The sequence below is a fragment of the Mytilus edulis genome, chromosome 4 (assembly GCF_963676685.1).
Source record: "Mytilus edulis chromosome 4, xbMytEdul2.2, whole genome shotgun sequence".
Taxonomy (NCBI): domain Eukaryota; kingdom Metazoa; phylum Mollusca; class Bivalvia; order Mytilida; family Mytilidae; genus Mytilus; species Mytilus edulis.
This window is the reverse complement of record NC_092347.1, coordinates 91,646,790-91,790,968: the sequence shown is the minus strand read 5'-3', so window position 1 is coordinate 91,790,968 and position 144,179 is coordinate 91,646,790. Positions and strand designations below refer to the sequence as shown.

Here is a 144,179-nt window from a genome sequence, read left to right as displayed (position 1 = left end):
TACATTTGCCTATATTAGTTATTTATTGAACATTTACACAGACATTCGTTTATAAGTAACTTTTCGTTTTGAGTATTCCTCGGAGTAAGTTATTTCATTCATTTATAAGTAACTTTTCGTTTTGAGTATTCCTCGGAGTAAGTTATTTTTAGTTATTTTTGTTTTTCCTTACTAAACATAGATTTGTCTAACCAAAAATGTTCAGTATAATAATGACCTAAAGAGGTCTCGATTAAAAGCTTTATTATTTGCCAAAACGATATTGTTTTTTTTTCAAATCCCAAAGATCTTAGAACTATGTTATTTTGTCATAAGTATGCATTATTATGTACGGGTATTGTTTGTTTGTTAACGTAGATGTTTAGTCGTTGATTTACATTGTAGTTGTTACTGTGATTATGTTATATTTATTTTAAATTTTTGCCACTTGTTATATTATGAATTAAGAATAAAATCGCTGATAGTTTTTATATGGTTTCCTTCTTATTTTGTCGGTTCGATTTAATCTTTAAGATAAAAAAAATTACACAGAAATCAATTTCATACTGGCCCGCCTACAATAAACTATAAATGCAGAGAAGGCGAGGCACGTGTTAGTTTTACGGAGGATTCATCAATTTCAATAAAAACATACATTTGAATCACTGATACTATGTTGAATTTGTTTCTATAGAGTCATCAACTGATAAAGTGATCGGGCAAAGTTGACCTTATATGTATTAGACTATTATTTATATCCCTTCATTGTCATATACCACTTTAATTGTTTCGGTTCGTTTACATGTTAATCCATTAAATGTTCGGCTTTGAGCATTCCTGATTGAGGTTACTACTTGTTTTTTAAATTTCAGTTTTTGATCCATTTTGTTAAATAAAGAATAGCCTATGCCAAGCTATAATAACGCCACCTTATTTCCATAGATACGTGTTTTTTTTCAAACCCGAGTTGGAAGGAATGATGTGGTGACGTTACGTGCAGACATTCTCTTACCGACAAAGTAACTATATATGTTATATAGCTTTAAATGAATATAAAGAAAATCTCTACTATAAACTTTATTTTATAACTATTTTAATCGTAATTGATTCAATAACAGTATATATTATGCCAAGGATGTATATTTATACAAGAACAGGAAAAATAACTAATAAACTAGTAAACAGAACTTGAGTTTTGAGTAAAACTCATTGCATATACAGACTGGTTATGATTTGGTTCGTTGTCTTGTTTTATTCTTCTTTGTCGCTTTCGATGCAATAGACATCTTAAAACAGATCGTTTAATCCGATAGTTACGAATTCCATATACAAATGGATTAAGACAACCATTGCAAACTGCTATGGCTAAAGTTGCTATGAACATTTGAGATGACATTTTCATTTTATCGTCCATACCGTCCAATTGAATTAAAACAAATACAATAAATATCGGCGACCACATTAACAGGAATAAAACTACCACTAGAACCAGTGTTTGAATCACTCGAAGATCTCGGGCTTCTCTATGTCGCTTGTTCTTTGTTAACGTATTTCCATTAATGCTGGCTATAGCTCGTCTGGATTTACAGAATCTTTTCAATATGAGAAAATAGTTCACTGCGAGAATAGCCAACGGAATTAAAAATCCTAATGCACATAGAAAAACGGTGAAAACGACAGATATCCGGATCTTAGATACGGGCCAAATTAGTGTACAGATTTTTACAGTTTGTGTTCCGAAAGGAAATTGTCGAACGACAAAGTACATTGCAATAGGCGATGATACCGAAAATCCACCGATCCAAATAATTATTATGAAAATGATTGCCATTCTAGGTGTAATTTTCTTTGATGATGGTCTGTTTATGCATATATAGCGGTCAATACTTATCATTGTCATGGTCCATATAATGACGGAACCGGAGACAAATAAATTGAAAACCATCATGTGACAAATAAATCCACCAAGTACCCAGGTTTCAGTAATGCGTTGTATTGCTATTAATGGACTTGTAAGAGTAAAGAAGATGTCCGCTAAAGCCAAGTTGCACATAAAATAGTTTGTCACTGTTCGCGTGCTTTTAATATTTATTATTTGGTAAAATATGAGAATATTAACAAACATTGATATTAGAAATAACACGATATATATAACAGATTCCAAATAAGATAGTCCTTTCCATGGTCGATTGAATTCAGAGAAAAATGTAAAGTATGACCTATTTCCCCAGCCAACCTCTTCATCAAAGAAATAAGACTTGTTCTCTGTTGTATCTACCATATTTCAGTCTTGATCTGAAAAAGAGGATGTGAATTAATCATCAAAGTTACAACTTTACATGGCAAACGTGGGTTGCTGGCCACGTACAGATGACTAAGAATGTTTATGAAATAATTATACCAATATTTCAACTCTTAAGTGTTTATCGAGGATAATTACCATTCCATAAAGTTCTACAAATAATGTTGTCATCAACCAAAGTATCAATCAAGATCTACTTACAGTTCGATTTAGGTAGTAAAAAACAAGCACTTCTTAAAATGAACAAACAAGTACAAATGTCCGGTAATATGAAAAAAATGATTCTTACACTTGTGTTTCGTGTACTATTGCACTCAAAATATTTATGATAAAAACAAAACCGACACATTTTCATCTTTGATATCACAAAAACATATGATATGTGATTGTCCACATCTTCGACCTTTGTTTTTTATAGATAGCTGTTGCATTGGTAATTGTGTCACATTTTATTTTGTTTAAATACGGTTTGTGAGTGACTTAATTTATTGCTCGTTCTGAAAAATAAAGGCAACAGTAGTATACCGCTGTTCCAAATTCATAAATCGATTGAGAAGAAAAACAAATCCGGGGTACAAACTAAAACTGCGGAAAACACATCAAATATGAGAGGAGAACTACGACACAACAGAAACTAAACACTAAAATGTAACACACAGAAACGAACTATAATATAACAATGGCCATTTTCCTGTCTTCGTACAGCCTTAACTGCATTTCAAATATTTCAGTACTTTATTAATCATAAGATTTTAAACCCTTCATGCATTCCATTGGAATTGGATAAAGAAATTACTGCTGCTGTTTTATTTTCATTTGCATGAAATGCGTAGACCGTAGTAATGTTTCGAATGGTACGTACTAATAGTCATCAAGGGTACCAGGATTATGATTTAATTCGCTAGACGCGCGTTACGTCTGCACAAAACTCATTAATGACGCTCTAGACTAAATAATATTGACAGTTTATATACAATCTTTCTGGCAATAAATGCATAGCATAAAAATGATATCCTGTAAAAAAAAAAAGTCGAATGAAATACCAAATGGACACCTTCCACCAAAAAAAAAACAAAAGCGAAAAGACAAACAGCAATAACTTAATATAACACAAAAAACTAATGAGATTACATACACGAATCAATCCCTTCGAAAACTGCAGGGAGAGTACCTACGAATGGGTGAGCGGTTTCTGTTCTACGAGTATCATAAGTTGTATAGTTCATTGCATGATGAGACATATGGCGTCAGTCGGAGAAAGACAGACGAGATTGTTGTTCCGACAAATGGAACACTGAACTGAGTGTCACATATAACACAAATATATTAAATCAGGGCAACAGTAGTATACCACTAAAACGGTCGATTGAATTGTCTAAACAATTGTCAGAACATCGACTCGAATCAAGTGATAGGAATAGCAAGCTCTGGAATATAACATCAATTTCAATCCTGGTAACATTTATTTAATATGCATGTCCTGCTGGAATGTTACTACACAGAAATGGAAAGTTCACAGAGAAAATCAAAATCTTCCTCAACCCTGTCTCATACAGTAAAAGAAACATTTTAGTGATAAAAAGAGTACATTTGGTTATTCTAAGAAAACATACTGATTAGCGAAAAGCAGACTCCAAAACATACTAATATATATTGTATAAAAACAACGAAAAACTCAAGCATCATGTCAGTTACACAGTTAACCCAGTTTTTTTAATCAGAGTTTTTTTTATGGATAATTGGTTTTTCCTAAAACACAAATTTGTATTTAAAAGGTGTTATTTATTTATATATATAAAAAAACCAAATACATGTACAACTAACAGAGTCAAATGTTTGCGGAATACAAGTTGTACTGATTATCTCGCTTTATCATACTCCAATATTTTGCGAGATAGCTGTATAACTGCCTTAATGGCAGTTTACATGTACCAATCTGCTATTCTTTGAATCATTTTCAGTGACAATACAGATTTGAAATAGAAAACGACGAATGTTTACAATAAACCAGGCTTGTAGAGCACTATTTCAACTCATTTCTGAACTGGTAATTTTTTTTTTCGGAATAGAGTAATGGACTGATGTATATCTGCTCGTCTTTTTGTACGGCAATTGTGGTATCTGTCTTTCTCATAATTGTGATTTTTAATTATCCCTTGAAATTGTGTACCCTCTATCAAATTATTTTTGTAATTTCTTTGAATTCTCCAGACTGCAAAAAAAGTAAAACAAAAAACTTACCGAACCACAAGAAAAATTCGAATCGGAATCAAGTAGCAAAATCAAAGGCATTGTTACTGAAAAATGCTCATCCTTGTAATTGATTTCGAAATACATTCATTCTCCCAAAATTAATAAAGGATAAAAACAAAATATTAAAAAGAATCTTACCTAAATCTATGACAGACCAAATGCGAATTCACGTGTTAAACCCCAATTAAATAAAGAACTTAACACCTTTGATGTCTGTTTCTATATTAAGAAACACTTCACTAAAGTACAACATCCTTCATTTGATCTATAATGAGAGAACATATGATCTTAAAGTCATAACCACCAATATATTATAATTGCAGTTCAAAGATTTATAATTTTTTGTCCATAGCACATTGAAATCTTTATGATGGATTTCCTGTATCTATCCATTTTTAGGTCCTAGTATAACATTTTCTTATCGCTTTGTGTCTTTTATCCGAAAAACAACCGTTCCTTTATCCTTTCACCTGAAATCTACATTTGCCTTGAAAAAAAAGATAAAATCACAAAAATACTGAAGTCCGAGGAAAATTCAAAAAGGAAAGTTCCTAATCAAATGGCACAAATCAAAAGCTCACACATTTCAAACGAATGTTCTGGTCATTCTACCCTTGGATTATTTGCAACCATTATATTTCATTAACATAGATACTTTATGATATGTTCTTTTCTGTTCCACAAACCCCATTCCAATCATATAACATTAATTAGACGTTTGATTCTAGCAGAATCATTAGAACCTAATAAGATATCAAGTTATTTGTTAGAGATTCATTTCCTTTGTATTTTTAATTATTAAAGTTGCAAAACGTTTATTTCATTTCTGTAGCTCAAACTTTACGATTTATTTAATAAAAAGATATATATATGTGAATAACGTTAAGAATTGGAAACTGCAAGAATATCAAAAGAATCCCTCTCCCTAAAATAATTACAAAACAAAAAACAAAAAAACAAAATCCCAAGAAAACAAACTTTTTTTAATCAAATGATCACCTTTAGACCATCATATGCATGCATGGTCTCCAATCAATGAAAAGTACGAAAGCATATTGCAATCTTTTAATAGATTTACTTTTGATAAGATAATGTTTGATACATATGTTGGAAAAACGGATAAAAATTAATATAAAAAATGGGAAATATCAATCAAGATAGATATGTCATATCGACTTGTTTCGTTTCTTGTTAAAGTCCCATGTTCTGTGTATTCAAAATCTATTTTTCATACATCTTTTGCAAAGATTGCATTTTAACGCTCAGTAGAATGTTCATTATTCTTTTCTTTGCCTTCTATTGTTGATTGAATATTCGCAAAATTTTACAACTGCACAACTTTGTCATTTAGAACATTGTTATGACATTCACTAGGAACCGCAACATAATAAAAGTTAAGTACGAAAGCATGCGGCAAGACTTGGTTATTGTGTCTTTTTTTTTTAACAATTTTTTATCAGTAGCTTCTAGGATTGCATTAGATTCTTGGAGGAAATATTCAAGCATACCGAAGAATTGAAAAAAATATGAAAGTATCGGAAAAAACATATGGCGTTCAATAATAGGGAAAGGTCATATTAAATAGAAATACCAACTTTCGACTCCCATATCCAATGGTTTATTTATCGTGAGAAAGGTATGTTATATTGTTTTGCATGTTTGGAGAATAATCTAAAAAGCTATAAAGAAATAAAGTAAGAAAAAAAAAACCCAGATCTGTCATTTGAAAAGTAAAAGGAGGAGGTATGATAAGAGCCTATGTTTGAACCCTGAAATTGCAAAAACGACAAACTTGTTCAACTCTTTAAACGTATGACACATGAGGAGGTATAATAAGAGCTATGGTTTTGCATAGACATTAAAAAAATAGTTAACTTATAAAATTAATCGGACCTTTCAAAATTGTGTTAGTTTTATTGATAAATGACCAGGTTTATATAATCTGGACACTCCAGCGCAGATAAGGACTTGCGATGTTGTTATGCATATGTTGAAATTGTTATATTTGACCAAAGCTGGCCATTAAAAACATATTTTTTAGCATCTTTATAGCTCTCTCAGGCAAAATTGACTTATATGGATAAGACTATGTTTATGTTCTTTTTGTTCTTGCAGCTCTTCAACTGTTTTAGTTCTCGTACTTATTGGCTTTCATAAAATCGGCTTTGGGCGTTCCTGATTAAGGTAAATCCACAACGATTGAACTTTATCAAAATATTCCAGCTTCAATTACTGGTTTAAAATCTAACGTGGTTAAAAAGTAAGATTAGCGACTAAATTATTATTTTTCCAGACATTCGATACTTTTTGAATGTTGTATTGTTTAGGACGTTAGTTTGTGGTTCCTTTAAGAATGTAATATTGTCTTTTCTTATTAAGACACATTACAAATATTCACTAGGATCTCGATATACCGGAACTGTTAGATGCAGTCGCTCTCCGAGTTTCGGACGCCAATTTCCTATCCTTATGAATGTTCTCCATAGAAATTGTATTCTACCAGTCCGTAGAATTTTCTAACAGCAATTGATTAACACCCAAGACAAAATCCAAAATCCCTTTGATTTCAAAAACTGGAAACTAAAAACATTGAGTTCCACTAATCAAGATAGGAAGTTTGACATAACAAAGATGATATTCCAACGATCAAAATTGTCAATTATATTACACGTTGTAGATCTTTTAGGGGAGGAACACAGTAGCAGTTACTTAAAATCGAGAAAAACATTTTCACACACTTGAATTCTTGTACGTCGATAAATTTAATGTTTTTCAAAAATGCGGACTTTTTTTATTTGTACAAAATATATGTGACATCATGTAATTGTTTCGAAATATTTATATCAAGATCATTTTTTTTATATGAACAACATTAAATCACACTTTTATCATCAATAAGTTTTAAGAAAATTAATTGTTGAAATATGTAAAATGTAACATCTGATAAAAAATCATTTCAATTGGTTTCCTTAATGAGCTTCAGTGGTGATAGATAGTTTTCATTTCTTACGGAATGAAGGAAATTAATTTTAAAAAATGGTAAACGTAAATTTATTCATTTCAAGGATATGAAGCTTTATTTTCTGGATTTGTCTTTATTAGGAACGATCAAAGTCGAATATTTGAAAGCTGATGATGGATGAGAAGTTACAGAGTTGAAGCGCTATATGACAAAACAAGGACTAGAAATAGTAGATAATCCATCTGAAGTAAATTTTGTCTGAGAGAGTTGACAGCTTAGTTTCTCTATAGTTCATTAATGTATAAACGAACAATTTAAGACAGGCTTATCATAAATCATTTCAGCACCGAAGTATTAACTATTGAGTTGATAATATCTAAGAGACGGATAATTCACCTGCAGTGGTAGCGACTCAGAGGTGTGAAAAAGTAAAAACAACACTTTACAAATGTCATGTGTTCGCAGCTTTTTTCTAATAATTTGTCTTTAAATGTTTTACTTTATAAAGGATCATTCCTACTTTTGTATTTTCGGAAATATACCTTGCTAATGTTAAATATGCTAGTATTTTTTCACGGATTTATTGATAATAGATGCACAACAGTAAGGTAAATTTAAACTTTCCTTAATTTAGCTATGAGTACATAGATGATACAGATAACAGATTGAATTAAAATGATCAAAATTACCAGAAAGTATCAATTTCCTGTCAGTAGCTCATTGTTAAAGGCAAAGGCAAAAGTAAAAAAAATCATCAAAGATGTTTGAGTTAATGTTTTTGCCAATTGATAAGGGACTGTCCGATTTGAATTTTCATTGGAGTTCAGTATTTTTCTTAAACTTTACTTTATGCCTGGCTAATAAGTTCGTACGCCAGACTAAATAAAACTCATTAGTGATGTAAAAATGATAAACAGTTGAAAGGCCATATAAGAAACGAAATTCAAGAGCCATCAAATCGGAAATTCTCAAAAACGTTGTCCCAAGTAAGCATTAGGCAATACATAGCATTTTTTCTATCAACAGTAAATGTACAGAAAAAGAACATATTTCATCTCAACATAAAAGTGCTGACGATTGGGCTGGTGATACACTATGGAACGAAACGTGAACCAACAATTGTAGCGACTCAGGGGTTATAAAAACTAATTTAAGACACCTGGCTAAAAAAGTAAAACATACACGGTAAAAAAAAGAAGAGAGTATCGCGTTAACAGTACAAGACATACATTTTGCATACCAATTATGTGTATAACTACTTAAAATATTATTGAAATTAAAATGCCAATATTATGTATATACTGTTTATAGAATTATGTATACATTGTAATTTAAAACAAAATACTACTTAATGAAAATAAAAAAAACTTTATAAAGTATGAAAATTGGTTTTATCAATTTAAAACTTTAAATATTACATACTTTAGTAGTCAATATATTCAATTCATATTTGAAAAAAAAAATTGCATCACTTCATTTTTTTTTTATATAAACTATTAAAATACAACTTACTGAAACATTAGTGATCATGGTCCATTTCAACTCTTCGTTAAAGTCATTGCTGAAGTAATAATACGTCACCAGTCTCCGTTTCCTTGACCAATAAACTTTCAGCAAACCAACGTTTGATACTTCAAATTACATCAATTAGTCGCTATACTAAATAAAGTACTCCACACACAGGATGCAGATAACAGCTAACTGATAAAACTATATAAGATAAATAATGTTACTGTGTGATTTAGTAAAACGTATTGATTTAATGTAATTATTAAACTAATCTGACGAGGAAATGCAAATAGACTTTAGATATTAAATAATAAATGACTTTAACCAATGAAATATTTTTTTTTTCAGATACGAATACTTGAACTGGTTGTAAAATTTTAACATATGTTTTCTTCTAAAATTTATCAAGGCATACTTTATATATCGAAACAGCATTTTAGATTGATGTGCTGCATATTGGCGTTGAAAGGTCGTGTCTGTTTAATTCACAATAACATGACAGAGATACTATATGGACAACTAAAACTTATTTCTTTAGAACAAGGATCATACCATTACAAAAGACGAAAAACGACGAATAAAATAATAACAATCTACAGAATGCTATGTAGAAAACTAAAGACTGAGCAAGAAGAATCCTCCCCCCCCCAAAAAAAAATGGAATGGTCACAGTAGCTATAGAACGGTAAGCAGACACTAGTTCACATCTGATTAAGAGAAAACAGGTGTACATGATAAAGTGTTAAGTGGATATATGGAGATGTGGTATGAGTGCCAATGAGACAACTCTCCATCCAAATAACAATTTATAAAAGTAAACCATTATAGGTCAATGTACGGCCTTCAAAACGGAGCCTTGGCTCACACCGAACAAAAAGCTATAAAGGGCCCCAAAATTACTAGTGTAAAACCATTAAAACGGGAAAACCAACGGTCTAATCTATATAAAAAACGAGAAACACTTATAAATTACATAAACAAACGACAACTACTGTACATCAGATTCCTGACTGAGGACAGGTGCAAACATTTGCAGCGGGATTAAACGTTTTAATGGTACTAAACCTTCTCCCTTTTCTGAAACAATGGCATAACATCACAACATAGAAAACACACGATAAAATATCTATTGAAAGGCTTAACTCAATCAAAAAACGTAAATTAACACACTATGAACGAATAAATTAGATCTGCGATAGCTGAATGCAAATGCACAGTTAATAAAATATTCGGGACAAACATTCAAGGCCAATAAGTAAACAAAAAAGTCCAAACAAAGCCATGGCAAGACACCATCGCGAAATATTTAAGGTTCATCATAACCTTTTGGCTAAAATGGCCGTATTTACACCCCAAATTTTACTCTGAGTACAGACTAACCTATACACCTGCAACAGTTTTAAGGGATGGCAGGAACTAGATATATAAATTTTAAATGCATTTTATGTTTCAGAAAATTATAAACTTTTCTAGATTTTGCTATCCATTTTTTTTCGTTCCTGCAGAAGGTGCAAAAATTAACTAAGTAGTGAAAACGATTGAGAAGCTCCCCTCATATAATCAATGTTGTGAGTAGTATTGATTTAAATGGACAATAGATGGACAATAGACACCTGTAAACAATAGGTGATTTAACAGGTTTAAACTGTGTAACTGAGTGGACCGTATCAAATGAAACTCAGGTGTTTGTTTATTTTGCTATCTTCTGCCGACTGGAAAAAAATGAACATCAAAATCCAGGCAAGTTTTTAATTTTCTGAAACGTAGACTTCATATAACTTTTATATATCTAGTTCCTGCCATGCCTTAAAACTTTCCTGGATGTACCAGTTTGTCTGTACTCATAGTAATTTTGGAGGTGTAAACACGGCCATATTTTTCAATTCCTTATGATGAACCTTAACCCTTCGAAAATAATCACTTTTGAAAAAAACCGGTTTTAATAATATATAAAGGTAAATGAAAAAAAAACTTTGTCGTTTTAGGTATACTACATATGTGTATAAAATTCTTCCAATAATTAGGAATACCAAGAAGGTTCTGTCATATAAATACATAATTTAACACTAGATACAAATTGGGGTGAATATCAACAACAAAACTATACAATTAGAGCTAGCTAAAACTACCCTGTACAGATTTAAGGGGAATAATCTTGAAGTTCATACAAATGTAGTACGAAGAAATGAAAATTAGTAGATATTCCAAATAATCAAAGCTGGTATATAGACAAAATCCATATTAATATAAAATAATAAAAAAACATTATAAACAGTATCAACAGATAGAATTAACAAGAAAATACGATTTGAGAGTACTCGCAGTTACTGACAACTAGTTAAAAGCCAAAAACAATTAATAATAAAAAATCATGCATCAGAGACTAAAATCAACTAAAACATATCCAAGGAATTTATTATTTAACGTCATGAACAGTCAGAGAAGACATGACTTGTGCAATGCCAAAAATAAATGTATCGACATGCATGGCAGGAACTATATGAATAAAATTTAGATGCATTTAATGTTTTAAAAAAAGCGAAGATCCTGAATTTTGAAATTCCATGTCTATACTTAGGAGGAATTTGATCCTGAACATATTGAAAGGACATCCGTCTTTTTGAAATTGTTGATGACTGTATGCTGCTGCCTTTTTAGATATGTCTATGTTCATTTTGTCGTTAAGTTTTTGTCGTTAATGTGTTTGCTTTATGATAAATACTAAACAGGATTTTGATTGCCAAAGGATCGGAAATTGGCGAAAAAATGGCTGTATAGATCATTAAGGGTTTCAAAATGCGGGTGTTCGAGCACTCTGAAATTTTCATTTATTAATTTTAAGTGAAAAAAAAATGACTAATAATAAATGGTGCTTAACTCCTTGAAATATGTTCGTTATCAGCTGAAAGGACGTGGTTGGTCAGCTCCTCTTTACCCGCTATTTACAATGTTTGTTTACTATTAGATGGTTCAACGACGTACTACTTTCGATGACAGAAACCAGTGCAACGATGCACAGTATATATTTTGCTTAGTGTAAATACCCGCCTCAGCATACAACAACACATTATGGATGACGACTGACATCCAAGGGACTGTATCCTTAGTAGAAATGTTAAATAATGTACTGTCATTTCACGGTCTCCCGACTGTGGTCCTGATAATGCTTCCTGTCATCGTTAATACTAGGTTGGAGACTCATCAACCAGCACTTCAACATCATGGTTTTTGAAACTAGCTGCATGGCTGACATACCTGGCCTTGAAAACAGCCGTTGTGAGGGAAGTAGACAACAATCAAAATAACAGTAAAAAAACCCGAAATGGCCGCCTTTTTCGAACTTGAAAACATGATATCTAAATGCTCACCAAACGCCTTTGGACACTTTGAAGACCGTTCAATGTCTTACCAACCAGTAAAGGGCGTCAAAAATCACCTAGGTAGTTAGTTTTATGAGACACTTTTCCCGTCCTAAAATTTTGAGCGTCCTACTAGTTTTATACTTCCTCTGGTCAACTTGATATTGATTGATTTGGCGAATAACTTTTGGCCAAATGGCTCTTGACCTGTGTCTATTCTTATATATCCTTATACAGCTTGTCATTAGAAGTTGTAATTTTAATTTTTATAGCATTGGATTTATACTGCTGCAGGAAGGTTATCATCCCCACTGTTATCCTCAACTCAGTGTCAGTATGTGGAACTGACATAATTCATAACATACATCATTGTCTTTATATATCAAGAAAAAAATGTAATATCGTCAAGCAAAGTTAACCTTAAATTAATTTGGCTGTTACTTTTTCCCCTCTTTTGTCATATAGGTCTTCACTTGTTTCTTTTAAAATTGTTACACGATGACTGCTGTACCCATATTTTGACTTATTTTATTTATTATGTCTGTTAGTTCACGCATCATTGTAAATATAACGGAATTTGATGAGACTGTCATCAAAGTGAGAGGTTTAGCGCTATAAAACCAGGTTTAATCCACCATTTTCTATATTTTGAAAATGCCTGTACCAAGTCAGGAATATGACAGTTCTTGTCCATTCGTTTTTGATGTGTTTTGTTATTTTGCCATGTGGTTATGGACTTTTCCGATTAGATTTTCCTCTAAGTTCAGTATTTTTGTGATTTTACTTTTCAATACTTATATATACTTGTTTTTTTTCAGCGATCCTGCTGAGGGTTGAGTTAGTAAAGGGCTTCGGAGTCATGATATTTATAAAGATTTTTAAGCAGTGGGTTGATACCGACCTCCTTGGTTATCCCTAGCTCAGTAGTACATGATTTTTGCGACTGTCATACAAGTGCGATGTTTACCTAGCTTTAAAACCAGGTTAAATCATCATTTCGATATAAGGAAATGCCTGTACCAAGTCAGGAAGATGACAGTTGTTATCCAGGGGGTTGATGTGTTTTAAGTTTTGATTTTGCCATATGCTTAAGGACTTCTCGTTTAACTTTGCCTCGGAGTTCATTTTTTTTGTTGTTTTACTTTTTTCGGTACTGATATGAATTTTAAATAGTCCGAATCTATGTATATTGGCATTTGTTTTTGATGTAGATCAGTGTTCTTGTTGTTACTTTGTTTTCCTTTTATAGCTAATGCTAACCTCAGTTTAGTTTGGAACCCTGATTTATCTACTCTAAATCGATTTATGACTATAGAGCAGTGGTATACTTCTGTTGCCTTTATCTAGAACGTATAATATGTGTCTAAAATTCCTCTTTGGTAAATGTAGAAATTACTATGAAACTGTATGTTTATCATCCTCAATTTGAACTTAGCCTAATTTAGCTATTCTTTTTAGGCCCTTTTATTTATTTATAAACTAATGTCTTTCAAATGTCAGGCTTTGACCGTTTCTGGTAAAAAAAAATAATTCGGAAAAGCGCTTCGAACACAGAAATCAATCAAGTATCATTTTGATCGACTGTCATGTGATTGTGATTATATTGTTAAACAGTTCATGCCTTTGTATTTATAAGTCATATAACTGAAGCACGGTACTTGTCGAATTATATGTGTTCATTGGTCCAATCTGGTGTATTTTTCATTTCTTTCTTCATAATCTCTCTCAGCTGTTACTTTTTTCACCTGCAAATGACGACTGAACGGAATCATTTAGGAATGGTTGAGTGTTATTGTTTGCAGTTATATTTCTACTGTGGCCATTCCTACGTTGGAACTATAGATATAGGAAGATGTGGTGTAAGTGCCAATGAGACAACTCTCCATCAAAATAACAATTTATTACAGTAATGTCTGATCAGAGTTACAACGATACTGGTTTAAAACTACAAAATCATATTACCGACCGAAATATTTTTGACGTTTAGAAAGTGGTATTTAAGATATGATCATTTTTTTCAAATTGCAGTAAACGTAGCATTTACAGCCACCACTGCCAGTCGATTGGCATTACATCTTCGAGGGAACGATACATTAGATTGGCAAGAATAAAAGAGAGGCAGCAGATACCAAAACGGACATGCAAACTCATAAGTCGAAATAAACCGACAACACCATTGCTAAAATGAATCTTAAAACATAACAAAGCAAACTAAAGATTGAGCAACACGAACCTCACTTTAAACTTGGATAATTTCAAGTGTTGGGTAATTTCCAGTGCTCTGGATGTGTAAGCAGATCATGCTCCACATTTGGCACCGTCGTGTTGTTCATTGATCTATAACATGCAATTCGATATATAGGTCACGTCTAGACAATAGTTAACGATTAATCATACGACCATATGTATATAAACACACCATGCATTTAATGGAAATAAATTACAGATATTTAATCAGTGATATCTTAAAAAGAGTAGCCTAATGATATAGGTTATGTAATGATACATTATATTATATAATAAATTACGCGGTCAAGCAGGAAGTTCCCACAGAGATAACGATCTTAATTTTATAAAAGTAATATATTTAATATATATAGAATAAATTAGGTGAACCCTCCGAGTTGAACCTGTACACGTTTTAACAAAGGGAAGAACGCATAGGAGGCGAAAGATACTAGAAAGTAGAGACAAAATAAAGTATAGGGACGTGTGCGCCAATATTCTTCAACAATGTCGGTCAGTCAGTGACATTGTCAACAAAACCACAGATAGAAAAACAATTAGCAAAACCACAACATCCACTTAGAACATGTAGGACAAGAATTGAATACATGTATGTGATGCACGTATATGTTTTTTCTTGATCAGCGAATGTATCAAAATGAAAACGCAAAATTCTGAGCGGGCAATCAGAAATCATAAACGAAGACAGACAAGAAACACAGAGATCACAAAAAAAAAGACAAACAAACAAAACGATGTGCAATTAGATGTGGGTTCTCTCTGAAAAGTTTTTAAGAAATTAACTCTTGTTGCAGTACTACATGTACATGTCAAAGACATTAATTCGAAGTGCACTTTCTGTATAGTTAAAGCTTCATTGCATGAAAGCTCATTGCTAATTAATAAACTATAGTTATTAATCATCAGTTTTAATACAAGGATTGATAACTGGGTGATTGAACCGTCCAATTATTTCCTCCCAAATATTATGTTTGTATTCATAGTGGTTTTGTGGCTGAAAAAAAATGGAGAAAACGTATAAAAGTAATAATTTGAAATCTCTTCATAAAAGTGTGATCATTTGTAAAGATTCTGTAACTATAACTAGCTAAAAATGTTTTTAATTTGAATACTGTTTTGAAACAGTTATTTCCGCTCTAAAAATGTTTTTTTGTGATAAGTAGGGAGTTTTGAGTATGGTATGAATTTAAACCATTGAATTTGCACTTTTTTATATATCTAGTGTTAATTCTGGAAGTTACAATTGGAACTTTGATTCTTGTACAAACATATATATGTCTAAAATTATTATCTGTTCGTTTGTTTCTAAATCATGTTTTGTAGGCAACTATGGAATACTAATTAGGTCTTTCCACTTTTCGTGGAAAGACCTTTTGTTTTTCTTCTGATTATTTTTTTTCTTTTTTTTTTCTTCTGCCGTCTGAGATTCTTTTTTGTCTTACAACATATCGAATGGATTTTTTGGCCAATGATGTTGTACAGTAATGGGGGTTTCAAAACTCACCCTGTGTGACCGAACACTTAATCTTATAGGAGTCTCTCCCTGCGTCCCTTTTTCTGGTTATCGTTAAAGATTTTAGAAAACTGTTTTCACCAAATTGTTCGTCTATTCTTGAGAATGATTTGGCTTATTTTGACTTGAGTGATCGGAAGACATCTTATGGCAATTATTTCCCTTTGAAAATTTAAGATAGGCGATTTGTTGGATAAATTCATACGTTATAAGTCGTAGAGGCCTACAGTCTTTTCATATGAAGTCCTTGGTCCATTTGAAGGAAATTGAGGTCAAGGTTATGTTCTAAATTTTGAATTTTGCTTGTTATCGTTATTCCACAGAAACTGTGACAGTAAATGATATGATGTGTTTGCCAAATAACTGTTTACAATAAGGCGCAACTTCAACCTATTTCAGTCAAAGTGTTTTGGTTAACTCTTATATGAGTTTTCAACCCTTATGTATTTCAAATCAGTATTTCTCCACAACCATACAAGTGATTGACCTCCGGTCTTCCGTTTTGAGTTCACTGACCTGTGACCTTGAAATTGAGATCAAGGTCGAAGGTCAAGGTTATGTTATAAATTTTGAATTTTGCTTGTTATCGTTATTCAAAAGAAACTGTTACAGTTACTGATATGATTTGTTTGCCAAATTACTGTTTACAAAAAGGTGCAACTTCAACCTATTTCAGTCGAAGTACTTTGATTAACCCTTATAGGAGTTTTCTCCCCTTATGTATTTGAAATCAGTATTTCTCCACAACCATACAAATGATTGACCTGGGGTCTTTTAATTTGAGATAACTGAGCTATGACCTTGAAATTTAGATCAAGTTCAAAGGTCAATTTGACATTCCAGATTTTGACCTTTGCTAAAAATTATTGTTCATAATAAAACATTTAAGTCTTCTGCATATACCTATTAATTTTATGTTTTTATATCACTTTGAAGAACCAAATTACATCAACAAGGAGTGACATTTTCTAACATCGTTTTCTAAATCTCATTCTTATTATCGAGGTGGAAAGACCTTCAATTGTTCTCTGAAGAATTGGTTTTTAATTGTACTTTATGAACATACTTACTCTGTTTCACATATGAAGTAATTGTGATCCTCACATTTTTTGTCCTCCCATTTATATCCTCGGCTGCCAGTCATTGCCATGCAATGTTCATTATTGTCATTGTTATTAGGTTGACCGGAATCCCAGTTCATGTACTGTACTTTTTCAAGAGTTATCGCCCATTGCCATTCTCCCTCCACCAGTATATCATGTCCACCCAACCAAAATGCATTATTTCCGGCATTATCAGAAATGTAATTTTTTGAGTTAACTAGAACATCAAGTGTATAAAAGTGTTAAGAGAAAGTTTGTCGGTAATTCAATTGGATATTTTAAAGTTGTTCAAGCTGTGTAAAAAAAGTTCGTGTGCCCCCATGTTACTTTTTGTAATAATTGGACACGAAAGGATTTTACATAGAACTCTTTATGTTTTCCGTCAACATTGCGTGGATACAATATGTATACATATACACTTATTGCTTAAAAAATCTCTCTTACTTGGTAAAGTCTTCAGCATTTGTGCTAAATATAACTGTTCTTGTATATCTTCAATCACTGCCAGAGTTGCACCAAAAGAATCACAATATGCCTACAATAAAAGTGCATAAAGAAAATATATTATACTGTATATGTTTATTTTAATGTTATCTATTGGAAATATATTCCGGGCGATGCCGGCATATCAGGAACGCTCACTACATGTGGACGTTCATGGTAATAATACGTTCTAAATCTTAATCGATTCCTACTGTTTCAGATCGTTTCAGCCTTTAGTTTTTCTCTCTACCTGAAATTGTAATATTTAAAATGTGTATTCTGTTTTCATGTATATTAGTACCTGCATGTTAACTTGGTTTTCATATATTTGAGTGTTACTGATAAAGGGAAATCCAGAACATTGCTTTGAACGTATGAAATTATTTCACGTGTTGTTTTCATTTTTTCAGCATTTAATGTCTATAGCATCAGCACATATTAAATTAGTTTTCATTGCCAGATACATGGCAAGTTTATAATCTTACCGCTGATTCTGGCCATGTTGCTTTGACACGTGCAGCATGATAGCACGAGTTACTATGGCCAAGGAAATCCTTTGGACATGGCGGAGGAACATCTAATGATGAAACATCATAAAATGTATCATTTGTATAAGCTAATTAGTACATTAAAATAGAATTCGGACATGCAACTTTAATATTTATAATTAAATCTTAAAATAAAATGGGTCATGTGAACATCAGCTTGTTATATATGATCATCTAATGCACTGTATCGCAGAATGTTTATTTAATTTCTGTAATGTTTGCTACTACAGTTCATGATGACGTGGACGCTTGGGTTTTGTAAAATCTCTACTTTGAGATTAATCGTCACAATCTTAATTTCGTGTTAAGATAATGTAGAAGATATAGTGCGTTATACTTTTATCCATAATTCAAAGGTATTTATAGTCATTTTAGTATATTACAATCAACGTTCAGACATTGCTTCATATTATGAAGCTATTGTGCATAGATTTTCAAAATTTATTTAAAAAATGACTGTAAGTTTTGAAAATGCGCATTTTTTTTAAATTTTTTGTTCATAGTCTTTTTGTCTCAAGAATAAGTGTCCCAAATGACCACGGATGTTCGATTTGTCGTAGCTGTATCATAGGTAATTCTACAAATCTCTTTTGGAAAATCTACCATGCACACTGCGAGGCAAGGAACACCAAAATGATCATTACACAGAAGGGATTTAATTGACAAAAAGTGTAAAAACAATAGATGTAATCTAGAATTTTGTTTGACTTGGCACGGTATTGGCCAATAATAAATGAATTTTATTGAAGAATGTTTGAAAAATTCAAATGACTACACAACGAAATATGTAATTTACAAAATTACATGTTATTATCAAATACTGTTAATAAAACATTAATAAATAAAGCAACTATTATTACATGTAGTTGTAGGTGAATCAGTGGCATTGGTCACGACTCCCAGTGGCTGAACTGTTGATGGTGGAAACGGCGTTTCTTTGTTTGGTAAATATTGTACCGTACTAGGCGGAAATGGTGTCTCCATGTTAGGCAATGTCTGACTTGTACTTGGTGGGATAGGCGTTTCAATGTTTGGCAAAGTCGCTAAAATAAACAACAAGTAAAGTTAGTAATACTGCTTCTATAGAGAACATTCAAATATTACTGCATGCATTTATCAGGGCGATTGTTGATTATCGAGAAACATGCGAGATTGTTCCATGCAAGATTAGAAAATGTTGCCTTCAAACATTTCTAATTCTCTCTGTTTACTTTTTTCAATTTGACCGTCATCCGCAAACTTATTATGGGTGTGAATAAACTCATCATAGATACCAGGATTAAACATTTAAATTTACACCAACGCGCTTTTCGTCTACAAAAGACTCATCAGGGACGCTCGAATCAAAAAATGTTTAAAAGGCCAAATAAAGTACGAAGTTGAAGAGCATTGAGGACCAGAATTCCTAAAAGCTTTGCCAAATACAGCTCAGGTAATCTATTCCTGAGGTAGAGAAGCCTTAGTATTTCTAAAATTCTAAATTTTAGTGATATAAACGGCGTTAAAAAAAAAACAATTGCGAAAAATCCTAGTTTACACACGATTTTTTTTTATCAATTAATGCAATCTGAAAATATCTGGATACCCTCACACTTTTTTATTTTCTTTACATTTTATTTATCTTTCTTTAATTAATTTATATGCAAACAGATTATAATATATATAGATTTAGATAATCTACTACATTTTATTCAGAAAAAAATATAGTTGCACTATTGCAGTTTCAAAGAATAAAATGTTTCATTTTATGATAAAACACCCATTTTGTAGTCCTAGTAAATAATACCAGTATTTATATATTGACACTTACATCTTGATATGACCACCATGATATTCCCTGGAATATAGATATGATTTGTTGTCATTTTGTAATTGATTTGGTGCATTGCCTAATGTAACTGATATTTTTAGTAATGATGCCATATTTTTCATTAACAATAACTGATATTCTCAAATTAATAAATGCATCCTTGACAGTAAACGTAATGACGTAATTTACTCACATATCATGCTCGGACAAAATATCCTATAAAACCACATGACAAAATAGAAAGCAAAGAAACAGAACTTTGCAATTACTTATCTCACAAGGTTACAACCACATAGCCTTCAACATGGAGGAATAGCTCATAACTCAATGCTAATGCAAGACATCCCCTGGTACAGTTGCCAGAAATCATATATGCGATGACAAATGTGTGTATTCTTGTCTTTAATTTTTGGTGATATGCTTAGTCTATATGCCATTTTATGCTTCTTTGTTACATATCGTTTTGTTTGTTTTTTTAGTGATTACGATTATAACACAATGTTTCATATAACACAATGTTGACTGCTGTATAGTTGACATATTTACCTATTATGTCTGTTTGTTTTTTTATACGTATCGTTGTCAATATAATGGAGTTTGATGCGACTGCCATACAAGAGAGGTTAAGCTAGCTATAAAACCAGGTTGACTCCACCATATTCTACATAACAAAATGCCTGTACCAAGTCAGGAAAATGACAGTTGTTTCCCATTCGTTTGATGTGTTTTAGCTTTTGATTTTGCCATTAGATTAGAGACTTTCCGTTTCGAATTTCCTCGGAGTTCAGTATTTTTGTGATTTTACTTTTTATACATCTGTATAGAGTTAAATGAACAAGGTATCAACTATATCGTAATAAAAATCTAACAAAACCGGTCGTAAACACAATACCGTAATGCTACAAGTCGAACGCATTATCTTGATGGATTTGAAAAAAAAAAAAATTTGTTTTCTGCTTTTTGTTTTATCTTTTTGTTTTCTCTCAGCGCTAATTAATAGCGCTATTATTGAAATTCAATGTATCTTACACGATAACTTTAACTATTTCTGTTCGACTTATTTTATACGATATTATATACCAATTTTTCAACACAAAATTATTTATAATAAAACTGGTACCCAACAATATATAAATCAATATATTCTCACAAAAATTCAATCCTTTTTTATCGTGTTTATCACTGAATTTAAAAAGAAATAACCCAAAAATTAAATAAATTCTTACCAATATGTAAGAAGAAATAAAAGAAAGCCATCATGCTGTTAACCATAATTGTGTATGAACTATCAAAGTAGGTTAAATTATTGTAACGATAAGGGATGTGTTTATGTTCTGAAACCTTAACCGATATACAGTTATTTGACCTTCATGAATAAAAGCAAAAAGCCACAAGGTCATTATTTGCATCGGATATTTGTTATACAAGATTTATTGTATAGGAAAATCAAAGCTGCACAACAATAAATAATCTATAGAAACAATGTATTGAGCAAGACTCCTATCGTATAGAAAGCTATAAAAGCCAAGGCATAACACATATGATGACACTCAAATCAGAAACCAAACGGCATGAATATTTCTATAAACAATAAACAACACCAAATATGGCAGACACCAACCAACGAAAGCAACTGAATTACATGATCCTGGCTTTGAATGGACACATACAATAAAAAAAAGTAGGTTCACGAAGGTATAAAGGGGTAGACCTTGGTTCAGGGAGGTAACATTTTAAATGAGTGAAGCATTTGTAATAGTCAAGTTTCAACAATGTATTTTAAGCATTTACTTGAAAGAGATTGGAAATAATATATGTAACGGTATAAATAGAACAGAGCCACGTAAAATAGATACCACCAAAAACATACTAAACAGTAAAAGTATTATTAATAATGACAGATAAAAGAACACTATAACACGCTATTAAGATGAAAAACAACCGTCAGTACCCAGAATATATACTTCAAGACTATCGCGTATAATTTGTGAAGTTGATACAGAATAATTGAGATGCTTTCCGATGAACTTTCTTTTAGAAAAAAGGACGAGACGTTCTTTGACATTCCCCTTGTTCATCAACTTTCTGTTCAGACACTGATGACGTTTTACAAAGTCTGAGTAATTGCTGCAAGCTCTTGAATATCGAATAAGTTGGGAAATGTATATCCCATATGCAGGTGAAGTTTGTATATTGCTACTTAGGAGGGGAAATTGATAATTTTAAAATAAAAATCGTCTAGTTTGGCAATTGCTTACAAGCTTTTTGATGGATCCAAATTACGTTCTTTTTTATTTATATAATTATCAAGTTGAAACCGGGAAATTAAAGTAAAACCATAATACAAGAATCATAGTGTTGTTGCACAGAAATCATATCATGTTTACTTTAAAACAAACGGAATGGCTTTATTAACAATATGCATGAACCCAGTATGTTAAACCTTTAATTTGTGTCAAAGCTTCCGCATGCAGTTATGCCATTATAAAGATCGTCCACCCTTTTCTCTTTATAGATGTTTGTCTGGATTTTTTTTACTGTGCCATGAGTTACGAAACTACTACCAAGCAAGGATAAGAAGCTCTTTACCTTCTACAACATGTTTGTTTAGACATTGGAACACACATTTTCGGTTTACTTACTTATACTTTTAAAATTGTTGTGTATGGTTGAATGTTTGTATTTGGAGATTAACCAAGTACAAATATCGAAATATGATATGGTGAATCATATATAGTAAACTAGAATTATTTCCGACATATGATCTTATATTTGGCCTTTACAGATTAAAAAAAGATAGGTCATGTTTTTCTCTGACATTTTATGACGTCTTTTCACTAAATCCTTTTGATGTTGGATGTGTACTGATTGATAATTTAGTATTAGATGCATGATTTTTATATTAATTGTTATTTATTGGCTTTGAACCATCTGTCAGTAACTGCGAGTACTCTCAGATCAGTACTTATTATTTGTTGTTGGTACATGTATATACAAATACCCGGCCATGGCCACTCCGTGTTTTTGTTAGATGTATGTCTATTTTTATCCATCTGATGAGTTAAGCTTTTTTCAACTGATTTTTACAGTTCTTTATTATGTTGTACTGTTACACCACTGTCTCAGGTTAGGGATAGGGTTTGGATCCCGCTTACATGTTTAAGCCCACTTCATTCTGTATGTATGTGGTTGTCAAATCAGGAGACTAATTCAGCGGTTGTCGTTTGTTGATGTGTTGTTCTTTATTTTGTGTACATAAACTAGGCCGCTAGTTTTTTCGTTTGAATTGTTTTAAATTCGTCATTTCGGGGCCTTTTATAGCTGACTCCACCCGAGAGCAAGTAACATAATCATTTCCATTGTTATATGTAATGAGCACATACATTGATAGGAACTGTGTCTTTTAACAGGAATATGGCAGTTGTTATAAAATAGATCGTTTATATATATGTTTTCAGTTTTTATTTTGTTGCACTTCAGTGTTCCTATTTCCATTTTTTCCCTCTTATAGTTGAAGTGGTTCCCACGGTTTTAGTTTGTAACCCGGATTAGTTTTCTCTCAGTCGATTTAAGACCTTTGAACACCGTTAAACTACTGTTGAATTTATGTATAACATTAATGGCTATTCGGTCTGATGAACAGCTACGAAATCACTGAATCTTATATTATTATTTTCCTGCCAGAAAGTTTGTGCTGACAGTATTCTTTAACGTCGTGACAGTTATGACGCTGCCGTGTATGCTAACCGACCTGTTTAATGTGTTAAGTCTATTGAAGAGTCTTAATAATTGAATTAGTATCCAAAAAGTAATATCACAAAAATACTGAACTCCGAGGAAAATTCAAAAAGGAAGTCCGTAATCAAATGGCAAAATCAAAAGCCAAAACACATCAAACGAATGGATAACAACTGTCATATTTCTGACTTGGAACCGGCATTTTATCTAGTTAAATTGTGTGGACCTAGAGTATGTGGACGCTATTTATTGGGTTTTAACATGTTCATCATCCCAATATACTTTTCATATAAACAATAATAACAAATGTGTAATCCATGTATCTTCATTTCTTTCCAAGTATACTACCACCGTTTTTAATGATTCTGAAACAACAAAACAAAACAGGATTTCAATACGAACTAAATCAATTGTAAAAGTTTCTTTGGTAAAGTCAGAGGAGGTTCCCCTCAATCCGAATTTTTCATCACGTGAAAAGTCTACTATTATTTTTTTTTTCATCAGCGTCTGCGTTTTTACTATATTTCATGAATACAAGTATTATGGTCTGCAACATAATGCAGAAATGTAATGATTATGTTTAAAGATATATTCCCAATTTAAACGAAAATATTCTATAAATATTAAAGATGCATTTCAAAAGTAAATTAACTAAAACATGTAAAAGTACACTATACAATATTATTGCTAAAACTATATCATATACTTACAGTAACAGGTACCGGTGTATAATATAACTATGTATGTTTATATTGTTATTTGATCAACAAAATTATAATCATTTTTTGGCAGGTGCGCATAAAAAAATCAGAAATAGGGGATCCCCAGCTTGATAACGTTAGAACTGGGTTTGTAAAAGTAAAAAGTGAATGTATTAACCATATATGTAACAATGGGAAAGGAGGGATGATCCACCTACATTCGCCTCTGGACTATGCAATGTCCAAAACTAATATACTAACCCAGTTTCACATATGAAGTAATGATGATCCTCACAGCCATCATCGTTCCACTTGAATGATCTTTGTCCGGACAATTCCAGACAATGTTCGGATGTATGTGAGTTGTCCGGCTGTCCGTCACCCCAATTGGTGTAAATGATTCTGTTCATTGATATAACCCATTGCCATTCCCCTTCTGTTAATATATCATGACCTCCTAGCCAGAACGCTGCTTGGTTTTTATCATCTTAAAAGAAATGAGTTAATATGTAATGTACAAGAAATCCTTATAAACGTAATGAATTGTGTTTGATAATCTGTTTGCACCTGGTTAAAGATACTCGTAAATGAAAGAGAGTGTATGGGTTATAAGATTAGTTGAGGACAAGAACATTTTTTTCTTCTTATGCCTTTAATCAGTTAACAAGCCAAATAAGATATTACGACCGATTTCAATGCTAAAATATGATTTATCACGTCCATTTTTCCAACTTAAAAAAAAGAAAAAAAGTTGAAAGTGGAGGTTACACACGCATATATATAACGTTGACCTTCTGAATATGATAATTATCCCTTATTTTGTCTCTCTATTTCGTAGTTTGTCTTTAATCTACAAATTTACAAGCCTTATTGTTCTAAAGAAAAGTGAAATGGTAAATCTTGCGATGCCAATTAATTTAAATTTAGTAAAATGAAATAAATCCTGAAGGACGTACGGTGACCTATAGTTGCTAATTTCTATGCCATTTGTTTTCTTGCGAAGAGTTGTCTCATTGGCAATCATTACACATCTTCTTTTTATATATATACATATTAATCCTTTTTGGACGACATAACTATTGATATGACTTACGAGGAAGGCCATTCAGCATTTGTTCTATGTAAGCTTGCTCTTGTGCGTCTTCGATAGTTGCAAGCTCAGCACCAAATGATTCACAGTAGGCCTTAAATAGTGTTAAATGTGAAAAATTGTATTACATGTACATTAAAAAATGTCCAACAATGAGCAAATCCAATACCGAATAGTTAGGTATAAAAGACCTCGAAATCACAAACGTAAAACCATTCGAACAAAAACAATGAACGAAAAAAAAAATATGTAACACAGCAACAAACGACAACCACTAAGTTACAGGCTCCTGACATGTGTCAGGCACATACATACAGAAAGTAGCGGGGTAAACATGTTAGCGGATCCCAACCCTCACCTAACCTGGGACAATGGTGTAACTGTACAACATAAGAACAAACATATGAAAATCAGTTGAAAAAGACTTAACTCATCAGATGGGTAAAAAAACAAAATACATCTAACTAAAACAGAGTGGACGTGGCCGAGTACTTGTACATCCCAACAACAAAAAGGCACCAAGTGCAGATCTGAGCTCAGATATATGTTAACGCAACAGGAACGAAGCAACACATTATCTGGATTTTCATAGATTAATGTCTGCTACGTGAATAGGACTTTTTTGGTGTATTTTAATTTGTCAAACCTGCTATAAAATTCACACGTGTTAAGCTTAAACCTGTCTTGTCAGGTCTTGTCCTGCTGAAATAATGTCTATGGCATTCTGGGTCTCAATTCAACGCTTAACTTTTAGATAAGGCCAGTTTATCTACTCCCTAATGTGACCTTTTATACAAGGTTGTTTATATTATACTCTTTTATAAAAAGCAAAAGGGGTAGAAAGGGCTTGACAAAAAAACTTACCGCAGCCTCGGGCCATGTTGCCAAGATATGAGCAGCATGATAACATGATGTACTATGGCCTAAGAAATCTCGTGGACAAGGAGGAGGAACACCTGTCATTAAACAAAGCTATGGTTACAAAATATTAATGTTCATATAGTTCCATATACGTATCAGAGAATACATATCTTTGTTGATGTTTTTTCAGGAATAGTATTGTTTTAAATAATTGTCATATCATCGTCTTCTCCTGTTTTTTGTTTTTTGTTTTTAACTTTTCTTATATTTCAGAAGAAATAAAATGGATTTCAGTGACATTTCAAAGTGTCTGAATTTTGTATTTTGGACAAACTAAGAAGTAATGGTAGACATCCTCAATATCGGACCCACAATGGCAAGAAGGATCATCTATAATATAAGCTCTAAATAGGTTATTGTTTAAGAATGAAGCGGAACATCGCAATTGCGTTAAGATAATATTTAATTTCCTTGGGATGTACAAATAAAACGTTTCAATTTTACATAATAGACTATCGTTTTTTAATTCTTTCTTAAATTTAGAAATAGAGTCGACACTGCGAATTTTTGGATCAAGTTTATTCCATTCACGTATAGTTGAGGGAAAAAACGATTCAGTAGTAAGGGAAAGTCTACAAAATGGAACAATAATATCATGACCATTTCGAAACGGGTAGTTGGTTGTACTTTGTACACAAGGAGGTACAAGATTACATAGATAGTCTGGTGCATGCTTTTGGATCATGTTATAAAACATTTGTAATTTTCTTCTCCTTCTTCTTTCAAAAAGAGCTAGATTCCCAACCAACCTCAGAATATAAAGTTTCAGTTTTTGTAAATATTGGTAGACCTGTTACTATTCTTGCGGCCTCTAATTGCAAATTTTCTAATTTATGTGAGTAGCCTATTCCACAATTATCCCACACTTCCGTGGCATATTCAAAAATGGGTGGAATAAAAACTAAGTATAGTTTTTCTAAATTATTTCGAGATAATCGGTACTTAAGTTTACGTAAAACATTTAAGTGTTTCTTTACACTTAGAATTATACTTTCAATATGATTGTTCCATTTTGTGTCACTACTGAAAATAACTCCCAGGTGCTAATGAAATGTACTTAAAGATATATTTACCATTTAAGGAAAAGCTAAGGTCTGGAGTCTCAATATTTGAAAAAAAAATCATAATTTCGGTTTTATCTGGGTTAAATGACATAAGCCATTTAGAAGACCAAACATCCAGCTCTTTCAAGTCGCGATCGATAACAGATTCAATCTGTTCTCCGTCGTTACCAGAATAATTGAATGATGTGTCGTCAGCAAATAGCCGACACAGTGAAGTAAGCTTATCAGCAATATCATTAATGTATAAGACAAAGAGAAGAGGGCCCAGAAGCGATCCCTGGGGAACACCAGCTGAGACATTGCAGAAGGAAGAAGACGAGTTATTTAATACTACTCTCTGTTGTCTGTCGTGTAGATAATCCTGAAACCAATTCAATACGTTTCCGTCAACACCATAAGCTTTCATTTTACATATAAGACCCCTATGCCAAACTTTGTCGAAAGCTTTAGAGAAGTCACAGAATACAAAACAGTTTATATCTTTTTTTCAAAGGAGTTTTATATGCAATTATATATTTCTAAGAGTTGATGAACAGTTGAATTTTTAGGGAGAAATCCTGATTGATACTCATAAATTAATTTATTAGCTTTTAAATGATTGTATAAGTGCTTGAACACAACTCTTTCCATAACTTTTCCTACACAACTAATTAAGGATATCGGTCTATAATTTGATGGCAAAGATGAATCTCCCTTTTTGAAAATGGGTATCAGATTAGCTATCTTCCAGCTAGTTGGGTATATCCCCTCTCTTGAGGATTTATTAAATATAATATGGAGCGGAACTGCTACCTTTTCTGGACACAGCTTTAGCATCTTATGACTGATCACATCAGGACCAGATGCTTTGTTTGGATCTAATATCTGAATAATATCTATTATTTCTTTTATATTTACTTGGATATCTAAGTTATTTGCATACCGACAAAAATTATATCTAAACTATAACATCATATTTTTTCAAAGATTTTTTGCTCTTTTTAAATAAATAAGGAACATTCTAATTCTTACATACAGTTCCTCTTAACAGAAAATCGAAAATGTCTTATCCATCTCTCCATTATGCTCAAACTTCTGATTTGTTTATTGTGACAAATAAACTTGTATTTCCCAGGGAAAGCAATTGAGGAATTTATATTTCATCTGTTATCAGAAATAATACAGAGCAAATAAAATTTTCCACGTGCTTACTGTTGAACTCATGCTCCCTATTTATATCCGATTGTAAATGCACATCGACAAACTTAATAAGTCTTGCCGACGATCGTCCCAACCCCATAATGCTCAAACAGCCTTAGTTTAGAATTATTCTTGTCATTGCTTTTTTGTTCCCTATAAAACTTTTGCAAAATCGGGTATTTATTTCTCTATGTTATAACTTAGGTCGGAGATTTTTATTTCAATTCGTTGGGTATGGATTTGATAACTTATGGTGCTTTTTTTTTTTTTTTTTTTTTTTTTTTTTATAGTAAACCTACTCGAAATTGCATAGCTTAGAAGTTACCTTTTAGATTCATATTCAGATTTAACAGGTGCTACGAAAAGGCATAAGCAGAAACTTTTCCGTATTTGGCTCCCGTCATGTTGCTTATTAAAACAAAATATGTAACAAGTCTAAATCGGTAGGAAACAATTAAGGAAAAGAGCCTGGGATTGTTGTTGCTATAATTGTAACACATATATATATAATAAACATTCTGTCGAATAATAAAAACACATATTTACTCACTTGTTGTTGGAATGGTTGTGTTGGCTATCTTTATCTGAACAGTTGCATTAATTATCACTCCATTAATCGAATTAATAGCTGAAACAAAATTAAAATACACTGCGTATTGCAGAATTGTATAATTGTCACCATAGGCAAAGGGGGTATGAATAATTCTCGCTTTTTTCTTCAATATTATTATAACTAAAGGGAATTAACTTTGTCAAAGGAATTAAAAAAAAAAACATATATAATTTTTGTTAAATCAGAGATTGTGTAAATCATGCCTACTCCTTTTATCGACCCTATAGATAAAAAAAAAAAAAAAGTGTTCTTATTCTGGTTTTCTAGTCTTTTTAATCATTTTAGTTTTTATATATTGGATAATTTTGTTGTGTTTTTATTTTGTAGAACTTTAATTGATCTTTCGCTCATAAACATTCGGACTCCAGTTGATCAGTATTCGCTCTTGCAAAAATATACCGAGTGTAAAGTGGAGAAGCAGAAAGACTAGTAAATACTTTTTCCCCGACGGAAAATAGTGAATAATAAAGTTTGGATATGCTACGTTTTATTATGCAAAGTATATATCTTGCATGTGTTGGGTTTCATTCTTTTTATAAAAAAAAGTATGAATGCAAACAAAATCACATCGTTGTTTGTTTTATTTTCTACAGAGAGAAAGTTACCTACTTTCTTCTTTCTTACTTACAAAAGTCTACTTTTAAATACTCATTGTTACTCACGTGAGGTGTCAGCAGTAATAATCAAATATCCTGTAAATAAACATCAATATAGTTTCATTGGACAAAACATAAGTCATTGATCATGTGTTTACAAATATATAATAAGGACACGGTTTATGATTGACAACGAGACAACGACTGAAAAAAGCCAAAAGACAATACATGTCACAGGTTGGCCTTCAACAACGAACAAATTACAAAGTAAACTGTACAGTGAGACTATGAACGACCTTGAAATAACCAATTTAACTGAAATATGGAACAATTGAGAAGAGAACACTAGCGGCTTTATGAAGTCGTACTAAATATAAGCGAGACAAAAAATATAACACACAACAAAGAATAGGCATCCGAGTTCTTGTAGTTACAAACAGATGGTCCAAAGACGAATTTCAACTAATACATATTACACGTTTTCCCAACTTAATCACCTATTCTAAAAATGTATATAGGATCTTCCGTTTCATCAAAGTCTTAATTGTTTGTAGTCTTTGGCCACTTTATAACATGGCATAATATATGGCACTTTTTCAGACTTGAATTGACATATATATCGTGATGTACTTGTAAACGAACTGGCCAACATAGTATGGTATCTTAATAACACAAATACAGTACACAAAGGCTATAATGGAAGCAAAATCATATTTCATAAAAACATGTAGTCGCCAAGGCGATAAATCAAAATACTTGTTGTAAATGTATATAAATTAACAGTTCAAATATTTGCTTTGCTTCGAGACTTGTTAGTAATTTGCATGATTAAAAAAAAAACGACCAAACTTAAACAGACATACCGATACATATCAGGAAACTTAAGTTATCCATTGTGTTGCCCCGTTAGCTGATAAGGTAAAATGTTGTAACACGGTCGTCTAAGGTCAAATTGAATGATAAGGAAGTTTCGAAACTTTAAAATGAACTTCAGCTTTGCAAAGGCAGCAGTATTATAAAATGTTTATTAAATGAATATAAAGACATGTGTTATGGTTCTTATAAGCAGGTGTTATTTCCTTGTATTCCAGTTAAGTAGTTATTTATTTATAGAGACAAATTGTTTCATTTTTTAATTATCTCAAATAGGACGTTCCTAGAAAATACACTATGTAGTACCTCCCATACGGTCCTGTTTGAAATAATAGTGATCTTAGGGGTTGTGTCGGTTTATTTACTATGCTTTAGTCTGAATTATTATAGTGCTTAATCTGAATTAGTTTAAAACCTTCAAATGATTCCTCTCTTATGTATATCATTGACAATATCGAGTGTCACTGATGAGTCTTTTGTAGACGTTTCGTCTAGCGTAAAATCACAATTTAATCCTGGTATCTATGATGAGTTTATTTCTATCAATGGAATAGATTACCTCAGCTGTATTTGGCAAATTTTTAGGAATTTGTGGTCCTCAATGCTGTTCAACTTCGTACTTTTTAACATTTTTTTATTCGAGTGTCACCGAAGAGTTTTTTGTAGACGAAACGCGCGTCTGGCATAAATACAAAATTTAGTCCTGTTATCTATGATGAGTTTGTTTATATCAAATGTCTTTTATAACATACTATGCATTTTTGTTTCGTCTGTCCTGTCTCGCTATGCATTATCTCATGTTTGTTAATACATTGTCCTCTTGGACACCTATATGTGTCTGATGTTTTGAATAAAATATTGTAAATCTTGTAATCAACAAAAATTTCCGTCCAATTTTTCTCAGGTACTACTGAGCAGATTGACGTCATAGATTTTAGCGATGAGTTGCAATTCGTGAGAACTCTTTGTATCTGCCAGACACCTTCTTCCTGTTTGCCATACTTTAATGTTGTTTTCGGTATGTTGAATGACTTTAATATTGTGATTTCTGATACTTCAAATGCTTTAAAAAAACTTATTGCTTGCATTTAAAAACAAAAAGTTAAGACATTCAAGATTGTAACGATTTGGGTCTAAGTGTAGGCAGGTATAGCAATAGGGTCAACTAGTATGAAACTAATAGTGAATAGTGTTCTCTTTAAACAAACATATATCGCCGTAGTTATTAAGGTCTTGTCTATGATGCACATGTTTTTGAATGTTCACATGCTGCTGTATCCCGATTTTTTACATTTTTACCTATTATGTGTTTGTTTTGTTCCCACATCGTTGACAATATAATGGAATTTTATGCAACCGTCACACAAGGGAGAGATTAAGCTAGCTATAAAGCAGGTTTTATCCATCGTTTTCTGCCTTTGAAAAATGCCTGTATCATCTCAGGAATATGACAGTTGTTATCCATTCGTTTGGTGTGTTTGAGTTTATGATTTTGCCATTTGATTCGGGACTTTTCGTTTGGAATTTTCTTCTGAGATCGGTATTTTTGGTATTTTACTTAAATGCTGGAGCAATCAATAACAAACTGATTCAATCTTTCTACGAACTCTACCATTAGTTTCCGACACAACTTTAAATTTATAACAATAAACAACTCAAACCTACCAGAAAATCGCAGGGAAAAACTAACAATCAAATAACGTTGTAATTGACAGATTTTAGAAAATAAACGTTCAACCACAACTGTGTTTACAATGAAATGAGATGAATTTCTGATGTAGAAAAAGGTGGATTAAACCTAATTGTATAGCTAGGTAGACCTCTCACTTATATGACAGTCGCATAAAATTCCATAATATTGACAACGATGTGTGAACAACACCAACAGACATATAGGTAAAAATGTCAAATATTAGCAGTCAACATTGTGTTATAATCTTAATCATTAAAAAAAATAAAAATATGAAGCAAATAAGCACAAAATGGCATATGATAGACCAAACATATTAGCAAAAATTAATGACAAGAATACACACATTTGCCATAGTACATTTTATACCACAATAACGAGATGTATAAGTACAGAGCCACGTCATTTTTGTAACAAAGAAACATAAAAAGGCATATACACAAAGCACAAAGCAAAAATGAAAGACAAGCAACAAATAATTTTGAAAATAGACCATTACGGGATGTATAAGCAAAGAGCCACGCCACATGCATCGAAGTAACACCAAAAGGCATACAGACAAAGCACATCAGCAAAAACGAAAGACAAGAATACGGGAATATCTCAAACAATAATGACAGGACGTACAAGGACCACAAGCATCTTAAACGCAACAAAAACTTAACAAAGTAGCACAAAAAGGCATATATCAAATCTAACAACCTCACCCATCGCTTTCCTATTTTTGAATTTTATCTATGTATGCCAAATCCACCCATAAATGACTGAAAGACTTTAAGAACTAAGACCAAATAGCTAGACCAATATTGATTATAACGTAGAATCGCGCGTTGGATGGCAGAATGTAAACGTCTCACATGTAGAGATATAATTTTATATCACTTAATTTTCCGTTTAGGATAGTTTGAATAAAAATGACTAAATGAAGTAGTACACATGTTTTTATTTCAGTCATATATAACCGGAACAATTTATAACAATAATAAATAATAACAACTATACAGTAACAACTATGCAATAACAATAAGACTAGAACTATTGAGCTTGTTTGACTAGAAAAGACGTTGTGGGCATCGTCTTCGTTCTCCGGAAGCCCATGATTTGGACTTTGATCTAAAATGGCGTACCTCTACAGTATAGTCTTCGTGTAACATTGGTATATAATTCCTTGGAAGACATAATTCCTGCAATAGAAAAACAGAATATACATGACCATGTGACCTGTATGGTAATAATGCAAACTTAGTATTGACATATAAAAATAAGCAGATGCAGTGTGATTGCCAATGAAACAGCTCTCAATAATGACACAGAAATTGTCCGGCAAAAAAGATCGTGCCGTACGGACTTCAACCATGAGTAAAACCACTACCGCATAGTCAGACATAAAAGGTTACGAATTGACAAATGTAGACAAATTAAAACGTAAAAACCAGCAGCTTATGTATACTAGTAGTTTATTATCTTGTTACTTAACCTTGAAACTCGAGTTCTTTTTTATTGTGGGGAAATCAAATGAACAATGTGTAACTTCCAAATAAAGAAAATATTAATACTGATGCAACATATAAAGCCCTTAATGCAATACATTATTTATGAAACTTCTAATTTCTAAACTGACATAAAAATAAAACATAAAAATAAATGGCTGACAGTATTTACCTTGCCGTTGTGGTAAAATTCTTTATAACCACCATCAAGAATATAGACTTCTGGGTAATATAACTGAGGATATCTTTCACCATTTAGTTGTCTATCGGTATTTCTGAGAAATCTACATCTGTAAAAAAAATGTAATATTCCTTTTATGCTTTAAGTGCAACAATGTTAAAAGTTCCAATACTGTTCTTATTTCTTTGTGTTTGGACTACGATCGGCTCTTCATACACTGAAAACTAAATTTTAAGTTTCTCATTATTAAAGGAAGGAAATTATTTTCGAAAATATTGCATTATGAATCTAACAAAATGGTGTTGTTTTTTAATATGTATAAAGGGGAAAATTATTAGCTGTAGACTACAAAAATAATAACAATTTTCCGGTAACCATAATGTAAGCTATACTAAAAAGATATTCTAATTACAGAAAAGTTGCTTCCCGTATGTATTTTTTTTCTTTTGATGTTTATTCCTTAATGCATTGCGTGACATTTCGTTGTAAAAACAGACATTTCATCTTCACACACAGTATCAGTTTGTTATCGGTACGGGTATTAAACTTTGCAGTAAGCTCATAGTGCATAAGTACTTACAACTTTGGTCCTCTTTCAGATGAGAATTCGCAGTGAAAAATGAGGATCTGTGGCCTGTCTGATAACTGGGCGTTGACAAACTCTGAGATCATTTCTCTGGTTGGCAAATTAATTGCTCCCTGAATAAGAATAAAGATGTATGTGAATTAACTTATTCAGAATCAATATGTACTTTAAGGGGACTACATGAGCTCTCCACAAAGTCGGATTTACTCTTCAATCAAGTGTTACGTTGCTAGCACTTTGTTTATTCGTACTATCTACCCCATAATTTTATTTGTATTGGATTCGGTTTTATATGATTCTTTTCTTTTAAATTGATAAAATATATGAGTACGTGGTTTTACGTTTATATGCACAAGGTTTCTTTTCGAGTGTTATTGAATTCAAATTTTAAAATATTACATACATAAGCCCGAGGCGGTTAAAGATTGAATTTAAGATAGTGTCAACTTCAAAGAGATAAAGTTGCTAACAAGTTTTGCTATGTTATTTTTTCCTTTTTCCTTGTCTATATCATAAATAATAATATTTATTTTAAAAGTTGACTTTTTAATTTTGAATTATGTAAAGTTGTCTTACCTGTATGTGCCCACCTTCGTATTCAAAGGGGTACCGACAATCAATAACGCAATAACTGTTTATAATGCCGTCATATTTTCCTACCAATATATTTTTCATCTGGAAAAAAATAAACAAATTGTTACATAATGCAAATTTTGAATATACCTTTTAGGCATATATTTTTGTGTGCTTGTTTGTGATTTACTTGACCTGAGAAATACATTTAAGCATCGTTTTCTCGTCAGTAGCCTCTAAAAGCTTTATGATGTAAGTATATATTTGAAACATTCAAAAACATTAAAAATAGCCTGCGTGAGTTATGGAAATAGCTTGCAAATGTTCCAAGTTAGCTGTAAACCAGGTGCTTTCTGGATTGTTATTCATACTACCCCCGGGTCAAAAGTTTGGGCAGTCAAAGATATATAAATATAAAGATTGATGTTACCAAGAGGTAGACAATAAGTAGAACCAAAACCTTTCTTAGTTAAACTTGTCCTAGGAAATTGTGTGTGTTTTTTTCGATATGTTTGTGTCTATTTAAACTTCAAGCGATACAACTATGGAAAATGAATGCTTACTGTTTCTGAGGAGATGCTCTTGAGATCAGAATGTTTTCCTTGAACAGTTGGTAGTGTATAGTGTCCTGTACCATCGGCGATTAAGTCGTCTCTGTCTAAAGCTCTATTAACTGTGGTGTAGACATCCTCTGATGATACAAACTGTGGTTCATCCTGTTAATTTAAATTAAAAAATAGAAAACATTGGTCAAGAAACATTTAACTGTTGTAAAAGTGTTTCATTTGTACAAAAAAAATGTATAACGAAATTTTGTATTGATACTTTTTTAGAATCTATCATTTTGTTAATGGTATGTTTGTGTTGCTTACATATACCTGACATCTGAATTTTCAAAATGCTGTAAATTAAAAAAGGATGCAATTAATAGTTAATCATTTCAGAAAACTGCCACTGTCGGTAAGAATATTATTGTCCTTGAAATAACACATTTAGTTGAGAAGTTGAACTTCAAGTCAAAAGATATTTTGAGCATTCATCATATGGAAACTTACCCCAAAAGACAACGACTTTGTGAATGGTTTTCGTCCATCAAATTTAGGGCGTTTAAAGGTGTTGTCTTTAGCATCATATTCCCTTTCTCTTTTTATTGATGATGTATTAGATTGACAGCATGTGTCACTTTCGTGGAATAACTGAAAATAAAAAGAGGAATTTATATAAATGAATGATAAGATACATCTACCTTGTCAATGTCGTTAATAACGCAAATACATTTAGTTAATAAAACTAATAGAAAACAAGGGGTATGGAATATCCATTCTTGACACAAAAACAGTCCATATACAGCAAAAACCACAACAAGCAAAGGATCAGCGCTTTTAATGCTGTTCTCGTGCAGCATCTCAAATTTACAGTGAGGCCTTCAACATTTCAAAACTGACTGCTTTACCTTATGTTAATTTCCTTTACTTATAGTCTCTCAAAAACACAAATATCTGTCCGCAGTTTATAAAATGATATATCTATAAACTTACATTTCTAACATCAGAGTTACTTGTGTTGTCCTCGATGTCGAACAGGTCTTGTGAAGTCAGAGGTTGTAACTCGCAATTCTGTAAAATAAAGATGTTGACATGAAATGTACATACAAATGTAATAAACTTTATATCTTGAAGGGAAAAAATCAAATATATAAATATAAAACCAAATTTAAACTGTTTTCCAAGCATTAAAACTGTTACTGATAATTCACTGATATCTCACTAAGGTTTGTTTGTTGTATTATTGAATCTGAATCTGAATTTGAATCTGCTTGATTACAACAAAGTGGGTTTTTTCATAAAAAAAAATAAGATAAAGCACGATATAAACTACATTTTTACAAGGTATGATAAAAAGAGTATCATGTTTTGTTGATTTTTATAGACAAATGTCAACAGAAAGATCTAGATTGCGTTACTCGACCTTCTCTGTGAACGGCACAATTGAACCTTTTAATTATTTACATGTATATACTTTGAAAAGTAATCTCTTACCAGCTCTGAGGGGCTCTCATATTCTTCAAAGTCCATGCCAAGGCCAGAATCATCATCATCAAAGGAAACACTGGTCAAAACCATTTCATTTAAATCCATTCTTTCAATTTTCTATACGACAAAAAAGGAAAAACTTAAGTATATTATAAGAAAAAGGTAGATCGGAACGCGCGCGCTTGTTGCTGGTCCTATTATGAAGTTGTTATCCCCTATACTGTGTCATTTTAATTTGTGAAATTTTATTTGACAGCTTTTTAAAGTGAATTACAAGTTTGGTTCCTTCTTATAAAACCGGTCCAGCAGGTCAACGACATGTGGATTGTCACCAATTGACATGGTCCGCGCGACACATGTTTTCACCACATCGTATTTCTATTGTAATCGGGGATTTCAACGATCTTATCAGTCCAACACGCTGACAATTTATTGTTTTATATTAGAATATGTTCTGTTCCAATATAGTTGTAAATTTATCAAATATTAAAAGAAGTAACATTTATATTAATTTAATGGCCGTGTCATAAATTTATATTCTTTTAATTAACTCAGAATGAGATAAAATCATTAAAATGATTTGTCTTAGAAACTGCAAAAGTTAAACGGGTAATTTTTCTTAATTGACCGTTTTTCGGAAAACATTAAAAAAAAATCTACAAATTAAGAAAGGTCTCAGGAGACGGATTTATATAAGTAAAGTTTTTCCAAACTTGTTTCCGAATCTCATATTTGAACTTTATGTAACATTGTAATATTTCATCTTGTAATTTTTCATTTATAAATACTGTTTAAACTGAAATGAAATGCGTTGAAATTATTTAAATAAAATGGAATATGATGTTTTTCTAAATTCGATCTTACCTCTTCTCTATACCATGAAACTATATACAAATGAAAACAAGAAAAATTGCATTTATACAATTCCATCGAATTATCTTGTAATTTTCACGCCTAAACCTGTGAATTATTCCTATTAACCAAATTTTATCTTAAAGTTATTTTGTCGCCAAAAGCGTCATAGAACGATTTCATAATTCGTTAATTGAATTTAACACGAATTGGCATTTTATCTGTAAGTGCAATATGGTCATACAAATTATTTATATATGCAATTAAAATTATTAAAAGTGTCTCACCTACTATAAGTAAAAATTATCAGATTTTACACCAATTTTCTCCGAGTAGTCATTTTTGACAGCATAAATGATATTTATTTTAATTGGGAGTAATCATATAGTAATATCGATGGAAAGCGTTAATACATTTTAACAACTGATTTTCAATTAAAAGATAAATATAGCGATTAAATTTATATGAAATGATTTTTCATCATTGCTGTCAGCAGATATTGTTTTGTACTGTACCTTAAAAGTAAACGCATAATACCCAATATCCATTACGCAATAAAGTGACAAAAACTTTTTTTAACTAAGCATTCAATTTTTGATAAAAGGAATTTATAAGAAACATAAAAAAGAAAACTTACAATGTGACTTTTCCTCTGCAGTCAAAATATAATGATAATTTTTCCAAGCAAGTTGTTCATATATCATAGTTTCATAATTGGCACTAATTCGCTTGGATGTTGAGCGTACCATCAAATAATAATTCACATGGATATGACAACAAATTTTTCACGGTTTTATATATTATTTATAGGAATATGATATTTAGTCAATGCCACTTTCTAATGTTAATAACTGTGAGCAATTCATTAGTTAACAATAATTATGGTTATAGGTTTATCACAATTAAGTAATTATTGATGTCATATGAGAGCGAGAGTGTTTAAGCTTGCTATTATCAGTTGTCTTTTCGACTGAACATTTTTTCACCTCCTTTGCTTTTACCAGTTGCCTTTGGAGCTGAACATTTCTTCACCTACGGACATCAGAGTCATTAAGCACACTTTTATTCATGCCCCTCACAAATAAATAGATTATTCAATATATAAGATAAGAAATATAAAATACAAAGTTATTGATAACTTTGAGGAAATTTCTTACTTTCAATCAGATTTTCATTTGAATCAACATAAAAGACAGAACTAAAGGAAACTAACGTTTTGAAAATATGTTATAAGTTAATGTTAAAAGTTTTCAAGATATTTTTTTCATCTTCATCTACCGTATTTTTATTTAATGAATAGCATGTAACAAGAGTTATTAGTCCCACAAAAGTCGAAAAAAACCTTGCTGTATTTAGGACTATATGTTACTAATCTCTGAATAGTCGAAGAGCTTAAAGCAAATGTATAGATGTAAATAGAATGAAATTCATAACAGTGTAGCTATGGCCATTCATTGACTGGGGGAAATTAGGTGAACGTTCGTCTGTAATGCCCACTGCTCACGACGTACTTATCATAGATATTTAAACTGTGAGGTCACCAAAGGTTCTAAACGCCTAAATAAAATAATTAAAAATACTAATCAGGAATAACCTTTGTAATTTGAAAATAAATAAAAATGGCCTTCAACACGGAGTCTTGGCTCACACCGAACAGCAAGCTATAAAGGTTGAATACTTAAAATTCTTTACTTGATTTTTTGTTATGGATTGACATCAATTTTCCTAATATGATATCGCACGTTCTTTCAGATTATTATTTTTACTTAATTGGCTTTAAAAGTTACAATGCATGATGTCGTCTGTTTATGTAGTTCATATGTGTTTTTTGTTTCTCGTTGGTTTTCCCGTTTGAATGGTTTTACACTAGTAGTTTTGGGGCCCTCTATAACTTGCTGTTCGGTGTGAGCCAAGGCTCCGTGTTGCAGGTCGTACCTTGACCTATAATGATTTACTTTTATGAATTATTACTTGGGAGGAGAGTTGTCTCATTGGCACTTATACCACATCTTCCTATATCTATCTATATCAATACATTTTTTTTCCAACAAAAGAATACATCACAAGAATATAAGTTTTGTAAGAAACGTGAGAAATTGTGTTGGACTTGAAGATAAGGCAAAGTGACAAATATCTGAAAGAATGAATCGTTTTATGGTATTAAACAAAGAAATCAAATGATTTTTTAATTATCCAGAACTCTTCACAAACAAAACCCACATGCATACGCATTGAATAAATAGTAGGCCATTCTTAAATGATCACACCGTAGAAGTAGTTGTGCTCTTAATCAATGAGATATTTTGTGAATTAACCCTATCAACTTAATAGTTTTTTTTTACAATGGATAAACCTATTTTTTTATTATTATTAAATAATATCATCTCTGAACATTATTATTCTTATAAATGACACGGTTGTATGTGATGATTATAATAAATATTGAAAACAAATTCCTTTCAAGCTTTGTAAAAAGAAAGTTTCATTTTATGTATCGGAATGTGTAACAAGTGAATATTTCAATCCCCACTGGAAGGCCTCTGACAAACTGGGTGAGCATGAAATCATAGCCGTTGACAAACAAGTTACAACCTACAAACGTTTTACTGTCGACCACACTGTTATGCAATTTATTCTAAAGTCGACCAACTCTATTGGTTGCTTCGACTTGCGATAAATTTGTACACTGAGATAATTTGAAATAGAAAATCATTTATAAAACTGGTATTGTAGCTTTAAAATATGGATTGCAGAACTCCTGTGCTGCTTTATCCCAGTGTATCGTCAATCAAGTATATGGCGTTCATTGTTCAGTGTGTAAACTTATAAGAATGAATGAATGAATATTTTTTTGTTAAAGACATGATAACATGTGTAAGCAGCTACTGTATTTTGTGTTCTGTTGTTTGCCAATGTCTATTTTTGTTTAGTGTTTGTCCGTTTATATTCGACTTATGAGTTTGAATGTCCCTTTGGTATCTTTCGCCTATCTTCTATATAAATGCATTGCTTTTCTCAATCTAAAATAAAAGGCACCGTTAAGTAACTGTGTACGAAACAACAGATGTCCTTTACTATCGCTGGTTTGGAAGACTCTTCTCTGAAAACATATATAGAAACTTAACCTAGACTGAGCTCCCTCTGTTCAATTTCTCATCAGACCCCTCTTTAAGTTCGAGTATAAGGAGATCATGCCGAGTAGAAAGAAACCCAAACAAACGTAGTCAAACATTATCGTTTCTATCCAATACAGCTATTGTTCATTAATTAAAAGAGTCGGGTAGGAATATGAATAGGATGATCTTTTTAACCATTTTTTTTATTGTGTATTCAGTATTTAGTTACTAAATACATTCTAAGGTCCAGACCATCAACTATGTTAACAGTATATGCACGAAATAAGGCTTGTTCTATTGTTTTATGCTACAACTTGTTTTTTTTCAAAATTTGAAGGATATATTAAACCTTTATCCAGACTCAAGTTGGTTAATGAAATTAAGATCGACACTAATTGTATAATTAATGTCACCATAGCCGAATTATTTCTACATGCAGTTTCAGACAAAAACTAGTAAAGTAACGCGTTCTTTCATGTTTCCATAAAAATTTGAAATACACTTTACTACGGTTTTGTTTCATCTGAAAATTAAGATTTAAAGATTAAAATTTTAATTTACACGAAGGCATTAACCCTGAGATCATCAAAATAATCATAACAGAATTAGCATTAGTAATCTTGAGCAATAACTGAGCTAAAAAAAATAATACTTATTATTAAACATAAAAGGATTTATCAATATTTTGCACTATTATGATCATTTTGAGTTATATTTAACAAAAAAGGTGTAATTTAAAGTGATAATAGGATGGATATTTATTTGTGTAACATATTAAACAAATAGTTATGTAAAGGATTTAGGAAAGAGTATATAGAAATATCATAATCTCAGAAATAACTCATTTATACATCGTATTATCAGGACTTAAACATGAGTCAATTTAAGAAGAAAGACGGTAACTTTGCTAAACTTTATTAAATTTAAGTATTAAACCTCCCTTCCCCGCCATTTTTCGTTCAGAATCACCCCATCCCCCTATTTCTCTTGCAATTCTTGTTTGTTTTCTTACGTATGTTATTTTGTAATATCAAAGGCTGCATCCAGTTCCATTATTTGTTTTTGTAATTATATTTTGTTTACACTACAATGCTATATACCCTTCAAAATATTCTGCCGTCTAAAGGAAAATATATTAAATTGTTTTGTGTATTGAAATGTTCTGCATGCGTATTGTTTCGACTGAAATTGGAGATTTGCATATGTTCATGGTCAGCTTTTGTCCTTTACATTTTATTTGACCAATACAGGAAAATGTCCGGTGAAACAAGGTGATGTTTCGTAATCAAAATTTTAACAGTCTGAAATGTTGCATATTCTTAATGAAGTGTTATAAAGCATAATCGAAACTTGTACTTTTTCGGTTGAAAATTTATACTTAATTTTGATATTTAATACAAACTGGTGAAAAAAATCAGGTAAACAGAATTAAATTAACGCATTTTACTCACATGAATTAAATATTTGAAAACCTCATTCAATCTAAAATAAAAGTGAGATCTTGAAATTAAAACGAAATAATTAATTAAACTGAAAGTAAGTTATTGTAATTTTAATATGACATGTATGGTTTCTATAACATGCAGGGTAAAGGATAGTCATTCATTCGAATTACGATTTATGGTAAGTTACTTATTTCTGATTTCAAGACAATTTGATCTTTTCTTTTTGTTACAGACATTATTGGAAACAAAACTGTCCTCAGTATCGGCCAAGGTTACGGATTTGTTTGTGGATGACTAAGACTTTCAAAAAAGACTACTGCTTTCTTTTTTAAATAACCAATTACTTGGTTTCAAATTAAAAAAATAACGTTTTGTTAATTAAGATAATTATGTATGTGAGAAATTAGATATTTTTTTTTCTTTTACGACTAGTGTCTTCTGAACTGCATTATGTTTAAAAAAAAACCTTACGTAATAACATTCAATTTCAATACCCCCAAAAAAGACTAATTAGCGTAAAATTACTCTTTAGTTAAAACAACCATTGATTGCACAATAGAAGAGAGATTAAGGTGCAAGCTGTCGGTTATAAACAAATAAAAACTTTATCAAATTTTTAAAACAAACAAAATCTCGTTCTATTCTTATAATCAGCTGCGCTTGTATATGCGCTTGGTATAACAATTGTGCACACGAAGGTGTCGGCTGGGATTATAGGGACGCGGGCTTGTGCCAACACGCCAAAAAATACAAACAAGTCAATCAAGTATTTAGTTTTCATAGAAGTTGACCGATTACAACAATTATCAGTTTAAGTCATTCCAAAACATATCTGTCGACGGAACAAGACGTGGAACAAGTTTCTAATTTTACATGGTACAGTAATATATTTATTTATTTAACATTTCTATTTCAAAGCGAAGATTTTTTTACATTTTTAGTTATTTATTCTATTGAATTCATTGTGAATGAAGTCATGAAAATTATTTGGATTTTTTTGGGGTGTAAAACTCAGTTATCACAGTTTTTTTCCTACTGTAGGATATGGACACATTCAACTTTGCAGATGTCAGCTTCACTTATGATGATGAGAAAGATACAAGTCTTGAAGAGGTAAAATTTTAAACCTACATTAAAATCTTATATAATTTATTGTGATTAGGAAAAAAATCTCCAAAAGTTCTGAAGTTAATTTATGTTTGTTTGATAATATTCGATTTCCTATCTACGTTTTTGTTAGAAATCAAACATTTTATTTTTTATAAGAAAAGATCGTTAAGCTGCCCGAAGGTTTTAATTGATATAATTATATGCTTAAGATCAAATATAAAATAAGATTCACTTTAGATTATCTACAGTCAGTGATACAAAAAAGTACAAATATAAAATTTGGTTAAAATTGTCATTCTACTATTTCACAAAGTTTGTATTGCAGTTGAAACTTAAAAGTCGATATGGAAATATTTGTTACTTACGATCTTAATTGTTTTTCAATAAAAATATTTATTTATGTTTGCCTATTTTTTTGGTTAATGCTCATTGGTAGCTCGCTAAGTTTAGATTTATATTTGTTTGTTAATTATCTTGTGTATTAATATTGTCTTTAATGATGTTATTATTATAATATTTACGGATTTAAACTGAGTGTGATAAAAATCTTTCGAAATTATCATCAATTCTTTAGTTGTCTCCCTTTTCTTTCTTATATCTTTTATTTGAAAAAAGTATTTTTGATCTGGTAAATCCGAACGAACCTGTACTCGGTGCAGATTAAATAATATTTAAGGGAAACGGAGGATGTTATAGTAAAGTGTCATAAATTGTTGATTTCTTACTTTTGCATCAAATATCAAATTTCTCCTTTCTGAATTCCAGGCGATTATAAATTATCTCCCTTTCTACGAATATCATTATTCACTTAGGATGGTGACATTAGAAATGTAGATGTATCGTTAACTGTTACTTACTGATTACTGAGGATAAAGTTGTACACTGTATTACTTTTTAGTTATTCAATTCAAATTCAAATATTTATTGTCATATAAACTCTGAACAATAAGTTTGTGACAAATAATATAAACATACACAAAATACATTTAACAAACAAAACCATGAAAACAAAAAAAGCAAAAAAGCAAAACAATCTATCTATATGATATATAAATATATTTTATAAATAAATCAAGAGTCCCCTGTCCTCAGTTCTAATGCCTGTTTAAAATAGGACCCTAAGCTTTCTACTTCTTTTGAGGTTGATGGACAAAGAAGATATTTATTTTTTTCATTTTCTTGCCAGGACATAAAATCTGGCATATTACTCTATTAAAAATACTTGAGCAAGACATTTCTTACCACAGGGGCTTTGGGTTTTGGACCCTCTCTTTTATTTCATTTCTTCATTGTGCTTATTTTGTTGAGTAAATGTTTTTTAACATCTCAACTTATTTTATCTTATTTATTGTGTATTGGCTCGTATCCTTACGATATTATACTAACAGTGGTTCAGTCATTTTTGCTGTCTCTCTATTCTTATTTAACAAATATATATAATTACAATGAGAATAGAGAAACAACGTAATAATTAAATGTCGTTGTTTTATCATTTGTATAAGAGCAAGAACTCTTTAGGTACAAGAAAATAAATTAAATTAAAGAATATTTTCTATAAAAAGTTAAATGCAAAAAAAGGGGGGTCTAAGTCCCAAACATTTATGCTTCTTACGAGAAACATTTTAGACCATAAGAAAAGAAGGATGTTACTCTTTAATATTTTGTACAACCAAAAACAAAAACAAAAACCTTTTTAGAAAAATATTGGTATTTGATGATAATAATATTATAAAGACTATTCTTTTTTCAAGATTTTACATTTTGTCGTTGTTGCACGGTGTCTCAGTTGAAAAATGTATGTTCATGAATGTTAGTTTGAGACTGAAATTTAAAAATAGTTAATAAATATTTTCAGCTTCGTGGTTCATTGCCAGTATTCTCACCACTAAGATTTACAGAGACCGATAAACGCATACGCACTCCACATGACACCCACTGTACCAAGAGACCAAGACACGCTGGTGGAATCCATAAATCTTTATCTTTTGGGGTTTGTATTAATAGTTTAGCAATCTTTCGCATTCATTTTTATGCCCCATTTATGGGCATTATGTTTTCTGGTCTGTGCGTCCTTCCGTCCGTCTGTACGTTCGTCCGTTTGTTCGTCCGTTCGTCCGTCCGTCCGTTCATTTGTCCCGTTTCAGGTTAAAGTTTTTGGTCGAGGAAGTTATTGATGAAGTTGAAGTCCGATCAACTTGGAACTTAGTAAACATGTTTCCTATGATATAATCTTTCAAATTTTAATGCCAAATTAAATATTTTATCCCATTTTCACGGTCCACTGAATATAGAAAACGATAGTGCAGATGGGGCATCCGTGTACTTGGGACACATTCTTGTTTTAATTTATTTTTTAAAGCACATTTGAAGTAAAAGATGCATATGGTTTTAAATTTGTATTTTAATAAATACTTTCCACAGAACAGAAATGGGGGAAAAAATAGTTTTCAAATGACGTTTGTGTAGCATTTTTAATAAAATGCGAAAAGTTAACTTAATCCTCATTCAATGTTAAATATCACGAACACTACGGTGGCCTATAGTTGCTCAGTACCACTTCATTTTTACTCTGGTGCTGTTTATCTCATTGGCAATCATAATACATTTCAATTTCCAACTAGTAACTTAAAACTATGTCTATACTACCAATGGAAAAGACCGATTTGATTGAGCCGCATATCCTCTGAAACCATACAAAGCAGGAAATAATTGTGATATGACGTATAAATGTAGAGTTTTGAACTTCCTAAATTTGTCTTTGAAAACTATCGTTTTTCGACAGAAAACGCCAATTGTTATCGATCTGTGTTTTATTCGCTTTGGGGAATACTCCATCGGCGTGCTGCCCGCGAAATTTAAAAACTCTTTGTTTCAACACTTGCCCAATTGTATCGGGATTTCGCAGGTATCTTCTATTATATTTAAAAGAATTGTTATATAACTACCTCATAAGTTTGCGACATTTTTATATTTTTGAAAATGTTTGTTTTGAAATAAACCAATAACGTCTCAATTATGTTTTCAGGACCATCCAGTTTATCAACCTTCACCCTCAAATGGTGTCAAGAATGCAGTTAGTCTGCTGATGGACGTCGACAATGTCATTGGTGACGGCACTGCTATATTCTCTTTACCTACAGTCAAGGGCAAGCACTCTGACCTGAAGAGTATTGACAGTAATACAGTATGTATCTTTTCTATCCAATCAAAAAACATTATTATGTCAAAAGTTTTAGACAAAAAAGCGCCCATAGAATTTTTTACTTATTGTTAAGATGTGGAATTTTTGGCTCAATTTTGAATACTGACAAAACATTAACAAATCAAGCAAAACCACAAATATTGAATCACACGATAACACAACAACCCGGATGTGCCTTTGGATGTTTCGGAAGGTTAAGCAGTTCCTGCTCCTCTTTTGACACCCGTCTTGTTGCGCATTACAAATAAACTAATGATGCATTGGATGATCAGCCGTGGTTGTAATCTTGCTGATTTTAATGTAGTCCACATTTTTATGTTGCAACAAATAAACATTGAACAAGACCATCAAATCGGTGTTTAAAAAAGTTTTTGCTCTCTGTGTCACCTTTGTCCCATGAATATTTTGAACATGTTGATCATCTAAGATTCCGATGGATTTGATATTGATTGTTGTTTATTTTAAATTCAGAGGATACTATCTTAATTAAAAATCGGGATATGAGCACATAAACAATAAATTTAGTTTCTTTTCTGTAGAATATACCGTCAGAAAACATGTAAAATTGGCAACATTTGGTTAATGTCATTTATTATTATGCCGATTGAATAATATTTGTGGAATCAAACAAAGTTGCTCAATTTTGATAAGATATACTAGTAATCAGTTGTATATTTTGTATTAAATTTTTTTTCATGGTTCTCAAAAATCAACTTAATATGATGTTATTACAAAAAATCTGCTTGTTTAAATCCAGATAATATATCATGTATATTTTTTCCAGCTTGTTGGTCTACAGAATGGATTGTATCAGGATACAGTCAGTGGTTACCAGATTATAGATTGCCGCTATCCATACGAGTACAATGGTGGCCATATAAAGGTTTGTCTTACTCATATTATCCAGTGGCCCATCTTAAGAGACGAGGCAAATCTTTGACAGTTCTTTTAATCTTTCAATATTAAGAATTTGTATTTCAAAGTTTGTTATTTACCGATTGGAATTGTAAGCAAATCTTTATAACAAATTCTGTGTTATATTCGAATTCTGACTGGAACCCTGATAGTCTTTTGAAGAATTTTGGTAATTTTTTATTTGAATAACTTTGTCTCACTTTTGTTCTGTGAAAACAGCTGTATTTCTTTCTTTATCATTATTATTTTTTTGTTTGAAAGTATTTTTTATCATACATGCACTGGAAGATTAGACTGTGGGGATAGTTTTACTATAATTTATTTGGTCCACAAACCAGTTTTGAAAAAATGCCTTCAGCTGTTTGAATTAAAAACAAATTTGCTAAGAATAAGTTCGATGAATGACATATTTATCGTACTTGAAAATAACCAATTTGGAATTATTCGCTTCATTCAATTTTTATTTACTTTATTGACGATTAAGTATTTTGTATTTCTTGTAGATTTTTTGTTGGCTGTTAAATGTGTGAAAGTAAGAATCTCAAGTAAGCAAGTTTTTGAAGTCTTACGTTTAAAATTATTTTATCTAAAACATATTGATTAGATAACTGATCAATTATAAATTTGGAAGATTTAAATTTTGTTTACAGAAGAACTTAAGGGAAGATATTTAGGAAGGAGCAGGTAGATTGTTATTTTATCTGGTTGTCTATCTTTAGACAGAGGATTGGTCTTGGTGATCTTTTTTTTTATTTTAAACAATTTTTGTAACTTCACTTTGTATTGATCTTGTTTTGAATTGAGGATTTGGTTTTGATGACAAATATTTGAAAGTTTCTTTTTAGACCTTAAACAAATACACTGTTACTCCAGCACACGTTTATGTTAATTTCTTTAGTCAGGTACTTTATCAATTAGTTGTTGTCTTATGCCATACTTTAAGTGTTTTGTTATACAGATTTGGAAGAATGTGGTGTTGATGACAGATGTTTGACAGTCTCTTTTATTCATAACATTTTAGAGTTTCGGCGATTTAAAGCTCGATATATAGTATAAAATTTGTCTTTTGTTAAAAAACTATTATTCTAGATTCTTTTTCTTTAGTTTGGTTGTTTTCTCGTTGATGTATACAAACCATCATATTGCTGTCTCCATGCAGCGATATTCATACAGATTATTTTAGAAGCATGTGTCCAGCCTGCAGAACTCAGTACCATATTTTCTTTTTTTTAGGGAGCCCATAATATCTACAAAGAGGATGACATCTTACAACTCTTACAAGCATATCAACCAAACACACAACGAGACATACTCATTTTCCACTGTGAGTTTTCTTCAGAAAGAGCACCAAAACTGTAAGTACTCAAATGTTGAAATAAATGTTCTCGTCCATCGTTAGAAAACTGAAATTGTGTCATTCAACATGTGAATGAAAATCTATAAGAAATCTTTTTAATCATAAATTTTAAATGCAATAGACAAAACAACCATACAACTAAAGGTGCTTTCAAAAGTAAACGGTGTTGGAAATCAATTTGTCGACGCCATATTTGCATATAAGGCTGTTAGTGTCAAATGATGTATAACCCCTCGATTGATTGCCTAAAGTATAATTTACTGTTTAAAATAAAAAAGCACAGACTATCAATGTCAGTATGCATGTCACGAGTCGAGTTTCTAAATGGTACTTAAAATCTAGTTTGCTTTGTAACTGATACATAGGGCTCCAGCTAGTGTGTATGATACAACCGTTAGATTTTGTTATGTTTTTTAATATCATTTCGATATGATTCATGGTGGGATGGTATGTTTCAAAAAATCAGAACGAGTTTTTCTGTGATGAATGAAGTTTTTTCACAACGCTTTTATTGAATTTAAGTCAAGTTCAATTCTCCTATTATTACAACCAGGAAGAAAACCTTAACGAGAGGGATAAAATAAAATAGATTTATTTAATATATACTTTTGTTGCTTAATGTCCACTGGCTATAATTTATTTAAGCTGGATGTAAGCAGGGACTTTCTATACTAACAGAGATACGAAACTTAAGTTTATTGTTGGGTGGTAGCTTTAAACAGGCGGCTTAGTAATGGCCCAAGACCACAATTAATGACCCTACTAGTTCCCTTTAATTAAAGTGTATTTTTTCTTTAATTTTTTTCTTTGCCTTTTACATTCATTTCTTAGTTTTTAGGGGGTGGAAATGAAAGAACAGAGGTGAAATAAATTTTTGTTAAATGTATTTTAACTGATTTTAATATGGAAAGAGTGATTAGGCCAAGTGCAAAAAGGTAATATTTACAGTTTTCGGAACATCTCTTGACTTGTCCATAGGGGTATGGATGTGTATTGGCTAAATTTGTAAGTTGTGTGAAAGCAATCTTTCTGAATTTTGGATATATTTTTGGACTAGTACTATACATTACACACACAAAAAATTTGACAAAAGATTCGGTGCAATTTTTTTAATAAGACAAAAAGTTATAAAGAACTAATAAAGGAATTAATTGTGGTCTGTGGCAGTTAAAATCAATAGAGATGAGTCCCGTTAGTATAGAGAGTCCCTAATTTGAGGTATAAAATAGATAAACCTGTCGTTTGGTTTATTTTGTGTTTTCACCAATTTGTATTTTTTGTATTGCAAACTTTATAATTTAATTTGAAGATGCCGCTATCTCCGGAACAAAGACCGAGAGCTGAACAGTGACAAGTATCCATTTCTGACCTTCCCAGAGTCATATATTCTAGATGGTGGTTACAAGAGTTTCTACTACAGCAATAAGGTATTTAAAAAACCATATGAGAACAACACATTATAAATGTCATGCGTCCGAAGCGATTTTCTGGGTTTAACGTCATCAGGAATACTAAAAGCAGAATATTTGTAAGCCAAGGATGTTATATGTACCAAAAGGACCGAAAAAAAAATAATTTTGCGAAATCTATCTTAAGTCAACTTTGTCTGAAGGATTTAAAATTTTAGTTGCTAATAATTTCAAAACTTTAAGGACTCATTATATTTTGGTCTTGGATTTCAAGAATTGATACCCCAAAATAACTCAAAGAAATCAAATTTAAGTATTTAACACGCGATTCATTTATTAACAGACGAATATCATTTGTTACACAGTCTATCTTTGCTCAAGGATTTCTTGATCAAAAGTGTAAAATTAATGGGAATTTGATATGTTGTACTTAGTTTTATACTTGAAATATTTTGTAAGGGCTATACTTGGTATTTTTGTCGTCTGCAGAAGTAGCCTAACGTTCTTATGTTGTAAGCAAGTTAGTATGATGTACAGTATAATATCGGAATAAATCTTAGGATCAGAATCTAAATTTGTTAAAGTACTAATTTTGTAAGGTTACATGTACAAAAAAATTGATTTTAAATGGATATACATTCACAAAAAATTACATGGGATTGCCATTTGTGGTTTTTTTCTGCCGATACGTTTTTGTTTGCTAAAAACATTCCATACTGCCACGGCCAAAGTGCTTAAATAACTTACTACTAATCACCGAAATATTTGATTTGCCGTTAATTCATTCTCAACGTTTAAACATTGGTCACTATTTATATATATAAATAACTTTTTCCCGTTTTAGTCATACTGTGAACCAATCAACTACGTCCCTATGCTTCATCAGGACCATGCAGCAGACGTACGACACTTCCGGTCTAAGTCCAAGTCTTGGACAGCTGGCGAGAAGAGGAAAAGTCCACAGCGGTTATTGTTCTAAAAAGCGTCCACAAAGCCGTCAATACCTCAACATTCAAAGGAACCTGTCTTTGGAATTATTGTTATATAGAAACAGTGAAAATGTTTCGAGTTTTAAGATGTGTAAAAAGTTTACAAATATTTATTTTATTTGAGTAGTGTTAGTGCTGGTCACAACAAATTGATTGTTGATTATTTAAAGTTAGTGCTTTATATTTGTTCTGAATGTATATTCAGTTTTTAAACTTTAGACAAAAACAAAAGAGTTTTATTTGTTATATATTTCTACGTGTATGTATGTATGTTTCTGACATTTTCTTTCTTTCTGTAAACAATTCAAAATTACTTCAAGGTTTTTATGTGTATTTACTTATTGTTTTTGTATTATTTATTATAAATAAAAAAATAAAATTGTATTTACTTGTATGCATATAAAAACGCAATTTAGACTGAGCACACTTGAAAGACACACATGTGCATATTTATTATTTGCGTCTTTAAAGGTAAACTCCTTTCTTATTTCTACTAAAGAAAGAAAGCAGAAAAAAATCACCATAAAGCAAAACAATAAAGATATTGCAATGAAATCCATAGTTTTCCAAAATGAATAATAATTGTTAAGTTCTTTTCGTAAAATGTTTTGAAAAGTTGATAACAGTTTAATACTGGAATGAAAAAGCGTTGTTTAAACCCATTAAATCTCGGACAAGTAGTAGTTGCAACATGACCAGATGATCTCTCTGGATCAATAGTCATTGGCTTTCGTCGGAAATATTTTATGTATATACTTTTGTAGCTTTCCAGACTCTTGACGATAAGCTTATTGGTTAAATTTTATTTCGAAAATGGTCGGTCCCTCTCAGCAAAATGACCAGTATGGCCTTTTGTCTTGAATCATTTATCATTTTACTAGCCCAGAAGATATTACTTCGTTTCTCTTTTCGAAATTTTGCTGTTAAAAATTTTGAAATTATGCTATATATTGGAATATATCTCCATAATTCACAGCTGCGACTTCTTGTCCTAGTTTATCTTTACTTGTTGTGAATTATGAGTTTCTAAGCTCTGCATTTTTTGTATGAGGTTTTGGATTTGAAAATGAATCTGTTGCAGTAAAATTCGTACTGTTTATGTTATCATTGTTATACACTTAAGATGTGTGGTATGATTGAAAACGAGTCAACTATCCAACCATACAGAGACCATATCACGTTGATGTAAGCAAACAAAATGTTGAATAACATTGTCTTCAATCATTCGAAAAACAAATATTTTTTTACATAAATAATGCCGTTAGTTTTCTCGTTTGAATTGTTTTACATTGTCATATCGGGGCCTTTTATAGCTGACTATTCGGTACTGGCTTTGCTCATTGTTGAAGGCCGTACGGTGACCTATGGTTGTTAATTTCTGTGTCATTTTGGTCTTTGTTCCATTGGCAATCACACCACAACTTGTTTTTATATACTAGTATATATGAGAGGCGAATATTGATTTTGATTAATTTTTATTCAAATTTATGTTAACCCAAGTGGTTGACTGGGTATTGAAAAATGGTAATCTCTAAAGCTCAAAACCCACTGTGGGACGTTCAACTCACTTTAAAAAAAAAGCTTGAAGTCTGTGATTGTTCCGAAGGTTGCCTATTAGAAACCTTTAAGAAATCCCATAACACTCTTTTCTCCCATCTCTCTAATTTTACAAATTTAAAGGGTACATGTACAAGGTAAAATACTGTTTATATCATTCTGTCAAGCATGAATACAATATGCACTTTTAAATAGCTTGTTTTCTCACCATTCGATACCATCATTGATAGAAGTTACTGTTCCGCATCTACAGTTTTATTAGTTACAGTTTTGTATTAATATTTTTTTAACAAAAAATAGGATAAAATTAAAACGTTTAAAAATGATTCACCACAAGAAACCATTTCACAAATCTAGCTATTCATTTACAAATGATATTCATTACACGATTCCTTTCAAGACTGGTTAAAACTGGCCCAAAATGTTCTGGAGAAGAAAACCCATTTGATTTTTTTCATTATACCGACTTTGGCTCTTTTTTGACAGGCTACATAATATGGGGTTAGAAATCCTGGTACTCGGTCAAGTATGAGCAACCAAAAGAAGTCAAATCATCAAACACATAATCTGTGCAATTTGGGGGAAAGCTTACTGTTTTTTTTTTTTTATCATTTTGTCGTATAATTAAAACAGTAATTGTACCAATTGAAAGTAAGATTTTACTTCTTTATATTGCTCTTGGTTGACCGCGTACCAAGATGTCCTACCAAAGAGAAAATACATAATACATGTAACCTGTCGAAAAATATATCTCCGGAGTCAAAAGTCGGTTAAATGAAAATATGGTTAAAACCAAGTGATGACACGAGAAATTAATAGATGAGGGTTTAGGTGAACGAAACAATAGCCACAAGACACACAAAAGAGATTGAACGTGTAAATTATGAAACATGAAAATGAAAGTGTAGAGCAAGTATGGATTTCCACCACTTAACGAATATTTTATATCCAATTACTGGGTAGTGATTTTGAACATGCACACATTTTCAGAAGTTCATTTCTTGATTAGCGTAAATAGTTTGCTATCAGTTAGTTCGACCATTATCATGTTTATACTGTTTTATTGGACACCACTTCGTCATGAATCCTGCTATCGGTTAGTTCGACCATTATCATTTTGATACTGCTTTATTGGACACCACTTCGTCATGAATCCTGCTATCGGTTAGTTCGACCATTATCATTTTGATACTGCTTTAAATATTGGACACCACTTCGTCATGAATCCTGCTATCGGTTAGTTCGACCATTATCATTTTGATACTGTTTTATTGGACACCACTTCGTCATGAATCCTGTTATCGGTTAGTTCGACCATTATCATTTTGATACTGCTTTATTGGACACCACTTCGTCATGAATCCTGCTATCAGTTAGTTCGACCATTATCATTTTGATACTGCTTTATTGGACACCACTTCGTCATGAATCTTGCTATCAGTTAGTTCGACCATTATCATGTTTATACTGTTTTATTGGACACCACTTCGTCATGAATCCTGCTATCGGTTAGTTCGACCATTATCATTTTGATACTGTTTTATTGGACACCACTTCGTCATGAATCCTGCTATCGGTTAGTTCGACCATTATCATTTTGATACTGTTTTATTGGACACCACTTCGTCATGAATCCTGCTATCGGTTAGTTCGACCATTATCATTTTGATACTGCTTTATTGAACACCACTTCGTCATTTGTCATATTTAACCTTGTACTTAAATTGAGTGTATGATTTTGAGTGATATTTTGATATTTTTATTTTTCTCATTAATTGGTCGAGTGATCATAATATGCAAGTCTTCAAAACATAGTCAAGAAAGGAATTTGTGTGTGCTTGTTTTTCTTTTCAAAATGTCGTATACTGGTATTGGTATTTATGTACTTTATTGTCGAACCTATAGATCAGTAATTTATTCACCATTTATTCATAATGTTAAGAACATTGAAAGAAGAATATTTTATTTCCTAAGCATTGCACTTTAAACATACTTAAAAATATGAATACAATGTTACATTTAAAATGAAGTTTTATAAGAATGAGTAATTTATCAGGTACACAAAATATTACATGATATATCTGTACCTTTGGTGACATATAAATAAATATACAATTCTTTGGCACTGTACCTTTACTTATAAAACTATTTTGCATAGTATTTTATAAATATAACCGTTAAGTGTAATTAACTTAATTACATATATTTAATATTGACGCTTAAAAAATAAAATTCAATGCTAAGTACACGAGGAACTTTGACAGTATTAAGAGGTAGTAGGGCAGTAATTATTTGAAGAAGCCCATATTGAGGTTCTACTGTCCTTCAAATAAGACGAAGGTGTTTCAAAACTATTTTGAATCTATCTCATTGTTACATCTCCTCCGGTTATCAAAATCTATTTTCGGAGAAAAAGCATGATAAATAATACCGCTTACTACAATGACCGTACTTTATTTGAGAAGGCGGTACACCATTCATTTACTGCTGATATTTTTCTGAACGACTCCATGCATACTCATTCCAGAATAAAGTCTCATTATGATAAATATATATACTGTTAAGAAAATAATTTAAATTAAATAACTATGGCATCTAATCATCAACATCTAAGTCATATTTTCTCCTGGCTTTTTCGAAAATGTCATCCATGTCGTCATCATCACTATCGTCATCAAGGTCAAGGTCCTTCATAGAAGGCGTCTGCGATTCTTCTTTTTTGGCCACAGTCGAAAGTTTTCTTGTCTCTTCTGAAAAGAAATAATAATTTTAAAACTTATTTATTAATTAAACAAGTTATAGTCTTTAAGCAATTAGAACACGAAAAAAACACTAGACTTAGGGAGCTACCATTTGATTTTTATGGGGGGCTAGGATGAAAACTTTTGTCCTGCATTTTTTTTTTAGCTGTAATCTCTGTCCTGCCTTTTTATTTTTCACTCTGTTCGGTCCTGCCTTTTTTTTTTTTTAGTTTATCCGGACTTTTTTTTTACCTAAATTGTCGTCCTGACTTTTTTTTTTGCAAGCGTCTCATCCTGCCTTTTTTTTTACTCAAAACTCCTGTCCTGCCTATTTTTTTTCAAATTTCATCCTAGCCCCTCCCCCCCTAGAAATCAAATGGTAGCTCCCTTATATCTGCTTGACTATGCCACATCAACACCAATCATAAATAACTTACACATAACACACTATAGTATACCAAGGAAGTAAAGACTTGAAGAGTATCAAAGCCGTGTCTTAAGGGAAACAATGTTACTTCTCAAATATCTGAAAGTGTCTTTATTGTTATCTTATAGTTCGTTTCAATGTATGGTGTATTGTCGTTTGGTTTTTGTTTTTTGTTGCATTTCAGTGTTTCTGTTGTTTTAAAATTGAGAATGGAAATGGGGGAATGTGCCAAAGAGACAACAACTCGACCATAGAGCAGACAATAGCAGAAGGTCACCAACAGGTCTTCAATGCAACGAGAGATTCTCGCACCCGGAGGCGTCCTTCAGCTGGCCCTTAAACAAATATATACTAGTTCAGTAAAATGAACACTGTTGTTTTCCTCTTATATTTGGTGTGTTTCCCTGGGTTTCAGTTTGTAACTCAGACTTGTTTTCTCTCAATCGATTTATGACTTTTGAACAGCGGTATACTACTGTTGTCTTTATTTATGATGATCCTTTTTTTAATAACCCTTTTTCTAACGATTTGCCATAAAATCAACTAATCTGTAGCACGAAGAAAGAAGTTTTCTCTATTGTGCAAAAACCTGAAAATCCCTTTTAAGAGAAAGTTAGTATCTAGTATTGTGATATAGTGTTTAACATGCCCTGATAGGTTTAAAACGTACTTTTATTAACTTCAAGTTGTTTTTCTGCTGCCTTTATAACCTCTTTAACCATTCTCTTTCTCTCTTTCGTATTTCCTGAAAGTAATCAAAATATGGATGTCACTTAAAATAAAACATTGTTTATTATATATACAGGGAAAACATGCGTCTGAGCTGAATGATCTTTGATGTTCGCTGTACGTCCAGTGGTAAGTATTTCGTGCTTATTCCGGTTGATTAAAATGTAATGCTATGAATTATCTGCATGATGAAGCATGTAAAGAGGTAAGGACATGCTCTCTTGGCATTTGTTTCTTTCAAAGAATATAATTAAACAGTTGTTGAAATTTAAAGGAATTTACTTATTAAAAAGAGTGTTGAACATATGTAAATATCTACATTAATCAAAATAGTGTCTTGAGCACTGCGATTGCAAATTTTAAAAACATTAAAAAATTGCATCAAAAGACTTTAATTGAAAAAAAATAATAAAGTTGTACTTCAAATATAACTTTAATTCTAGGTACGCATTTCCTTTTCATGTTTCTAGGGGGGAACACTTGAAATTTCCTAAATCTATCAACATTTTAGTTTTGAGCAAACTTTATGAGTATTCATGATTTGATCTTATATTTACAAATATACGACATTATTTGAACAACAAGCTATGATACAGAGAATTATGTAGCAGAAGTTGACCTTTTATCGAAGTTTATAAAAGGTTTGGAATTTTAGAATGTATAAATAAAATAAGTTTCGGGTAATGCGTTCATGAGACACCAACCCGAAGACAAAAAACACCGACTTGGAATGTCTACTGATTTAAAAATATTACAAACATACAAATAAACTTATAGCTGCTAATTTCCATGCCATTTTGGTCTCACTGAGTCAATCAAACCACATCTTAACTTGAATAAGAAAAAATCGAAGCCTGAATAAATATCCATCTAATTTATGATTTTTTTAGTTTTGTCAGCTTATTTTAACAATCAATAGAAGAACGATATAGAGTGGAAGGTATTAAAATATTGTCCATTGAAATCTTTTGGAAACGGGGTATATTTTTATTTTATTTTTATTAAATACCTTCAGTTCAATTTAATTTTAAACATGTACATATATATATATTGTATATGTGAACATTATTTATTCATTAAAACAGCAATATTATACCATGCGGGCTTTGTATATAATTTATTTTACATTTTATATAAGAGAGCATTCATTTGAATATAATTGATTGACTTTTGGATTAAGTTGTAAGAAAAAGGTAAACTAGATGATCTAAATAACTTAAAACCAGTTATAATAGTTCAACTGTAAATAACATCGTTCATTTGTTAATGCATAGATATATAAAGCACGAAAGATGTGCTCAGTTGTGCCGAAAAAAGGCATAGCAACTCGTAAGAAAGTGATTGTAGCTATAACAGCTATAACACATAAAAACATACTAAAGCGTTAATTTGGAAGAGAATGAGGCCAGAGTTTCCATATCGTTACTGAGGCAAAAATAGACAATTATTATTATTTGACTCTCCCATGAAGTAAACAAGATTATCTAAACTTGGGTTTTCTTAAACGAAAAATACAGCACAACACATTAAACAAAAATTCGAACATTTTACTTCATAAAATAATGTTGGACAATCAGAACTTTTCATGTGGGACAATCAGAACTCTAAAATATTAAAAAGTGGGACAATCGGAAATAAATCAATAATCTCCCCTCCTGGATAATAATCTTTATTGATATGTGTATCTGAGCACCCTAATGTCACGCAGACATCCCAACTGTCTAGAAAAAATATATAAGATAGTTAGTTAGTTTTAGATTAGTTTTTATATTAAATGCACACCAGTTGTAACACATCTATAGAAACATCAGCATTATACCAAGATTATTCTGTGATAAATATATATATACCACGATATTATGTATTAATGAAGTTAGTTCTACCAGAATACCACAGTCCTAAAATAGACCAAGTGTAGTTGAATTACAAGTAACTAATATAGGATAGAACTTTTATAACGTCTTATAACTGTAAATCATAATGCAATGTCAGAAGCGGCAGTTCAACAGCCGGTTCATCAATTCCGACCAATGTCGTTAAACATTCCCGTTACAAGTATATGAACAAAATTGTTCTGACGATTGAAGGCCCTTTTTGGGTTGTGTCTCCTGACGCCTCATGTCCAAAGCAAGTCAGACAAGAGGCTCTCAAGAGCCTGAATCGCTCACTCTAATTTTTTTGGTTAAATCTCTCATCAATGATTATTTTGGCTTTTTCAATTTATTTAAATGTTCTTTGAATCGTCCTATTTTCTTCAAAAGCAAAAAAAAAATCATTTTCTCCTATGTTCTATTTTAGCCATAGGAGCTATGTTTCTGACATACAAGGAAATGAAATATAAAATTTATACTAGATACTCTGAAACTCATTTAGCCTAAGTTTGGCTGAAATTGATACAGCAGTTTCAAAGGAGAAGATTTTTTAAAGTAAGTCAACATGATGAACAAATTGTGAAAAAAGTCTTTAAAGGGCAATAACTCCTTAAGGGGTCAATTGACAATTTTGGTCAAATTGACTTATTTGTAGATCTTACTTTGCTTAACATTTTTGCTATTAACAGTTTATCTGTATCTATAATAATATTCAAGATAATAACCAAAAACTGCAAAATTTCTTTAAAATCATCAATTCAGGGGCATTATACCTGAAAAACCAGTTACCCAATTCGGCTGAAAATTTCAGGACAGGTAGACCTTGACCTAATAAATACTTTAACTTCTTGTCTTATTTGCTCTAAATGCTTTCGTTTTTGAGATATAAGCCAAAAACTGCATTTGACCCCTATGTTCTATTTTAAGTAACAGCGGCCATGTTTTTTGACGGATCAAAAATCGAAGCACACACTTTGTGCAGGATAATCTAAGGAACAAACATGCTAAGTTTCATCCAAATCCATTCAGCAGTTTCAGAGGAGAAGATTTTTTAAAGTTATCAAATGTGATGAACAAATTGTGAAAAATTGTCATTAAAGGACAATAACCCCTTAAGGGGTCAATTGACAATTTTGGTCATATTAACTTATTTGTAGATCTTACTTTGCTGATCATTTTTGCTGTTTACAGTTTATCTTTATCTATAATAATATTCAAGATAATGACCAAAAACTGCAAAATTTCCTTAAAATTACCAATTAAGTGGCAGCAACCCAACAATGGTTTGTTTGATTCATCTGAAAATTTCAGGGCTGATAGATCTTGACCTAATGAACATTTTTACCCCATGTCAGATTTGCTCTAAATGCTTTCGTTTTTGAGATATAAGCCAAAAACTGCATTTGACCCCTATGTTCTATTTTAAGTAACGGCGGCCATGTTTTTTGACGGATCAAAAATCGAAGCACACACTTTGTGCAGGATAATCTAAGGAACAATCAAAGTTTCATTCAAATCCATTCAGTAGTTTCAGAGGAGAAGATGTTTGAAAAATTGTTAACGACGACGACGACGACGGACGCCAAGTGATGAGAAAAGCTCACATGGCCTTTTAGGCCAGGTGAGCTAAAAAAGACAATCAGACGTTGATGTGTGGTTCTACAGCCCCAACCAGTCACGAAATGCTTCAAAGCTCAATGCAATATCGGACTATAGATTCATTTACAATTGTCCCTAAACCGAATTATCGAAATACAAAAAAAAAAAAAAATATGTTAGATTTTCTCATGTATACTGCTAAATGGGAGATTTAGACCATTTAAAAAAAGTCAACTATGATGGAATTTTAATTAAAGTTATTCTGAAAGACAATAATTGACCAAAATTGTCACTTAACGCATAGTGAGAAACAACCTAACCAAACGAAAATTTGAATCGCTTCAACACCCTTTAAGTGACGGTCTTGTCACAAACTGTCTTTAGGTGGCGCTGATTTGTTTCCAATCAAGAAATTATCTGTCTATCTGAATAATGATTTAGTACATATTATAACTCCTTTTTAATTCAAGAGACAAAAAGTGCCTACATAAGTTTTTCATAAACACATATGAATAAAATTAATGCTTACTTGTAAAAGTATAAAAGATAAGAAGTTCGAATAACAAACAACTGCATGTCTAAGTTTATTCCCAGACACACATATATTTGTTTAGAGAGCTACAAACAGAAATATTAAGAACAAAAGTGAGTTCATAAGCTAAATGAGAGATACATAATAGATGTATTTATATATGTCCATACCAGAACCCTGTATACGTGTAGGTTGCCTCTCAATATCTATCAAAACAAATTATTATACATGATCTATACATAATGAAGTACAATAATATATGTTTACTTATTTCGTTAACTTGGATAATCAAACGAAAGTTTTATTACAAAACTTGTAATGCCACTTCACAGCAAATGAAAAAAATGCATACAATTCATTTTGATCAATGACCCTGACTAATGTTGTTTTTGTACTTTCAATTTCTACATAAAGGTTTTGTTTGAAGAATCACTTAAGTTCATTTATTACATGTAATTTTATTTATTAGTTTTCCTGTTTTAGTAAAATAAATGTGTGTCATCCCCTCCAAACTGAATGGTTACAGAACTCGGAAATTTTATAGCCCATTTAACGACCATGAGAGAGGTAAACTTGAACATATCACTTTAGACGAATAAAAACACGTTTGGCTAACAATTTACAAATTGAATTTTATAAAAATGACATAATATGAAAACCAACAATTCCCGAGTTTCATGTTTCCTTTGTGCAGAGAATATTTATGAAATTGACAAATTTTAAATAAGTATCCCTAATAAACATTTATCGTTGTTGCCTTGTTCAACACAGCTTACTTATTACGTACATCTTTAAAATAAAAAAATGTGTGAAACTATCGTAAAAAGTTTTACTACATTATTATAAACTTAATATGATATACATATATATGCTTTATTTTTGCAATCCTAAGGAAACATTAGATGTGTAATACAATCTTATTAATCTCTATCATACTCTATCGTGGATGTTTGAAAGCTCATCACACATTAAACATTAAAGTGCGCTAAGAGCAGAAAGGGCTCAAGTAAAATAAGAATAAAAACGTCTCCGGTAAACCTTTGATGGGGAAGACTCAACCATAATTTTAAACAAGCACACAGTTAAAGTGCATAATACACATGTTTAAATATTACGTTCCACTTAACAATTAACACGTATTATTATTTTATTTTCGACTTTACCTTTTTTGTCCGTCTCTTCTAGTACAACTGTATCGATGCCTTCCATTTTTGGTGTTTTCGGTCGTCTGCCAAGACCTTGACCTTTGTTGACATCGAAAATTTTATTGAATTTCTTTTTGTAAATATCCTGAATCATATCTTCTGTAATGAGGGATTTCGGTACTACTTTTTTCCTTTTAATAAATGTTCGTTGTTCTTGGTCTTCTTCGTTGTCTTCTGGTAATCCATATTCATCGCGATTCATCTTCTCGTGTTCAAGGACGCGAGAAGTGACGTACTGCGTATGAAAACGGTGGTATGCTTCGTCCTCGAATCGTTGTCGTAATTCATTTAGCTGTAATACTTGTCTTTCTTTCGTTTCTCGTTTTCTTCGGTCTTTTTCCAACAATTCTTCCCACTGTTGTTTCGCTTTATATACCTCATACTCGGCAAGTCTCTGGACGAACCTCTGTTCTCGGTGCTTTTTAGATTCACTGCCGTACGCATTGGACATATTTCTATATATACCGGCTTGTCTCCTATTCAGTACATACTCTTTCTCATACCTAGGAGGAATTTTGGACCGTTTTTGAACAACTTTATTGTTTTCCTTCGGTTTAGTCTGACCTTGTTCCATTTCCTGTAGCTTAGCTGCCATTTCGGCTTCACGAATAGACTCTTCACCAACATAGGCTTGCGAAATTTCCTCAGGTCCATTCGTTGATGGTTTATAAGTTAATTCGGCGGGCTCCGTATCCCAAGCACTTCTTTTTACCGTTTTACTTCGGAGAAACACAAATGATTGCGGCCATTCTTTCTCTATAATCACATCTGTGTTTTTCTTCAAAATTTCCTTTGGTTTATGTTTAGGAGACGATGTTAATACCGTCTTTCGCTTTTTTGATCGTCCGTATAAATAAGAATAAAAACTTTGAACTTGAGCACTAGGTTTATACTGTTTTAATGGGGGTGAGCTTGATTTGTCAGTGGCTTCGGGTGAAGTATTCCGTGATGGGGCATTCCACCGGAAAGTAAACTCTTTACTCCTCCCTCTGGACTCAGAACTAGTTCGCGAGTTTGTTGACATTTCTGTTTTTGGTGACATGGGTTGTCCATTCATTCTTTGGTTACTCCTTGGATTTTGAATTCTATATTCTGTTGTGTCAGTTCTTGGCGATGAAACTTTATTCCTGTCACTGGTCGCATGAACTCTATTTGAATTATTACTCCCAACAGACATTCTTTCTGCATCACTACTACAAAACAGGAGAAATTTTACCATTGTGTAGCAATGGATTGACAAATGACATACAATAAATTGAGAAGATTTAAATCCTTGTATTATCAGCTATTTAAATGCACATTTTATTTGCATTTATTAACTCTTAACTATAATGTTCAAAGGACTAAACGAAAAACCTGTTATTTCTTAATGAACATGGCAATATGGTAAAATGTGCGGTAGTCATAACATATGGACAAGATTTTCAGCATTAACAAAGGGATTTGTAAAGTAAATGGTGTCATTATATTACGTAATTTCATTCTGCTGTGCATTCAATTATCTAGAAAACTAAATCAATTTAAATGCATGTATACGCAAATCACAAAAAAGTGTGATCAAATAGTAACATCAGTTATCTTGCTAGGATAAATGACGAAAGTGCGCACCTCTGATTTATTTTAACTGTGAAACAATAAGATATCCACATTAAGCAAATTAGTTTCATCTCAAAACGCATCAGATACCAGATATACCAGGCTTACATGTATATTGGGTACGCTAGACAAAACCTTATCAAAGATACCAGGCTTATAGTTTTGTACGCTAGACAAGACTCGCCAGTGCCTCTCGGATAAAAACGGTTGCAATGCCAAATAGAATACTACAAAGTTGAAGAGCATTAATAAACGATAATTCCAAAAAATTGTGCCAAATACCGCTTATACGATATATACCTGTGTGTAGAAAATATAAGCAGTTAGAATATTACAATATATTAGAATTATTCAATTTACAGAAAATTAATAAAGCAATGACATTCCATGTGACTACTTACTTTTTCCCTCTCGTTTGGTTTCTGTTACTTTGAGAAGTCACAACTGAAATAAAAATTTAAAAACACCCTTATGTTTAAACTCTATGTTATTGATTAATGGATATTTGATATGTTTCTTTATCTGCAAAGTTGTAAATCTCGGTTGTGCAACATAAAACTAATTATTAATTTCTATTGATGCAAATGTTTTTATTACATATCACCGGCTGCATGCAATAACTAAACGTTTATATATGAATATAATTGGCAAAAAAGTTACGGTACACGACCATTCCCACATTGTTGGCAAATAATACTATGACATTTATGTTCAGATTTAGTTTGAAAATTAGATGCCGATGGAAAATTTATATTTTTTCTCTCAATGTTTAACATAATATCTTCTTTCAACATAATTTTCAAATATGTGCATTCAATGATGTAAGCGAATATAATCCACCATACAGCTTTCAACAATAAGCATTCCCCACACCGAATGCCAGTATACAACATGCCAAATGTGAAATAATTCAAACGAGATAACTAACGACCTGATTTATAACAAAACAAAAACACCAAACAAATTTTTTGACAGAAATGAACCGACCACCACTAAAATAATGGCTCATGACTTGGGCCAGCTTAATTTACTTGCTTAGATTGTACTTAAATTCTCGAAGAGAGAACAATAACTTGAGAGAACACAAAGTATATCTTAAAGTTCCATTTCTGAATTATTAGCCAATGGAAGGGAAGCAATCACAGCTTAAGGAAGTTCGCTTGTAATTTTTGGGGATTTTTGTCAGAATTTTTTAATCTTCTTGTTTTATCCATTTGAATGCCTTGAAAAAAAATTGCCCATTGACCCCCATTTTTCTGTTTATAAATCTTTTACATGTATAATCATAAGCCATCTGTAGTTTTAGATGATAAAGCAAGAAAAGTCAAGAGAGAATATTTTCCCGCCAAAATTTCAATGGCTAATATCTCGAAAACAAGCACATTGGCCTATATATTTTTTTTGCTTTTGATTCCTTTATGAATTCCCTATTAATATAAACTAGTGTTTTAAAAAGTTAAATATTTTGAAACTAAGAAGCGAACTCCCGTAATTAACTATATATATTTAATAAGAAACCAAATTCATTTATTTACCATCCGGTTTATGTATCGAAGACACATGTTTCTCCTGTCTCCTATCATTGTTTTTCTTGTTGTTATTGTGCGTTATATCACCATTTGGTTTTCCTACTAAACTTTTGTTGTTATTAGCTGGTGGAAGGCGGTGGTGATTAATATCCCCATTCCCAACTAGACTGTTGTTTTTGCCTGTTGGTGGAAGACGAGTTATTGTCGTTGATTGTTTATTTTGCGGTGTCTTTACGTCCGCTCTGAAAAAGAGAGTAAAACCGTGAGAATACATATAATCACTTAAGTCAGAAATTTTATTCAATTTTTGAAAAATGAATTTGGTAACAAAATATTTAATTATAAAAAAATATAGAAAACTGTCTACAACCGTATCCTTTGGTGACAAACGAAACAACAAATACCAAGAAGTGAGAACCCAGAACTTGAACAGGAATGTCATTCCATGATTAAAAGAACAGATATTCTCCCCGGGCACGTTATAGTTAAAATATGTTTTACAATTCCAAATCTCATACTTGTATACAACTGTCGTTTCAAAATCCTACCAACGCAGAACTGCTATACAAATAAAAGTCAAAGCAGTGTGCACAAATTGAATATATATTCAGAAAAATATTAACGGGGAGTAATTGTGTGCGATAACAATATCAGAATCAGCGTCAATCAATATGTAAATTCAAATTCAGAATAGTAACTAAACAAGCTACTAGTGTAACTGTATGCAAAACAATAGAACATTATAAAAGAATTGAAGTAAAAACTTACAAATAATAAACAAACGGTTTAAACTCCGATGATCTATAGTCAGAAATACAAGTATGACTTCGTTGTAAAACAATCCCACTTCTATCACATCGTGACATTGCCTAATGCAATTCATGTAGATATTAAATGACGATAATTACTTGGAATTGCACACAAAACGAAACGTATTTGACATGTTTGAGTCACATTGGATTTTTTGGAATTGTAATTTACATTGAAACATCCATGGTGATTCATAAACTATTATATCAATATGAGATCCTTAAAAACGTATTAAGTAATTATTTACAATTGTTGCTTATGATTTGAAATAGTAGAGTGGATCGAATGGTTCCCGTTCCCATTGATGAATGAAATAATTTACTATATCACCCTTAAATGACGTTTTAATCCTTATTAATCCATAGATTTCAATGAATACAATATTTGAAGATTGATATTTTGACATATCAATCAAGAGTTTGAAAAGGAAAAGAACAATGCCAGGTATTACTTCACACGGGGGAAATATAAGATGGTATACAATTTAAACGTCAGGATTCGACATAACTAGGCAAAATACAAGTCAAAACTAACTAACCGGGAATCTGTGAAACATTGAGAGATAGTTGTAATTAGTTTTTGTTTTGTATATCAACTATTTATTTTACCACTTTGTCATTGTTTTTGCTATCACTTATTTGAAATATCTCAAACACAATTGCCCATTGAAAAATTGGGATGCACCAGAATTTTCAATATTTTGGTGTTATAATTAAAACAGTTCTCATGGCTCGCTGAGTACACATTTTTATTCAAAAATCTTAATACAGTTCAATACCAGGATATTCCATCAATATATATAAAAAAGAAGTAAATATATATACATATAAAATGAGCAGATAGTGTGATTGATTTTTTCTTACGTCCAGCGACAAATGTTTCAATGCATATCTAGGTTTAATATACAAATTAGACGTGTTGTGCAAAGTGGGAACAAGAAAGAAGGACGGTAACATTGTGCTGCCATTAACATGGGGTTAATTGTGAAGATCTGAAGTCTAACCTTGCAGTAGTTCACTTGTAAACATGTCCCAAGTACAATCATTGCAATGGTATTAATTTGCAAGGAGCTCGGTATTTTCCCAGCATGATGGAATAAGATATGGACGTAGCTGCGTATTTATACATCCTGCGTAAACTGACACCCCTTTAAAAATGAGGGACGGAAAAGTCTAATATGATCAGATTGGTTGGTAGATAAGGCGTGCAGTTTAGAGCATTGTTTTCGCAAATAAATATATCATTTTCTTTAGTCTTTCGTGATTGTTACAAAGCACTGCTATTTGAGTATAAACAATTTAAGATAAAGACGTTCCCATAATCTCATTCAATTTACAATTCTATTATAATAATACACTGGAAGGTTCATTAACTGTAGAATCGACTTTAAAATAGGCAAATGCATAGAGATAAGCCAGATGACTTTTTTTAAGAATTGTAAGTGTCAACATTTTTTGGGAAAACAGGCGAGAACGCTTGAATTTTAAAACTGACTTATTGATGTGAACTAATATTGCTATTACTTTTTCATGAGCCATCTTTTGACATTAAATTGATTGGTAGCAATATCGAATACAAAGTAGTACGATACACTATAAAGTGCTTTGGCAATGCTACAAACGGGTACAAACAGAATACGATGGATGTATAATTACGTAGCCACATCCGTTTAATCCTACTCAATCTTTCTGGAAAGGTGCCACGCTGCATGCACGTAAATACCTATTCAATAATTCTACTAAAACTGTAAGTGACATTATGTTGCCTATAATTGCCTACATCCACTTTATTACAACTTTGGTGGATTGTTGTCTCATAGGCAATAATACCTCATCTCCATATATTTTTTTATATATATATAGATCTACGTATTTAAAACACCAAACTGTCCGTGAAATGATATGGGTATGATTGTCAGAGGGCACTGCACTCTTTATTAGTCCATGTACACAATAATGTCGACCTTAAATCATCAATATTCTAATACTGTATATTGCAAGGCATGGATACACGTTTGTCGACCCTAAATCATCAATATTCTAATATTGTATATTGCAAGGCATGGATACACGTTTGTCGACCCTAAATCATCAATATTCTAATATTGTATATTGCAAGGCATGGATACACGTCTCACCTTATTGAAAATCATTCGTATATATGTATTATCATTCCACAACCCGTTAATATATGTTTATTGCCAACATTAAATGCTTGTCCTTTGAAGACATTAAATTTTAATAGGGTCACAGTGTGAAGACATGGAGCATTGGAAAATCTACTTCTCTTTCAATAATATTTACCGACCACAAGTAACAAGTTTTGTTGGAAATAATTAAACGACTATGGTTCAAGCTGTGTATTTATTGAATTTCTGAATATTTGCAAATTATTTACACTTTTTATAGAATTATCAATAGATGAAAAATTGAAACGCTACATAGCGACTGCGTTCAGTTGAACCAACTATTATATATCACTTATGTTAGTTACCGAATGCGAATTTTGATATGATTCAGCTTCTGGCATGAATTCTACAAAAAATAAAGAACTGTGCATAAAAGGAGATAAAGGATATAATATGTCAATGAGACAGTAAACCGACACATTCTACTGTATTTACGCAGCACGAGTAACAAAACTCGCAGTCAATATATCAGTGCCAATGAGATAACACTCCATCCAAAAAATAAAAAAATAAAAATACCGATGAATTGAACATGCAGGTACCATCAATCATCCTTTATTTCAACTAAAATACCCTTACAACTGTTTATCATGCCCACTACTTGAGACAGACACACGGTCATGTGGTGTGGTTCACCTAGTTTTTGAACTCTCAACCGGCCTTCCTTTAATCCTTCGCAGTCAATGCAATAACATACGGCACAGGGATAAATGTACCACTGTCGTTAAAAAGTAAAGTAAGGAGATGTGGTATGATTGCCAATGAGACCAATATCAACCCTGTAAACATCTTCCTGCCATCATACGACCGAATCAACAATGTTGACAACCTATTTCGTATGGGAAGCCATCAAAGGCATCGGAATCTATTCAAAACCGTTGTAGTAAATGATACTATTTAAAGACTGTTTGTTCAGAGAACTTATTATACAACTCTTCAGATTTCTTCCACGTGCTCAGGATTGTTCTCTTATCCAAATTTTTGTTGATCAGAAGAGGTTTTTAAAATAGTCAAAATAAAAATAAGATAAACAGTAAGATCTTTCCAGTTGGTAACGCATAGGTACAATCAAAATAATTTCGTTTTAAAGACGTGAACTTGAATGCACTTTCCTTATTAAAAAATCTTGCACGTTCGTTGAGAGATATTATTCTCAAATTTGTAGTTTCGAATTACAACCCCCTTGAATGTTTTGTCCTTTTATGCTTGACAAAAAAGTTCATATGTATACGCCAATAACAAGAAATTTAATTTGATTACTTATTTTCGTTTACGTCATAAACAAATTTAATGGGTAGTTATAATAACTTTGTGAATAAAAGTATTTCCAAAGGATGTGAACGCTCGACCATTGGCTAATAACGTGAGAAAACTGTAAAAGAAAAGACTTTTTTTTCAAAATTAATTTGAAATAATTTGGGAACATTGCGTACAAAATGATCAATCCAAGTAACGGGATGTTGATTTAAAAACCATACTCAAATTTCTCTCTTTATTTTCTTGACTGCTTTTCTGTGAATATCCCTATTTTGTTTTCTCTCTCTCGTTTTGTTTGAATGATCAGTGTCAAAACAGGTCACCCACCATGCCTGCTTGTTTGTCTTGGTAAAGATTTATTACATAATATAAGAATTAAAAAACTCATTTGTCTTCTCAATTTAAAGACCAACCGATATCTATATAACATTTAACCTTCATCTATTGTACATTATATAAGTTATATTCTTTTTCACAGTTATATAGACAAATTATATCCGAACAATCTATTTAAGAACAATATATAAATACTTAGAAATTTAAATACTTATATGCCAGAAACAACAAAGGGAAAGGACGAATGTATCCTGCATTGAATCATTACTAACGTGGTTAACATGTCAGACGTCCCCACAAACTGATTTACATATAAATGGTCCCCAAAATGCAGCCATTGATGATGCACAATAAAACGTTTATGAAAATTGACAAAAAAGCAAAATGTCAGTGTTGGGTTTATATTCACCGTTTTGATCAAAATTAAATCTGGCAACATAAGAAGTTACCATATAATTGAATTTTAAGTAAAACAATCCATGTTTTTGGTTATAATATAAATAGAACTATGTGTGGGATGATGGGAACGAGACTAAAATAAACGACAATGGACGTACTTTATGCAACATGCATGAATATACAGATGTAATTTATGAGGGTCTGGAAGGGTCAATTCTGTTCTATTGATCTTTTAGGCCAATTTTATCCATTCTTTAAACTGTTTTCCCATTATCGTCTACTGTTATATTTTAGCATCTCGTTATTCTCTATCTTTTTGAGTAAAATTTTCTCTTTTCTTTATATTTTTTGACCATTTTACTCTTTTCTGTAAACCATAGACATATCCTTATTCATTGGTCTCCAGAATAAACTACAGGTCTTCCGACTACAGAAAAGTTGTTTGATTTCAATTGTTGAACATTTCTAAGATTGTCAATTCTAAAAGAAAAGCACAAAAAGCATGGACAACAAAGGCGACAAGTCAGTGTTCCATTCTTTGGATAGTCTGGTTTTGGTAACAAATATTTTTGATTGTAAAGTCAAATAAGCCAAGACCGTTTCCACGGTTAATTATAAATAATAGAATTATTCTAATTAAAGAGCTCAAGAAATCTCTTATAAAGGCCACTGGGGCCGTATGCATAAAACATCTTAACTTAAGTATTCCTTAAACTTAGATTTCACTAAGAATTTCCTTAGTTAAGTCAAATTCTTAATTGGTATACATAAACTTACTTAAGTATTCACTTAACTAAGGAATACTTAAATCGGAACCTTTCTCTAGTTACCGTATGATAAATATTAGCTCATCACATGTACTCATCCGTGTAAAAGTTTGTTATGATTATTTAAATTTATTGATCAATGCATGCTTTTACTTTAAAGAGCTGGGGTTAAATTGATATAGGCATGTAAAACAATTCAATAGAACGTAACATAGTTTAATGATGAACAATTGGCGCATATAAGACAACGCTTTTTATGGTTGATGGTTTGACGGATGAACATTGGTAATCCAAAACTTTCCTCTACTTAATCTTTAATTATCTTTCATGGGTGTAATATTTTCTGGAGACAACAATATGTTTTAAACTCTAACAAAACATGATCAAGGTTAAATCAGTGGCGTAGCACAAGTCTGAGTACAGCATTGTAAGCATGCATGTGCTAACAAATAATTTTACAAAACACCTTTTTTCAATAAAATGTTCACTTATCGTTGAGCTTATTATGCGCTGCCATCTCCCTGTCCAGAACCCTTGCCTACATTTGCTTATAGTTTAAAAAAGTCTATTTTGATGTGAAATTAACATTTTTATCACTTCCCTTTTACAACAAAAAAAGGGGGAGGGTAGATTGTTTTCCAGAAATCCATTTACAAACGAGGGTATATTTCAAAAGTCCTACAATCTTTACTAAAACAAATGGTTACAGTAAGTATATTCTCCACATCTTAACGAACTTAGAACTATTTTCGAACCGCAATATATCTCTCTGAATATATAAGGTAATATGAAAAAATAATTTAAAACGAGTAAGGTATCACAAATACCTTATATAACCGACGAATTCCATGGGGACTTCTGACTGCCGTAACAGTGATTCCAAACAATCAACCTAATTGTTTCATATCCCCCCCCCCCTTTTATGAAAGAAATCCACCTCTGGGTAGGTCTTAAAACTTTTCGATTTTGTCCCGGTAAGTGAACAAAAAATTAGGGTATGCCCTACATCTTTAGAATAAAACTGAATTGAAAGTTCAAATGAAGCACCACCTCCCACCCAACCCCATCCACCCGGCAAAACAGAAACCACACCCACACATATATAAAGTGTTGTTTTTCATGCTCTCTTCATTCCTTGATTCGGTTTTTAACTAACGGTTAAAATTGATACCGCGCGGTGTATTTTAATAATTAATAAAAAAACCGTGCACGTACAAAGTATACAAAAGAAAAAAAGTACCATGAATTACATGTGTGTAACACTCAGTACTTTTCGGTATACATAACATCGAGATTAGGAAATAGTATATATAACTACCCACTGTTATCTCTTGATTTGTTGATTATACGTGATTCGAAGAAAATAACGATGATCTTTAATATTTACTTATTATTTAGCAATAAATAAACGAATAATTAGTTTATTACTGATACTGTATATATATATTAATCAATCAAATTGTAGGTAACATAATAATGTTCTACCAAAAACGCAAACTTTCGACTAATTTTTAACTATTTTTGAAAATTTAAGGTAGCTCTATAGGTACCTTGGACTTAAGTGTTATATTAGGCGTTTCCTTAGTATAAGGAGTTTTATGCATAGCACTTAAGTTTTGTGGGCGTGACTTAAAACAACTAAGATTTTACTTAGGAAATACTTAGTTTAAGATTTTTTATGCATACCACTTAGATAAAAAGGGCGGAGTTTCCTTAACTTAAGTGTTTACTAAGGGAAATCTTAACTTAAGTAGCTTTACGCATACGGGCCCTGAATTTTAAATGTGTAATAATTTGACCGTTCCTATTTTCAACCATCCTCTGATTTTTAAATGTGAATGTGCTAATTAATCTATGTATTGAATAATAAAACGCCTTTGTAAAGTACAAAAGCATAACAGGTTTATGAAACAGGTATTGATTTGTTTGTTAAACTCATTAAAAGCAACAAAGACAGGAAAATATAAAAGTACACACAACAATAATTCCTAATACATTTAATTCAAATTTATAATACTAAAATACACATGATTGGAAGAAAACAAATACTAGATATTAAAAATGGAGTAATTCCAACGTTCAATGTGTTAAAGGGCTGTATTTTATGAAAAATAAGCGCATACCTTTCGTTATATCTTTACTTTAAATATTTCAACTAGCAGAGTTTGAATGGACAACTTAAAAGTCGTTGAAAGTATTTAATAGTATTTAATAGTTCAGCATTGATTGTATTATTCACCCAAATACTTGAACAGTCTTAAATGTAAAGAAAAAAAACTTAACAAAACTTGGAATTTGTGGCAAACCATGGGTTCTGAAAGCCCGAAACAGAACAAATACATTTCCCAGATTATATTCGAAAGTCGAGTCGTATGATATCTGACATACGAATTACTTCCATTTTAAAGAGCTGCAGACGTAGAAAAGTCGGGTAACGAATTCATTTTGAATTGTGTATAATGCATGCTACTAGGCAAAATGAATTAACAAATCATTTATAGAGAAAACAATACGAATATAACTTTATAAATATGTATGGGCCCACAGTGATTTCCTGGCTTCACCTTGTACAGACACACTCAAACAAAAAGTTGAATTGTAAGCAAAAGATTAAAATAAAAACCGAAGTTCTAAGTATAGATTCAGTTATGCGTCAACTAATAATTTACCGACTCTGTCTAATTCTGTTTTACGTCGTTCGAATAATGTTGACCATTGTAATTTATGTCGGACGTTCTTACAAGATACGATGTTTCATCCATTTCAAAATGTTATTTTTAGTGACTATTTAATAAAGAGTTTGAAAATCAACGCAATGTTTAAAAGGCCATGATAAAAGGTAAAAGTATTAGGCCTTTTTGATTATATACATGTGTAATGACTAAAGATAATAAAGATCAGTCCGAATTTGGGTTAAGACCTAATGTATGCAAAGGTTTTGCAATGTTTAAAAAGGCCACGATAACAGTACACGGACGTATGAAACCGGTAACTACGGCCAAAATACAAACACCATAACACGGGCATATGAAACCGATAACTAGGGCCAACAAGAAAAACTGCATAACACGGGCATATGAAACCGATAACTAGGGCCAACAAGAAAAACTGCAAAACACGGGCATATAAAACCAGTATCTAGGTCCAAAAGACAAAGTACATAACACGGGCAATTTAAACCAGTATCTAGGTCCAAAAGACAAAGTACATAACACGGGCATATGAAACCAACATCTCGGGCCAAAAGGCAATAATGATTTGCAAAAAGTATGTAAGATGTCGTTTGTCCGTATCTAACCTATTTTCAGACCTAATAGACACATGACTTTAGACAGTGATTTTTAGGCAATCCATTTATATACTGTGTATATATAATAAATGGATTCACAGTTACAATAATATTATATAATATAAAACTGACCTTCGTAGTGTTAACATCATTTACTGTTGTATACATCAAATAAAATGGTTTGTTCTTTGATTGAGTAGTTATTAATATTCCTTTTAAAAATTTAAAATCCGTCTTTCTCTTCTAAGGAAGATGTACAAAAACTATATATGTCCCTGTCATACATTCTTGTACACATATTTGGATATTTTACAATCACATTTTAAAACATGCCACATCAATGTCGACTTAACAAAATAAAAGGAAAAGCTATCTCAGTATCTGTCACAATACTAATAACTTGATTAAATGGACTGTTTTTGTTTACGTATTTGGTCACGGTATGTTGGTCTTTATTCGTTACTTATATTTATTAAATATTCCAAATTTATTACCGAGTTTCAAATAGCACTTGAAGAGTGTGAGAGCGGCAATACACAGTACACTTCAGTAGCCGTTATCTCAATAGGAGATACTTTGGAAGTATGAAATACAAATTAATGTCCCTTGGGTTGTACAAACCACGGAGGATCGTCTAATAACTGTTTGCTTGTCCGAGATATATGTGATGTGAGTGTTTATTAAAACATTCAAATTGAACATGTAGATTATGTTATATGAAACTTGTCAATAAAACGATCGACCGCTTGGTTTCTGTTAATAAAACCATTGTGCTATCTTATGCATATATCATCGCATGATTCATTGATTCTTTCAAGATTTTGTTTACAAAAACATAAAATAAAAACCTACAACGCTTACATATATTACAGAGAATGTAAAACAAAGATTGACGACAACACAAAAGAAACATAAATTAGGACAAAATCGACACACAAAACTAAGATCCCGCAAAAAAATAAACTACTTTTTTATTCTCAAATATTTTAATTCATTTGCAATGATAATGTTTTCGATTTTACCAACTTTTAGCATATTTATTAATTTTTGCCAATGAGCCTTATCAACTGTTGACAGAGATGTATTGTTAGAGATAGATTATTTACTATTATACTGTTTCGCAACATGGAAGTCACATTAACAGTTTTGGGATTAATGATTTGCTGATAAACCCTTAGCATGCTGCTCATACATGGCATGCAATTAAATCATTGTACTTTCTTCTACCAGATTTTATCTGCTGCATTTAAAGTTTATATTCAAATAAAATCATTCTAAATATGAGGCTATTATTGATATACCTAGTATACAATAGTGTAAATCACTTCTCATCAATGTTAATATCAAAATTAACATAAGCTTATACGATCAAAATACCCGTGATAAAATGTTAAATAATGGTTTTATGTTTATCAAGACCAACTTAGTGCATATTTAATATAAATATATAATGATTTACATTTGATATCTAGCTTTAAACTAGTGCTAATACTCGTGGTTCTGGCATAAACATCAGATTCGCTGTAGTCAACGACCCGTTTTGAAACCACAAATCTAATGTACAACATGGTTTGGAATATAAGTCGCTTAACAGAATAGCTTAAACCACCCAAGGTTATATATAAGTTGGCCTGATGGAGTTGGAATTTGTTGTAGGTAAATTGCATAATATATGAACTGAACCAGTGGCGGATCCAGAACTTTTCCTAAGGGGGGGGGGGGGGGGGGGGGGGGGGGGGCGCTCCAGTCATGCTTCAATGATTCCATATATAATCAACCAAATTTTTCCAACGAAAGGGGGGGGCCCGGGACCCTCTGGATCCGCCTACATTATGTCAAATTCAAGCAAACGAGATATACATTCTCTAATACTGTAAATCCACCATGAAAAATTGAAATAGAATACTTTTAAGAAATAATTAGTAAAACAAAAGATAAATGTTAAAATAGTTCGTTAACATTCTGTTTCCAATACCACAACACGAGGTACTCTTTATAAATTGAAGTTTTTCTCATCATGATATGCTGTCTTACTTATTTACAGAGTGATTGAGCGCTCGTATCTTTTTGTCTAAACACGTCTTATTCTGTATATGAACCCGTTTCAGAAGTCTGGTTTTCAGTTGTTGTCATTGGTTGTATATGAACCCGTTTCAGAAGTCTGGTTTTCAGTTGTTGTCATTGGTTGTATATGAACCCGTTTCAGAAGTCTGGTTTTCAGTTGTTGTCATTGGTTTCTGTATATCATATACTTTTTCTCGCTTATTGTTCTGTACAATAATCAGACTGGTGGATTTGTCCTTTGAATTTGTTTGTTTTACATTGTATATTTTGTTATGTCAGGGCCTTTCAAGCTTACAAGACGATATGTCTTTTGCTTATTGTTGAAGGCCGTAGTGTTACCATCAACTCGGTATCTGGTGGACAGTTGTCTCATTTGAAATCATGATACCACAACTTGTTATTTATATAACGTCTAATCTTATATATAAGAATTATACACAGCAGGTACAAAAAGATTAACAAACCATGTTTAATGAGTGATAATCTTACCCAAGCAACATTTAAGGTCAATACAAAGTGTTTATATTTTTCGATTTATTGGTTTACTTTACATGCCGTCGTGTGGGTCCCCATCTTTGGTAACGTTTAAATTTATATCCTTCTTTTTTACATGAATAAGTTATTTTTAACTTGAAATTGATAAAAAAAAAAAGTTGGATGAAGCACAAAAACTAAATTGTTTTATGTAATTTTATTTCGAACGACTGATTCAACGTGGATTCATTGATATCCACATAAACTATGGTAACACATATTTCAGTAAACTTTTAGCTCATACAAATTATGTCTGATCTCTATCACAAAAATTATAAAAGCTGTCATGAATTATTTTATATTTGACAAATATCTCCATGGATGAAAATTGAACCATGGAGGAACTTTCACCATTACAAACCTTGTCTACGCTGTACAGTGTAGCGCGATCGGAAGTATTTTATCCCTCCATACAAAGATGGTGAACATGCTAATTCATTGTTTATTTAAATTATATTTATTTGAATTTTCATTATAGAATTAGAAGTATCAATATTTTCGTTTATTGCCGTTTTTAACCATTCAAATGCCAAGTCTTCATGGTCCCCCCTTAGTCGAGAATGACCAAAAGCTGTCATGAAGGTCCCCAAGCAGATTTCTTTTATTTTTGGTAATTGTTATGGGGGTTAAAAATCATCTGATGTGGAGCTTATTTTTCGTGGACACTGTCAAATTCAGAGCCCATTACCGGTATGGCTGATTTGCAGCAACAACAAAACAATTCGTACGGGTTATGTAAAAGGTTAAAGAGATTTGTAAAGCAAACGTTGACAAATGAAAAGGTTTTTAATGACTTTATCTGGAAAAATTGATGCTGTGCAACATGCATCTTTCGAGTCTGAATAGAAACCGGAAACGCGGATGTATCAATTTGATTGTAATATACGAAATGAATTCGGAATTTAGATACGATATTTCTTTACAGGAAATATTTAAGTTTTTACTTTTAAACTGTTAAAGTAATTCTAAATTATCGTTACAGCAGTACTCGAGTTATTTGCGATGTAATAATATTTACTGTTTTGCGTCTTATTTTGTACTTCTTAAAAAAGGGGGATGCTGATTGCGTAAGTCAAAATAAAGCACGTGTTCGACTTGTTAAACTGTTTTCTTTGTAACTGGATTAATTTATTAATTTATTTATTTAATCTTAATGATCATAATCATTTGCTGAAACTTAGTTGATTACTTTGACAATGGATCGTGTATCCTCAGATAGTATTCTCCTGTCTGGTTTGTTGGTCTACCTGTACAAGCTCAGGTACAAGTAATTAGCGATCTTAATCCGGATATCCCTCAGGCGTTAGAACTGTATTGGAGTATAACATAAAAAGCCTAAGGGTTATGCAATTACATGCATTTGATTATAATTGATAAAAAAATGGCGTCGGGCTACAAAAAACGATGAAGTTTTGAACGATGGCGGAAGACAATTTAACGATGGCGCAAGACAATTTAACGATGGCGCGAGTCATTTGACGATGGCGCAAGACATTTGAACGATGGCGGGGCTCCATCGTTAAACAGGCCATGGAGATCCCTGTTTGTTTTCACTTTCATAACCAAATACGTCGCTACGAAATTTCTCCTTTTTTAAAATAAGCATTGTGATTAAGCGAAGTTATCATAATTATCCTCATTTTTATTAATAAACTTATTATTATTATTATTATTTATAATAACGGTATCAGTGTTTCGTATATGTTATCGGGTGTAGTTTTGTATAATTAATTAAAGTTAAAATATTTATTTTAATAGAAAAATGAAGTAATAGACTTATTTTATCAAATAGAAATTAGTCAAGTACTCACGTTTGTTTAAAAATTGGTGGGAGAGTCTCGGGTGTCATGCTACAAATATGTTAACTTATTTGTTGTCGATTATGAAATTTAAAAGTCTATCATATTGTGCGCTTGAACTATTCCTGAATATTGATAATTCAAATCGAAGGGCGAATTGATATTTAAATCCAGACTTTGTATTATGACAACGTTTTCTAAAATTGTTGGAAAGTAGCGAAGTAATTAAACAAGGTGGTAGATCTAAATTCGTTGTGTAAATAAAAGAATTTACTCAAGTTATAAATGACGCGGACAACTGTACTATAAGACTTCAATGAAGTCCTGTAACTCACAAAACTGGTGTAGGAAGTATTGGACAAAAAGATATTGGGAAACCTAGTCAAACAAAGTTTATATTAAACTAGTAATCAATTAGTAATCATTAAGAAACTGATGTTCCACAAGAGACTAAATGACACCAAATTCAACAGCTATCGGTCTCAATACGGCCTTCAACAATTAGCAAAGCCCATACCGCAAAGTCAGCTATAAAAGGCCCTAACATCATAAATATTAAACAATTAAAACGAGAAAACTAACGGCCTAATAAATCAGGCATTATATATATGTACAAGAAAATGAACGAAAAACAAATATGTAATACAGCAACAAACGACAAATATGTTACACAGCAACAAAGTTAACTACAACCAAATTACAGCCTCCTCGGACAGGCACATAGATACAGAATGAGGCGGAGTTAAACACGTTAGCGGGATCCTAACCCTCCTTGTAACCTGTGACAGTGGTGTGACAGTACATCATAAGAACAAACTATACAAATCAGTTGAAACAGGCTCAACTACATCTATCAACTCATCAGATGGATACAAATAAAAGTACATAACAAAAACATGTGGAGCTTTTCCATTAAATTATGTTGAAATGATAGTGAAATGTTTATGTAAAAGTTCAAGAAGTCAAATATTTTTGATACTATTTAACAATAAGAGGAACATAGATCGTATATACATACATTTTGATTTTTTAAGGGTACTCATCCGATTCATTTCATCCAAAGAGAAGAAAGTTTTACAGTACCCTTTAGCCTGGCTTTGATAGATTGTTTGTTAGTTATTTGGAATAGATATTGTTGTGAATTTGGAAGACTTAGCAGTATCGCGTTGCTTGCTAAAACATTTAAAAGATTTTTCAGGCTAGGACTTTTAATAGACTGTATCACTGATATTCAACACCGTCTCCTTATTTAATACTATCAAGATTTCTTTATTACTTAAGCTTTATCTTTTTGGTATGTGTTGCTTAAGCTTCAAGGAATCATGTGAAATATTTCACAATCTATAAGTATGTCTAAATGGAATTACAAATTCTCTCTATCAACTTGTTTATTATTCTCTATTTGTTTATTTGTTTGTTAGCGACTTCTATTTAAATCACAAAAGCAGCGGATTTATTTGGTTGTGAAGATCAACAATAAAATTATGTTCACCCTCGGCTAAACGAATGTTTATATGACTTATTTAACGGAATTTAAAGTCTACGTGAGATACTGTAGATATCTGACAACCTGTAAACTATTATACTTCCGCTTTGACTGAATATAACGGGATGTGTATGTACACATCAATCATACAGCAATCCTACGACACAAATAACCCCAAACACATCATTTAGTTTCTTACTCAGTCTCATACTTCGAGAGTTGTCTTATTGGCATTTATTCCACTTTTGTTTTTATTATATGCACTTAAAATGAATTTTGTCATGAACATTTCACATTCTTTGACATAAAACAATAATATGTCGGTTATTAAAATAAACAAACAAAAAATCATACCAAAATTTTAGAGAAAAAATTTATTTACACTGAATGGTCAATCAGACAAATAAACAAGCAGTCTGACACCAATTTAAATACAATAGTGTCCTAATTGGTCTAGCATGGTACTAGGACAAGAACATTTGGTGAGTGTTCAACGGATTTATCATATTAAAAATCATGCTTATCATTTTATACCAGTTAAGCAACCAAAAATCAATCATTCATGTTATACCACCAGTAAACGTAGAAGACAATCCCATCCTCACTCATTACAGTACACAAGAAGATACAGTCAAATGAATTTATAAATATGCATACAGCCAGAAACCGAATTCTAACTATTTACTAATATGTAATTTAAAAATTCAACATGTTTTAATTAAGTATCAAACTATTAAAAGAAAATCTTAATCACACCAAATATTTAAATCCCCAAATGTATATAATTAACATAAGAAAACGTTTAAATGAAATCAACCTTATTTATTTGACACTAAGGGCAAACATAAGACTGTTTTTATTTCGTTGTAACAGACACAATCATTCAAGGTTTCTAACATTTTCAATAGAAGAGAGGGTCTATTCAAGGCATTTATAATTTTTTAATTAATTTTACACATATTAAGAGGAAAAGTGTCGTCTCTAATTTGTACGTGAGATGAATGTATAACTGCATGTGTATAAAAGGGAGAGATCCGTTTGCGCCAAAAATGCGTCCTTTTGCGCCACAACTTTTTTTCTCAAATGCTACGTTTGCGCCACATGTTTTAAAATTAGATGGTTTCATTTGCGCCAAAAATTAAACATACGATTGTGCCAGTTAAAAGAAAATTACTTCCTTTTTTTACTCCTTTATTCGGACTTGGAACCGGCAGTGTAACACGGCACATGTTTCCTTTTCTGAAACATATGTTTTTATTACTGCTGCTGCATGGGTACTTCCCAATTTAATGTAATACTATGTAGTAGCTTTTAACTTCTTTTTATTGTCCAAAAACACAAACATTGAAGGATGAAATCCATAAAATAGTTAATAATAGTTCATAATAATAATAAAGCCCATACGCATGGTGGGAACAAAGCTCTGTGTCATCAACATGTGTGGCTAAAACATAAAGAGTAAAAACTTCTATTTTCTATATTGGCATATCTTTGTTAAGCAAAGCAATAAGTTTTATTCTCTCTCTGTAAATGTACTGTCTAATGCTGCTTAAGTCATTTAATTCTCTTCAGAAACTCGTCTTTATGGTGAAATATCTCCTAACATGTGATACCTTTTGGGGCAAAAATAAGAATACATATATAGTAATCATTAATATTTATGATAGATCTATGTACAGGTAAATTGGCGCAAATGAGTTCCTAATATTGGCGCAATTGATACATTTTGAAAATAAAATTTGGCGCAAATGATACCCCTGAAAAACAGTAATTGGCGCAAAAGGACTGCTGCCGTATAAAACCAATGTAAAGCATTATTTAATTCATATAAGGATGGGTAAACAAATCACTGATTGTACAGTCAAGCAGTTATTGCCTTTTGTAATCTATATATATATATATATATAAAAAAATTATATATATAATTTTATAGCTGAAAATCCTAGCCAAAATTATACGAAAGATGTCGTTACCCTCCAACCCCCAACTACACCGTACCAATATGTTGACGGAATAAGCAAAGCTATACATAAAGTCGTCAGTAAAAGTCAAGAAAAACACATTCAGAAGTGGGCCTTTTTTAGCATTACGATTGCTATCACTTTTAAAATGTGGTCATTCAAAAATTAAGAAATTTGATAATTATTTACTTCATTTGTATAAAATAAAATCTTTTATTTTTTAAATACGAGGTTTTAATAAGAAATAATCATGAGTACACATCTTTATCTATTCATTATATATTCTCAAATTGTATGATGGAAAAGATATTCTAAAAGTTTATATCATGTTGTGTAAGGTTAAAACCCATTTCTCCTGAACTGTATATCATTAATAAATATAATACAAGACAAGACAAGACAAATACTTGATTAAAGTCTCACCACTTGTTACATATAAAATATACAGCTTTTTAAAACACAAATTAACAACAAGAGCCACTCTATAAAGAGTTATGAGAGACTATAAAACAATTTTTCTTAAATTATAATACAAATACAACTTAAGTCAACTATCATGAATATAAATTACATTTTCGCTTTATTAAAATTTCATAGCAGATTTTGGCAGTATAAAATACCATATTTTCATTTGTAAAAAGAAATCTAAATTTCTCATTATCAGACATATGTAAATAATACATAAATGTCTAGAAATTTAGATGTAATGATCGACAACTAATTGACTAAATACATGTATAGAGGTGAGACTTAAATAAAATATTGTCTTTTCTTGTTACCCATTTATAATTTAAAACATTTGTAAGGCATATAACATATAGATTCTGTGCACGATTCACTACAGCAACATATACTATAGATGCAGAAAAATTGAATTTAATACAGAACATTTACCTTTTAGACATCATTTTGTACTGAGTACACTAAAAAAGAAGATGTGGTTTGATTGTCAATGAGACAATTATCCACCAATGATTAATGAAGTGCATGTAAGAAATTACAGACAACATCGTTTAACAATGAGGAAACCCCATACGGTATAGTTGGCTATAACTATCAAGATCCGAATTTCCCGGAGTATAAAGACAAAAGGATAAGTTGTGATTGATTTCGACGCACGCTTCTTAAAATCTGTCATCAAAAACAAATTGATGAAAAGTCATTTAAACAAATATAGTAAAATAATAACTATGCAGCTTAGTGTCTAAACCATTCGGATGAAAAATTACTATCAGTATGCCGTTCTGCCAGTTTTGTTTTCGATTTTAAATTCTACTTAGTAACATTAGCGACAAGTGTTTTTCTGTTAGAATATGAAAGTTAGTAAATAGATAATTTGACACACAAATTTTAAAACTTACTTCGATCTGATGTCTCTCTCATTACCGCCAGACATAAACTGGACTTTCCTTATTAATGGTAAACTTACAGCAGCCATTCAGAATAGTCCATAACTTTCACAATTCAATTCAATTCAATATTTTACATATGTACACTCAAAATCATAATTTCATTGTTTCAGTTAAAAAACATGTAGGCCACTATTGACATAATGCCATAATAAATATTATTGTATTCATTGTTAATCCCACTTAAATGAAAGGTTATTAAAACGAATGTTGTTGATTAATGAATTTTCGCTTGTGTTGATCTTAATCTCCTTCGTTTGAAAAGTTAATCCAAAATAATATAACTTTATGCTTGAATTAGTTTATATTTTAGTTTATACAAACTGTGATTTGTTAATAAAGAATCACTGATGGATCAAACTCATCATTTAAATACGTTTTATACTAGTAGTCCGATTCAGGGGGTTGTATCACAGAAGTTTGTTTAAAACACTTCTGAACCTATGACCTCTGCATTTAATTTCTATTTTACATGACCAAGAAATAGTAAAACTTAATACCACGACACTTGTGATGACTGAAACATTGAAAATCAAAATCAATACCAATAAAACATAAAACAATTTTTTCGATCCAGAATGGATATATATTTGATATTATTATTTAAATTGAACATCTAAATTATATAGATTTTCCCATAAACATTCTTTAATGCAGTCAATTGAAGCAATTTGTTAACTTTTTATGTAGATACGTAAATCCACTTGACGTTTTAAACGCAGATATTCTTTTCCTATTGGTTACAATGGCAAATACTATAATGCCAGCTATATGTAATTTCTTCCTTGTATCACAAGATAATATTATATAATATGCTTGTTTAAATATAGGAAACTTATCTTTAAAATGAGGAAAATCAATTTCTCATATACTAGTAGTTAATGACAGTATAATGAATTGACTGTCATAATTTCAAAATTCTATTTTTTTTTCTGGAAGAGAACGATTTTAATGACTTCAGAAATGCAATGGATAATTGTAATAGTACATTACAATGCAAATATCTGGAAATGTATGTATAAATCAAGGTTTTTAAAACATAATCATGTATTCTGCCACTGTATACAGAAACACACCAACTCTTTTGCAACTTATACACTTCTAAATATGAAGTATGAAAATACCAGAAAATAATCAGTCAATATATCTTTATCAGACTACATAAGAAGGTATGTAAACATCATTTTGTAGTTTATGGACATATGGACACAGATCTATTGTATACCTATACATTTTCCACATACAAATCTTAAGAATATTCCCCCTCAACCGGGCTTAAATTTAATTGTAGGGTTTGTTTTCAGAACATTTAAAAATCCCCTTCAACCTTCACACTTACAGGTTTGCTGATATTAACTCTGTATTTGTCTTACAAAATGGCAGTCGTTTCATAAAAATCACCAATATGAACACAATGTTAGTCGAAAAATAAGTGATATATGATGGTATCTATCAAAATCTGACTAGTCTTGGATAATTTTAGAAAACATAGAGCGTGTTTTTATCTATAAATTTACTGTTTGCAAAAGTATGAACTATTCGAAATACTATATAGGCCTGGTACGTTTGATTTCTACTTTGTCATTGAGAGACCTTTCATATATAGCTTTGTGGTATAGGTTATGTTCAGTGTTTAGACACATGACACCACATATTATTATTTTATCTTGTCATGTTTGTTCAGAAACTTGTAGATTGTTGAAGACCGCATGTTTACCTCTACATGTTTACTTTTGATTTGCTAACATATAAATGTTTACAAAATTTTGAATTTTTTGAAATACTAAGGCTTTTCTAACTCAGGCATAGATTACCTTAGCTGTATTTGGAAACACTTCGAAACACTTGAGTTTTGGATCTCTATGCTCTTCAACTTCGTACTTTATTTGGCTTTTTTTAAAACTTTTTTTTGATTCAAGCGTCACTGATGAGTCTTTTGTAGACAAAACGCGCGTCTGGCGTATATATAAAATTTAGTCCTGGTATCTATGATGAGTTTATATACCACTATTTCCTTTTTATTATACAAAATAAAGTAATTTGGTTAAATGTTTTTTGTTTTAGAATAATCAATGGTTAGTGTTTTGCATTGTTGTGGTATTGTCATGATTTATGACGTAACATTTGTTCTATTTTGCTATTCCTTTTGTACTTTGGAAGGAATTTGATATTCCCAATCACTCAAAGGAAGAGGTATGTAGTAATTTTTGAAGTCAGTTCAATGATTTGGCTTTGTAAAAACACTTTATATAACTGTAATAAGGAGATACGATACGTTTGTCAATGAGACAACTAACCACCAGAGACTAAATTTTAAAGTACTTCAATTTCGCTGCATTTAAAATCATGGATCTTAGTTTTATCGATTCTTGCCGAAACTCTAAATATATCAACTAAGTTGCCAAGTAAGATTACGTGCATTCCCCCTGAAACATTTAATTTTTCCCTGAGTATCTATAAACCATTGCAAGGATTATCGAAAATAACTCAAATATGACGTAAAGCATCCAAGTATCAAAACATTTCCCAAAAGAAGCTTATTACTAAATAAAACAACCAATAAGTTTAAAGGCTCTATATATTTTTTATGGTCTTTAAAATACTCATAGGGTGAAAGGGGTACTCGTGTAGGTTGAGTGTCACGCTGTCTGCATGTTAAAAAATCATTGCAGCAAATCATTTAGGGCTTCGTGGTTAATATGTTGCTATTAGTAATGACCAACCTTTATCACTGCGGCCCTAATTGTCTCTTGCACAACGTTTTGTATTAATTGTTAATAGTTTCGGCTCGTCCTGAATATGTATGAAATAGTTGTCACTAGACGTTAAGGAAAAGCCAATCTACCAATGGTCATTTAATAATATTTTGAATGTTCTCCCCTTAAAGGGGCACTAGCTACGATATATATAAAAAAATAAAGTATGATTTTTTTTAGATCAATCATTAATCAAATTGGAATAATAAAATAATAATTTGCTTTTAGCAATCAATTTCCTTTAATTTTGTTAAAATAAGCGATTAAACATAATTTTTTAATGATTCACTTGCAAGTGAAAACGTCATCATCATTCTAACCGGTATTCATGTGAACTTCAAGTTAACCCCTAGCTAGAGATTGACAACGCATGCATTGTACGTGTACTGGTTATTTAAAGAAAAGGAATGTCAACAATGAAAGTGAAACTACGGTAAATCATTTGATTACTAATTCGATGCACATAAAATCATTCTTATATGGTTAAAAACAATGAGAAACATCTATTTTTAATCTATAAAATAAAATCAAACAGACCTATACAAATGCAGTTGCACGTGTTGGTTTAATCTATTCGTATCTTTATTTTTGTTTACATCGCTTATATGGTCATCTGAGGTCAAATCGATAGTTAATTAGATGGCGTCTGGACTAAAATACACAATTCAATTCAATTCAATATTTTATTTAAGTCTCATCTCTCAATAATATATAATACAACATTACATTAAATGTAAAAATATATAAATATAAAAAGAGAGCCATTCTGTACAGAATTACAAGAGACTATAACATTAAAAATTATATAAAGAATGCATCTATTATAAAACATATTGACATTAACATTATTTACAGTATAAAACATTTCTACGTCTATTTAAAATAAGATTACAGGCTTTGGCACAGCTACGAATCATATCATTATCTGTAAATAAAAACACTAATTTCTGTTTATCATCATAAGACATAAAATCACTATTAAAATGTGTTGCTTCATCAAATAATTTCTTTCTAAAATCATCATACAAAGGACACGATAAAATAACATGGGCTTCATCTTCTAAAATATTCATGCAATTATCACAGACTCGATCTTTTAAAATTAATTTTTCAAATCTCCCCGTTTCTATTCTTAGTGGTGCTACACCACATCGAAATTTGGCAAAAGAACTCCTTTGCAAAAATGGCATTGGAATTTTACAATAAGTTTCCGTTTCAAAACTGTTCTTAAATAGATTATATGTACGAAGTTTGTTACCACCTTTACCAGATAAAGCTTTCTCTGATTGTAAATTGCCTTGCCACTGTTCGACATATTTACTAAACATTTTAGACATAACAGTATTGACAACTGAGGTACTATCAACATAATCTGTAATGATACACAAATGTTCTGCATTATACTCAGAAAACGTTTTCCTTACATAAAAATTCCAATTTTTTATACACTTATGTTTTTTACTCATAATGTCTGACCATATGAAAATTTTTCTGTTTAAACGATCAGAACTCATATTGTTCAAACGGCACCATAGTCGAATTAAGCATTGCCATTGTTTTTGAAAGATAGGTATCCACCCCATATCCCCTGCAACTGCAGCATTTGGAGTATATTTACCCACTCCAAGAAAAAATCTGCAAGCTCTATTATGGATGGCATTTATAAAAGAAAAATTTTTGAAACCCCAAATACCAGCATCATATTCAACAATTGGAAGCACCAAACTCTCATATAATTTTGAAAAGACATTATGAGTAACACCACCTAAGATTTTGCACTTGGCTATAACAAGGCCAAGTGCTCTATTTGCAGAAGCTGCAACAGCTTTAGCAGTTACATTATAATCTAAAAATTCACTTAAAACTAAACCTAAATATGTATAAGTAGTAGAATATTCAATGATATCATTCCCACATTTAAATTCAACATGTGACTTATCAACAGAAGGTGCTCTAAAATGCACAATATTACACTTTTTGGAATTAATGGTCATACAATTATCTCCACACCATATATCTAATGCATTTAACAGAATTTGTAATTCTTTTTCATCGTTTGCAAGTAAAACCACATCATCAGCATAAAGCAAAATACAAACTTTTTCATCATCAATGTCAATACCACACTCATATGATTTCAAGAATGAAACTAGGTCATTAATATATAAATTAAATAACAAGGGAGATAATGGGCATCCTTGTTTAAGACCACTGTTAACATTAAACCATTCTGATAAATGGCCGTTTAATCGTACTGAACATAATATATTTGAATAAATAGACTGTATAGCAGCACAAAAATTTTCAGCCAACCCCATTACATTTAACTTGGACCATAGTATATTTCTATTGATGGTATCATATGCCTTTTTAAAATCAATAAACGCACAAAAAGTAGATTTACGAAGCTTCTTTCTGACTTCAATTATGTTTGTAAGAGAAGACAATTGGTCTATAGTGCTTCGATTTTGACGGAAACCATTTTGTTCGTCGACTAATATGTTATTGTCATCTATCCATTGCACAAGCCTTTCGTTTAAAATATTACAATAAAGCTTATAGGAAACACAAGCTAATGCAATTCCTCTGTAAGACAAAGGGTCGCGCGGATCTGTCATGTTTGCTTTAGGTATAGGATTGATAATAATTTTGTTCCATAATTCTGGCGTTTTTTGGAACCTAAAGCAAAAATCAAATAAATGGTACAAAAACAAAGTTGAGCAATTATTTTGCAAAACTTCAACTGGTAAATTATCAAAACCAGCAGATTTGCCTTTCTTTGCACACGAAACGAACCTATATATTATCTACCCCATGCTCTGTAAACTGTTTATTTTAGACTTTTGATAGTTTGGATAAATGTTTTACATTGTTATAAACCAAATATGAGAATTTGAGTCAAATCGGTTACAATGAATTTGACAGCTAGTGCCCCTTTAATAACTCTGTCAAGTTAGATTTTGCGTGTTGGTAACATCAGCGTTGTAATCAAATACATTTTTGCGACTGTCATATAAATAAAGGCAACAGTAGTATACCGCTGTTCAAAACTCATAAATCCATGGACAAAAAACAAAATCGGGGTAACAAACTAAAACTGAGGGAAACGCATTAAATATAAGAGGAGAACAACGACACAACATTAAAATGTAACACACACAGACACGGACTAAGCATTAGACAAAATCCTATGAGAATAACAAATATAACATCAAAACCAAATACATGAATTTGGGATAGATAAGTTTCGTGACACGTCTTAAAGTAATGTGAATTCACACTCAAAAATAAGAGAAAACAAACGACACAACGGAAACACAACGTTAAAATGTAACACACACAGAAACGAACTATAATATAACAATGACCATATTCCTGACTTGGTACAGGACATTTTAAAGGAAAAAATTGTGGGTTGAACTAGTTTTGTGGCATGCCAAACCTCCCTCTTTTTGATGGCCATGTGAAATATAACATTAAAATGACAACACAACATTACAGGACTACAATATAAATAAATAGGAGAACATAATTGACAAAGAAACACACGAATAATAGCTAAAAAAAGGGAACAAGTTTAAAATTTTAATACGCCAGAAGTGCATTGTGTCCACACAAGACTTACTAGTGACGCCCAGATACAAAACTTTGAAAGCCGAAACAAGTACAAAGTTGAACAGCATCGAGGACCAAAAGTTCAAAAAAGTTGTGCCAAAAACGGCCAGGGTTTTCTGTTTGGTACCAGAACATCCCTATTATTTAGAATAATTTATACTTTTGCAAACAGTAAATTAAAAAAAATGACTATACAAAAGACATATGATAAAACTGAAGTATTAACTAATTACAGGAAACAACCGAAATACACTACATAACCCGACGAAATGCAGCACATCCGAATAAGTTTAAACATCAACGCCAAGTGACGTCATATTTGAAATTGTAAAAAATGACAAAAAAATTACGTCACAAGTGAGAGGTTTAGCGCTATAAATCCATGTTCAATCCACCATTTTTTACATTTGAAAATGCCTGTACCAAGTCAGGAATATGACAGTTGTTGTCCATTCGTTTGATGTGTTTTATCCTTTGATTTTGCCATTTGATTAGGGACTTTCCGTTTTGAATTTTCATCGGAGTTCAGTATTCTTGTGATTTTACTTTTTAATTATTGTTGATGTATGTCGACGGACGTAAACCCATCTCAATTATCCAACTTTCATAGAATTATTGTAATACTCTACACAATAACAGTTCTATTATATAGCTGATACTGTTGATTAGTATAATATTGGTTTCTTTGTTCAATATTTCACAAGTTCAGAGACATTAAAATGTATAATCCTGTGATTTTAAGATCAAAACATTGACCGACAAACCGTAGCCTTAGTCCGAAACCTTAACGGTAATTTTACATATAAAATAGTGGGGCAACTCGACCTAAACCACGGCCGACACTCGGCTAACCGAGAGATTGGTCGGTTAATCTATATTGAGTATGCGGCTATATGGGCGATTGGTCTGTTAATCGGGTTGGCTATACGTCTGTTAAGAGTAAAACGCTTAATTTAATGTTAAACTTTATTAGAATTAATTGCATAACAGTGTGGTCGACAGTAAAACGTTTGTAGGTTGTAACTTGTTTGTCAACGGCTATGATTTTATGCTCACCCAGTCTGTCAGAGGCCTTCCAGTGGGGATTGAAATATTCACTTGTTACACATACCGGTACAAAAAATGAAACTTTCTTTCTACAAACTTGAAAGGAATTTGTTTAAAATATTTATTATAATCATCACATACAACCGTGTCATTTATAAGAATAATAATGTTCAGAGATGATATTATTTAATAATAATAAAAAAATAGGTTTATCCATTGTAAAAAAAAGACTATTAAGTTGATGGGGTTAATTCACAAAATATCTCATTGATTAAGAGCACAACTACTTCTACGGTGTGATCATTTAAGAATGGCCTACTATTTATTCAATGCGTATACATGTGGGTTTTGTTTGTGAAGAGTTCTGGATAATTAAAAAATCATTTGATTTCTTTGTTTAATTCCATAAAACGATTCATTCTTTCAGATATTTGTCACTTTGCCTTATCTTCAAGTCCAACACAATTTCTCACGTTTCTTACAAAACTTATATTCTTTTGATGTATTCTTTTGTTGAAAAAAAAATGTATAGATATAGATAGATATAGGAAGATGTGGTATGAGTGCCAATGAGACAACTCTCCTCCCAAGTAATAATTCATAAAAGTAAACGAGTATAGGTCAAGGTACGACCTGCAACACGGAGCCTTGGCTCACACCGAACATCAAGTTATAGAGGGCCCCAAAACTACTAGTGTAAAACCATTCAAACGGGAAAACCAACGAGAAGCGAAAAATTCATATGAACTACTTAAACAGACGACATCATGCATTGTAACTTTTAAAGCCAATAAAGTAAAAAAAAATGATCTGAAAGAACGTGCGATATCATATTAGGAAAATTGATGGTCAAACCATAACAAAAAATCAAGTAAAGAATTTTAAGTATTCAACCTTTATAGCTTGGTGTTCGGTGTGAGCCAAGACTCCGTGTTGAAGGCCATTTTTATTTATTTTCAAATTACAAAGGTTATTCCTGATTAGTATTTTTAATTATTTCATTTAGGCGTTTAGAACCTTTGGTGACCTCACAGTTTAAATTTCTATGATAAGTACGTCGTGAGCAGTGGGCATTACAGACGAACGTTCACCTAATTTTCCCCAGTCAATGAATGGCCACAGCTACACTGTTATGAATTTCATTCTAAATATACAGATTTTTGGCATGTTATAAGAACCAAATCAAAAAAAGAAAAGTGTCTGACAAAATGATATCTATCATAGAACATTTTCCATTTGTAAAAACATTTCTTAGTCTGCGCAGTTTTCAGTAAAACTAAAAGGCGTCGCGCAAGTATGTAGTATTTATGCTTATATGCATAGCAATTTTTTGAATAAAAGGCGAAACAAACAAATTTAGATATCATTTAAAGGACAAAAAATAGTACTGTGGTTCTAAAAAATGAATTGACATTAGTAAATATTTCATTATTGTAAAATAACGTGAATAATACCACGTTTTAGTGAAAATTATGGGAATAAAGTCTGTTAATGGGTTGGACAATTAAAATTGTGTCAGTTAAGAGTTATTTAGCCACGACAAATTTAAGAATGAGATGTTCCTGAGTAAACACAAATGACAATACGGTGCCACAGTATCCTAGAAATAGCATTTTTATTTTGACTTTCTTTGCATTTTATTGAAGGGTGTGTCACTTCAATATAGCGTGATATGTATTGGCCTCTGGAATATGCATGAATTTTTTATTGACGTTTTCAATCAGCCTTAATATTTGTGTCTGTTTGAAGTAGCACGTTCTCAATTCCGACTGAAAGTGTCTTTCTAATACAACACAGGGTACATATAACGTGTTCTCGTTCACATATGAACATGATATTTGTCACTGGACGTTCAACCCCTAATTCGTCAGCATCATCCAATTGGTTCTTTTCTTCTATTACTTAATCATATGTTGTTTACAAATCACTCTAAAGAAGTAAACGGAAAGGAGCGAATGCAGCTACATTTGGTTATTTTAAGTTTCAATTAATTTTATTCCGTTTAGTTCCTTTATACATAAGTGCAGAGGAGAACTACAGTTGTCTATGGTGGCCGGTGAAGTCAATTTCGCGTTTTCGCGATTTCGCCTTTCATATTCTATAGGGCGAAAACGCGAAATAGCCAAAAGGCGAAATCGCAAAGTCGAAAACGCGAAAACGCGAAGTCGAAAACGAGAAATCGGTTTCGCATTTTCGCGTTTTCGACTTCGCAATTTCGCGTTTCCGCCATATAGAATATGTAAGGCGAAAACGCTAAAGCGCTAAAACGCAAAATGGCATTAACCTGCCACCATAGTTGTCCGCATGTAAACTTCTAGAATTTGTCACCAATATAAGTACATCGCAATCCGTTACTGTTTCAACAGCCATCGGTGTTTCATGTGTGTATTTTTAAACAAGTATTATTTTTCTCTCGTTTTTAGCAATGTATCACTCTCTACTGTCTTATTCTATATTCTGCGTTTCCATCCAGATTCTCGTGTATACCATGAGGGTCCGGATTGGGGTTTTTGTTGATTTCTGTACTCTTTAATTGTTATGTCATTTTTTTCTACATTTTGTTTATCTTACTCATTATTTTTTCTTTTTTTTCATATTTTGTCATCCCAATATATTTTACTTACTGATGTTTAGTTACATTACGACGTTTATCTCTGATTTATATATATATTGGTTACCAATGTAGATGACAAATTTGTGTCATGCATGACAATTAAGCATAATCAACATGATATATGCGATCATTCTTGGATGAATTAATATTACTCTAATATTACACTTTTTGAAACCATTTTTATAAATTTTCAATTTCATGTGTTGTTTCCGTATATGCTATGTTTCATTGCTCATGTGGTGTTTTCGTATATTATAGCCGCTCGTCTTGAGCCTACTCATTTGATCCGATAACACCCCATATAGCAATAAAATTATACTTTTATTGCCATTCATAACTCTTAACAGACAAATTAACAGACCGAGTTTTATACATCCGACCCATTAACAGACCAGGTTTTAAATAAAGATTGATTTATGTCACCAAAATACAGATTTTCGTGTAGATTTTTCACACAATGATATCAATATGGTTAGCAAACATAATGCCTTCCTTTTTTCGATGTTCAAAATATTGAATGCAAGTAAATTTAACCAATGTGTCATTTTGTGTACATTTTATGTGTGTAAAATGTGTATAAATTTATTGATGAGTAACCAGCCTGTTCATTTTATAGATCGTACATCGAAGCTAGAAAAATAATAATTACACCACTGAATTCAGTACATTAAATTGTTTTGTTAGACATGAGTACTTTTTATGATGAAAATATATTTAGAAAGTTATACTATGAAACATGCTGAACTTTCAATGATTTTCTCGATAACACCTGATTAACAGACTTTAGCCAACCCGATTAACAGACCAACCGCCGATATAGCCGCATACTCAATATAGATTAACAGATCAATCTCTCGGTTAGCCGAGTGTCGGCCGTGTAAACCCAACACAAACTTCCTTTAACATATCAAGTAGCAATTACTTTTCAGAACCAAAACGGCCATTTCACATAGAAAATGGTGGAGCAACTCGACCTAAAACCAACAGCAACCACTTTAAACATATCAAGTAGCAATTTCTTTTCCCAGTTTTGCCCTATTTCAGAAATTAATAAGCATTACAGAACCTAACCAAATAGAAATATTTTGAAGTCTCTAATAAAAGAGAAAGATTCAAAAGGGATATTCATAATTAAAGAAATAATAATTGATTCAACATACCTCCTAAGCGGACGAATTGTTTCATAACAAAATGTTTTGTGTTTTTGGATGTAGGGTAAAACTTCGAATGTGTCTAAAAGTCCAAAAGAATTCCAAGATGATAGTGTCGGTCTGTAAATAGTCGCCATTTTTTCACGTTATGATAATGACTGTGGCTTCAACATGATAATACAAATCTAAAGCTTCAAAAACAATTATTTCGTGATAATTAGTACCACGGTAGAATGTCACAAAAAAACTAAATTGACCGCTATAATTAGTTCACCCAATTTTGTAGATAAGTGGAAGACTTTAAAGACCTTCAGATTCTACTGGGAATATTTGAACGTCCCCATGACTTGCATTGTTCAAAACATTTTCGTATAATTATAAATGAAAAAAAAAATATTCTTGTTTGTTCTTATAACTATCATTATGAAAATAAAACAAGAATCAAATCTGAAATGAATTATAAACTACTAATATGTATATAATCGCAAAGAGATATCTTAAAAAAAATACTTGCGAAATTAAATATTGCCAAATAATCAAAGGTAGTGATTCAAAATGCAGAATTTCTAACGATATTGTCATTGGCTATTTTTATGAAATCCATATTGCTAAAGTAAATAGGGAAAGCTTACAATGATTGTTTTTCTGAAGAAAACATATACTAGTCAATCGTTTAATTAACAGCTGTTTGTGTCCCCCGCTTCTGTTTTGACCAAGTTGTACCTAAGCAACATTTGCTTGTCTGATATACAGCTGGTTGTCATGCAGGTCTATCTTGAACACATTTGAAGCAAATAAATAAACAAAAAATTAAATCCAGTCAGAACAAATAAAAGTAAAACGCCTTATTTGTACTTAGAGTGTATTTTTTTCATTGTTTGTTTGGTTGTTAATGAAGTACTACAAACGGATTTTTTTTATAGATTTTTAAATCTAAAACACACCTTAACTTTGGTTAAATCTTTTTAATTGAGAAAGTCTTAACATTTTTATAAAATGGTTTACGATTTACTTCTACTTATTGACAAATAATGAGAGAATCAATCTAAAATTAGATGCCGCGAAATATTAAAAATCTGTTATACTTCATTAGTTCCTAACCATGAAGATATATTATGAAGTAACTCCATAATAATGATTGAAAGTCATAAATTTTCCAAATTTGTTTTAAGTGGTTTATTTTTTTTTGGCACAATATTGAAAAACGACATTGTTTGACAATTTTAGGTCCTAATACAACCAGGAAAAATTTAAACTACACTTCTACACAATGTTTTCAAACAAATGTTTTTCTTTTTTTTTAAATGGTCGTTTGAAAAATCTGATTGCTTTATTTGCTTCAACTCATATAAAGCCTTTTCTGTAATGAGAAAGGTAATTATGGTAGATATACTTCCTGGGGTTGTGAAGAGATGATTTAAGGATTACATTTTTCTCCTTTGGCAATGAAGTTAACGACATATTACATGTATTCCCATGGGAGCCAATTGTGACCCTTTAATAGCAGATTGGTTCTTATACTGTTATAAACTGATTGTTTGACCAAACGATTTATGAATTTAGACATGCAAACTCAATAAAGTCCTGTCTAAATTCTATTTAATTGATAATTCCAACAATTCTTATCGTTATCTTGCCTCTACTTTTTCGTTAATTAAAAGAGTTTACTAAATATACTGCCGAAATTTACCAAAAAGGAACTTACTTTAACAGATCAAATATTAACAACAACAACTGTTCTTTCCTAGATTTTGATATGCAAGTTTTACATCAGAAAACTCTACTAAAAAATTACGACACAACGGATGAGTTTTCTTTTCCTATTGTTGATGGTCCTTTAAAAAGATGACAAGGGTAACATCACAAAAACACTGAAATCCGAGGAAAATTCAAAACGGAAAGTCCCTAATCAAATCGAAAAATCAAAAGCTCAAACACATCAAACGAATGGATAACAACTGTCATATTCCTGACTTGGTACAGGCATTTTCTCATGTAGCTAGCTAAACCTCTCACTTGTATTACAGTCGCATCAAATTCCATTATATTAACAACGATGCGGTCTTCACTGGGTATTTATTCCACATCAAATAACTTGGCTTATAATTCCATTTTCTCTACTTTAAATCTTGAATTAGGGTGCGCTGCACGATTACCTTGGGAGATGGTATCAAATCGTGATGACGATAGGAATGAAAATGAACTCAGGAACCGTGGAAACGCAGCTTGAGTTGCCGACTCATTAATAAGATATAGGAAGATGTGGTGTGAGTGCAGATGAGACAACTCGCCATCATTAAGTCCGTTTTCAGAGACAAAAAGGCTGTGCTTGGAAACGTCTATCATCTCTTCATGACAATTATGTTGTTGTTCCTTCGAACAAAGTTTCAAATAAAAATGTCTTTATATCTAAATCGTACTACTTCGAGTGTCTTTTAAAACAATAAATATAATTGAGCACTCATGTAATCTCACATACAAAAACTATGAGATTTTGGCGAATTTTAAGTCCTTTACGGATTCAATGAACATTACATTGAACAGTAAATCGTAGGACTTACCTTGTTTGTATTGGATATATAAGCTTTACGAAATTCCGTACAAACTATGGTACATTGCTGTCTCATCTGTATGTTCGACTAAACAAATATCCTTTACATTGAGAACGATTCTGTCCGCAGTGGAAGAGGGTCTTCAGAACTACTGTGGAACTGTTTACTCGCGTAGTGGTATTAACATATATGGATTCTAAAAACTATAAAGAACTTCTGGAACTTCTGGATAATCTTAATTCTCGATCGTTCTCTAAAACTACTTGTACTAAAACTTATGTTTTTCAACCTTGTATACCACATGAAATTGAAAAATTGTCGAAAAGAAATATTCCACAAGGCTTTTCAACATAAAAATGGTAACATACGCTATAAATTTATTACTTTGGGATACCAAACGACATATTTTGTAACAAGTGAACAAAAATACATAACAAGCTACGCAGAGGAGTAAGTGATCAGTAGGATGGAGTTTCTCATTGACAACATATTTGTTGAATTTGGAGGTAAACCTTTTCAACACATTGTCGGTATTCTAATGGTAACGGACTATGCGCCTCTACTTTTCGACCTCTTCTTATTTTTATATGAGTTGGAGTTCCTTCAGACACTTGTCAATAACCAGAAGACCAAAGAAGTCAGATCATTTAATTTTACATTCAGATATATTGATGATGTCTTTCCTCTAACAATCCAAACTTTTCTAAATGAGTTCCATTAATATATTCTCCAGAACTAGAAATTTAAGAAACAACAGACACGGCTTCCTCTGGCCCATTTTTAGACAAAGTTCTCGAATTTGACATAAGCTTTCATCTCAGTACCATAATCTATTCAAGAGCTTGCAGCTGCTCCTCAGACTATTATAACGTCACTAGTGTCTGAGCAGAAAGTTGATAAATAAAGGCAACAGTACTATACCGGTGTTTAAAAGTCAAAAATCGATTGAGGAAATACAAATCCGGGTTACAAACCAAAACCGAGGGAAGAACATCAAATATAAGAGAAATGGTGTTGATTTATATATCATATTTACTGACGCTGTTTATTTTCTGAATAACGTTATTGTATTTGTATTGTTTATTTGTGTATTTCTCTGTCCTGATTGTTCTTTGTACTGTATTCCTGTCATTTAATGTTTTCATTTTAGTGTTACATTTAACATTGCAATAGAAGCGCGAGGTTCGGCTAGGCACAAAACCAGGTTCAACCCACCATTTAACCATGTTTCTTAAAATGTCCTGTACCAAGTAAGGAAAATGTCAATTGTTATCTTATAGTTTGTTTCTGTGTGTGTTACATTGTTATCTTATAGTTCGTTTCTGTGTGTGTTACATTGTTATCTTATAGTTCGTTTCTGTGTGTGTTACATTGTTATCTTATAGTTCGTTTCTGTGTGTGTTACATTGTTATCTTATAGTTCGTTTCTGTGTGTGTTACATTGTTGTTTTGTTTCTGTGTGTGTTACATTGTCGTTTGGTTTTTTCTCTTATAGGTAAGGTGTTTCCCTCGATTTTAGTTTGTAACCCGGATTTGTTTTCTCTCTATCGGTTTATGACTTTTGAACAGCGGTAAACTACTGTTGCACTTATTTATAGTATACTTTCATTCGTCTTTGTAAATTATTGCTTTTATTTTTTACTCTTTTTTTGGCAATATCCATTTGACGTGGCTCGATACTTGAACATCCCGTCATTGTGTTATTGCAATTTGGTAATTTTTGTATTCTTGTCTTTCGTTTTTGCTAATTTTACTATTTCTACATGAAAACGTCCTATGTCCATTTTTTTCCCAATAAATCAGATGCCGTGAAATGGTCATGAAAACCAAATTTAAGGGACAAATCAGCTCATTTGAGACGAATGTCAGCCCACATAAATTTTTTTTTTTTAAAACTTAGATAAATCTACATATTAGTTTTCAAACTATCGACTTACCGTTGCTAAAGCTGGACAAGCGAAAGCAATTTATTTTCAGATAATAGTTAAAAATTTAAATATGCAAATGAAACGATTTAGTTTGGTATCTTTTTCCCCGTTTAAATTTTATTCTTCTATCTCATCTTTGGAAAGACGACAGATTTAAAAGCATTTTATAATATTCAAGAGAACTATTTTAAGGAACAAGCAGGTACGGAGAACCGGAATCTAATATAGCGTAGTCTTGCTTCAAAAGAGGGTACCATATATATCATGTGATAAATTAAGAATGTGTAGTTTAAGTAAATCTCATAATGTGAAACAAATCAAAATTTATGTAACATACTGACTGTGTTTGAAGTCCATATTAGACATTTCAAAGGTATGTAAAATTGAAACAAATTGGACACATATGAACCACTTCAATTTAGTCTCATGTAAATATGCTTCCCTAGATTTTGTTTAAATAGGATATATATTTACATTTTTACATAATACTTGAAGTGACATTACCAAGTGAGATATACGCAAGTTCATTTAATATCAAATATAGAAACGTAGATAAACAAATTTTCTATGTACGATTATTATTGTTACGACAATAAAGAAGTCACAAAAATAATTTAAAGCAATTAAGAACAAACAAAAGTGCATACGCAAGTTGTTATAGTCTTTGTTAAGACCAGGAATTCTATAGTGTACTTAAAGTGCTTGGATTAACGTTCAAATTGAAATGTTGTCAATAAGAAAAATCTAATATATGAATCTTGTGTGATGACACTGTTTTTATATATCATAATAATAACTTTGAGTATGAAATCCGACTCTTAATTGAATTGAATTTGCCATGTGCGTCCGAAATGAAACTTGTCTCCTCTGCACACTAAAATAGTTTAATGCACAAAGTATATTGATAGATGTCACACATTGTCGTTAAATTATATTTAGTAATATTCCGACTTTGGTGGTATGTGCAATTTGCGTCTACTACAAAATATGAGGACTGGTAAAGATTGAATTTGTTTGACCTTTAATACCATTCTCGTAATGACCCATAAAAGACTGATTGTATGGCTAGTATGATGTCAAGAAAGCAAAACAATCTCTCAAGCGGGCGTTGGATTGTAAGTTTACAATGTTTACACCGATCTGTAAGGATATTGCTGTTATGCGGAAGTTACCAGAATCAAAATACTAGTCATCAACCCTCATACATTGAACGTCAATATTACTGAAACCAGCTGACATCACAATAAAACTATTTCTCTACCAAGGACATTATATACTTATAATGAACAACATGTATAAACCTAACTGAACCACACCGGTTACAATATAATTTTGAGAATGCTTTCATTATCACTGAACTAGTATACATAGTTGTTTAGGGGCCAGCTGAAGGACTCATCCGGGTGCGGGAGTTTCTCGCTGCATTGAAGACCCATTGGTGGCTTTTGGCTGTTGTCTGCTCTATGGTTGGTTGTTGTCTCACTGACACATTCCCCATTTTATCAATGAATGTCTATAAAATTATCGATAGTACGTATGACCGAAGATTGGGGAACAACAAAATACACTTTGTACACAATGAACCAGTCATACAAGACTAAAACAGATATAGTTTAATTAAACACTTAGTGATAAAACGACGTTTATGCAATTATTCACGATTCTTTTCTATCTTTGTATGCTAGATTTAAACAAAAAATAGCGTACTTCAACTGGGCTAGATTTAGAATATGAAAACCGAATGAGATACATTTGATTTTTAGTTTGAGTGCAGTTAGGAAATTTAAGTAACCAAAGTCCAAAGACCATGCATGGAGTTTATTTGATGTAGCTTTGTTATAACTCTCGAATCAACAGTATTACGTTAAGCAAATCTCACTATTTAAAATAAAGTAGATTTATGTCCCTTATCGTCATGCGGTATAAGAGTTAAAGGTACGGATAATTCTTTCTAGTGTCATTTAAACATGTTTTATTGGATTTTATGTAAAAATGGCGTATATATTTACACTTTGACAATGTACGAAAACACATTATGTATATAAGTAATATTTGCAAAGATATATACGAATGCACTTATTATGATATATGTACAATAGTCAAAAGTACGAAACTTATTGTAATAGATATTCCAAAAAATATCTAAATAAATAAGACAAATGTGCATGTAAGTGTTCAAAATTGAAGTATGTCGTTGTAAAACTATAAATTGTATGTTAATTTAAGTGCTTGTCTCCGTTCAAACGTTTAATTTTCAATTTAAAATCTAATGTAAGCGTCTTTTGTAAAGACGTTGTTATTTATATTATATCCTGGTTTGTGAAATCCGAATCTACATTCAATCGAAACTTCAATTTTCGTCCAAAATGAAACATGTCTCTACTGCACATTCGATTAACCAAATATAGATACATTATCTCAAACACATCTAGTTGGTAAATGCATTATATGATGATTGACAATAGATCAAATCCATTTTGCACTAACATGAGATGAGATGTCAACGTTTTGTTTAGCTGATTGTTATCTTTTTGAAATTCACTTGCAAAACGTTTATTCATATTTATAAATCAGTGTCATCATGATTGTGACATGCAATCAATAAAGGGTGGAGGAATTTAACTGATCAATGAAAACATAGTGTTGAGAAGGGACACATTTTGATTTTTTCACCTTCGTACGTCTTCAAAATTATTACTAGGCTTCTTTTACTCATAAAGGGTTAAACATTCACCCGATGATGATTCCAAATGGACGTGTTGTAGATAGATGAACTTTGTTCACGTAATATATTTTATGTAGTATTTTCCAGAGACGTTCTTTCAAGTTTAAAAATGTTATAAAACCCAAAACATCTCTGAGTTAATGTACACATCAAGTCTAGAAGATTACTGATATCATCATCATATTTGCATTCAGTTCCTAATATGTAATATATATTTCTAATTATTTTAGACTTAGTAACTTTTTTTTGTATTGCCTTGGAGTTATTATTCTCTTTATACTATTCTTGTTACCTATATATCTCGTAAACATGTCTAATTGACGTTTAGTCATAAACTGTCAGTAACACTGGAAATAAGTGAAGCTGATTTCATAGGAGTTATTTCATAGGCGTTATAATTTGTTATACGAAGAAAGTAACCAAAAGGTTAACAAACTCTTAAATTACATATTGTTATAGCAAGCAAAGGTACTATTCACCCCATATATATCATTGATAAGGGCGTTCGAACAATCAGGTTGATTGTATGGAAGTCACCCTCTATTGCCAAATGAATAACACTTCAAATTGTCTTTTAATGCGGTGAGTGGTTAAAATGAAGTCAACTCTTGGAAATTTTTACGGGCGTCATATCACGAGTTGGTTAACGTAATGGAGTACACTATTATGTGTGAATAAACTCATCATTGACACCAGGATTGAAATTTTATATTTACGCCAGTCGCACGTTTCGTCTTCAAAAGACTCATTAGAGACGCTCGAATAAGTAAATGTTAAAAATGCTAAATGAAGTACGAAATTGAAGAGCATTGAGGACCAAAAATTCCTAAAAGGTTTTCCAAATACAGCTACGGTAATTTATTCCTGTGGTAGAACAGCCTTAGTATTTCAAAATTTCAAAGTTTTGTTAACAATTAATTTAAAAGTATGAACCTATCAATGATAACTTAAGTCAATACAGAAGTGCTGACTTCTGGGCTGGTGATACGCTCGGTTTCCCACGAGATTACCACGGATTTGTTCCAATTTTCGTAATCCGACTACCGTCTCCTTTTTTCATCACCAAGAGACTTACCCCTTGATTCGCATTTACAATTAGCAACATTACGGTTGTTTTTTTTTCTTTTCGGAGCACATAAGATCACCACCAGGTTTTGGTTCGGTTCGTGATGCTTAGTGTAGTGTTTTTATATTTTGTTGTGTTGACATTTTTGTCTTTTCTTCGTGTGTCATATTTGCTATGCTGTTTTCAGAATCCCTTTGCCTTATGCGTTTTGAGTGAAGACGGTACGAGCGTCTGGCGTACGAAATTGTACACATTGTATCTTTGATGAGCTTTTGCATTTATTGTCAACACCCTTTAAGAATATTCCATTATTAGAAACACATACCAAATCTCTTACAGTGATCATCGTTTATATCAATAATAATATCATGTTATGGAAAATATATTTGGCTCTTTTTGGTCTGGTGTTTTACTCAATTTCTATTCATCAGTTATATATATTTAAGAGGAAATAATCCAGCAAATATAACTTTTGTGTTTTTCTAATCGTAGCCTGTGTCAATGTCTGTATGATTATTATGTGATAGACTTTGTTTTACCCGAGTGTGTATTTACTTTTAGATTTTTCGCAAATATGATTGTTGTAAAGTTTTCTGTATGGTTTTTTTCAATTTTACTTTTTTGCACACAATATAACTAGGTACTGTGTACCTCACACAGCTTAGTACTATATTTTTAGTTTATATATTCTTTAGGTCTCTTTTATTTGTTTCGAGGTCGTTTATTTTAAAGACAGGGATTTGCTTTCTCAGTTCTTATGTTATATGAGAAGGATTAACATACCTTTGCTGATCATTTAGGTCAGTCACATCCACGTCTACGGAATTTGTTTCATGTTCATTTTCTTTTTCAGGTTTAACTTTATTTGATTTGTCAGGAGACAAACCTCGTTTTGAATTGTTCTGTAATTTCATTGCACTTGCTGGTTCTTGCTTTCTAGAATTTCCCAATGCATACTCCGGTTTAATTTGAGGTAGGTTTTTAGTTGAAACACCTTGCTTTCCTTGTGATATTGATCTTGTTTTGTCTTCATTTGTAGTCGTTTCTTTGCTTTTTCGTTTCTCACCAGAGGTTTCGTTCTGATTAATTAAAACGTGACTTTTAACAACTGGACGTGACGGTGGTTTGAGCTGTTGTAAACTGCTTAAAGAAATTGATTTTGATTTTTTTACGTTACTATCTCCTAGCGTTTGAATCTCTTTAACGTTTTTGTCAAATGCTGGTGACATTTGCGATCTAGTAGATTTAGTATCCTTAACAGAATTTTGTGATGAAACAACTTCATAATCAATATTTCCATTTGCATAATATTTGAAATCAGGTGCTTCCCCGTTTAATTGTTTTTGTAATTGTGGATTTGAGGCTATCAACACTTCCGAGGTTGGAATGTCACTTGATCTTGGAGATATCAACACGTCCGACGAAGGGTTATCGCTTCCTTTTGCGTGAAAAGTAAACGTTCCTTGATTACCTGAGGTGGCATTGTTCACACTTGTGTCAATATTTTCTTCATTTACATTGTCTCCATTAAATCGACGATATTTCTCCCCGTTTTTATATAAATCTCCCGTCTCTTGATCTTTAACAATCTCCATGAATTTATTTGCGTATTTGTACAGTCAATGTGTCCATTCGTGTTAGAAACGTTTATAATACTATTCGCTATTAAAAAAGAATACTCTACATCTTGTATTATTTCAAACTTATTGAAAACATGAATACAAAATATTTCTTATCAGCTTTTGCCATTTTAACCGTACTTTAGTTACTGGATATTTATTCATGTGTGCATAGTAAATGTTTTAAAGTTCTTAGTTTGTTTTAAAATAATTACGGTTGTAAAGCTTGGACTAGTTTTGAAGATCATTAAATCTATAGGAAACCCTTTTTCATGGCATATTATACTTTACCACTTACAAAAAGGTTTGACGTTGTTCTTAACCATAATGATATTGAAATAGTTACTGTTTAGACATTTAACAAATAGAATCTTTTCAATTTTTTTTAATTGGAATGTAGTGTTTAAATGTCTAACCTTCACATACTAGTAATTGGTATACATTAATCGGTTATATCGGACGTTTCTCTATAAGAAAATTGAAAGGTGTTACATGTTGATATGTGATAGGAAAATGGACTTCTTAAATTCTATCCTTGTTTAGTGTCAGGGATACTAATTGTCGCCATTTCGGCAGGTCCAAATGATTTTAAAAACCGATAAACTCACGGAAAGTAGTTGCGTTATGGAAATCAATACATATCGTTTTACTATAATCTAACAGTATAGTGAATCTAGTTTCAATAGCGTCTTCATTTATAATGAATTGTCATCAACATCGATATCTTAACTTTTCGTATAGGGAGAACAGTAAGGAAGGCTATAAGTTATGTAATGAGAAATTTCAAGATGGCAGTATGAAGAAAGTTACATTATTTTGATGTTGATAATATTAATAATTGCCCTTTAATATCAACAAATTATTATTAGCTATTGAAAAAATATATAAACTACAGTTACACAATAACTTCCTGTTAGAAAATAATGCAATAAAATATTGACCAACCATACAATGTTTTAAAATCATTAAATTTTATTCTGTCCACTATCGATTTTTTTCATATTGACATTTTGAAAATGTGCTAAACATTATTTCCTTGATGGTTAGTTAAGTTTAATGTGGTTCACTATAAAGAACACTGAAATACTTTTAATATGAGTGTAGTTAAAAAAAACCGCTGCCGAAAACATACCAAAAGGAAACTTACAAAGTTGTTTAAAATCACACAGGTTTCAGGTAAATTATGTATTATCAAACAAGTAGTTAACACTTCTGTGCTGACATGAGGGTAAATTATAAATTAACTGTTACAAAAAACTGAGATGTTCAAAATACTTATGGTTTTCTAATCCAGGAATATTTTACGTCTGATGTATTTTGCAAATTCTTTTAGAATTGTTTTCTTAATGTTATTCAACGCTGTACTTTATTTGACATTTTAACCTTTTTATTGAGCATTGCTGATGAGTTTTTTGTAGAGGAAACACGTGTCTGGCATACACAAATAAAATCATAAGCTTCGTTTGTTAGTATATATTTATATTCAATGACTGAAATTTTTCTCTTTAATGCCAACATATCAGTAATTGTTTAAGAAAACAATGTCAAAAGTAAAATAACATAATGACATCCTTTTAACGAACAAAGCAGTACACTGTTAACCAATTAAAAAAGTTTAGAACTAATTAATTATGAAATGTCATTATGAACTGTAACATATTTTGTTTTCTGGCCATAATCATATCAAATTACAATTTTTATAACAACACACAAAATTCTCAAGGAAGTTAAGATTTGTATCGTCTTTCAATTACAAAATAAAGCATCTATGTGAATGGTGTCGGTCGAGACAAGTTTATACGCAGATTGAAAAGTTAGTTAAATTTACACCACATTTGTCTTCAGAAGTAATGCAATGCGATAATGTTACAAATAACATTATTAGTTTATATATAAACTCATCATAGATACCAGGATTGAAATTTTGTATTTACGCCAGACGCGCGTTTCGTCTGAAAAAAAAAGACCCATCAGTGACGCTCGAAACATCAAAAATGTTCAAAAAGGCCAAATAAAGTTCGAAGTTGAAGAGCATTGAGGACCAAAAATTTCTAAAGGTTTTGCCAAATGCAGCTAAGGTAATCTATTCCTGTGGTAGAAAAGCCTTAGAATTTCAAAAATTCAAAGTTTTGTTAACAGTTAATGATAAGTCAAGTCAACACTTCAACTACTGGGCTAGTGATAACCTCGGGGAATTAAAACTCCACCAGCAGTGGCATCGACCCAGTGGTTGTAAATGAATTCATCATAGATACCAGGATTGAAACTTTATATTTACGCCAGACGCGTTTTTCGTCTAAAAAAACCGCACCAGACTGCAGTGACGCTCGAATCATCAAAAAATGTTAAAAAGGCCAAATATACTATGCAGACTTTCGATTCAACAATGCTTCATCACTCTAGTTAGTGAATCAATTTCCGGGTTTATCAGTCATACTAGCACTTTTAAGTTTTATTAAAGGTAAAATTCCAAATTCATATTTCGAATCGCAATTGACAACGCCCTGGAAAAAAAACCCAAAACAAATGAAAGACAGAAAAAAAAGTAAAGTAAAAAAAAAAGAATAATCAGGACGAAAGCAACATAACATTGGTGTTTCAGATATCCTAAAGTGATGTTAAGCTGCTATTGGTAAGTACAAGTTCCAATATAACAAAATACCAAGTCATGGTGAATGTTAAATAAAAAGGTGTATTTTGATTGCCAAAGAGACAACTCTTTTCCAGAGACGAAATGATTATTGCAGTTATTGTTGATTCGTAGTTATCCTTTCCTTTTTATCCATCCAAAACCCATACAGTATTGTCAGCTATAAAAGACCTCGAAATGACAAATGTAAAACAATTCAAGCGAGAAAACAAACGGTCTGATTTATATACAATACAATAGATGAAAAATAAATACAGTTCGGTTATTTTATCAACTAATAAAGGTTTTGAAGGTTTTTTTTGTGTCAAACATACATTTTGGTCGAGAAAAAACTTTGGAAGGTTTGTTTTAATTATACAAAATCGTTCTATACAAACTAAAATATATCTCAAGTCCTACAACAAACTACCTTATAAAAAATATTACATTATTGCATTTTATTTTCTAACATTCATGTTTGTCAAAACTGATCACTGGATCAATTTATAAATATTTCTTGGAAGGCATAAACAAAGGATAAATGCAACATTCACAAAGCCCACAATAAAATAAAAGACGTTGATCAACATAACGTCGTCTACGAGGTTCATTTAAATTAACTGCATAATTGGTTTTAAATGTCTTTAACAAACAAAAAATACATTCATCAACGACATTCTACATTCCAAACAAATAACTGACATGGAGACCTATAGTTATTAATGTCTGTGTCATTTTGGTCTTTTGTGGATAGTTGTCTCATTGGCAATCATACCACATCTTTTTTGTATATGAGTAAAACCTTCGTGAAGGTAAAATGATGCATATATATATTCAAAGAAAGATAACTTAACATTGTGACTGAAACAGACTGAAACATCCCGACTAACAGGTATCATCTGTTTACAACTAATTCTGTTTATTATACTGACTGTATTCCTATAACAAATTCTTCAGTGTATTTGTTGTAGTTAGAATCAAGTTACATGGTAAACATTTCAAATTAGCTGATTGATCTTAATCCTTTTCAGAATACTAACATTATAGCTTGTGTCACAATTTGATAATATAGTTAAAAATATATCTTTAAAAGAAATACACGAAAAAAATGGATTCGTATAAAACAGAGCAATTGCGATCTTATATATATAAAAAGACTGTTTAAACAATTGTTGACGTAATTAACAAGCAGAATCGTTGGCTTGAAAACTTGGTTATTTGTTAAATTTAATATCTTTAACAGTCATAGGACAAGAGTGAGTTCCCACTAAAAAAATGTCCAATCATTTAAAATCTATATTAAAAAATAAATAATTATCAAATATATACCATAAGATGTAAAAATGTGTTAAGCCGTATTTGGCACAATTTTTTGGAATTTTGGATCCTCAATGCTCTTCAACTTTGTACTTGTTTGGCTTTATAAATATTTTGATTTGAGCGTCACTGATGAGTCTGATGTAGACGAAACGCGCGTCTGGCGTACTAAATTATAATCCTGGTACCTTTGATAACTATTAAGCTTAACTGTTTATATGGCCATGATTGTATTCATTAAGTTGAGAATGGAAATGGGAAATGTGTCAAAGAGACAACAACCCGACCATATAGCAGACACGAGCCAAAGGCCACCAATGGCTCATTTCAATTTTCTGACAAGGTGAATATTGACAAAAACAAAATTATACAGTGTTTAGTTTTGTCATTGCTTGAAAGACACTCATATTCTTTTCATATTTTTTTGTTTAAACTGTATAACTTGTACATAATTAACAACTGTCAGACGTGTTATCATAGTTAGTTATGAAAGGTACCAGATTTATAATTTAGTACGCCAGACGCATGTCTCGTCCACATAAGACTCATCAGTTACGCTCAGATCAAAATAGTTATAAAGCCAAACAAGGACATATTAAGTTGCTTTTAGCTTTTTTCATCTTGTTATAGAAGAGAGGATTTTATTGATTTTGTTAACATCTTTGTGAATGTTATCAATACCGCGCTGTTGTTTTTTTTTTTACCAAAACGACACTTTTTGAACGTCACTCCTCGGATATAGTGATGACAGAGATCACTCATTTGTTTTTCTAGAACAGTCGTAGCAATCTTGTTGGTTTTAAGAATAGTTTTAAAATGACATTTCTAGAATATGGCTTTTAATTTTGGTTTGTTACAGGAAGAACGTACCATTGCATAGGAAAATTTATGTTGTCCTATCATATATGTAATCTGTTACAAGCATATCAATGCATAATAAAACAAATATTTTCCTGATTAAATACAGCCCAATATTTAACTAAATAAATAATTATTAAATGCATTACTTTGAAACTTTTTAAAATCTTTAAAAGCCTGATTTTATCTTATTGTCATTATCGCCCTTTCTCCGCTATAACGTTTAATACGGTTTTATTTTAAAGATAACGTCGGTTTTACTTTTGCAAAAAAGTAGCCCTTTTATAGTTTCAGTTAGTGTTTATATTTTGTTAATCCTGGTCATAGAAGATACGGTAGGTTGCTAATATATATAAATAATGTGATTTTAATTTTGAAACTGACTTTATCAGCAAGAATATCATTATATTTTTAGAACATCACAAATGAGTCTTTAGTAGATGAAACGCGCATCTTGCATACAACAAAAATATTCCTTGCATATTTGTTGATTTTATATTGAATCACAGAAAAATGAATTGGAACCTACCTCCGAACAGTCAACGATTCTGTAATAAGGAGTGCCCTAAATCATATTCATGCTTTAATTCACATCCATAAAGATCGGAATACCGATGGTTTGTTTTATTTCTCCAAATATTTGGAACAATTTAACAAAAGTCCATGTTTACTTTTCTTTTTTGAGATGAAGATGCCTGTCACGTATTCAATTCCTCATTTTAAAAGTTTTACTTTTTGTAGGTTACGCATGGCGACGTTTCCGTAAAATTTAGTTGTTTCAGTGAATACTCCTTCTTATATAAATAATGGGAACATTTTGATGAATCGTCTTTAAACAAAACTTAAAATTTTTCGAAAAACTAAGCGTTTTACACTTCAGAAATAGATTACCTGAGCTGTATTTGACTAAACCTTTCTGAATTTGTGGTCCTGAATGATTTTCAACCTTGTTTTCTAAGCTTCTCATTTTGTTTATTCGAGATTAAATAATGAATTTTTTGAAGATAAAACGAGCATTTGGCATACACTTATATAAGCCTTGTATCTTTGTTAGTTTTTTTTAAGAAGGTATAAGAAAATACAGGACTGTGTAGATTATCTTATAGGTAATCAGTTATTGGTTTCTTGACAATTCTCTGCTATTCCTTCGTTTGATATGCTTAAGTTGGATTTTGTATTTTCTGCTTTGATTTTTCCTTGAAATTCTGTATTTTTGTTGTTTTACATTAAAACTGATATGGGTAGTATCCAAAGCCTTAATATCCATTTCTACATAAAAAGTATTTATTTTTTATAATCTTTGTCCCGGGTTTGAATAAAATGTGACAATCATTATCAATAACTATTCAACTAGTCTGTTATAAACAGCATGCGTATCAATAACGGAAGTGTGTTGATATCTTTGAATAGTTAATTTTGCTTGGTTAATGGCAAGGACAACATTTTAGTATATGCATATAAGTTTTATTCGACTGTCATATAAGTAAATGGTTTAGCTAGATATATAACCAGTTTTATCCAACATTTTCTACATAAGGAAATGTATGTACCGAGTCAGGAATATAACTATTGTTTTTCATTTGTTTGATGTGTTTGAGCTTTTGGTTTAGCTATTTCAAAAAGAACTTTCCGTTTTAAATTTTCTATTAGTGCGGTATATTTGTTATTTTACTTTCATTATAACACTGACATTTATTTTAACAGAGGAATAAGTATGTCGAAAAGATAAAAGTAATATACCGCTGTTCAAAACATTGTTTAAGTGTTAATATTATATCGGCGTTCAGTCATTCTATCGTTTGGTTATTGTTGTGCATCACCAAAATAGATCAGTCCACAATAAGTACTTTAAATATCTATAGTATAGGCAGTACAATTTAGATCATCTTGAAGTCCTACTTGTATGCTTGCATAAGGTTGTTAAATTAAATTCTACTCTTTTTTTTTTTTTATAGCAGTTCAAATTTAACCATGATATACACTATCTTACAAATTTTCACAGTTTATGAGCAATTAAGAACCGTCATTAGGAAACCCGCCAAACGAATAAAAAATCAAAGGACAAAAACAATCACATGTAACCGTATGTAACAGTATGGCATCAACAATGAGTCAAACAGATACCACCAGGCCCCGTATTCACCATACAGTCGTAAAGTAAGGTTAACGATATCGTAGGATGTCTGTCGTTCGTCGCAAAGTCGAAATTGAAAATATGACTACAGTGCTAATATTAAGAGACGAAAGACTATTTTTTTGAGAAATCAAATCGGTAAAAAACACCACCTAATTTAGTAATATAGGTATACAGATTTCTGAGGTACAAATTCATTAAGCTATGTAACGGAGACCAGGAAGAACACATGACAAATAGACAAACGCACAAAACAACAACAAGTAAATTTGATCAACTATTTCGAAAACCACATTACAAAACCAGTAAAGTCAACTGGTTTTTAGATTTCTTATTTTGCATACTTCGTCCCCGAGGGTATCACAAACCCAGTAGTCAACACTTCGGTGTTGACATGAATATCCATAATGTGGTCATTTTTATAAATTTCCTGTTTACAAAACTTTAAATTTTTCGAAAAACTAAGGATTTTCTTATCCCAGGCATAGATTACCTTAGTTGTATTTGGCACAACTTTTTGGAATTTTGGATCCCCAATGCTCTTCAACTTTGTACTTGTTTGGCTTTATAAATATTTTGATATGAGCGTCACTGATGAGTCTTATGTAGACGAAACGCGCGTCTGGCGTACTAAATTATAATCCTGGTACCTTTGATAACTATTTACACCATTGGGTCGATGCCACTGCTGGTGGACGTTTCGTCCCCGAGGGTATCACCAGCCCAGTAGTCAACACTTCGGTGTTGACATGAATATCAATAATGTGGTCATTTTTATAAATTTCCTGTTTACAAAACTTTGAATATTTCGAAAAAATAAGGATTTTCTTATCCCAGGCATAGATTACCTTAGTTGTATTTGGCACAACTTTTTGGAATTTTGGATCCCCAATGCTCTTCAACTTTGTACTTGTTTGGCTTTATAAATATTTTGATATGAGCGTCACTGATGAGTCTTATGTAGACGAAACGCGCGTCTGGCGTACTACATTATAATCCTGGTACCTTTGATAACTATTTACAATTAATAGTCCTTTAGCTTAGGAAAAAGATGAGGTCGCTAATATCGCTCCGCTATTGTAAGTGAATCCAAGAAAAAAATCCTGCAGGTCTGATGAATGGCACAGCAACAATCTTTTAGAAAATGTGAATAAATAGTAGAGTAACAAAAACACTTAGCTCCGAGAGAAATTCAAAACGGAAAGTCCGTAATCAAATGGCAAAATTAAAAGCTCAAACACACTTAAAAGGAATGGATAAAAGGTAATATTTCTGAATTTGTACATGCATTAATCTTTTTAGAAAATTGTGGATAAAACCAGGTTTCTTAGCTAGATAAACCTCTCACTTGTATGACAGTCGCATAAAATTCCATTATAGTGACAACAATGTGTGAACACTACTAACAGATATAATAGTTAGTATAAATGCAAAAATGATCAAATAGAATCGGGACACAGCAGTAAACATAGCAATTTTGCGCCTGTCCCAAGTCAGGAGCCTCTGTTAGTCTTGTGTGCTTTTTAATTTTAGTTTCTTGTGTATAATTCGGAGTTTAGTATAACGTCCATTATCACTGTACTAGTATACATATTTTTAAGGGGCCAGCTGAAGGACGCCTCTGTGTGCGGGAGTTTCTCGCTAAATTGAAGATCTATTGGTGGCCTGCGACTGTTGTCTACTCTATGGTCGGGTTGTTGTCGCTTTGACACATTCCCAATTTCCTTCCTCAATTTTATAGTGTTGAAAACTTTATCAATGTAAAATCAAACAAAGATGTCAACAACAAAAAAATAATTAGATGTATTATTTATGAAGTTGAAACGTAATATTTATCAACAAGGTCCTTGTACCTTTCGATGAACCTTTTTATAAAAAAAGGACGATTTTGACAAAACCCTGGGTCATGAACATTCTGGTCAGACATTGGGGACGTCTGAGTAGCAGCTACACGTTCTTGGATACCAAATGATTTGGAAAATGGTAATCATATATGCAGGTGATTTTAATATATTGGCACTAAGGTCTGGCGTGTCTTGGATTCTGATACTGAGATGACAGCTTACGTCAAATTTAAGGTATAAGTCTGAAGATGAGACAGAGGAAGCCGTGTCTGTTTTTTTTATTAAAATTTCAAGTTCTGGATGATATATTAATGGAACCCAATCAGACAAGTTTGGATTGTTTATAAAAAGAACATCATCAATATATCTAAATGTAAAATTCAATGATCTGGCTTGTTTGGACTTCTTGTGTGTAGTTTGTTTCAAACTAGAAAAGGGAAAACCCGGGACAAAGAAAACAAACATTCTTATGAATGCAAACTTTCTGTACAATTAAACGACAACAAACAACATAACAAAAAAACGTTTCCAACATAAAAAATTAAGCAGGTTAAGGCTGTCATTTTGTTTGAATAAGAGTAGTTTTGTACAAAATATGGCTTCTATAAATAAATAAAATTAACTTTGTTCATTCTGACTCACCCACGTAGCTTTAATGTAATGAAATTCATATTCTCGTTCATACAACTACATCATTTTCTACAAAACCTATGTTCTAAATGAAGTAGTAAATTCTTTTTTATGCCATCATAAGGAGGAATGACAACATATCAACTGAATATAAAACATTCTGTGGAATGTGGGGGCCATTTAAATAATCTAATCATTACTTTCAAGAGCAGAGTTCTTCGTTATATTACGTTGACGAATTACTACATTATTTAAAAGAAATAAAATTAATCAGCAGATATGAAAGAAACCTTAAGACGACTAAAACATTAAAATGTGACACAAAGGAGCAATAACGTTAAAGTGACCTCTCAATGTTAGGAAGATTAAGCCTGTTGCTGATGCTAGTACTAAAATACATCTGTTTTAATGTATTATTGTATTCTAAAGATACGATAGACGAGAATTATTTTATTTGGAAAATTATTGTAGACTCTACATGAATAGGATTATTTAGGCATTAAACTCCAACGCTAATGGTGTTTATTATCGTATATTAAATCACATGTTGCGAAGTCGACTTTTATTTTTACAAAAATGTCTTTATATACTGTCTGTAAAATGGACAACCAGTTAAAAGATTAAAATACAACAAAATGTAAGAAAATTTTCCATAAGTTATCCAATAAAAAACATATTGTTTTACAATGTACTTTATATTGTTTGAATCAAATATGTATTCATTCTTTAGATTGCTGAATCAAATATGTATTCATTCTTTAGATTGCTGAATCAAATATGTATTCATTCTTTAGATTGCTGAATCAAATATGTATTCATTCTTTAGATTGCTGAATCAAATATGTATTCATTCTTTAGATTGCTAAATCAATTATGTATTCATTCTTTAGATTGCTGAATCAAATATGTATTCATTCTTTAGATTGCTGAATCAAATATGTATTCATTCTTTAGATTGCTGAATCAAATATGTATTCATTCTTTAGATTGCTGAATCAAATATGTATACATTCTTTAGATTGCTGAATCAAATATGTATTCATTCTTTAGATCGCTGAATCAAATGTAAATATTTATTCATTCTTTAGATTGCTGAATCAAATATGTATTCATTCTTTAGATTGCTGAATCAAATATGTATTCATTCTTTAGATTGCTGAATCAAATATGTATTCATTCTTTAGATTGCTGAATCAAATATGTATTCATTCTTTAGATTGCTGAATCAAATATGTATTCATTCTTTAAATTGCTGAATCAAATATGTATTCATTCTTTAGATTGCTGAATCAAATATGTATTCATTCTTTAGATTGCTGAATCAAATATGTATCCATTCTTTAGATTGCTGAATCAAATATGTATTCATTCTTTAGATTGTTTAAATCAAATATGTATTCATTCTTTAGATTGCTGAATCAAATATGTATTCATTCTTTAGATTGTTTGAATCAAATATGTATTCATTCTTTAGATTGCTGAATCAAATATGTATTCATTCTTTAGATTGTTTGAATCAAATATGTATTTATTCTTTAGATTGCTGAATCAAATATGTATTCATTCTTTAGATTGCTGAATCAAATATGTATTCATTCTTTAGATTGTTTGAATCAAATATGTATTCATTCTTTAGATTGCTGAATCAAATATGTATTCATTCTTTAGATTGCTGAATCAAATATGTATTCATTCTTTAGATTGTTTGAATCAAATATGTATTCATTCTTTAGATTGTTTGAATCAAATATGTATTCATTCTTAAGATTGCTGAATCAAATATGTATTCATTCTTTAGATTGTTTGAATCAAATATGTATTCATTCTTTAGATTGTTTGAATCAAATATGTATTCATTCTTTAGATTGTTTGAATCAAATATGTATTCATTCTTTAGATTGCTGAATCAAATATGTATTCATTCTTTAGATTGTTTGAAACAAATATGTATTCATTCTTTAGATTGTTTGAATCAAATATGTATTCATTCTTTAGATTGCTGAATCAAATATGTATTCATTCTTTAGATTGCTGAATCGAGTTTGATTGATTGGTGTTTGCCTACATTACTGTTCGTATTGAGGACGTAAACGCATTCACAATAAATACTATAGAAACTTTGAGGGTTGTGCAAATTGATGAAGAATTTCTATAGACTTTTACTGGAAAAGAGACTTTGTTGGTATGAAGGAAGACATTTTGACTTCTATTATGTCACCTTCTATCCATGGAGGATATGCCTTGATTGAGGTTTCGAAGCGTGCATAGAGCGTGGTATATTATCATTTTTGATTGGCGTACTGACCCTAGTCAGACGGACTGCTTATTGTTACAACCCTAACAACCAAGCGAACATGTTACCGAGTTGATACGTTCATCAGCAGCTAAAAACCTTTGTAACAAGATGGAGGAGCAATATCAGGATACCCTTACATACTTCACACCTGTTTAAGTTGATATTTATTATTTCACTATGTTGTGTTGTGCAGACTAATTGTACTATTTGTTCGTTTTGTTTAATTTTTGTCATGGCATTGTCTCTTTTTTTCGAAATTTACTGGTTTTAAAATTCCGGTGACAGTTGTAATGTTTTGACTCTCCATACAAAAGTTCCGATCAATTTATGAAACAGTTCCCTTATTAAATTAAATGGCCATTCGAAATAGTTCATTTTTTTAAAAATTCAACCCATAAACAATCTTCTTCTGTTAGATGTAACAACTTGAACTGTGATAAGATTTTTAAAGCCTTAAATTTTCTCTACGTCAACTATTATGTACGTATTTGTTAAAGTTAATCGACTGGTTTTGAATCTTATGGGTACGACTTACACCCTTCTAAAAGAAAACTTGTTGCTGTATTGTTATCAATTAGTATGAAATTCAAAACAGTGTAGCTGTGGCCATTGATTGACACATTAAAATCATTCATTGACTCGGACAATTTAGGTGAACGTTTGTATGTAACGACCAATGCTCACTATGTACTTTTTAAAGACACTTAAACTATGGGGTCACCAAAGGTTCTCAACACCTAAATAAAGTAATTCGAAAAATTAATCAGAAATAACACGATATTTTGATTTATATCAATTATATAAATCAAAACACAAAGGTTATTCCTGATTAATTTTTCGAATTATTTTATAATTAAAGGCGTTAAGAAACCTTTGGTGACCCCACAGTTTAAATGTCTATCGTAGGTACGTCATGAACAGTGGTTGTTACAGACAAACGTTCACGTAAATTGTCCCAGTCAATGGATGATTTTGATGGGTCAATCAATGGCCACAGCTACACTGTTTTGAATTTCATACTAAGATTATGGCCAAAATCAGAAAATCTGAAATATACACAAGGCAACTTTTAAAAAAATTTTTTTTTTTATGAAAAGCCATGTCTCTCTTTTTCTGCATTCGGCTTAACATTTCACACGGTAACCGTGGTACTAAAATGTACGACAAAAGAGACGACTTCTTAATTATTCCTTTTTAGGCTGATGTTCCTTCGGTTGGATTTTTCGATATTTTTTTCTCGTCTTTTTCGCTATGCCTGTATCTAAAATGCGTTTTTAATTTCAATGATTGTTATCAATGTAAACCTGATAAATAATAAAGCCAGGGACTTTATTACTTATTTCTCTTAGACAAACAAAATCACCTTTATAAATACACTGATTAACACATACAATTGTTTACGATGATGGTGTTTATGAAATCAAAAAAATGAGGAAAGAAATATAATAGTACAGTTGATGGTGAAAAATTCAATAAATGGTCTTCCGGACCCTGTTTCTCGTCTACAATTGTGAACATATAATGTTAACTGTCATTTAGCAGATAAAGACGGGAAAATCGAAACAATTATTTTGAAAAGAACTTTGAACTGAATTCAAACTTTTTGATCAAAAGAAGCTTCTGTCTAAGTTTGATAATTCATCAAAGTTTTTAAAACTTTAAACATTATGACGACGACGCCGATGATAAAAGATATAGAAATGCTAAACAACAATACCGAATTCCAAGGCAAACACAAAAAGTAAAAAAAAAAAAAAAAAGAAATTCAAACGCTATCAATCAACGGAACAAGAGAGAAAAAAACCTGCAACATCCCTGATTTGATACATGCATTTTCCGAAGAAAATGAACTGCTTAATCGAGGTTTTTTACCGTTTGCTAAATCTCCCACTTGATGGACAGTAAAACTGTTGTTTATGGTTTCGTTATATTGGCAATATTAGTGAGCAACCCAAACAGCCGTAATATTTAAAAAAGAAGGGAGAAATAGAGGGACAGTCAAACTCATAGATCGAAAATAAATTGACTGCTTTTTCGGTGTTTTTTGCTCCACCTAAGTGAACAGTATTATTAAGAAAGTTAAACAATTTTTGACAGATATATTAATCTTTCCGTATTTTACCTAAAATTTCATAATACAACGGTCGTTAAAATTTTGTACGCCAGACACGCATAACGTCTCTTAATGATCATTAGTGACACTTGCATAAAAAAAGTTGAATAGGCCAAACAAAATTTGAAGATGACGAATATCATGGTTTACTTATATGTGTTAATTGTTGGTCCAAAATAAAAATAAAAAATAATGATTTGCATAGGGTAATGCGTCTCCCTTTGTGTTTTTTTTTTAAACTGACATTTTTTTTTGGTTAACTTTAAAGATGCACAATAGTATTAAAGGATGTCGAAATATTTTAACCGACATATTTATATCTTCGGATTACTTAATTCCGCCCTGTTGTTAATACAAAGGTAGTTTTCACAGATTCAGAAGATGAATGTATTTTATTCCTTTTACGATCTGATACCAGATATTTCATAATCCGATCGCAACACCTTTACGTTATCTTTTACGATCAAATTTTTCAATGTACCGAATGTCAGTCATGTACTGTTTCATTCACGAACAACTTTTCTTAACAGTTGATTTTTTTCTTGTTTTTGCTTATTTTATCTAGTAAACTGAAATATTGGTCTATATTGTCAATTGTAATTGGTTATGGCTTGTTCTATCTTGTATGTTGGGATGTTTTTCGATATTGCTTATGCGAAATAAATCCAAGCAACGTTTTAAGTCGTGGCCAGTAGTTTAAGGTATATATAACTTCAATGATTTTCAATTTGATACATAGATCAAAATGTTTCGGTGGAGTATTTTATTAAGTTTCATTAACTTTTCTTATTGTATTTCAAACTTTATATTTTCTTATTTACTTGTAATTAACTTTCAATGTTGTCTTTTCAACTTCGTTCTTTCTTTTGTCCTTTTGATATTTTTGATTCAAGCGTTACTTATGTATTGTTTGTAAACGAAACGCGCGTCTCGCGTACAAACTTTTAATCTTCGTACCAGTGCATGAATTCATTGTATACTTTTTTATTGAGTCGAATAATCAATTTTCATTATCTTTTGCAAAGTACTATTTTTAAATGCATTTATTTGTTTATTTCAGATCTGTCATTCCATTATATATTATATTGGTACAGGATATAATTTTTTTTATATATATTGCGCTTTTGGTACATATAAGAACAAGATGTCTTTAATTTCCTCATTAATTGTCGTATTTTTGCATGACTACATTCTATGCCTTAACATAACACAGATTCAAATATATTGGAAACTTAAAAGTAACACGACTGCGGTTCACAAAATAAAAAAAAGATTCACAATTTACGAGTTACAAGTGAAAGATAAAAATGGCGATTTTCTGCATTTAAATTAAACTTGTGCATTTGATGACGTAGACAAAGTTACGACATTATACATCTTATTTGATATTTATGATGTTATGAATGTCCTTAAAATATGAAAAAAAATTATGAACTTATAAATCAAATCTTTTATAAAGCCAAAATCAGGCATGAAAGGTCCTTCTATTTTATTATCAAAGCAGTTTGAACTATTTGAGGTACTTAGAATCTAGTACAAACGAGGGAGAACGGATAAACCGAAAATTGCATAACATTTGTAGTCTGATTTCTAAGGTGCAAGTAACTAACGGTATGTGGAGATATTTTGTACGAGTAAAACCTCAATCAGGTTGATTTTGGGTGGATACACATGTTTACAGGAAAAAGGACGTAAATTTTAAAATAATGATTAATTGTACAAAATTTCAGTCATATTATAGTTTGTAAACAGCGTCTGTCATATGTCCAGGTGCACTTGACCAGCTATAACTGTTCATTACAGGCATGTGTTACCACTTTATCTACATGTAGCTAAAGACTGTCACTTTACGAGTGAAATTCAATATATTTAGTGATAATGATACGAGTAATTAATACAACACGTGTGAATGTATATTTTAGGTAGGAAAAATGTCAGACAACACCTTACTCGTGATGAAAGAACATGTTTGTATTATCCTCTACAATACAATGCGATGAAAGATTAAATTGCTTTGAATTTTCATGAGGCTTATCTAATTTCGAAAATTAAGTAATTGGTCTATGAATGCAATCCTACCACATCGTCATCGTTTTTATATAGGCACTTGCTATAAGCATAATTATTTATGACCGTATTTTTCTTTGTTATGTAAATTTTACCATTTGGATGCATTGTTAAATCACTTTTTGAGACGATCTAAATAGTTATCAAAGGTACCAGGATTATAATCCTAACATCTGAAAGCCTAGGACACAAACATTTCAATTGTCAAATCTTATTCAAAACGGTATATATCTTATATTATCGCTATTTTGTGCATTTTTCCTTTGATCTTTTTTTTTGTGATAATTTTCATATCATGCTTCTCGCTTGAGATGGAAAAATTATCGCTAGAAACAAAGGAGGCCTCGTGGCGTTGCTAACGAAATTGACATGAAATTTACAACGTCGTCATAGGTAAAATAGCGATAAACAGATTATCATTGGTCATCTCAACTCGTTTGCTTTTCTCACTTTCGCTGTACCAGGTCAAGCGAGAAAATCAATCTCGTTGAGATGATCAACGATAATCTATCATTATATATGAATAATCAAATATAAGAATAGTCAAACAAACTGTCGGCTTAAGATTAGCATCTCTCCTGTTCTCTGAGAGTCTTACAATCTTAGATTAGCATCTCTCTTGTTCTCTGAGAGTCTTACAATCTAAGATTAGCATCTCTCCTGTTCTCTGAGAGTCTTACAATCTAAGATTAGCATCTCTCCTGTTCTCTGAGAGTCTTATAATCTAAGATTAGCATCTCTCCTGTTCTCTGATAGTCTTACAATCTAAGATTAGCATCTCTCCTGTTCTCTGAGAGTCTTACAATCTTAGATTAGCATCTCTCTTGTTCTCTGAGAGTCTTATAATCTAAGATTAGCATCTCTCCTGTTCTCTGATAGTCTTACAATCTAAGATTAGCATCTCTCCTGTTCTCTGAGAGTCTTACAATCTAAGATTAGCATCTCTCCTGTTCTCTGAGAGTCTTACAATCTAAGATTAGCATCTGTCCTGTTCTCTGAGAGTTTTACAATCTAAGATTAGCATCTTTCCTGTTCTCTGAGAGTCTTACAATCTTAGATTAGCATCTCTCTTGTTCTCTGAGAGTCTTATAATCTAAGATTAGCATCTCTCCTGTTCTCTGATAGTCTTACAATCTAAGATTAGCATCTCTCCTGTTCTCTGAGAGTCTTACAATCTAAGATTAGCATCTCTCCTGTTCTCTGAGAGTCTTACAATCTAAGATTAGCATCTGTCCTGTTCTCTGAGAGTCTTACAATCTAAGATTTGCATCTCTCCTGTTCTCCGAGAGTCTTACAATCTAAGATTAACATCTCTCCTGTTCTCCGAGAGTCTTACAATCTAAGATTAGCATCTCTCCTGTTCTCCGAGAGTCTTACAATCTAAGATTAGCACCTCTCCTGTTCTCCGAGAGTTTTACAATCTAAGATTAGCATCTCTCCTGTTCTCTGAGAGTTTTACAATTTAAGATTAGAGTCTCTCCTGTTCTCTGAGAGTCTTACAATCTAACGTTTTATATTATGTGGCTTGTGGTAACGACCGTCCATGATGAATGTGTGTCGGAAATGTACAATGTGTAGGGAATTTTATTTTTTTCTATATCTGGAATTCAGTATTACTTTTTTAACAAATAATTTATAGTTATTTTTTAATAATATCTTTTACTCGACTGGAATTAAACTCATGCAACTCAGACATCTTTGACAACAGCGACTGTCCAGTGTCCAGAACCTATGACCTCTTGACCAATGTCAAACAACACCTTTCACATGATGAAAGCACCTGTTTGTTTTTTTCTTTTACAGTTACATATTTTAAAGCTTTTGATAAAACTTTAACGCTTTTTACTTACTTGCAGTATATCTTGTTTCTTAAATAAATTTGTCCCTTGAGGATAATTTTCCAATTTGCAATGATGCCTCGTCTCCTCTTTTTATATATTATTTACTTGATATAATCACAATATTTTATGATAGTATTTTCCTTTGTAAGGGATACCGTTTACCGTTTGTGAAGCATTGTTGAATTACTTTTTCGGACAAAATCATTTTCGATGTTTTGAATTCTTTTACATAACATATTTTATACAATGAGGAAGAATAATTTGAAAATATGGCAAAAATGAGGAGGAAAAAGGGTTTTATAGACAAATGGAGATTGTACATCCTTATTTTTATTGTATTACTAACATTCAGCACTACAAGTTTATATTGTTGTTGGAATTATAATAAATAAGCTATTGGTGTGAAATATTTATTTGATGCATTGTCAAGCTATAAAGATAATACTGTTCTGTGTCTAGAAACTATGACACCCTCAACAAATATAGGAGTTCATTACAGACATGTGTACACGGTTCACGTTTTCATAATATTTTTTTTCAATTATGAGTTGGAATTAAAGCTATAATTGGTGATAGTAATATGAGTAATACAGCCACGTGCAATTTCAAATATTATGTAGAAAGTGTAAAACAAAATACTCCACGTGATGAAAGAGGGACGAAAGATACCAAAGGGACAGTCAAACTCATAAATCTAAAACAAACTGACAACGCCACGGCTAAAAATTTAAAAAGACAAACAGAAAAACAATAGTAAACATGACACAACATACAAATCTAAAGAATAAACAACACGAACCCTACCAAAAACTAGGGGTGATCTCAGGTGCTCCGGAAGGGTAAGCAGATCCTGCTCCACATACGGCATCCGTCGTGTTGCTTATGTGATTACAAATCCGGTAAATAGTCTAATTCGGTAGGTCACATTCATGAAAGGGAAGGGGATTGTAGTTACGACGTAAGGAACATATCCGATATCATTTGTGAAACGGTTATTCCATAACGGTCAACCAACTCGTGATGGCGTCCGTAAAATTTACGAAGAGATGATTTCAACTTCACCATTTGGAACTCTTGGTTTAATAGCTAGCACATGTTTATATATCCCTATACAGTTACATTCGATGTTAGATAAAGCTTAACACTTAAATGATTCGAAAGCACTTTATTCCTATCTTATTTCTATAATGAACTACTTATTGATTATATATGGATAATTTTCTCAATTGAAATCACATCACACCTCCTAATTTTGTTTATTTACGTGATATAAAGCCTAAAATTTTGTGTTTTAATTTTCTTTGTAAAGGATAACTTTTAACGTTGGTGAAGCTTTTGGACAATCTAACACCTGTATACATAGGACAAGAACATTTTTGGATCACTTTTTGTCATGCCGCATTTTATATAGAATGAGGGAGAAATTTGTTACAAATGGGTTACAAAGCGGAGGAAAAACAAGTACAGATGGAGCTTTGAATCCTTACTTTTATTGTATTAATACCATTATACACAACAAATGCATTGTAAATCGAATAACATTCAATGAACTATTGCGATACAAGTTTTAGTTGATGCAAAGTCATAAAATATTTATTTGATTTATTTGCGACATGTTAGTGTCTGACTCCATCGGGCAAAATTGCTTTGGTGCTCCCAACCTGGTATGTATATTTTGCTTTCCAATCTTTTATTGGTACTTAGTGAAATATAATCCAAAAAAGCATTCCAAACAAAAAAAAAACATTTTATGACTAGTGCATATGCATTCTAAGACAAAACATTTGATTATTATGACCTAATGTCAGTGTACACGTAATACTTCATGTTATTCTTATCAAGAAGATATGGTATGATTGCCAATGAGACAACTCTTCACAAGAGACCAAATGACAAAGCAATTGTAAGTTTTGTTTCGTATTGTCATTATACAATCTCCTACATCTTACTGGATGAAAACATATTGCTTGTTTCACTACTACACCATTGACATATGGCATACAGTCTCTCAGGGTATCGGGTATGCATAGTAAAGCATAGTACAAATGGTCTACGTCTACGAGTATTAACTTGTATAACTTATGATAGCACTCGTTTGATCCACAATACACTTCACGTATTCTATAAACAGACAGGGTAATAACTTTTTAATATCTCCTTCACAATGTTTTAATTGTTTACCGTCATTTTTGTATTCTGTTTTTAAATGAATGACATTTGATGAAATTGATTTCAGTAAATATATATCAGGTCTAACAATCAAATGTATTCCAGTTATATAAACACTCCTACATGATAGGATTTCAAGAGAAAAAGACAACATATTCATTTATATATGTTTGCATTTATATATATTTTCAATTGTTTTTTTAATCCTTTGTCAAAATACATAGCAGCTATTTCGGAATGAATTTTTATATGCTATATAAAAATAATGCGACAATTTGACGTCTATATATCAGTTGGATATTTCAGTTCGTTCGTAACCTGTTCACTGACGTATACCTCATTATGCAAGTGTAACAATCTGATGTATGGTAGCGGAAATTGTCGAGGTTTGCCGATTGACGTATAAACAAAACACATATCTAACAATTGTATAACAACATAGTTCACACGGAACATCGTAAGTCTACTCGGACCAATATTCGTCAATATGCGTGCATAAAACATAAAAGATTATATAAATTGTAATGGCGTAAGTTCACTTGGAAGAAATTGATCTAAGATGGTTCTGGTTATTTTTTTACTACGTTTCATATATAAAATTGTTATCAAATTCATGGTTTCAAAAGTAAAATCACAAAAATACTCCACATGTGGCACCCGTCGTGTAATGTTGACAAACGTTCTTGGTTTATTTTAAAAAGTGTATTTCTGTGAAAAGTCATCATACTTTTTCTTGAATCCATAGCAAGGAATTTATTACGCTAAATCACTTAAGAGAGATATTCAAATGTATGTAACATATCACTAGTCTCAACTGTAAAATCTTACATGACTGAACTACTTGACAAGTCTTTTGTTTAAAAACTGTAAAATCTTACATGACTGAACTAATTGACAAGCCTTTTGTTTAAAAACTGTCAAATCTTACATGACTGAACTACTTGACAAGCCTTTTGTTTAAAAACTGTAAAATCTTACATGACTGAACTACTTGACAAGCCTTTTGTTTAAAAACTGTCAAATCTTACATGACTGAACTACTTGACAAGCTTTTTGTTTAAAAACTGTCAAATCTTACATGACTGAACTACTTGACAAGCCTTTTGTTTAAAAACTGTAAAATCTTACATGACTGAACTACTTGACAAGCCTTTTGTTTAAAAACTGTAAAATCTTACATGACTGAAGTACTTGACAAGCCTTTTGTTTAAAAACTGTAAAATCTTACATGACTGAACTACTTGACAAGCCTTTTGTTTAAAAACTGTACAATCTTACATGACTGAACTACTTGACAAGCTTTTTGTTTAAAAACTGTAAAATCTTACATGACTGAACTACTTGACAAGCTTTTTGTTTAAAAACTGTCAAATCTTACATGACTGAACTACTTGACAAGCTTTTTGTTTAAAAACTGTCAAATCTTACATGACTGAACTACTTGACAAGCCTTTTGTTTTAAAACTGTAAAATCTTACATGACTGAACTACTTGACAAGCTTTTTGTTTAAAAACTGTAAAATCTTACATGACGGAACTACTTGACAAGCCTTTTGTTTAAAAACTGTCAAATCTTACATTACTGAACTACTTGACAAGCCTTTTGTTTAAAAACTGTAAAATCTTACATGACTGAACTACTTGACAAGCCTTTTGTTTAAAAACTGTCAAATCTTACATGACTGAACTACTTGACAAGCCTTTTGTTTAAAAACTGTCAAATCTTACATTACTGAACTACTTGACAAGCCTTTTGTTTAAAAACTGTCAAATCTTACATGACTGAACTACTTGACAAGCTTTTTGTTTAAAAACTGTCAAATCTTACATGACTGAACTACTTGACAAGCTTTTTGTTTAAAAACTGTAAAATCTTACATGACTGAACTACTTGACAAGCCTTTTGTTTAAAAACTGTCAAATCTTACATGACTGAACTACTTGACAAGCCTTTTGTTTAAAAACTGTCAAATCTTACATGACTGAACTACTTGACAAGCCTTTTGTTTAAAAACTGTCAAATCTTACATGACTGAACTACTTGACAAGCCTTTTTGTTTAAAAACTGTCAAATCTTACATGACTGAACTCCTTGACAAGCCTTTTGTTTAAAAACTGTCAAATCTTACATTACTGAACTACTTGACAAGCTTTTTGTTTAAAAACTGTAAAAACTGTAAAATCTTACATGACTGAACTACTTGACAAGCCTTTTGTTTAAAAACTGTAAAATCTTACATGACTGAACTACTCGACAAGCCTTTTGTTTAAAAACTGTAAAATCTTACATGACTGAACTACTCGACAAGCCTTTTGTTTAAAAACTGTCAAATCTTACATGACTGAACTACTTGACAAGCCTTTTGTTTAAAAACTGTCAAATCTTACATGACTGAACTACTTGACAAGCCTTTTGTTTAAAAACTGTCAAATCTTACATGACTGAACTACTTGACAAGCCTTTTGTTTAAAAACTGTCAAATCTTACATGACTGAACTACTTGACAAGCCTTTTTGTTTAAAAACTGTCAAATCTTACATTACTGAACTACTTGACAAGCCTTTTGTTTAAAAACTGTAAAATCTTACATGACTGAACTACTCGACAAGCCTTTTGTTTAAAAACTGTCAAATCTTACATGACTGAACTACTTGACAAGCCTTTTGTTTAAAAACTGTCAAATCTTACATTACTGAACTACTTGACAAGCCTTTTGTTTAAAAACTGTAAAATCTTACATGACTGAACTACTTGACAAGCCTTTTGTTTAAAAACTGTCAAATCTTACATGACTGAACTACTTGACAAGCCTTTTGTTTAAAAACTGTCAAATCTTACATTACTGAACTACTTGACAAGCCTTTTGTTTAAAAACTGTCAAATCTTACATGACTGAACTACTTGACAAGCTTTTTGTTTAAAAACTGTCAAATCTTACATGACTGAACTACTTGACAAGCTTTTTGTTTAAAAACTGTAAAATCTTACATGACTGAACTACTTGACAAGCCTTTTGTTTAAAAACTGTCAAATCTTACATGACTGAACTACTTGACAAGCCTTTTGTTTAAAAACTGTCAAATCTTACATGACTGAACTACTTGACAAGCCTTTTGTTTAAAAACTGTCAAATCTTACATGACTGAACTACTTGACAAGCCTTTTTGTTTAAAAACTGTCAAATCTTACATGACTGAACTCCTTGACAAGCCTTTTGTTTAAAAACTGTCAAATCTTACATTACTGAACTACTTGAGAAGCTTTTTGTTTAAAAACTGTAAAAACTGTAAAATCTTACATGACTGAACTACTTGACAAGCCTTTTGTTTAAAAACTGTAAAATCTTACATGACTGAACTACTTGACAAGCCTTTTGTTTAAAAACTGTAAAATCTTACATGACTGAACTACTCGACAAGCCTTTTGTTTAAAAACTGTCAAATCTTACATGACTGAACTACTTGACAAGCCTTTTGTTTAAAAACTGTAAAATCTTACATGACTGAACTACTCGACAAGCCTGTTGTTTAAAAACTGTCAAATCTTACATGACTGAACTACTTGACAAGCCTTTTGTTTAAAAACTGTAAAATCTTACATTACTGAACTACTTGACAAGCTTTTTGTTTAAAAACTGTAAAATCTTACATGACTGAACTACTTGACAAGCCTTTTGTTTAAAAACTGTCAAATCTTACATGACTGAACTACTTGACAAGCCTTTTGTTTAAAAACTGTAAAATCTTACATTACTGAACTACTCGACAAGCCTTTTGTTTAAAAACTGTAAAATCTTACATGACTGAACTACTTGACAAGCTTTTTGTTTAAAAACAGGAAAATTTACAAGCTTTGTATAGATAAATGTCGATTGGTACAAATATAAAAATTCCTTATCTACAAAGACATATACTACAATAAATTCAACAAGCCTTTATTTTGAAAATCATATATCGTATCTAGAATTCTGATTATAAAACACCATTTAACAACACCAGCATAATATCTGTTGAAACATCTATAAATATTCAATATATGAAGCAATGTAAAGGCTTTTTCAAAGTTTAATTCGGACAAATTAAATATTTACTTTTAACTTATTTCTTGTTTCGTGTCATCAAAAACATACAAAAAGCCTTTAACGTTTAATGTAAATCCGTAATACAAATTATGCAGATCTTTACAAATACAATTATTTTTGTTGAACCTTGAACGGGCTCGTCTTGAAGTATTTAATGTATTGTCACAAAATAATATGTTACAAAACGGAGAACATTTACAGGCTGACAGAATTCTTCTACGTAAGTATATAATAGTCTGGTCTGGGTAATGTTAAGAAATTAAAAAGACAGCATAATTAAAGATTTTTTTCGTATTCAACATGCAGAGGGTAATAAATGTTAAAGAAAAAATTCTAGTTATCAAATTACAGCAATTATCTCACTGTAAAATCAATAAATGTAAAATTGTGAAACATGTCATCCAATCTCAACTTATCTTGCACCAATTGATTAAAGACAATTTTACTTTGATCAGTAGTATGTCACAACATATAAATCATCAACGTCTTTTGATTGGCTTTTGTCACAGTCCTAAATATTGTAGAGGGGTTGGCAATAAGTGTCACTTTTAGAAGAGTACATCTTACCTCTCTTGCAAGTGAAAAGTCATCAAGTAAGGTCATAACACCTCTATCGCTTCTGTGCTGTATCGAGTAAGGACGGAGTACCTCTGTTGCTTCTGTGATGTATCGAATAAGGACTGAGTTCCTCTATTGTTTCTGTGCTGTATCGAATAAATACTGAGTACGTCTATTGTTTCTGTGTTGTATCGAATAAGGACTGAGTACCTCTATTGTTTCTGTGCTGTATCAAATAAGGACTGAGTTCCTCTATTGTTTCTGTGCTGTATCGAATAAGGACTGAGTACCTCTATTGTTTCTGTACTGTATCGAGTAAGGACTGAGTACCTCTATTGTTTCTGTGCTGTATCGAATAAGGACTGAGTACCTCTATTGTTTCTGTACTGTATCGAGTAAGGACTGAGTACCTCTATTGTTTCTGTGTTGTATCAAGTAAGGACTGAGTACCTCTTTTGTTTCTGTACTGTATCGAGTAAGGACTGAGTACCTCTATTGTTTCTGTGCTATATCGAATAAGAACTGAGTTCCTCTATTGCGTCTGTGTTCTAATGAGCAAGGCCAGAATACTTATATTGCTTCTGTACTGTATCGAGTAAGGACTGAGTACTTCTATTGCTTCTGTACTGTATCGAATAAGAACTGAGTACCTCTATTGTTTCTGTGCTGTATCGAGTAAGGACTGAGTACCTCTATTGTTTCTGTACTGTATCGAGTAAGGACTGAGTACCTCTATTGTTTCTGTGCTGTATCGAATAAGGACTGAGTACCTCTATTGTTTCTGTATTGTATCGAATAAGGACTGAGTTCCTCTAAGTTTTCTGTACTGTATCGAATAAGGACTGGGTACCTCTATTGTTTCTGTGCTGTATCGAGTAAGGAGTGAGTACCTCTATTGTTTCTGTACTGTATCGAGTAAGGACTGAGTACCTCTATTGTTTCTGTGCTGTATCGAATAAGAACTGAGTACCTCTATTGTTTCTGTATTGTATCGAATAAGGACTGAGTTCCTCTAAGTTTTCTGTACTGTATCGAATAAGGACTGGGTACCTCTATTGTTTCTGTGCTATATCGAATAAGGACTGAGTACCTCTATTGTTTCTGTACTGTATCGAGTAAGGACTGAGTACCTCTATTGTTTCTGTGTTGTATCAAGTAAGGACTGAGTACCTCTTTTGTTTCTGTACTGTATCGAGTAAGGACTGAGTACCTCTATTGTTTCTGTGCTATATCGAATAAGAACTGAGTTCCTCTATTGCGTCTGTGTTCTAATGAGCAAGGCCAGAATACTTATATTGCTTCTGTACTGTATCGAGTAAGGACTGAGTACTTCTATTGCTTCTGTACTGTATCGAATAAGAACTGAGTACCTCTATTGTTTCTGTGCTGTATCGAGTAAGGACTGAGTACCTCTATTGTTTCTGTACTGTATCGAGTAAGGACTGAGTACCTCTATTGTTTCTGTGCTGTATCGAATAAGGACTGAGTACCTCTATTGTTTCTGTATTGTATCGAATAAGGACTGAGTTCCTCTAAGTTTTCTGTACTGTATCGAATAAGGACTGGGTACCTCTATTGTTTCTGTGCTGTATCGAGTAAGGAGTGAGTACCTCTATTGTTTCTGTACTGTATCGAGTAAGGACTGAGTACCTCTATTGTTTCTGTGCTGTATCGAATAAGAACTGAGTACCTCTATTGTTTCTGTATTGTATCGAATAAGGACTGAGTTCCTCTATTGTTTCTGTGCTATATCGAATAAGAACTGAGTTCCTCTATTGCGTCTGTGTTCTAATGAGCAAGGCCAGAATACTTATATTGCTTCTGTACTGTATCGAGTAAGGACTGAGTACTTCTATTGCTTCTGTACTGTATCGAATAAGAACTGAGTACCTCTATTGTTTCTGTGCTGTATCGAGTAAGGACTGAGTACCTCTATTGTTTCTGTACTGTATCGAGTAAGGACTGAGTACCTCTATTGTTTCTGTGCTGTATCGAATAAGGACTGAGTACCTCTATTGTTTCTGTATTGTATCGAATAAGGACTGAGTTCCTCTAAGTTTTCTGTACTGTATCGAATAAGGACTGAGTACCTCTATTGTTTCTGTGCTGTATCGAGTAAGGAGTGAGTACCTCTATTGATTCTGTACTGTATCGAGTAAGGACTGAGTACCTCTATTGTTTCTGTGCTGTATCGAATAAGAACTGAGTACCTCTATTGTTTCTGTATTGTATCGAATAAGGACTGAGTTCCTCTATTGTTTTTGTACTGTATCGAATAAGGACTGAGTACCTCTTTTGTTTCTGTACTGTATCGAGTAAGGACTGAGTACCTCTATTGTTTCTGTGCTATATCGAATAAGGACTGAGTACCTCTATTGTTTTGTGTTGTATAAAGTAAGGACTGAGTACCTCTTTTGTTTCTGTACTGTATCGAGTAAGGACTGAGTACCTCTATTGTTTCTGTGCTGTATCGAATAAGGACTGAGTACCTCTATTGTTTCTGTATTGTATCGAATAAGGACTGAGTTCCTCTAAGTTTTCTGTACTGTATCGAATAAGGACTGAGTACCTCTATTGTTTCTGTGCTGTATCGAGTAAGGAGTGAGTACCTCTATTGTTTCTGTACTGTATCGAGTAAGGACTGAGTACCTCTATTGTTTCTGTGCTGTATCGAATAAGGACTGAGTACCTCTATTGTTTCTGTATTGTATCGAATAAGGACTGAGTTCCTCTAAGTTTTCTGTGCTGTATCGAATAAGGACTGAGTACCTCTATTGTTTCTGTGCTGTATCGAATAAAGACTGAGTACCTCTATTGTTTCTGTGCTGTATCGAAGAAGGACTGAGTTCCTCTAAGGTTTCTGTGCTGTATCGAATAAGGACTGAGTACCTCTATTGTTTTTGTACTGTATCGAATAAGGACTGAGTACCTCTTTTGTTTCTGTACTGTATCGAGTAAGGACTGAGTACCTCTTTTGTTTCTGTGCTATATCGAATAAGGACTGAGTACCTCTATTGTTTTTGTGCTGTATAAAGTAAGGACTGAGTACCTCTTTTGTTTCTGTACTGTATCGAGTAAGGACTGAGTACCTCTATTGTTTCTGTGCTGTATCGAATAAGGACTGAGTACCTCTATTGTTTCTGTAGTGTATCGAATAAGGACTGAGTACCTCTATTGTTTCTGTGCTGTATCGAGTAAGGACTAAGTACCTCTATTTTTTCTGTACTGTATCGAGTAAGGACTGAGTACGTGTCCTCTATTGTTTTTGTGCTGTAACGAATCAGAACTGAGTACCTCTAAGGACTGAGTACCTCTATTGTTTCTGTGCCGTATCGAATAAGGACTGAGTACCTCTATTGTTTCTGTACTGTATCGAGTAAGGACTGAGTACCTCTATTGTTTCTGTACTGTATCGAGTAAGGACTGAGTACCTCTATTGTTTCTGTGCTGTATCGAATAAGGACTGAGTACCTTTATTGTTTCTGTACTGTATCGAGTAAGGACTGAGTACCTCTATTGTTTCTGTGCTGTATCGAATAAGGACTGAGTACCTTTATTGTTTCTGTGCTGTATCGAATAAGGACTGAGTACCTCTATTGTTTCTGTGCTGTATCAAATAAGGACTGAGTACTTCTATTGTTTCTGTGCTGTATCAAATAAGGACTGAGTTCCTCAATTGCGTCTGTGTTCTATTGAGCAAGGCCAGAATACTTATATTGCTTCTGTACTGTATCGAGTAAGGACTGAGTACTTCTATTGCTTCTGTACTGTATTGAGTAAGGACTGAGTACCTCTTTTGTTTCTGTGCTGTATCGAGTTAGGACTGAGTACCTCTATTGTTTCTGTACTGTATCGAGTAAGGACTGAGTACCTCTATTGTTTCTGTGCTGTATCGAATAAGGACTGAGTACCTCTATTGTATCTGTATTGTATCGAATAAGGACTGAGTACATCTATTGTTTCTGTACTGTATCGAGTAAGGACTGGGTTCCTCTATTGTTTCTGTGCTGTATCGAATAAGGACTGAGTACCTCTTGTGTTTCTGTGCTGTATCGAGTAAGGACTGAGTACCTCTATTGTTTCTGTACTGTATCGAGTAAGGACTGAGTACCTCTATTGTTTCTGTACTGTATCGAGTAAGGACTGAGTACCTCTATTGTTTCCGTGCTGTATCGAGTAAGGACTGAGTACTTCTATGGTTTCTGTACTGTATCAAGTAAGGACTGAGTACCTCTATTGTTTCTGTGCTGTATCGAATAAGGACTGAGTACCCCTATTGTATCTGTATTGTATCGAATAAGGACTGAGTACATCTATTGTTTCTGTACTGTATCGAGTAAGGACTGGGTTCCTCTATTGTTTCTGTGCTGTATCGAATAAGGACTGAGTACCTCTTGTGTTTCTGTGCTGTATCGAGTAAGGACTGAGTACCTCTATTGTTTCTGTACTGTATCGAGTAAGGACTGAGTACCTCTATTGTTTCTGTACTGTATCGAGTAAGGACTGAGTACCTCTATTGTTTCCGTGCTGTATCGAGTAAGGACTGAGTACTTCTATGGTTTCTGTACTGTATCAAGTAAGGACTGAGTACTTCTATTGTTTCTGTGCTGTATCGAGTAAGGACTGAGTACTTCCATTGTTTCTGTGCTGTATCGAGTAAGGACTGAGTACCTCTATTGTTTCTGTGCTGTATCGTGTAAGGACTGAGTACCTCTATTGTTTCTGTGTTTTATCGAGTAAGGACTGAGTACCTCTATTGTTTCTGTGTTGTATTGAGTAAGGACTGAGTACCTCTATTGTTTCTGTGCTGTATCGAGTAAGGACTGAGTACCTCTATTGTTTCTGTGCTGTATCGAATAAGGACTGAGTACCTCTATTGCGTCTGTGTTGTATTGAGCAAGGCCAGAATACTTATATTGCTTTTGTGATGTATCGAGTAAGGACTGAGTACCTCTACTGCTTCTGCATTTTATCGATTAAGGACAGAAGAACCCTATTACTTCTGTGTTGTATCGAGTTAAGACTGAGTACCCTTGTCGATTCTGTGCTGTAACAAATAAGGACTGAGTACATCTATTTGCTCTGTGCTGTATTGAGTAAGGACTGTGTACCCTTGTTAATTCTGTGTTGTATCGAGTAAAAACTTGAGTTTCTCTGTCGATTCTGTGTTGTATTAAATAAGAACAATTTTATCGAGCACGGCCAGAGTACTTATATAGCTTATGTTATGTATTGAGTAAGGACTGAGTTTCTCTACTGATCTGCGTGGCATCGAGTAAGGTTATAGTATCTCTCTTGCTTCTGTGTTGTGTCTAGTAAGAACATAGTGCCTCTATTGCTTTTGTATAGTATAGAGTAAAGACAGAGTATCTTTATTGTTTCTGTTTGATAGCAAGTAAGGTCATAGTTCCTCTATAGCTTATATGTTGAATCGAGTATGGACTGGGCATGTCTATTGATTCTGTGTTGTATCGAGTAAGGACGGAGTATCTCTATAGCTTCAGTGTTGCACCGAGTAAGGATTGAGTTATGAATATTGCTTCTACGTTTTATTAAAAAAGGACCAAGTACCTCTTTCAAGTCTGTGTTTTACCGAGTAAGGACTGAGTACCTATATTGCTTCTGTGCTGTATCGAGTAAGGACTAAGTAATCAGCAGTTCTGTGTTTAATTGAGTTGTCATTGATATGTTCATAATTGTAAATGTACTGTTAAAAAACTTTGAATTTTTGAAATACTAAGGCTTTTCTACCTCAGGAACAGATTACCTTAGCTGTGTTTGACAAAACGTTTTGGTCCTCAATGTTTTTCAACTTCGTACTATATTTGGCAATTCAACATTTTTTTATTCGAGCGTCACTGATGAGTCTTTGTAGACGAAACGCGCGTCTGGTGTAAATATAAAATTTCAATCCTTGTATCTATGATGAGTTTAATTGTATATATATTGCTTCTGTGTTGTATCGAGTAATAACATGTTAACTCTTTAGCTTCTGTATTGTTCCGAGTAAGGACTGAGTATTATATTGTTCTACGTTTTATATAGTAAGAACGCTGTATCTATATAGCTTCTGTGTTGTACCGAGTAAGGACCTATGCGTGACTATTTTGTTTCTGCGTTGTATCAAGTAAGGAAATATTACCTCTATAACAAGTTAGTTAGAATAAACACAATAATCGTATAGAGTACAATGATATAAACTTGACATATAATGAAAAGCTACTTAAATATAGAGATGATATACAATGATATAGACTTAATATGTTACGGTGGGTAAAGGTGGTATAATTTCTGTAAAAAATATAAAAAAATGTACTTCATATATGTAAAACAAAAAAATCATTTCAAACCCAAGAGGAATCCTCAAAGCAGTCTGTTGTGAGCCATTTAAAATATGTGCCCTACTTCCTCTTTTTCAATTGACAGCTCATATTAATTGTCAATCCTTCAACCATGTATCTAAATCAAGCAACAATCAATCAATCTGTATCACAGACAATCGTTACACAAAATGTTAACTACATATGATCTATAACGAAGAAGATAACCGATGCAAATCAATTGTTGGTGTTTAACGACACTTTCAACAAGTTTTGCTACATCTCTGATGCGAGTTTTTATTTGTGAGATATCCTTCTATCGATATACAACGACGATCCATACCTGTAGAAAGTTGGTGGAAGCCATAGACACCACTGATTTTCGGACAATTCAAATAAAAGTGGTTTTATGTGCTGCAGCTCATTTATATGATTTTGATGTGTCTATTCTAATATTAACAATGATCATGTATCTGTTGTAAAGTTAGTGAAATACGCTACTCAAAACAGTTTATTGCAATTATTGAAATTGTGAACCAAAGGTTACTGAATGACACACACATACTTAATAATATATCCCAAAATATATACAGGCCAGCGAACTACAACGATATACAGAAAACTGACGAAACTGTACAGACATGGCTAAATTGATAATTTTTATTAGAACGTGATGTCAAATTAAAAAAAAAAGATTTATTGTTTAACCCACTCTTGCGGATTCGTTTATTTTTAGTGGATTCGACATTTTTAGTTTGTTGATTTGTAATTATCTTGTTTACTTCTAAACTGTCGATTAATCATAAAACAGCCAAGTCACAACTACGAAAAATTTCAAGCTTAAATAATCATCCGTAATTCCGCATAAAAAATCTGCCCTTTGCTACGCCAGTTATTAAATACTCATCTACCGGAAACATCCTGACAACCATATCTGTTACAACTGCTTATCTATCATTATACTTTAGAATCTGTATTTTGACATCTAATGAATCATTTCTGGCAAGCCTCTTTTGACTTCTTCACTTCAGTACCTCGATCTGTTCCTTTTCTATCAACAGAGCGGGACAACAAGTTTAGCGATATTCATTAGAAGCCCTCATCTTGCTTAATTCCTATGTAATCAGACATACACCACTCAATCAGAAAATCAAATCGTTATAATTAAATATACTTTAGTAGCAACACGAAAATTAGCAGACTTAAATAGGAACGTCAAAACATATGCTGTGTCGCCAACAGTTCTAATTAGACCACCTTCATTTGTAATTACCTCCCTTGATTATGGCTCTCTAATGATCGAGGTAATTTTTACTTTCTACAATTATGTAGATAACACCTCTATCAGTCTTCTCCATCAGTAATCAAATTTTCTTGACGCATACAGTTACATAAATAACGGCGAGTAAGGCAACAATTGTCTTAGCTATCAAGTTAAATCATACATGTACTAATGGCAATGATGAAAATTTATTTTTCTTTGTCAGTTATATAGAGAGTTTTAATATCATAATTGCTTAGTTCGATCGAACGAACATCCTCAATTCAAGCATTAAATTTTACCCGTAAGTAATTATAGGACATATTTTCTGCTGAATGCAAACATTGAAATTTAAATTTTCAAATTAATTAAATGTAGAGAACAAAACTTGACAACTTAATTGAACTTCATTGAAAAACTGATTGAGTTTTATTGAAGATTTATGATACTACAGTATCTAGGAACACTATCTTCCATTCTAATCTTTTGTTGTAAAACATGTTCAAAGCAGATGCAATGTATTGCAGGGATGATCTGTCATTTTTTACGAGTTTTCATCATATACAGTGGGAAAATGAAGTCTTCATTTATAAACGTACATCAAAAATATAAAAACACACCAGCCAAGTGAATTTAAAATGAAAATAATGATGAAAATAGTAAATACAATTGTTTTTCACAGACTGCTTTTTAATGTTAAGTACAATTTATAGCTACTTTACTTTAAGAAACGCTCTAAACCATACCTATATATCTTATTCAAGTGCGTATTCGCAATATGATTTGTTTTCTAAATACATTAAATTAAAGCAATCTATCAGCCGCAACACAATCTTAAAACAGCAAACATGACAAACATTAAAAGTGTATTATTTTTATACTTTTATATCAAAATTTCTCATTCTACCCTTCAAACCAAATTCTTGGGCAAATCGGATAAAGTCACTTTTCCTTTTGTCATTCCGTCTTCTCTTGAAGGCGGTTTGCTCCTTCCTATGCATAGAACATTCTCAAGTGGATTGCTTTATTTGTGTTTACAGTATACCCCGTCAAAGATTTATTTTACATCTATGACCATAACACTCAAATTGTAATAGATATATCGATATAACGAACTGGTCAATAGTTATCAAAGGTACCAGGATTATAATTGAGTACGCCAGACGCGCTACTAACTTGCGTAATTGATATATTCACAATGCCGAAGGTCATTGTTGACTGCATAAAACATACAATGACCTGAAAATTCATAAGTCATTAGCAATAAAACATTTCTGAAACTCTGATCACTGTGCTCTAAAGAAAAATCATCCTGAACTTTTGATCATTGCACTTTATTATTCAATAAATTTCAAATGTATATTCTGCTATATTTGAATTAATTTTTTAAATTGTATACAAGTTTAATTCATTTTTAAGCAATGTTTTGTTTATAACATGAAGGAGGTATTTGTGTACATGTGACAAATTGTATTTTTGCATTGTACAAGTTATAACTCGTACTACATTTTGATGTTATTACTTTAAAAAAATCCTTAACTGGTACACAACATATACATATTTATTGTATAGTAATATAATATTTCCCACAGAAAGTAACCAAAAGTTAAATTCTAATATTGCACTAGTGCAATACATCTTCAAAATTCATGACGTCATCAACGACAAAATCTTAGTTTAAACCAATTTTTACTTTTAAATACTATATTGCTATACAATAAAAGGGTTATTGCATGAATATTGGGGAATATTGTCCCTCGTAGAACATATAATGCACTCGCAAGCTCGTGCAATATCAAATTCTACTAGGACAATATTCATGCGATAACCCTATAATATCGTGGATTCTAATCTGACGTGATATTTCACTCAAGTTTTCACATGATATGGATTATAAAGCCAACAAGTATAGAAATAATCATTTGAATCAAATTTAGGTTTACAGACTCATTGAAAGGTTAACTTTATACCTTTCTTGATCAATCCTCAAGTCTGGTATATTTACGAATTGAAAATAGGAATGAAGTGAAACTCAATATTAAAATTTAGAATTTTATAAAATTACTACCATTAGAAAAACCTTTGTGGCAAAATAAGTTTTTTTTTTTTTAAGGTTGAACTTTATTGCAAACTTTTAACTTATTGGTGTATTAATTATTGGAATCATTTAAACTAGTTCAAGCATATATATGACAATTTGATTTCAGATTAAGTTGGTGTAGGATGTACATCTATAAACACTCAGTTAGTCTAAATTGTACAGATTGTTATCGCATTTGAAATTTTGTGTTCAAGGGAAAAAAATGTCTTGTCCTTACGAAGGATTTTTGTAAAAAAGATTTGATAAGAATGTTATTTTGACACACTATTAAGTAGGTGATTATGAATGTGAAAACTATTTACAATTCGATAAATATAAACTATATTTCGCTAGACAAGCTGGTTTCATCAGACATGCATTTGTATAAATATCTGTTTTCAACTTATATCAAGTAGACCCTGCTACACATATAGCACCGTCTTGTTGTTCTTGGTAAGTCAAAATGCGTTGTTAAATCTCATTCGAAGATGCCACAATATAAAGGAAACGAGGTTTGTGGTTAAGGCAATTGGAAGGTAGATATTGAATACCGGTTAACCAACTCACAATGGCGTCCGCAAAAGTATCTTTAAATTGTTTTTTAATGAAAGTGTTTTTATATTTATTTGATTGAGGATTTAAATGTGTATCCTATATTGGTGTACTTTCTAGAAATAACAATCTTTATCTTCCCCATCTTCTATATAAACTCTTTTACATATAAATTTAATCGTTGCTTAACTGTGCGATACAAGGAAAACATAATATATAATCCAGAAAGCACAATAATGAGCTTTTACAAATATTAACATACAATGACACGATTGGTGCTATTTGTAAAAAAATAACAACTTGTTGAATTTCTATAAATAGAGGAAGTTACTTAATCGATTTTAGATTTTTCTTTGTTGTTCATATCAAATCATATTTATGCCAAAATAAACATATGCATGATTTTGTTTTTGATAATCTTGAGCATTTCTCATTATTCTGTAATTAATTTGAATTTCTATTCGTTGATTTCTATATTTTTATAATGTTCAGCCACCTGTATCTTGAAAGAATCTGAATTTTCTTATTTGTAATTTGAAACATTCATCGCAATTTATTTCAATTTATCTTGACGGGTTTGGTACATCTATGAATATTAAATTCAATTTTCCTTAATGGGAGCGCTGACTGTATTGGAATATTAGGTAATGTAGTTGATAATATCTAAGAGCCTCGAATTAGAGCAGACATCATAATTGTTCTTTCTCAATTTCACATTTCAGAAGCATCATAACAATCAGAACCAATGTTAACATCAGAAAGATAAATGGATAAAAGAAAGATGTCTTTTGATAAATAAATGAAAACGTTAGTGCATTATACTGTAAGCCTGTAAAGACATTATGGTAGTCATTCTTTCTCTAGATTCAGCAGCCGTCGTTCTTGTAACTGCAATTATATTTTGTTTTGTTTGTAATAATTGAGCACTGACAGTGAGTAATGATGTTAGAAGATTAACATATTATCAACTGCAGACATTGCACAGTAGTGAAGAACTTTTAACTCAAGTTAATAACGAATAATCGAAAATTATAAAAAGAAAAATAATACTTGCTGTTACTGAGTTTTCAAAACACGGAAGAGCTATATTAACACGAATCTGAATATATAACTTATCTTTTAACCAGATTAAACTCAACTATATCGAGCAATAATTTCCTAAAATAAGCAAGATATTTAAAATGAAAATAATTTGTTTATCTAACAAAATGTTGATTGGCACGAATGACACTACATCTAGATTCCTTTTATACCTTGAATTACTTACAGGGGTTGTGGGATAAAAAATAAACTTAATAATGGTAAAAAGTTACTTTTTTAAAGACTTTTAAAAGTGATACCATTCAACCAGCAGTAGCCAAAAATTAATTTCCCCAGAAAGGTATTGCAATCATGTAGATGATTATACTTTCCATTTCTGTGAATGTTTTGTGGACTGTTGTTTTCACTTGCTGTGTTTTTCGACTTTTGACCATTGCGTCGAACCACCGACCTTGGCAGGTAGTACTAACTATCTTAGATAATTCAGATTTGAATAAAAAATACCTATTAAGTGCGGGGTTCGAACTCTCAACCTCGGTATCGACAGGTTAGTAATACAATAAATGACGTATTAAGACCTCTCTGCCATCTAGGTCCTGCCATATTATGAAAATTATTTCGGTGCTTAAATTTTATTGGGGTGCATTTTGGTAAACTATTGAAGTTATCATGAAATTTAACACCTACAAAAACGACAATGACTTAATTTGTATCTGAGAGACAATACGAAGCTTTAATTCAAATTAAACTTCGTTTTGGTTGTGAATGTTCTTATTTTGAATTGTTTGGGAATAAGAATCCGAATTTGAAAAAAATAATACACATAAATTGTGATTTTTAGTAATTTTTAGACATTCATGAATTATTGAAATATAAAAAATAAAATACAAAACCATAATTTAGTTAGAAAGCAAGAGTACAAATTTACGCTGTTATATTGTAAAGTTAAATTAAATATAGAAAATCGCTTTTTAATAATAGCGCTGATGCGAAATAAATCCATGGACAATTTGCCCTACCTGTTTATCTTAAATGACACACAACATAAGACAGTGGTCACTTTAAAGTGCTTATATTATAGAACATATTCGATTCACGGTAGGAAATATTATTATTAAATTATTGTTAGTTCCGTGCTTTATTAGCTGTAAATAAACAACATAATTAACTTCTATAAACTATTAAGTTCACTGTATGATGTTACATTCCTCATTGTACATCGATTTTTATTTACAAGAAAATCTTCCTTATACGTATGGTAGAGAAAACTATATACACGTCAATTTAAAGCAACACTGATGAGGTGTTTGTGGTAACTGTTTCTACTCTTTTGCACACACATCAGACTACATTAGTTTATATCAAATTGAACATATTTACAACCACAAATGCAGTGCTGAGTAAAAAAACTATTTCTGAAAAGTTAATATCTTAATTTGCGATTGTTACATCCTCTTAGCCAAACATGTTGTTCTCTTTGCCATTCGAGACATAAATCTTTAACAGTATGTTCAAAAAGTTTATAAAGTCTTATATTGAATGAGCTAAACTGAATAGAAGAAAACAATGAACATGAATTTTTATGAAACGGTATGTGTGTTTAAATGCAATAAAAGATATTTTATAGAAAAGTTGTTAAATGATGAAGTATATCTAGATTTAAAACATAACAAAAGTGGAAATTTATATTATAGTAAAAGTGAAAGAAATATCACCAGTCATTTGAAAGGTGAAACATTGAGATATATACAACATGTCAAATTCTTTATCTTCCCGAGTCATAATAAAGTTGGTAATGGATTTTACAGAAAAACGATTTGCCATCACAGCCAAATTTCCAAAAAAAAAATAATATTAAGATATTGAGTCATTTGAAAATGCTTTACTTTTCATTTGTCTTTAAATTATGTATATATCACTGCATGTTCTTATGAGAGATGAGTCACTTGGGACAAGACTTTTACGGAAATTGAAAACGTTGGTCCCAAATGTGATGCAGTTAAAATCAAGTTTGTTACCCGGGATTGTTTTCGCTTAAACGATTAATGTCTATTGAACAAAGGTGTACTACGGTTACCTTTATTTGATTATAGTTATCAACGGTACCAGGATTATAATTTAGTACGCCAGACGCGCGTTTCGTCTACACAAGACTCATCAGTGACGCTCATATCAAAATATTTATGAAGCCAAACAAGTACAAAGTTGAAGAGCATTGAGGATCCAAAATTCCAAAAAGTTGTGCCAAATATGGCTTAGGTAATCTATGCCCGGGATAGGAAAATCTTTAGTTTTTCGAAAAATTCAAAGTTTTGTAACAGGAAATTTATTAAAATGACCACATTATTGATATACTTGATATTGCCAACCTCACTCGAAAAGGGTTTTTTAATCGACCGACAATATCAAACAGTTATACTTTAATATAGATATGTTACTTCTTCTACACCTTCTCATCGGTTATAAGTACATAAACAGGTTATAGAATATTAAAACTTGCTACCATTTGTTTTTTTATTTATTTGTTCAAGATTATTGAATAGTAACATCAGCTTTTCAGCAAACGATGGTGTTGAATCTGTATGATGGTTAATTTTTTTTTTTAGATATTATGATAGCTTTTTGCCTAGTAAGGTGATTTTACAACAGGCTGATCATAATAATCTGATGAAGAATATTTGGTATCCGAAATATTTGTTGAATTTTGAATTTTTGGTTTCATCTTTTTTCAGTTTTGTTTAGGTGTTGTGGTGTATAGCTAATGTATTGTCATTGCTTTTAACCGCACATAACAGGATAGAAATATATTCTACACTATGGTAGTTTAAGGGTGCACTGCTCGCCCATTGACAAACAAACAACATCTAAACTGAAGAAAATTATATTAATTACAGAAAAACGTCGCTAATGAAATCATTGACCACCTTTTGACTTAACCGATAATTGGATTTTCTTGTTCTGTCGCATTGCAATTGGATTAATTTACAATGATGTTAGAAACCATCTAACATAGCAGAAATAACAGATATCGTGATAAACCCTTCGGAAACAACTCGTTGACCAGATTATAAAAGACTTATTTTGGTGAAGAAAACAAATCACGTATGCTAAATTTGCTGTGTTCCAAAGTGCTTTTGGTATCTGTTTAACTTCAACAAGAACTAGCACAGCAAATCGTTAGAAGGCAAAAGGCATATAAATACATAGAAATAATATCTCTTTTGCAATAAGATACAGTCAAGAATGCATTAATCGTGCTTAAAATTTTCGAATAATACAATGTTTTCATAATACAGTCACAAATCAGATTTAAAAGCAAATATCTTGGTTATCTTTTTATTTGGAGAGTAAGAAGTTTCAACAAATGCCACTACAAACTTCGAGGAAAATTCAAAAAGAAAAGTCTAATAAATAGGCAAAATCAAAAGCTCAAACACA

General features: G+C 31.6%; 7 protein-coding genes across 15 annotated transcripts in view; 2 read left to right on the top strand and 5 right to left on the bottom strand.

Moving 5' to 3' along the window:
* LOC139521042 (nicotinamide/nicotinic acid mononucleotide adenylyltransferase 1-like) overlaps positions 1–470 on the top strand; it is a 25,390-nt gene extending 24,920 nt beyond the window's left edge. For both annotated transcript variants that reach the window (XR_011663988.1, XM_071314225.1), the window contains one exon: positions 1–470. This exon is cut by the window's left edge. The gene's annotated coding sequence lies outside the window, so the exon portion shown is untranslated.
* Positions 471–1,043: 573 nt separating this feature from the next.
* LOC139521040 (free fatty acid receptor 4-like) lies at positions 1,044–9,149 on the bottom strand. Of its 2 annotated transcripts, none has more exons than XM_071314218.1 (2): positions 9,009–9,149; positions 1,044–2,274 (listed from the first exon to the last, which is right to left on the bottom strand). In XM_071314218.1, the coding sequence occupies exon 2, from the start codon at positions 2,258–2,260 to the stop codon at positions 1,154–1,156; it is 1,107 nt and encodes a 368-aa protein (XP_071170319.1). In that variant the 5' UTR covers positions 2,261–2,274; positions 9,009–9,149; the 3' UTR covers positions 1,044–1,153. The 2 variants fall into 2 exon arrangements, with proteins under 2 accessions (XP_071170319.1, XP_071170320.1); XM_071314219.1 differs by lacking the exon at positions 9,009–9,149 and adding an exon at positions 4,673–4,793.
* An 8,041-nt stretch (positions 9,150–17,190) lies between these two features.
* On the bottom strand, positions 17,191–21,363 carry LOC139521610 (perlucin-like). Its single transcript, XM_071315088.1, has 6 exons — positions 21,295–21,363; positions 20,069–20,095; positions 19,119–19,301; positions 18,196–18,287; positions 17,672–17,762; positions 17,191–17,444 (listed from the first exon to the last, which is right to left on the bottom strand). Exons 1-6 carry the CDS (start codon positions 21,338–21,340, stop codon positions 17,191–17,193), a joined length of 693 nt encoding a protein of 230 aa, XP_071171189.1. The 5' UTR covers positions 21,341–21,363.
* A 2,754-nt stretch (positions 21,364–24,117) lies between these two features.
* LOC139521039 (perlucin-like) lies at positions 24,118–30,916 on the bottom strand. Its single transcript, XM_071314217.1, has 7 exons — positions 30,834–30,916; positions 30,037–30,066; positions 29,312–29,389; positions 26,462–26,553; positions 25,601–25,691; positions 24,769–24,994; positions 24,118–24,171 (listed from the first exon to the last, which is right to left on the bottom strand). Exons 1-7 carry the CDS (start codon positions 30,862–30,864, stop codon positions 24,132–24,134), a joined length of 588 nt encoding a protein of 195 aa, XP_071170318.1. The 5' UTR covers positions 30,865–30,916; the 3' UTR covers positions 24,118–24,131.
* Positions 30,917–33,461: 2,545 nt separating this feature from the next.
* Positions 33,462–37,509, bottom strand: LOC139518561 (M-phase inducer phosphatase 1-like). The gene is made up of 8 exons (XM_071310050.1): positions 37,403–37,509; positions 36,902–36,979; positions 36,419–36,559; positions 35,927–36,079; positions 35,367–35,465; positions 34,785–34,903; positions 34,196–34,313; positions 33,462–33,717 (listed from the first exon to the last, which is right to left on the bottom strand). The coding sequence occupies exons 1-8, from the start codon at positions 37,499–37,501 to the stop codon at positions 33,586–33,588; spliced, it is 939 nt and encodes a 312-aa protein (XP_071166151.1). The 5' UTR covers positions 37,502–37,509; the 3' UTR covers positions 33,462–33,585.
* Positions 37,510–43,853: 6,344 nt separating this feature from the next.
* Positions 43,854–52,034, top strand: LOC139521609 (M-phase inducer phosphatase-like). Its single transcript, XM_071315087.1, has 7 exons — positions 43,854–43,922; positions 45,775–45,909; positions 46,945–47,103; positions 47,906–48,004; positions 49,270–49,391; positions 50,703–50,820; positions 51,647–52,034. The coding sequence occupies exons 1-7, from the start codon at positions 43,854–43,856 to the stop codon at positions 51,779–51,781; spliced, it is 837 nt and encodes a 278-aa protein (XP_071171188.1). The 3' UTR covers positions 51,782–52,034.
* Positions 52,035–55,294: 3,260 nt separating this feature from the next.
* LOC139521038 (troponin T, skeletal muscle-like) lies at positions 55,295–105,278 on the bottom strand. Of its 7 annotated transcripts, none has more exons than XM_071314209.1 (7): positions 104,114–105,278; positions 65,584–65,819; positions 64,450–64,492; positions 62,411–63,645; positions 61,418–61,453; positions 57,187–57,261; positions 55,295–56,098 (listed from the first exon to the last, which is right to left on the bottom strand). In XM_071314209.1, exons 1-7 carry the CDS (start codon positions 104,923–104,925, stop codon positions 55,944–55,946), a joined length of 2,592 nt encoding a protein of 863 aa, XP_071170310.1. In that variant the 5' UTR covers positions 104,926–105,278; the 3' UTR covers positions 55,295–55,943. The 7 variants fall into 7 exon arrangements, with proteins under 7 accessions (XP_071170310.1, XP_071170312.1, XP_071170314.1 ...); XM_071314211.1 differs by lacking the exon at positions 104,114–105,278 and adding an exon at positions 95,069–95,238; XM_071314213.1 differs by lacking the exon at positions 104,114–105,278 and adding an exon at positions 83,829–84,290.
* Between the last annotated feature and the right edge of the window lie 38,901 nt (positions 105,279–144,179).

Coding starts and splice junctions, on each gene's coding strand:
- LOC139521038 (XM_071314209.1), bottom strand. CDS start 104,925: ATGGAGATTGTTAAAGATCAAGAGACGGGAGATTTATATAAAAACGGG. Junction 61,454..62,410: donor AGAAGAGACGGACAAAAAAG/GTAAAGTCGAAA, acceptor TTGTTTTGATAG/ATATTGAGAGGCAACCTACA. Junction 57,262..61,417: donor TACACGTATACAGGGTTCTG/GTATGGACATAT, acceptor GATTACTTTCAG/GAAATACGAAAGAGAGAAAG.
- LOC139521039 (XM_071314217.1), bottom strand. CDS start 30,864: ATGGATAACTTAAGTTTCCTGATATGTATCG. Junction 30,067..30,833: donor AAGTTTCCTGATATGTATCG/GTATGTCTGTTT, acceptor GTTTATTTACAG/GATATTTGATTATTACTGCT. Junction 24,172..24,768: donor TACTTCATATGTGAAACTGG/GTTAGTATATTA, acceptor TTGTTGTTTCAG/AATCATTAAAAACGGTGGTA.
- LOC139521609 (XM_071315087.1), top strand. CDS start 43,854: ATGGACACATTCAACTTTGCAGATGTCAGCTTCACTTATGATGATGAG. Junction 47,104..47,905: donor AGAGTATTGACAGTAATACA/GTATGTATCTTT, acceptor TATTTTTTCCAG/CTTGTTGGTCTACAGAATGG. Junction 50,821..51,646: donor GTTTCTACTACAGCAATAAG/GTATTTAAAAAA, acceptor TTCCCGTTTTAG/TCATACTGTGAACCAATCAA.
- LOC139521040 (XM_071314218.1), bottom strand. CDS start 2,260: ATGGTAGATACAACAGAGAACAAGTCTTATTTCTTTGATGAAGAGGTT.
- LOC139518561 (XM_071310050.1), bottom strand. CDS start 37,501: ATGGATTTAAATGAAATGGTTTTGACCAGTGTTTCCTTTGATGATGAT. Junction 36,560..36,901: donor GTAACTCTGATGTTAGAAAT/GTAAGTTTATAG, acceptor TTTTATTTTCAG/TTATTCCACGAAAGTGACAC. Junction 33,718..34,195: donor AATTTTACCACAACGGCAAG/GTAAATACTGTC, acceptor TTTCTATTGCAG/GAATTATGTCTTCCAAGGAA.
- LOC139521610 (XM_071315088.1), bottom strand. CDS start 21,340: ATGGTTAACAGCATGATGGCTTTCTTTTATTTCTTCTTACATATTG. Junction 17,763..18,195: donor CAACATGGCCAGAATCAGCG/GTAAGATTATAA, acceptor CTTTTATTGTAG/GCATATTGTGATTCTTTTGG. Junction 17,445..17,671: donor AATGCTGAAGACTTTACCAA/GTAAGAGAGATT, acceptor TTGATGTTCTAG/TTAACTCAAAAAATTACATT.